We start from the raw sequence: 121,951 nt of genomic DNA on the forward strand, positions 1-121,951 counted from the left end.
TAGAACTATTAAAAGATTATGATGTTGACATTTTGTACCACCCCGGGAAGGCCAATGTAGTAGCCGATGCACTTAGCCGCCGATCGATGGGCAGTCTATGCGAAGTCCCTCCGGAAAGGAGAGAAATGGTTCAAGAAATACATCGGTTGGCTAATCTTGGAGTGCGTGTGCTTGATGGGGGTGAGGCAGGTACTAGTATCAAAGATTCTACAGTTTCGTCCTTGGTTATGGAAGTGAAAGAACGGCAACGCGAAGATCCTCAGTTATGTCATTATAGAGACGTATCTTATGGAAAAGAAAATTCTTCGTTTGAAGTTTCTAGTGACGGGGTTCTCAGATACCGAGGGAGATTATACGTGCCAAATGTGGCGGACCTGCGCCGACGAATCTTAGCAGAGGCACATTGTATTCAGTATTCTATCTACCCAGGTGCGACCAAAATGTATCATGATCTAAAGATAATGTATTGGTGGGATGGTATGAAAAGAGATATAGCGGAATTCGTAGCTCAATGCCCAAATTGCCAGCAAGTGAAAGTTGAGCATCAGAAGCCAGGAGGCTTATTGCAGGCTATAGAAATACCTATTTGGAAATGGGAAGTGATCAACATGGATTTCATTGTGGGATTACCTCGCTCTCGGGGTAAGTATGATTCGATATGGGTGATCGTGGATAGATTGACGAAAGCATCTCATTTCCTTCCAGTCAAAACAACGTACGCAGCAGAAGACTATGCAAGGCTATATCTCAAGGAAATCGTGCGGCTCCATGGCATACCATTGTCTATTATCACAGACAGGGGAGCACAGTTTACAGCTAAGTTCTGGAAGTCTTTTCAAGAAGGTTTGGGCACGCAAGTGAAATTTAGCACAGCATTTCATCCACAGACCGATGGGCAAGCCGAGCGTACTATTCAAACCTTAGAAGATATGCTCCGGGCGTGTGTGTTAGATTTTGGTGGAAGCTGGGATGATCATTTACCCCTCATTGAATTTTCATATAACAACAGCTATCATTCTAGTATACAAATGGCTCCATACGAAGCGTTATATGGAAGGAAATGTAGATCTCCAATCGGATGGTTCGAAGTAGGAGAAGCACAATTAGTGGGCCCTGAATTGGTCCAGCAAGCAATAGAAAAGGTCAAGGTGATTCGAGATCGGTTGTTGACAGCCTAAAGTTGCCAAAAGTCCTATGCGGACAACCGCCGACGAGATTTGGAGTTTCAGATTCATGATTGGGTGTTCTTGAAAGTGTCGCCAATGAAGGGGGTGATGAGATTTGGCAAGAAAGGGAAGATAAGTCCGAGGTATATCGGACCCTACAAAATCATCCGCAAGGTGGGACAGGTAGCCTATGAACTAGAGTTGCCTTCAGAGCTTGAATCAATCCATCCAGTCTTTCATGTTTCAATGCTCCGCAAGTGTGTTGGAGATCCCACAAAGATTGTCCCGATAGATGATGTGCAAATAGCGGAAAAGTTAACTTATGAAGAAGTGCCTATTTCCATCTTAGATAGACAAGTGCGAAAGCTTCGAAACAAAGAGGTAGCTTCCGTTAAGGTCCTGTGGCGGAACAACAACCGGGAAGAAATGACTTGGGAAGAGGAAGAGAGCATGAAGTCAAAGTATCCCCACTTATTCCAACCCCCAGGAGAAATCCAAGACGAAACGCCAACGAGATAAGGTATGTATGCACTAATATTTATGATTTTGGTCGTGTGTGGCCACAAATATGTTGCTATTGTGATGTAGCCCTATGAGGCGATGATATTATGGGTTGTTGTGACAGGTTAGTAGTGCCATAGTACAGGGGAAACTCTGGCGAAATTTTTGTAGAATTCCCGAGCGTTTAACATTCGAGGACGAATGTTCCCAAGGGGGGGAGAATGTTACACCCCGGAAAATTTTCGTTCGCGCACAGTGGATCGACTGGCGAAGGACAATTTCGAGTATCGAACTAGTGATGTCTTAATGATATTTAGGAGAAGAATTATAATTCCCCTTATGTTGGTAATGAAGTGCCAAGTAAGTTTCAAGAAGGACCCATAAGCCAAATATGGGCATAAGCCATCCAAAAAAGGGCGAGTTAAGGAAACACTTTCGGAGGATCTGGTATGTAGGGGTCAAAACTCCATTTTTAAGTCGGAATTTGGGAAAAACACCACAGTATGAAAGTTGTAGATAATTGAAAGATCTTTCCAACCATAGGTCGTGAGCCCTCACATCATATCGGGATCAAAAGTTATGGCCGTTCTACGACAGCCTGTTACGGGCAAAAATATCACCTTCTGGCACCATCCGCGACTCGCGGATGACCTGCGACTCGCGGATGCGACCCGAATTCATCGCGGATTGTGACAGTGAGGGGCGATCGTCTGGCAAGATCTGCGACACAACCTGCGACTCGCGGAGCATTTCCGCGACTTGCGAAGTGTGTCGCATGTCGTGCCAGTCCAGAAAATTCTGGACCTTTTTAAATGTACCCAACTCGTCCAAAAATCATTTTTTTCCATATTGTTGACCAAGGAACTCTCTAGAACTCTCTCCAACATCCATCTATAAGAGATATCAAAGGAAAACCAAGATCAACAACATCAATTACATGGAACCAAGTGTGTAGATTCAAGCAAAACTTGTCTTCTTCAAGGAAATTCAAGAAAGAGTGAAGTAGGGTTTTGGTGCTAAAGGGTTATTCTCTTTCAAGTCTTGTTCAACCATCATCCAAGGTGAGTTTTATGATCATCCCATGTTGTTTAAGGTCTTAGAAAGCTTAGATGCTTGAAATGTAGAGAAGCATAACAAATGGGTCATTCAAGAGTGAATAGTGTCATGTTTGGTTAGTAGTGGAATTGAATCATGGATTATAGGGTGTTGTGAGTATGAATAGGTTATAAATGACTTGTAAACCCTGAGATAAATGTGATACGTGAGAAAATACGATATCGAACCTATAACCATAAATGTGATGAAATTGGAGAGAAATGGTGAATTTTGCTAAATGCACATAGATGATGATTGTGATATTGTGAGTAGCATTGGGAATGTTGGGAGTTGATATAGAATATGGGAAAAGTAGTATAAACAAAGGAAGTGCTGCCCAATTTTTCCTAGAAATAACGACGCGTTCTCATAGTTATTTAGCTAATGTACCTCGCATTCTTTAATGAAGGTGACGACGTAACATCGGAGGTGAACGAGAGACTGATAGCTTAGCTAAACGACAAAGGTATGTGAGGCTAGTCCTTCCTTCTAATGACATGAATCTCTTAGCTTGAATTCCTATTCCTTTCATGAGCTCTCACCTCCTAAGAAGTTAGAGGCTTATGCCTATGAATGTCTATGTGGATTAAGCTATTCGATGTGAGGATGTTATTCCTTGCCTACACTCACCTTATGTACTAGTCCTTTCAAGGTGAGGCAGAATGTCCATAATGGCTCCATAACGTAACCGGGGGATTACGACCTTACGTCACCCCGATATGGTAAAGTTTATCTTGAGTCTTATATACGCATTAGGATAAGATAAGTAATTTATGATGAGCATATTATTATGAGTATTTTGCATTGAGCATGTCATGAGCATTTTACACCGTGCCTAGTTGGCCGGGCAGTCACCGCCAAGGCGGGCAGCTATACGGAGACACCATGACCTTCGGGCATGGGCAGACACCACTAGTGGGCGGCATGAGACGGTACCCTGGACGCGGGAGGCCTGGACGCGGGCTAATGTTATTGATTATCACACCGTTCCGATATGGACGGGCAGCTTGCATATTATGCATATATGAGATTATGATGAGTATGAGTAAGACAACATGCAATACTTCTTTTATGATTATCATTCAGATTTAGATGTTTCATATTGATGTTCACATTATATTATCACTGTCTTTCTTCATTTTTATGCCTCTCATACTCAGTACAATGTTCGTACTGACGTCCTTTTTCTTTGGACGCTGTGTTCATGCCCACAGGTAGGCAGGGAGGAGACGTTGCTCCAGATTCCTAGAGTTGCCAGCCGATTAAAAGCCCTCCATTGCTCCGGAGGTGCCTATGACAATCTTTTGTGTACAGTTGTATATGTGTCAGTTCATAGAGGCTCGTAGATACTCGATGTGGGTTGTATGGTCTCAGGGAATGGTCATTTTGCATGCATGTACATATATGTATTATTTTGCTAGCCTATAGGGCTCAAGTATATACAGTACTTTTGTTTCCAAATGAAAATGTTTTTCTTATAAATTAACTATGAAGTGGATAATCGATTGACAAAGAGGCTAAGGAGTAGTAACACGAGTGGTGCTCGGTGGTTAGCACGGGTACCCGTCGCGGCCCTTAGCCGGGTCGTGACAGATTCAACCTATGAAACTCTAAAAACTTAAAGAACAAGAAAATGGAAAATAGGGATGGGGAAGATTAGGAATAGAAGAAAGGTAGATGGATAAATACTAGACCTAATTGATAAGAAATCTATAGGCAAACTTAGGTATTTGAAACCTAAGCCCTCCTAATGGGATTTCAATCAATGAAATTTAGCGATTTGGAATTCAAGAAGTTACCTAATTTTGGAAGATCACAAATGAGCAACTCAATATGATTCCAATGGAAATAAACAATTCACTTTGCAACTAAGAATCACACTTAGAATTACGCAACCAAACAAACTATATTATGATTAATAACCTAACAAACTATTACACTCAAGTTCTTCAACATTCAAGCTAGGGATGAAAATAAGACAAGTCTTCTATTTATAGTCTAGGGTTTTACACCAAAGGCCCAAAAGTGGCACTTTGCAAAACTACCCCCAAACATGGGTCTTCATTCATCCAATGGTCAGAAACTTACAAATGCGGCCTCCAATTTGAACCCTTGGCCTAGAATTGCATTCTTGGCCAAGATTTGCATCTAACGCCCACAGTTTGCAAAACTGTCCCTCTTTAACATCTAGCCACTTTGAGAGGAGGTCATCTCTTGGTCTTTTAGGCCTTCCCAAGCTATTTCCCAAACATTGTAAGCTTTGTCCATCTTCTCTCCAAGCTCTTCCAAGGCTCCTTTCTTCATGAACATGGCTTGTATCTCTTGGAGCTCCCTTGCTTGACTTCTAGTGAATGGCCTTGAGCTAGGTGGGGTCATCACCGGCCCTGCAACTGGCTTCGGAAAGGCCTTAAAACTCGAAACTTCCTCCAAACGAGATGCCACTGCTGTTGCATGCTGAACCCCTGGAGCCTGTGCTCTGCTCGGACCTGGGGCTGCTACTCCTGCGCCCCTACCTGCTGGACCAGCTGGAATAGCCCCAGCCTGTGCTAACCCATGCAACCAATTCAGCACTTGTGCCATCGCGTCTGGTATAACCTAAGCAGCTGCAGCTCCTGGTGGAACTGGTACTACTGCTGGCTGGGCTGGTGCGGCTGCATCTCCCGCTGCCTCGTTAAGAACCGCTGGAGGCACGGGGTCAACCATTGGGACGCCACCCCCCGCTAGGGCTGCCCCTCTGCCAGCTCATCTGCCTCCACCTCTACCTCTAGCTACTACTGCGCGTGTTCTCGCCATCTGCGAAAGAATGAAGGATAGTCAGATACCAATTTGAATCAGCAGATTCCAATTGGAATCAAGTAGCACGAAAGAAAGAAGGAAAAGGGAGTTTTCCTAGTGTCCGGCAGCCCCTCGAAGATAAGTACAGACGTCTCGTTATCGATCCGCAAGACTCTGCTAGACATGTCCTTGTATGGTGAGATCAACGAACCTAAAGCTCTGATACCAACTTTGTCACGGTCCAACAAGCCATGACTGGCACCCAACTAAACCCTAGTAGGCGAACCAACACACAAGATATATATTCATTCAAGTTTGATTTTATATTAACCAAGTTAAGCAATTATACTCATTCACACATCAAATAAACTAAATAAGTCATGCCATAAAATACTAAAATACGTGCAAAAGTTCTAACCATTACAAAATCCCCAAAATTCGAAAGTCATCGTACAGGACTCTAATCTAAAATATGTCTAAGAAATGCAATCTGACTAATAAATAGCCATAATGTCCAGAATACGAAAAGATATCATAGAAGGAAGATCTAAGTTCACAATAACATCACTACACAAGGGGGTTAAGGTTAAAGGAATCAATCGGTTAAAACCATAGCAAACTTTAAATGGGGTCGCAAATTCTATTAAAGGCAAACAATCCTCCCAAGAAGTAGGCTTTTTCCTAATCATACACCTAAGCATGCTTCCAAGAGTCCTATTGAGTACTTCGGTTTGCCCATCCGTTTGAGGGTGGCAAGAAGTAGAGAATAAAAGCTTGGTGCCAAGTGCACTCCATAGACTCTTCCAAAAATGACTAAGGAATTTAGAATCCCTATCACTAACAATAGTTCTAGGAACTCCATGCAATTTAAGCACATGATTCATAAACAAAGATGTTACATGAGATGCATCATCACATTTATGGCATGGTATAAAATGAGACATTTTTTAGAACCTATCTATCATAACAAAAATGCTATCATGACCCTTTTTGGTTCTTGGAAGACCCAACACAAAATCCATAGAAATGTCTATCTAAGGACCAATAGGAGTAGGAAGGGGAGTAAACATACCTTGGGGCTGATTCTTGGACTTGGCTTGCTTGCATTCCAAACATTTACCATATAGCTTCTCAACATCATGCCGCATCTTGGGCCAATAGAATTGCTTATCCAAAATGTCAAGTGTCTTGGCCACTCCAAAATGGCCCATAATTCCACCACTATGTGCTTCCTTGATGAACAACTCTCTCCATGAGCTCATTGGAACACAAACTCTACAATCCATAAATAGGAACCCATCAACAAGTTGGAATCGATCGACCCTCCTCCCTTGGTTCAACTCCTCACAATTTGCCTTAAAGTCGGGATCTTGAGAATAGAATCCCTTAAGGATTTCAAAACCCATCATTCTAGAACTCATTGTATTGAGCAAGACATACCTTATAGACAAAGCATCCGCCACCACATTATCTTTACCTTTTTTATAATGGATCACATAAGGGAAAGCTTATATCAATTCTACCCACTTGGCATGCTTTTGTTGAGCTTGGATTGACCCTTCAAATGCTTCAAGGATTCATGATCCGAACGAATCACAAATTCTTTGTGCCACAAATAATGTTACCAATGGGTCAAAACCATTACAAGTGCATACAACTCCTTGTCATAGGTTGAGTAGTTCAGACGCCCTCTTAAGCTTCTCACTAAATAGGCTAACGGTTTGCCTTCTTGCATCAAGACACCACCTATGCCAACTCCGGAAGCATTACACTCTACTTCAAAGGTCTTCTCGAAATTGGCAATTGTAACAAAGGTGCTGAACTCAACAAAGACTTCAATTCTTAGAATGCCTTTTCTTGTTTATCCCCTCACACAAAAGGAACCTCCTTTTTAATCAATTTGGTCATTGGAGAGGTAATTGTATTAAAGACCTTTACAAATCTTCTATAGAAACTTGCCAACCCATGGAAACTCCTCACATCGGTTGCATTTTTGGGAGTTGGCCAAGTTCTAATGGATTCCACCTTTTCTTCATCAACCTCAACACCATGGACACTTACCACAAAACCTGAGAACACCACTTTGTCAACCCCAAAAGCACAATTCTTCATGTTAGCAAACAACTTCTTATGCATTAAGACATCAAACACTAGCCTTAAATGGCTCACATGTTCTTCCATAGATTTGTTATAAACAAGAATATCATCAAAGTAGACAACAACAAAGTTATTTATAAAGGGTTTCAAAACATAGTTCATTAGGCGCATGAAAGTGCTAGGTGCATTGGTTAAGCCAAATGGCATAACAAGCCATTCATATAGACCAAACTTGGTCTTAAAGGCCGTTTTCCATTCATCACCCAGATTTGTACGAATTTGGTGATAACCACTTCTAAGATCAATTTTTGAAAACAAATTAGAGCCACAAAGTTCATCTAACATATCATTGAGTCTACGAATGGGATGTCTATACTTTACCGTGATTTTGTTAACGGCTCTACAATCGATGCACATCCTCCAAGTGCCATCCTTTTTTGGAACAAGAATCACCGGTGCGGCACATGGGCTAAGGCTTTCCTTGACTAGACCCTTCTTGAGTAGCTCCTCAACTTGTCTTCGCAACTCTTTTGTTTCCTCCGAATTGCTCCTACATGTCGGCTAATTCGATATTTGAGAACCTGGTATAAAATCAATTTGGTGCTCAATACCTCTCAAAGGAGGTAAGCCATTGGGCATTTCTTCCGGAACAATGCTTCATATTCCTACAAAAGAGAAGATATACTACTAGGAAAAGTGCTAGTATCTTGGTTAGCATTTAAGAAAAGGTCCTTGTTGACAAGACACACCATGAAGTGCCTCTCATCAAGCCCCTTTAAGCAATTACTTGTTTTGGCCAACAAACATTTCTTGGAACCATCCTGAGATGTTCCCTCTCCACTTATGACCAATAAAGTCTCCCTCTTACTATTCTCCTTGTCTTCCTTTTGATACTTTTCCCGAAGCTCCCTCGTCACTCTATAATCCTCACTCACTTGGTAAGAGGTTAGTGGGTTAAGAATGTACTTTTTCCCCTTGACCACAAATGAGTACTTGTTAGTTCTCCTACTATGTTGGGCATCAATATCAAATTGCCAAGGTCTTCCAAGCAATAGATGGCAAGCTTACATTGGCACCACATCACAGAAAATCTCATCTTGGTACTTGCCAATGCTAAATTTGATGACGACTTTTTTGTTGACCCTCATTTCTCCACATTCATTAAACTATTGGAGTTTATAGGGACTAGTATGCTTGCGGGTGGGGAATTTCATACTTTTAACCAAAAATTAGCTAACAGCGTTCGTACAACTCCCACCATCAATAATCAAGGAATACACCTTGTCCACAATTTTACACCTTGCATGGAACAAATTCTCCCTTTGGTCACTCTCTTCCCTAGCTAGAGCCCTCATGGCTCTTCTAGTCACAATAGCATGATTCAAGGCTTCTTTATAACTTATCTCAACCTCTTCATCGGAATCACCCTCATACTCAATTCTTTCTCCCTCGTCATCATTACCATTCCCACTCTCATCTTCATCATCGGTTCGGTACTTCTCCCTCACAATAGTAATTGTCCTCCGATTGGGACAACCACTTGCATAGTGCCCTCTTCTTTGGAACTTAAAGCATTAGATGGTAGAAAGACGATCATAGTTGGTTTTAGAGTTGTTACCTCCTTTAGCCTTATCTTCACCCTTGGCTTTGTAGTTGAACTTGGCTTGAGGTGTTGGAGTGTTGGTCTTGGGCTTTTCCCAAGTGGAAGTTTTCCACTTTTCTTTGCCATTGCTCTAAGTTGAAGAAGATTTGCCCTTGTCTTTATAAGATTTCTCCTCCTTTAGATCCGCTTCAACCTTGGATGCATTGTGGAATGCCTCTTCTAGAATATTATAAGTCTTGAGCCTCATGGGTTTATCAATGTCACGGTTCAAGTAGGCTACGAACCTTTTAATAGTGCACTCCTCATGTTCTTCTAGCTTGGCTTTCATCCACAAGTCCTCAAACTCATCAAAGTACTCTTCCATGCTTTTCCACCCTTATTTCAACAAGTACACCCTGTTGATTGCATCTTGACAATATGTGGGTGGAAGCCACCTTGTTTCCATGAGCTCAATCAAGTCGTTCCAAGTTGGAAGATCATACATGTGTTGTTGAGCCCTTTGTAACTTCTTAGATTCCCACCACATGGAAGCGTATCCCTCAAATTGAGTGAGGACATACTTTGTCTTTAAGGCCTCAGACACATTGTTGGTGAGGAAGATGCGTTCACTTTGTAGCTTCCACTCAAAGAACTCTTCTGGGTTGCTACCTCCTTGGAAAGTAGGGAGGTTGACCTTGATTGTGTTTAAAGTCCGGTCATTGTCTTGCCATCTCTCTCGGTCTTCATACCCTTGAGCCCTTTCTTGGTCGACATGACCTTGGAACCTGGCATCATGACCCGAAAATCTCCCAAAGCCTCTTTGTCTCCCTCTACCCCGGTTGTTCATCTCTCCTCGCCTTCCTCTTTAACGGTTCTCATCCCACCACCGCTCCTCATAGTCTACTTTCTCCTATTGGTTTGGATATTGGTTTTGGTATTGATTTTGGTATTAGTTTTGGTATTGGTTTTGGTTAAGAAAGGGATCTTGTATTTGGGCTTGGGGTGCTTGTTGTAAGATTACTTGAGGGATTGCCTCATTCGGGTTGTTTTGGTAAACTTGGGGATAGGTTTTTCGATTGGTGTTTTAGAATGTTGATTTTAGGGTGGAAGGTTGGTTGTTTGGGGTGGTGGAGCTCTTTGGGTGGAGATAGTTATGGTGTTGGGGTTACACAAGGTATGTGATTGTCCGGGGGTAATGGTTGGTGTGGTATCTTGTGTTTTATCCCCATCACTTTCATTACTAGAACGGGGAGTGCCCATTCTACTCGAACCATCAGCTTGAACTTTCTCAATACTCACCATTCGCTCATGCATACCATGCAATTTCCCATCCATAACATCTATCTTAGCTTCTAATTTGGATTTCATCGCTGCCTTTCTTTGGAGAATCAATTCTATCCCCTCCATGTTAGGGAAATCTTGCGTATTTTGAACCGACATTTAAACCTGCAAAACTAGCACACAACATTAGTAATAAAATCCTAACTTCACTTGTATTCAACTCTCGAAGTTGTTGATGAATCGCTTAACCAATCGAATTCACACGGTTTCTTATACTTTGTGGTAGAATGGATTCTTGTTAAGATGAAAGAAGGATGACTCAAACCAAACGAACAAGAGCCAAAGAACTTTCAACGAAATAAATGGAAAAAACTTAAGAAGAATTAGCACGAAGTGAATTCGGACTCAAGAAATAGTTAACAACTAATACAAGCGATTACTAGTTGTTAATTAGTTGTAAGAATCAAAGAAAAGAGATTAGGAAAGATTCAAACCGTTTTTGACACTTAGAAAAAAATTTGATTTTTTTTTATCAGGTGTTGGCCATGCGTCGCGGGCCCAACACGCAAAATTTAGCCTCTGAAGTTGCGCTACACGAGCGTTGAAGGCGCTTTGCGGGTGTGGCATGTGACTGTCCATGCGCATTGCTCAGGCGACACACGCACCCCTGAAATGTTTTTCTTGAAGTTTGTGCGGATTATTCTGATTTTTTTTATGCTGTGGGAACCTTCCAAACTTAGTATTTTCCCTTTTTGGTCCTATTTAACACCTTTTGACCCTTTGACTAAAAATTTGAAGATCAAACACCTTTCTTAGGTCACCTTCTTCCTTTGAAGATATGAACAACCTCAAGAACACAAGAACAATTCAAAATTTCATCTACCTTCAATTCAACTCCGAATTCTCTCAAATTTCAGATCTAGGCTCCCTTTGACACGAAGAACAAAGCCCACTATATTTTAGCCTTCAATTTCAACCGAACCACAAGACCCACTTTTCAATTTCTTGAGTTCTTCAAAGCTTCAAAGCTCAACAATGGTGATTCACTCCAAACTTAACCAAAAAACTCAAATCTTGGGTTTACGGGTTTTGGATATCAACAAACTCAAATATAACTTCAAATTCGAGAAACAAGAACAAAATTTTTGGGGGTTTTAGAATATGGATTTTTTTTTGGGATTTATATATATATATATATATATATATATATATATATTATTTTATTTTTTGAATTTTCTTTGAACTAAGGATTGAAGAATGTAAGAACACTCTTCTAAACTAGCTCTTGATACCAAATGATAAGATGCAACCTATGAAACTCTAAAAACTTAAAGAACAAGAAAATGGAAAATAGGGATGGGGAAGATTAGGAATAGAAGAAAAGCAGATGGATAAATATTAGACCCAATTGATAAGAAATCTATAGGCAAACTTAGGTATTTGAAACCTAAACCCTCCTAGTGGGATTTCAATCAATGAACCTTAGCAATTTGGAATTCAAGAAGTTACCCAATTTTGGAATACCACAAATGAGCAATTCAATATGATTCCAATGGAAATAAAAAATTCACTTTGCAACTAAGAATCACACTTAGAATTACGCAGCCAAACAAACTATATTATGATTAATAACCTAACAAACCATTACACTCAAGTTCTTCAATATTCAAGCTAGGGATGAAAATAAGACAAGTCATTTATTTATAGTCTAGGGCTTTACACCAAAGGCCCAAAAGTGGCACTTTGCAAAATTACCCCCAAACATGGGTCTTCATTCATCCAATGGTCATAAACTTGCAAATGTGGCCTGCAATTTGAACCCTTGGCCTAGAATTACATTCTTGGCCAAGATATGGATCCAACGCCCACAGTTTGCAAAAATGTCCTTCTTTAACATCTAGCCACTTTGAGAGGAGGTCATATCTGGGTCTTCTAGGCCTTTCCAAGCTATTTCCCAAACATTGTAAGCTTTGGCCATCTTCTCTCCAAGCTCTTCCAAGGCTCCTTTCTTCATGAACATGGCTTGTATCTCTTGGAGCTCCCTTGCTTGACTTCTAGTGAATGGCCTTGAGCTAGGTGGGGTCATATCAGAAGTTGAAGACAGATTCAAGGTGGATCAGTTCAAGTTGCAACCAACTCGACGATAATGAAGTTTTTTGTCCAAAAAAAAAAAAAAGATATCTGGAGTACTACATGTGGAGATAATTTTTAATCATATTTCAACAATCTTGTTGCTCCATATTTTTAAAACAAACGTAATTTTAACTCATGCTTACTTTAACGCATGAGCTTCAATTTTAAACTCATGTTTACTTTTAACATATGAGCTCAAATTTTTAACCCTTGCTTATTTTAAACGCTTGGGCCAATTTCAACCCATGTTCACTTTTAACGCATGGGCTCCAGTTTCAACCTGTGCTTACTTTTAAAGCACAAGGCTCAAATTTTCAACCTTACCCACTTTTAACAATGACAAGCAGCTGTGATGAAGCTTATATGAAGATGGATAATCAAATATTATTTAGCCAAAAAATTCAGGCCAAGGGGAGATTTGTTTGGGTTTGTCCTGAATTTCCTACCTTATTTGAATTCTACCATAATTGTGTTTTATTTCAAAAAGGGTTTCTTGATGGAAAAGGTTTCCTTGGTGGAAAAGATCTCTTCCATATTTGAATAATCCTTTCTTGGAGTAGAAGTTTTAGACTTCTATAAATAAAGATCTTTTCTTCTCATTGAATAACACAATAGCATCCACAATGTAGTCATTAACAGAGTCTTGTTTAGGGGGAGGTTTTTTCTCTCAAAAAATTTATGATTTTATATTTGCTTTTCATATGTAGATCAATTGATCAAACCATATTAGAATATTATGTCGCTTTTAGTATGTTTTTCTTTCTCGTCCGATTTATCGTCCTTTAAGGTTTATAATTGTAAGCTTCCGCATGACGCCTAATGATTTCGATCCCAACACTTTTGTATATGCCACGAGGTCCCTTTTTTTCCATTTACCATTTCGAAGATGGTAAGCTTTAATTTTATCATAATCCTCTTGATTCCGTTAGCTGTTAGCACTCCTCCTGTGCATTCTTATTGCTGCTTCTATCACAATTATTGGGTTAACTGTTGTTGGTTTTCTATATGTTACTATTATTGTGGCTTTCATTTTTTCCCCCATCCATTCCACTCCATTGTAAAGTTATTGTCCAATCTGTGTACGAAGTGTTATGAGGTGTTGAGCATAACGCATAACGATTTTTGGGGACATGTTGGACTTCCTCATAAGTAAGTCGTAGCGCGGTTTGAGATCACATAATTCAAATGATTATACAAATATAGTACCTTTATTTGATTCAACTCATACAGGTACATATCATCAATCAATCAGCGCATCAGTCATAATATTTGATGCACCACAGCCATCATGCATCTAGTGCCTTTTCATTTCCATTCACGTGCCTATATACAGTTTAACTTTATATATACCGATAGTGTAAGTTTGTTTTACACTATATATTATTAGGTCACCGGAAATGTATTTTTATAGGTAAACTTCCATAAATAATAGATTTTTAATCTTGAAGCTACGGTATATTACATGTTACAACAGATATAATCGGATTTTAATAGAGCCCAACTTCAAACCTGAAGTTTGTCAAATTGATTAAACTTTAAATCCTTAAAAATTGGTGGCTACCTGGTGTCATTTCTGGCATATGATGCCTAAGGCTATAACCTCCTCCATACGTGTGTTGGGAATGAACTTATATATCCTCATTATATGACAATATTTATACTTTTAAGTCCATGATCAGTAGTCATCATTCTGATTGCATGTATTCGGAGATATATATAACATTCCATATATAGATCACTTAAACCTCGCCATCTGACTAATTCCGTATGGCAGGGTTGGATTCGTGCTCTTGTTTGAGACAATATATACTATAGTAATCAGTAATCACACGTCTGACTTTCTCGATGGATTTGAGTTATATATTATAGTAAAAGATTTTATTATACGTTTAATCCGATGGTTTGACCCATGTGTACAAAGCCTTATGCGAGTCGACTAGTTCTTGGGCGTGTTATGTATAACTAGGATGCTCACTATATATATCATGCAAAATAATTGTCAACACGTTGGAGCTTTTTGAAAAAGTTAGGTTCTCAGATATAACAAACGTTGGACTTCCTCGTTGAGTCTGAGCAATACTTGAGAACACAATTACTATCACTACAAAAAAATGGATAATTTGCAGAGGTTAACAGTTGCAATACGCGGAGGTTTTAGCCTCTTCTAGCAGCTAGTGGAGGCTAAAACCTCCGCGAATTGCAACTTTCAACCTCCGCAAATTACCCTCTCTTTTTTTTAATGCTAATTCCAATTCTTAGAGCGCTTTCTTTAATTGAAATCGTCCTCGGACGTATAATCAAGTCAATCAGGGAGAACCTAGTTCATTCTATACGAGTTCGTCCAAACTCTTTAACTTTGGTTCAAATTTTATGTATGCATGTGTTTAGAAAAGTCTACTAAATTAGTATTAAAATAGACTTCAAACTCAACCCATAAAATTCAAATTTCATATCCGACTCTGGGGGCAATTAGCTACATTTGATCTATCATATATCTATCATGGTTTTTTATTTTCATGGACGTGCTTATATCTAGCCTTCCTCTTGCATCATATTAATGAGTAGGGTAACCTGTAGGACAGTTTGATTTTGTCCACTTAGATTTGAGAAAGCTTTTGGAAAAGCAATTTTGAGAATACTGCGGGGACAATATAATACTTGTACCACCGGGATATGAAGATAAATTGTATAGCCAAAATAGAAATAAATACAAAGATTGCAATGGCATCATGTTGACGTTTTGTTTATTCGCTCCATATTTTCATTTTATATGTTTGAAGAAAAACAAAAGACAGAAAGCTAAATATAGTATATATTGACATGACATATATCAACATCAAGCTAATTAAGACACCTCACCTTCTTCTAATTTGAGTCGCCTTTTTTCGATTTAAGACATCTCACCTTATTCTCAAACTCGATTACTGTACGTCCTGCACGCTTGGTTATATAATTATATATACAAACAAGGGAGCTTTTCAGAAATGTACGGTCCACTTTTGCACTTGATAACGAAATGTATGTTGGGCGTAACTCAACCTTTTTTCGAATTAAGACACCTCACCTTATTCTCAATTACTGTACGTCCTGCACACTTGGTTAAATAATTATATATCCAAACAAGGGAGCTTTTCAGAAATGTACGGTCCACTATTTCACTTGATAACGAAACGGGTGTTGCGCATAACTCAACCCAAAAGCTAGTTCATGAGGAGATGATTGTCCAAGACCATATAAGGAGTCCACGAGGTCCATATTATTAAGCAGGTTCCATCTCGATTATTGTAACTCGATGTTAGGCCCCCATATTAAAAGCTATCCACGCTCATAGATGTTCAGCCCTAGATGTGTGTGTGGGGTTGGGGGGAGGGGGTTGAAGAGTCCCATGTGGGGCTCTCAGGGGATGAGTGGTCTCTTTATATGTCTCGGATAATCCTCCCTTCTTAAGCTAGGTTTTGGAGTTGAGTTAGGCTCAAGTTCCATATCTAAACAACATTGTATTTCATCTGCATAGCCAATAATTAAAACAGCATGCAACCAAACAAATTATAGCTTAGATGCACAAAACACTATTTTTTCCAGCTAGTTCTTGAAATATCTCTCGGGGATATGCCATTGTCACCCTACCCTAGCCAAATGAAACTAAAAACGTTATATACCTATTTTAGCATTTGTGTTAAGGGCAGATACATTTTCATGGGGGAGATAGATCAGTGATTCAGAGAATCGTACCAAGCAGAAATGGGGCAACAGCCCATGTTAACTCCCTCCCATTGCCATAGGATGATGTGAGATATATGCAAATATATCACATGGGCAAATATGTGCCGACAATGCAAAACTCTATTTTGCACTTGATACGGAAAAGTTTTAGCTTTCAAGAAATAGACTAATTTGTCTTGCATTTTGTTCACCACGAAAACACAAGAGATATATAACCATTGGTATCGCATATTCGAAGGATAAGAAAATCCCACACTGCACGTAAAATTAGTTGCCTACTATTCTTACCTTATCCTCACATGATGATCACACTGACCTTGGCTTTGTTAAGTTTGTAAAAGAAACCATATTGGCATTCCTTACTAACCAACCAATAAATTAAAATTGAAAAAAAGAATTCCGAGAGCATGTATTCTACAAACAGCTTTTACGCCTCGTAAATTAAATAAAGTTTTTAAAATTCCCCCACTAGAATTCCGAGAGCATGTATTCTACAAGAAGCAACTTGCCTTAATTTTATGATACAATTTATATTCACTATTAGTGTGATGAAAGTTTTAAACTATTATTATTATATATAATTACCTTTCAACTAAACTACTGTGCTGACATGGAACAAGGGGAGATCGAGTTATTATGCCACGGAGAGACGAGAGTTGAGATGCCATGGAAAAACAAAAGATTAGTGAACTGAAACTCTGTACCTAAATGATATAATACATGGTGGGGTTACAACTATTAGATTACAAAATCAGTCTTTTATACATTAATGAGTGCATTTGGCAACTATTCTTTTTTTTTTTTTTATACTTCTGTATTCAGCCTTTGTCACTCTGATCCATCAAATAAAAAATGGAAATGAAAAAACCCTCTACTAGAATCCTGCCTATTTCTATTCAACATGCCATCCCCTGTTTGGTCAAACTTATTTTTATACAAAAGTGAGGTGTTTTGCCAAACTTTTGGAAGAAAATAAGTGTTTGTGGGTAGTAGCAGAAGCATTTTTTAAAAACTAAGAAAAATAGTTTTTGCCCAAAAGTACTTTTTTGAAAAGCACTTTTAAAAAAAATACACTTACAAGCACTTTTTAAAAGTCTGGTCAAACACTAATTGCTACACAAAAGTGCTTTTTTAACTTAATTGGCCTAACACAAACATTTTTTCGTCCAAAATGCTTTTTTGAAAAGCACTTTCAAAATAAACTGATTTTATAAACTTGGCCAAACATAACCATCCTTCAAACTTCTACAATGAAAAACCCTACTCTGCATCCCCATATGATTGTTTGGTCTTTCAAGAAAACATCTCTACCATCACGTACAAAATGCATAAGAGCTAAGGCCCAAGAGACACACGTCAGCTCAATTCTAACCTGTCTCAGGTCCAGTTTAATGTCATTTGTGTTTGGAAAAAAAAAGTGGTATAAAACAATAAAACTAAAGCAAGAATATTTGTAGAGAAACAGAGAAGCAATGAAAGGAACATCTCTATTTATAGGAGAATATTGATTTGGTCCCAAAGTTATTAGACCTAATATTTCTCCTAAAGATAGACATCCACAAGATATGATAATATCTATAACACTCTCCCTTTGATGTCTCTTTTGATAGATAATATGCCTCATTAAAATCTTACTAGAAAAAACCCCGTGGGAAAAAATTTAGTGAAGGAAAAAGAGTACACATTTCTAATTATACATATTTTGGTTGTATCATTAAAAACCTTACAAGAAAAACCCAGTGGGACAAAACCTCGTATGGAAAAAAGAGTACAACATGTATTAACTCCCCCTAATGAGAACTTCAGTCCAAGTGCTTGAGTCTTCGCATTCCAATCTTGTGCACCATCTTCTCGAAAGTTACAGTTGGTAGAGACTTAGTGAACAAATCAGCCATATTATCACACGAACGAATCTGTTGCACGTTGATATCACCATTCTTTTGGAGCTCGTGTGTGAAAAACAACTTTGGTAAAATGTGCCTTGTCCTATCTCCTTTTATGAATCCTCCCTTCAATTGAGCAATGCATGCTGCATTATCTTCATATATGATTGTGGATATTTTATCACATTTCAAACCACACTTTTCTCGAATGAGATGTATCATTGACCTCAGCCACACAACTTCTCGACTTGCTTCGTGAATTGTTATTATTTCAGCATAATTTGATGAGGTAGCTACGATAGACTGCTTTGTGGATCGCCAAGATATGGCAACACCCCCACATATAAACACATAGCCTGTTTGAGATCTAGCTTTGTGTGGGTCAGATAAATACCCTGCATCGGCATAACCAACAAGATCGGGATTGCAATTGTTAGAATAAAATAAGCCCAAATCGATTGTCCCTTTTAGATACCTCAATATGTGTTTAATTCCGTTCTAGTGTCTCTTTATAGGAGCACAACTATAACTTGCTAACACATTAACTGAAAATGCTACGTCAGGCCTTGTTGTATTGGCAAGATACATTAGCGCACCAATTGCACTAAGATATGGTACTTTAGGACCAAGAATTTTCTCATTCTTTTCTTGAGGTCGGAACAGATCTTTATTCACATCAAGTGATCGAACAATCATCATAGTACTTAATGGATGTGCTTCATCCATATAAAACCGTTTCAACACTTTCTCTGTATAGGCAGATTGATGGACAAAGATACCATTTGTCAAATGTTCAATTTGCAAACCAAGACATAATTTTGTCTTTCCAAGATCTTTCATCCCAAATTCCTTCTTTAAATAATCAGTTGCCTTTTTGAGCTCTGCAGGAGTTCCAATAAGGTTTATGTCGTCAACATATACAGCAAGTATAACAAACTCTGATATTGTGTTCTTTATAAAAACACATGGGCAAATGGCATCATTTGTATAGCCTTCTTTCAACAAATACTCACTAAGGCGGTTATACCACATGCGTCCGGATTGCTTCAGACCATATAATGCTCTTTGCAATCTGATTGAATACATTTCCCGAGACTTTGAACTACATGCTTCAGGCATCTTAAATCCTTCAGGAATTTTCATGTATATTTCATTTTCAAGTGATCCATAGAGATAGGCTGTAACCACATCCATTAAATGCATCTCAAGTCTTTTATGGACAGCGAAACTAATGAGATAACATAACGTTATTGCATCCATAACGGGTGAATACGTTTCTTCATAATCGACACCAAGCCTTTGTGAAAATCCTTGAGCAACAAGGCGTGCCTTATATCTTTGTATCTCATTTTTCTCATTTCTTTTCATTGATGCCTGATAAAGCTCAACCAAGTGCTTTGCAGTACGACAGGTACGTGCCCAGTGTCCACTTCCACCACATTGATAGCATTTATTTTCTGAGTCACATGCTTCTGGCACTTCATGCCTATCATTCTTCTTTTTCCCTCTCTAGTAGTGATTCTTCTTTGATGAATGATTAACACCAAGGGAAGAATTTCTTCCTTGACCATCATCACAACCACGACCACTATCACTACCACGACTAGGGCCACGACCTTTTCCACGCCTAGAGTAGTGAGCGTACACCTCATTCACTTCGGGGAGTGGTGCAGCGCAAATAGGCCGATTCTCGTGATTTTTCATTAGTAAATCATTATTTTGTTCAGCTACAAGAAGATGAGCAATCAAATCACAATACTTTGTGAAACCTTTCTCTCGATATTATTGCTGTAAGAGCACATTCGAGGCATGAAAGGTGGAGAACATCTTTTCCAGCTTATTAGAATCACTAATCGTTTATTCATATAATGTCAATATAGAATTAATTTTGAACATCTCAGAATTGTACTTCATAACTGATTTGAAATCTTGTAGCCTTAGATTAATCCATTCGTGTCGTGTTTTTGGGAGGAAGACCATCTGCAGGTGGTCATATCTTTCTTTTAAGTTTCTCCATAAAACGAACGGATCCTTAATAGTAAGATATTCAACCTTCAGGGCCTTATCAAGGTGATGACGCAAGAATATCATAGCCTTGGCATTTTCTTGGTTGGATGCTTTATTTTTTTCTTTAATGGTGTCTTCAAGACCCATAGCATCAAGATGGATTTCAGCATCTAGAACCCATGACAGGTAGTTCTTGCCCGAAATATCGAGGGCAACGAACTCAAGTTTTGTAAGGTTAGCCATTAAATAGAGAGAATAAAAAATAGTACTTTAGCCTTCGAAAATTTCTTGAGACGGTAGAATCCCGTGCTAATAACGTGGTTTAAAACAATAAAACTAAAGCAAGAATATTTGTACAGAAACAGAGAAGCAAGTTCTTATTTCTTTTAAGGGATGGAACATCTCTATTTATAGGAGAATATTGACTTGGTCCCAAAGTTATTAGACCTAATATTTCTCCTAAAGATAGACATCTACAATAATATCTATAACAAAAAGGAACTAGTACGGTAGGATTACAATCCATCTTTTATTTAAGTAATAATATAAATACCAGCATCAATGGCCTCAACACCATTTATGGAACAGATATCAGCTTAACTTATGCCAGGAAGTAGTAAATCCAAAGCCGGTTTCAGAAATGCACCAATGGACATGTTAGCACCAAAGCCGGTTTCAGAAATGCACCAATGGACATGTTAGCAACAATGGCACTATCACTTTTAATTCAACAGAGAAACTATATTTCATTGAACACTAAAGAAAGAGACACACCCGTTCAAGTGGTTAAAACTCAGATTTAATTCTAGAATAAAAGTTAGTTTCTGTTCAAAGAATACACTGGAGTTAATAAAATTACTAACACTTTCTTACCCAAATAATTGAGCATAGGTCCAAGCAGAGGGGACTTGGTACAGAGAGCGGAAACTGAAAAATGAGTATATTTGACTCACAGGGAAGAATAAAGAATTAGGTGGCATTGCACGAAGAAGACTAAGAAAAATGCGGTATAGAAGAGCTCATTTGTCACAATCAGATTATAGATATGTGACCAGTCTGTCGCACAGAAGGCAAGATAAAAAGAGTAGATCAACTGTACGGCTGCTTTCGTTGAACCTTCATTCACTTAGTTTACAGCTGCGCATGTATGGATGGTCAAACTTTATATATTTGGTCCAGTATGGCCTGTACTTTGTCATTGCCAACTCCAGCCATGGTTTCATGTTACCATTGTAATGTACCACAGCTGCATTCTCGATATCTGCCCGATCAATGCTAGGATTGTATCCCAAACCTAGGACATGCCACGACTTCTCTAGTGGATGTGTGAGCCCGTAAAATGTGATCAGCCCTGGAGGTAGAGTCCCCAGTTTCCACAGGACCCTGTCTTCATTCTAATGCAAAGGTACAAGACAAATCCAACTTAGTAACAACTCAAATATCAAGTACAGTTCTATATTAGGGATATATTGGGTTCTGGGAATAAATATCTTCTTTTTTTCTTTTTGGGGGGAAGCAAATATCTACATGGGCGTAATAACAATTTTGGAAAGAGAAACACAAAGCTTTTAGTCCATACGTTACACAGGTACAAAACCAGTTAGAACCAAAATCAAAAAAATAACCAAGTAAAACTAAGATGGATGGAAAGGTAAAGAAATCTTACCATGTTTTGCCACTTGTGATAAATGCCCGTTATATCTCTCTTCTTCCACTCCTTAAGATCAAACATGTTCATGCCATATGCCCACCCACAGGCATTTGGATCAAAGTTTCTAGCAATATGGGGATTTGAGAAGTTTAGGTACTTGTCAAAACGATGAAAACTCTGACCACAGGTTTCAACTGCACCATTCACTTTCCCATGAAGGTCAACCGACCACAATCCTGTCAAGTCTTTCTGAACAACAATGTCATCATCAAGAAAAAGGATTTTATTCAACTTTGGATAAACCTGGGGGAGATAAAACCTAAGGTGATTGAGCATTGAAAGATATTTGGGGTTCCGGTACTTCAAATTAGAAGAACCAGCAGATAGGGTGTTGGGATGAGCTGCCTTGAAATAGTACTCCTTCATAGCAGCAGATTCTAGCTGCCGCAAAACAGGACAATATGAAGAATTAAGCCACCTGAACTCATCAACATTTTCAACATGGATTGTCGCTTTTCCAGGAGGGTTCAACAAAAACCACATGTTCATAGCTGCAAAGTTCAATTTATCACTGACTAGATGAAATACATGTTTCTCTGGTTCCTGCAAAATATCAACTCACGTCTTCAGAAACCCACTAGAAACATAGTGCTAATTTCGTTAAAGCCAACATAATAGTTGATGAACAACAGAAACATGCAAGGGAGTGGAATTTATTCAAGGGTACCCTACTATAGCATGCTTTTTTTAATGTTTGGCAATTGTTATCATGGATTGGATGTGCGACTGAGAGTGCACCGGCAAGTAACAACCCAGAGAGTAAAATAGAGTTTCTCAGAGACACAAAGCAATCTTTAAAGGCAAATGTGGATGATGGTCTGAAAAAGTATCAAACAGAACTCCTCACCTTAGCATTCACAATAGTTGAGTTGACAACGACTGAAGCAGCCAAAACGTTATCGGAAAATAGGGCATAATGGAAAAGATCAGGATTTTCCAGATTCTCACTTCTTGGGAACTTTCTTTTTTCAGGAGGAAGAAGGTAATAATCAATAGTCAAACGCATGGACAAGCAGTGAATCCCATTCGGTATAGTCTTTGCAGCTAATTGGCTCAAGAAAGTGCTCTGCCTCTTCAAACTTCTGACTTGCTCATCTGCAGATTGCAGCATTGCTCTCAGTTTTGTAGTCACAAGCTTGCAGTCATAGAGCTGCTCTCTAGCTTTAGATAGCACTTGGCCCATAGCTTTCATTTTCTCATGTGCACTATTGAACAGGGGAACATGAATGTGTTACTCTTCACTATATGAAGCAAAGACAATAGCAATGTGATCAAGCAGCATGCGGAAAAGTCAAGAAATATCACCTGCGTGTTAAATCAGCATCAGAGCCTGCATCACCTAACGCACGCTGACTTTCTTTAAGCCGAGTCTGTAACTCATGGGCCAAGTCCGGCTTTTTCTTCGTTGTTGCAATGCTTATGTACACTCTTGCCATAATCATTTGATCTCGCATCAAGCGTACTGTTGAATCAGTGTTCTCATTGTCATTTTCTTTCCTCCATATGCTGTACTTCCCCAACACAGAAGAGTCAACTGACTTCGAGCGCTCGATGGCAGCGTTTTCAAGCTTCACAGTCACATCATCATCTCGTTTCAGTAAATCAGCAGCACGCTTTTCACGTCTTCTCTCTCGCAATTGCTACAGAGCAGGTGAAAAATAGCTATACTCAGTCATTCGTAGACACAAAACTAGTCTCCTAATGCAAAAATCAGAAGTAAATAAAGTCAATGCGAGTCTAAATCATAATCATACATACCCTTCTGGCCAACTTAGCGGGTGAATCTAGAAATTGGGAATGATCCCCTGGAAAATAAGATAGTCCTCGATTATTCATATGTGTGCGGGGCAATAAATTTATTACCAAGAACTGTAATAAACTATTTACCATCAACAGGACCATCGCGTTTGCCTCTGGTGATTTTTGGTTTGGAATCTGCAGCGGCTATCTGATTTGGCTTATTTACCTGTGATACATCAAAAAAGATATTTAAAAAAAAAAGGTATATTGCTGATCACGTGATTTTTCAGGACAAAAAACAAAAAAACAAAAAAAATAGTTACAAAAATCCAAACATAGCCTGACTTTAACCCAGACCTCTGCATCAGTTGCACTTTTCTTGGCTTCAATTTCTTGCCCAACAAATTTCCACGAGGCAGACAAATTGTTCTTTCTAAAAGAATCAAGACTGAGAGGTCCTAAATCCTCTGTACTGGCTTTGATGACATCAATCACCTAAAAGTTATGCATAATTACTTTGAGTAAAAAATTATCCTCATTGTAGAGTGCAGATCAAAAGGAGAGTGCTAAACTTAATAACAAAATTCGAAAAAAAGGACTTGCCTCTTTTGTTAACAAAGGTTTAATTTGCTGCAGAGCAAGCCTCTCCCTCCAATCTAGACCCTGCAACAGAATGAAAAATTTCCTTATCCAACTATACTCAGCATCCTGGAAATCTAATCAATGGGCAATACATAGCAAAACCCGATACCTGTTTACTTGAAGTGGTTGAAGAATCATTATGATCTGCAGAAGTACAACAAGTTGAGTTAAAACAACTTACACAATAGGGAGGATAATATGTGAGACAACAGCGTTAATCGTAACAAATACATCATCATGAGTATTTCAACCCACAAGTACAACAATAAATAACCATTTAGAAATTAGAACAGCCACTCATGCAGCTGTTATCTTAGCTTTTCTCTGCCAATCAACGACAATCAAACTAGTGCTGGTTACCTCAAGCCCTCCAACAAGAACAACCCTCTCCTTCCAGCAAAATAATGTAAGTGACCAACTTTCTCTTTAAGGAGTCCAACGAAGTAGTTTTAAAATTCTTAATATTCTAAGACACCATTAGTAGTTAGTAATATCCGAGATTCAGTTTCTCAATCTAAAAATGTTAATTTAAAATATAATAGATATCTGATATGATTTTCAAGAATGTTAAGAGTCAACCATCTAATTGACTGAACGGATCTCATGAAATGGATAGACAATATTTACCAGTTAAAAAAACTAGTGTCCAGAAAAACAAAATGAGTACAGAATAGCAGAATGAAAACCTAAAAAGCTGAGCTAAAATATACAAAAATATATCTATGCAAGAAAATGTAATTGACCATTGATCAAGAACAAAGACATCACATTACGAACCTTTCCCAAGTTCAAGCTAGCCATTAAGCTCATCGATGGTTACAGTTTAAAACATGAAAAGTACTTTTTTTTTTTTAATAAGCACAACATGGCAAGCATACAAAAAACATCATCTCTTTTGCTATCACCATCTTGGTGTATACTAATGAAAACCTTGAATTTATCAAAAGAAAAGGAACTCCAGCTCATCTCCGTAAAGGGAAGCTCAATGCACTATGTGTGCAGGTTCTGGGGAAGGAACTACTGACCACTTTGGATCTTATCGTACGCAGCCTTACCTCACATTTCTATTTCCACAGCTTGAACCTCTGACCTCCAAATCACACGACATCAGCTATTATATTTGCGACATCAGCTATTATATTATTTGCACACACGATCCATCTTTTAGCGAATTTTTATCACTTTCAAACTTCTGTTCCGGTATTATATAGCATGGAGCTAAAAATCAGAACTGCAAATTTGACCTTAGCAAGACCTCAGAATGCCAGTGAATGGAGATAGCACAAAATGAGTAAGATGAGGAAGCAGAAGAAGGCAGAAAGTAGGTTTTACCTAAGACTTTACAATGCTAGAGATTGACAAGGAAGTTTGTGATGGAGCAAGATGGATGCACATCTTGATAACGGAGGATAATACTTAAAATACAAGCCTGTGAGGTATTTTATCCAAATTCCAAAAATGTGGTATCAGTCTCTCCTTCATGGATCACCGTTCCTAGTAGAGCAGAATAACCAATAACTTATTTGTTTTCTTGACTAAATCTACCTTGTCCAAGGAACCAGCGTTAACGTGGGATGCTCTGGCAAACCTCTACTAGCATATTAATATCCAAAAATAAAATACATGGAGGAGAGAAACATAGTTCAGTACTTTCTTAAAGTAATGACGTAATCTAATAGAGGCACATCTTTTCTGTTCATTTGTTACTCTGTTCCATTGCAGGTTTTGCTATGGGTGAACCTCTAAGTTCTAATGCATTGTCTAAAGGATAAGGAGGTTTTGATTTAGAACATGTATGATAGTTCACACACTCAAGTAAGATTATTTTGAGGAGTATAAAGTCCACTCCACTTATTATCACTTCTGAAACATACTACTGTTTCAACAAAAAACCAAAAAAAATACATACTACTGTTTCTATCCAAACTATTTGTCCTTTTTATCTTGGACTGTTGCGAAAGTGAATCTAATTTGCTAAGAGGGAAGCGTTTATCCAACAATCTCCAGAAATTCTTTGAAGATAAACCATCGAAAGAGTAGAAAAAAAAAATACCATCTCCATTCCAAGTAGGACACTAAAATTGGATGGAGTGTTAGAACTTCAGAGGCAAATCGCCAGCCTGACTGAAGAAGATGATGATCAGGAGGGTAAGGACAACAATGAGTAGGGCGAGGGCAATGATATTGATAACAAAAAAGAGGGAGGAGGATGGTGATAATAACAACACGAATGATGGTCCTAAAGCTCATTTCTAAAACTAACTACCTAGAAACTATGACCTATGGCCATTTCGGTAAGGGCAGGGTCAGGTCAAAGAAACAATCATGTTTTGGTTTGGGTGTGGTGGGGGGGGGGGGGGGGGGGGGTGAGAGGGAGAATACAAAGTGAAAACTAGAGGCACTCCCAGCTTGAACCTACTTCACAAGAGAGTCATTAAGAGCCAAAACACTGCCCAGACACATACACAGAATCCAAGCTAAAAGTAAGAATTGGAAAAGAAAGACAAAGAAGAGAAGATCACCACTACATATATCATACACCATCAACACCTTTGGGGAACTTTAGCCAGCAATTTAGCATGACTCCCTCCATAGTCAAGTACCAATGTATATGACATTCTCCATTTTGATACATACCCAAACATTTAAAACATTCCACTAATAATGATACTCTAAACAACTCCTCACACTCTTCAAAAAAAATTCATTAACTATCCAAATTTTAAACTTGATATGATCTATGTTACTCGGACTCTTCAAAAATGGACACGGATGCGTGTCGGATCCTCCAAAAGTAGTGCATTTTTTAAGGATCCGACACGGGTGCGGCATCATTTTTGGAGAGTCCGAGCAACATAGGATATGATATTTTTCCTATCAAAAATAAGATAAAAGAGAGGGGAAGAGGGAGCGAGGGGGGGGGGGGGGGGGGTGGAGCCCCGTGCACAAAGCATCCCATGTTAGCAGGGTCCTGCGAAGGGCCGCACCCCAAAGGGGTGTGATCTGTTACTTTAATATTTGCTTCCACTTTCTAATACAATATAAATGTACCACACTGTATAAGCATGTTGATTTCCCAAATCAACATGCTTACATAATTGGTCGATATCCATAGATGGTTGGTAAACATGGACAAGTATATGATATTCTTCAATCAAAGAGTGAGTTATCCCTATGAAGGAAAATAACCTTGTGTCCCATTTACGTTAAATGGTCTCCAACTAGAAGCAACAAAACTTAGTAACCCTCCCAACATCAAAATTGATGGATTCAATGAGAAGAGTTCAGCAAACTTTTTAGCCTTAAATAAAATGTATCCCCACGCGTTTAACAAAGAACACAAATTTTTAAGAGAAAGGGATTACATTATAAAAGCACTATGGAGGTGTTGTAGTATTTACAAGTGAGCAAAAGACAACAAGAGATCTTTTTCCAATCTTAAAGGGATTCTAAGAAGCTAAAGTGTTGAAACTGCTTTATTTACTAGTTCCTCTTTACACCAAAAAGAAAGCAAAAGTATGTAATTAAACTTGGGATTGAGACGTGGTTGAATACATATAATCAAAGTTTGCAGTTACAAATGAAACATATAATCAACCCCATCTAATTTGGGACTGACACAGATTGACCAATTTAACCAAGTAGACATAATACAGTTACATAGTTACATTAGGTCAGAAGTTTAACATGAATCTCTTTAATTTACTTAGAGATACACATTACAATGTAGAAATAAGCTAGAGATTAAGAGAACCTATAGTTTTGAGCATGCTGATTTATCTTGAAATCTAAGTTGCGTGGACTCTTCACTTTCAATGCTGCACCCGTGTCGGATTCTCCAAAAATACACTAGTTTTGGAGAATCCGACACGCACCCATTGAACATTTTTGAAGAGTCCGAGCAACATAGCTTGAAATACAAATTATTGGTAATTGGAATGAAACGTGCCTGAATAGGGGTATGTTTGCGCACTCTTATCCATTATGTATACTGTATTTTCCTCTACATACTTGATTTTATTATGCTTTACTTGAGCCGAGGTCTATTGGAAACAGCCTTCTCTACCCCACAAAGGTAGGGTCAAGGTTTGCTTACATCCTACCGTCCCCATACCCCACTTGTGGGATCACATTGGGTATGTTGTTGTTGTTGTTGTTTGGAATGAAACGTGCCCAAATAGAACCGAATGGATATAGATGCTTCGTTAGGCAATCCCAACTAGATTGTTGTGGTTGTAGTTGTAATACATCACACTCAATCTGTACTAACTAGGTCGAATCACACACTATGTTCAGTAATGAGATAAACACTAAAACAGCAGATAATGAAAACGCAGAAATATACATGCATTGGATTCAATTAGAGAATATAAACTAACCAATTGAAGTAGAGGTGTAGAGACCGCGTCCAACAAAGAAAATCAAGGGAGCAAGGAAAGAACAGAAGATGAGAATGACAATAGGGAAGCTAGATCCAGTGCTTCTGTTCCTTTGGCTGCCTAAACCTGATGATCCCCTCTTCAATGCCATTTCCTGTTCCCATACATTCAACACTCACATAACTAAGAATGCCCCATCAAAGATTATATCCACAAAAGAAGAAACAATTTAACTTTTTAGTCCGTTTAAAAAAAATGGACCTTTATGGAACATTTTACATATCTTTAGTTGTAACCACAAGATTCAACTTTCGTGTCAAGTCAAAACCAGACAAACAAATTATAAATTGCTAATAACCCACAAATTTAATCACAAAGAAAGTTGAAAAACAGGAATGAACAGCCAAAGATCATGCCCAGGGGAAAGAGAAAAAAAAAGAAACCAACAGCAGAGATATATAAGCAAAATATTAAGTGTCACAAAATCTGAAGGAAACAAGAATGACCCATCCCATAAAAGAAGAAATAAAAGAGAAAGAGAAAGATTACATAGGTACTTTCAAGATACTTCTCTTGCTAGCACAACTTCATTACCCCTAAAAGAAAAGAGTGGATATATTTGGCTGATTACTGATATCACAATGTGATTAGAGAATAATGGTCTGATGAATGAAAGAAGATGAGAATATGAAGAAAGAGATCTGAGATATTCCAGTTTGAAATTACAAAAAAAAAAATGTAAAATTCTTTTTGCTTTTTCTGTTGTTGTAATGTCTTCTGTTCTCTCTCTCTCTTTCAATTTTTATTTTTTTTTCTGGTTTAAGAAATACTATAACCAGAAATAATAATCCGTAGTAGAAAGCAGAGAGGGATTAACGACGTCGTTGTTGCGCCGACACGGACCACACTTGCAACTTGTAATTATTTAGTTTTTAGGAAAATCGTAAACATATATTTTATATTTAAAATTAACTTAATTTAAGAGTTTTCACCATGATTTAATTAGATGGTTATAATCACTAAAGTTTATATATGCAATATTTTAAATTATAAATTTTCTTATATTTAGTCCAACATCAGCATATATAAATTGAAATGATGATGTTACCAAACTCCCTCATTCAAGTAGACGTTTGAACATGCGACTTGGAATCATGATTTAGTATTTTGATTTTAAATTAGTATTTATTTATGAAATTTGCACAAATTTAACTTCAACTTTATATCATGATTTTAAATCTCAAAATTCTCCAAAAAGTAGGATTTGTGATTCCAAATCATGGTTTCAATTTTTTTTTAAAATGTAAAACTTGACCCATAAGTTTATATTTTGTAAAAAAAAAAAAAAAAACCCCATCATTTTAAATTTTACAAAAGACTCATACTCGACATGAAAAAATTATCCATATCATGTGGAAAGATTATATTAAAGAATAGTTGGTTGCTACGTAGCAACCAACTATGAATCTACTGTTGCTTTATTGGATCAATGAATCTTTGTCAAATTATGTGTATTTAAATGTTTGTAATAGCATGTAATTGCAAGCAATTATTTGTAAGAGGAACGTGGAGATATGCAATTTTGTAATGCGGCGTCTTACGATATTTTGATACCTTGTTAATACTATGATTTATCCATTTGGTAAGATTGTATAAGTGTTGAAAGTTTGGATAGTTTTCACAAATTGTGGGGTTTTCATATGGGGCAATTCGCAGAATTGCCCTTCTTTTGGGGTGGTCTTTAAATTTTGCCCTTCATAGTTGAAATCTTTAAATTTTGCCCTTCGCTAAATCCCATGGGTTTCAGGTTCGAACCCCCACATAGTCAAAATTTTAAAAAAAAAAATCGCAAGGCAAAGTTTAAATTTCGCTATGCCCCCATCGGCATACACTTGTGAAGGAATTAGCAAAGTTATGCCGGACCCGGCATACTTATGCCTTATGGCAGACTTGGCATAAGTATGCCGGTTCTGGCATAACTTTGATAATTCCTTCACAAGTTTATGCCGGATCCGACATAAAAGTTTGCCCATTAAAAGTATGCCCCCATCGGCATAAACTTGTTAAGGATTTACCAAACTTATGCCGATGGGGGCATACTTATGCCTTATGGGCAAACTTTGCCTTGAAGCATATATATGTATTTTTTCAAGCATATATACCAAAGTTACATGGAAAAGTATTATGCTGCAACCAAATGTCCATCCCATATACAAATTCACACTTTGGCTGGCAATACAAGGTAGATTAGCAACTGTTGATAGACTTCACAAATTTGGCATTCAAGTGCCACCCGATTGCATCTTCTGTGGGCAAACCCAAAAAACATTTTCCCATCTTTATTTTGAATGCTCCATCACAAAAGGATTGTGGTACAGATTGTTGGTATGGCTGGGGTACACTAGAAGAATAGGGGGCTGGCAAGATGAAATCAAATGGATCTCACACATTGCTAGACACAAATCAGGCCACTGCTCCATTACTTGCTGCATTTTTTGTATGCTAGTGGCATTGGTTTGGAGAGAAAGGAACCTACTCATATTTCAAAACACTCAGTTTCTTCCTGATAGACTCTGCAGAGAAATTGCACAACATATTCACATCCAAGGCATGAACAACTTCAAATGGTAGAGAGCTCTTGCTGCTATGAATTGCTATCCCTAGCTAAGTGTAGTTGATTGAAACTGGCTGTTGTTTTTTTAATGTAATAGTTGCTCCTAGTTTGACTTATACAAGTTAGTGAGTAGGAATTTTACCATGTACAGTTGAAGGTCAGCTTTAACTTTGTACTGTACAAGTTTTTTGGATGGAATAAAATAGACTTTCAACCAAAAAAAAAAAGTTTGTCTTATAAGGCAAAGTTTAAATTTTGGATGCCCCCTCCGGCAGACTTTTAGTTATGTTTAACTAAAAGTCTGCCGGAGGGGGCAGACTTTGCCTTGAGGGGCGGACTTTTAGTTCTGCAGGATCCGGCATAACTTTAACTTTTTCTTAAAGATTGTATGCTGGATCCGGCATACACTCCCCCAGTCATGCCTTGCGAAATTATTTTTTTATTTTATGCCTGAGCGGGGGTTCGAACCCAGAACTTCATGTATTCGCTCATCTTTCCAAGCAAATGGCAAAATTTAAAGACCACAACTATGAAGGGCAAAATTTAAAGACCACAAATTTGAGGGGCAAAATTTAAAGACCACCCCAAACGAAGGGCAATCCGTGCAAAAAAATGTTTCATATTTATGAGGAAAAGTACAACACACATGTCCAAACGAAAATTCAACTTCAAATAGACGTGATTTCAAATCATGTCCAAACGGTAAGATCCTATACGCGTCCTCGAGATGTCTAGCCTAAAAGTTGTATCTTATGGACTCAATTGTAATTCTATTCAATTAACAACTATCTTCAAGGCTTTAACTTCTATATGAATCGAATTTTTTCTTAAAATTGTATAAGGTAGTCATTTTAGAATTGATTTTTGAAAAAAAGTCGGGTTTGAAAATTATTGAAAAGTAATTATTTTTAATGTGGGAACTGGGAAACACAAAGATAGTACCATGAGTTTGAACTTAATTATGTGAAAATTCATGATATTATTCTGATTTTGAAATCCATGACACATGCATTCCAAATATTGGCTATTTTTCAATTACAACATCATCATCAAGCACAACATACCTAGTGTAATCCCTATTTTCCAATTACAGATACAGAAAATGGTTATTTTTGCATTTTCCCCAAAATCACACAATTACTATTGTACTCAATAACTCAATATTTTTCAGTTTCTTAAATTTCACATCTCAGTGCCAAATAGTTATACCTTTAGCTAATGAGAGTTAATTACTCAACCCATAGACCCAAATATATTTTGTCCTTAAATGCGGGTGTTATTCCAAATCACCGCAACATTCAATAATCTCTAATCTGAAAACAAGTAGGAATTCCATATGCAATCATCGGTTCGATAAAATATTTCACGATTGTTGTAAATCGCCATTTTAGATTATGGGTTTTGGAAAAGATATCAATTTGATAATTATCTTTTTGGTATGCCTTCAGGACCATATCATAGTGTTTTTGAGTTGCAAAAATTAAATTTTGTAACACAATCCTAAAATTTCAGCTTCTACAACTATAAGATAAGAAGAAGCAATGTGTGTTAGATTTGTTGAGGGATATTATTATTCAGAAATTATTTACTTATTAGAAATGTCAATTTCAGTTTCTTTTAAAATGATGGATGATTTTGAATCAGTATAAAAGTGGCTATATGATAAGATCACCCAAAATAAATGATGCTCATCCTAATTGGACCAGTTGTAAATTTGAGTATGGGGAGGGGTTATTCGCACATTTTTTTGCCTTTCGCTTAAAAAAGTGACCGAAAATATCTTGAGGTTTTGGGTTCGAACTCCTGCTCAGTCAAAAAAAAATATATTCACAAGGCAAGGCTTTGGGAAAAGTCTGTCTTATGCGACATAGGTTGCCTTAAGGCATAACTAAAGTTATGTCGAATCCGGTATATATTGCCTTAAGGCATAACTAAAAGTCTGCTTTATAAGATAACCTATGTCGGATCCGGCATAACTTTAGTTATGCCTTAAGACAACCTATGTCGTCTCCGGCAGAGGTTGCCTTGGCATAACTAAAACTCTGCCTTATAAGGCAACCTCTGTAGGATCCGGCAGAACTGTAGTTATGCCTTAAGGCAACCTATGCCGCATAAGGCAGACTTTTCCAAAGCCTTGCCTTGAGATTTTTTTTTTTAAATTTTTATGCCTGAGCCAGGATTCGAACCCAGAACCTCAGGGTATTCTAGGCGAAGGGCAAAAATTAAAGACCAGCAATTTGAGGGGCAAAAATTAAAGACAAGCATCTTGAGGGGCATTCCTGCGAATTGCCCTTATTGGCACAAATCCCCTATTTCGGGGTGGTCTTTGATTTTTGCGATGTAATTGCACGGTTTGTCCTTCAAATGGTTTGGTCCTTAATTTTTGCCCTTCAAATGGGTTGGTCTTTAACTTTTACCCTATAAAATTGAACTTAAGTTAGGCATCATAATACCCACAAGTTATGTTAACGCCCTCAAAGATCTTATGCTTCTATAGGCATAAGTTCGATTTGAAGGGCAAAATTTAAAGACCGGCCCATTTGAAGGATAGAAATTAAAGACCAGCACAAAATAGGAACAAAAGTGGAAATGACCCAATTTTTGCCCCTCAAATTTGTGGTCTTTAATTTTTGCCTTCAGCACTTTTGGCGCAGCATAAACTAAATTTCGGCTGGCATAGTTAGCGTTTAGCTTCGGCTGTGTATCATAACATTCCACAAGTTACGGAAAAGGCAAAACTTTCAACATTCAACATAATGTGAAAAAAGACATAAGTTTAGATTTCGCTCGGCATAGTTAGCGTTTAGCTTCGGCATATGTATCATCGCATCGACACAAGTTATGCTAGAAAAAAAGGCAAAACTTTCAACACTCAACACAATCTGAAAAATACTACACAACTTATGCCGCATAACTTAATTTTAACAGAACTTGCGCCGAGCGTGTAATAACCCAGGCCACTGCTTGTAGAAATTGTCCGTTTTGGAGCCTTCGCCCCTCACGGTTTTAAAACGCGTCTACAAGGGAGAGGTATCCAAGCACTTATAAAGCACTCTCCGTTCTCCTCCCCAACCGATGTGGGATTCGCCTAAGGCAAGCCTTACACTCACCCCTCCCCCCTTGGGACTCAGAGTCCTCGCTGAGGTTTGCCCTACCACCGGGTTTGCCCCACCACCAGCCAGGCACCGGCTCTGATACCAACTGTAACAGCTCAGGCCACCGCTTGTAGAAATTGTCTGCTTTGGAGCCTTCGCCCCTCACGGTTTTAAAACGCGTCTACAAGGGAGAGGTATCCAAGTACTTATAAAGCACTCTTCGTTCTCCTCCCCAACCGATGTGGGATTCGCCTAAACCAATGTGGGATTCGCCTAAGGCAAGCCTTACACTCACCCCCTCTTGGGACTCAGCGTCCTCACTGAGGTTTGCCCCACCACTGGCCCAGCACCGACTTTGATACCAACTGTAACAGCCCAGGCCACCGCTTGTAGAAATTGTCCGCTTTGGAGCCTTCGCCCCTCACGGTTTTAAAATGCGTCTACAAGGGAGAGGTACCCAGATTCCTGACGTTGGGCCTGAGCTGCTACCAGTTGTGTGAGCATATTGATAGCATTCCCAATATCCCCATCCGAATCAGTAGGAGGTGTAACTGTAGGAGCGGTTGGGGCTGCTGTCTGAGTCGGAACGGTCTCTTCGCGAGTTGTTTCCGCAGTAGCCCCTCGGCTGGTGGCTGTAGCCTTTCTGGTGTATTTCCTTTTCACAGGAATTTTCTTAAAATACGTACACGTACGAGTTAGAAAGGCATACTAAAAGTACTACTCTAACTGCACGATCTAGAATATGAAAGAAGTGAGAGAATCCTGAATGTCTTGGTGGTCAACTATTTATATATATGGGGCCCTCACACATATAAAAGTGACCCCACTGGACACGGTTTCATAGACTCCCTAAAGACACATGAACCTAGGCTCTGATACCAAGCTTCGTCACGCCCCAAACTATGGCCTGGGCGTAACACGACACTCGGTGCCTGACTGCATGTGACCTAGCGAACCACATGGCTTGCTGAATCATCATGAGGCATACATAAGCGGAAATATAACGTGAAGTGCATGATGAGCTTTTATAAAACATAGTAAGTCATAATATTAAACATAATTACTTGGTTAAGTCATGAATGCGGACAATATCATAAATGAGCCAAACCGGCTAACCAACTCTGGAAGTCTAACATGACACTTGTCTTGTCTATGAAACCTCTAACATGAGTCTGAAACACATAACATACTTGCTGGGACAAGGCCCCCAGCATACCTTTAGATGCAAAACTAGACAATGTCTAAACCCCGAATGAGATGGGGCTCACCAATAAGCTGGTACGTGCAGATCCTAATGAGCAGCGGCGTCGTCCTGTAAATCTGTACCTGCATCGTGAAATGCAGGCCCCCGAGCAAGAAAAGGGGACGTCAGCACATTGAATGTACAAGTATGTAAAGTAACTGAAAGAAATAACATGGGACATGGAATAACATGATAAGAACTGAAACTGAAAACTTGGATATGAACATGAGCATGAGCATGGATACATATATATAACATAAGTAAAACATGATAAGTAGGGAGAGCATTTCATAAACCGACAACATGATATCACCACGTGGGTACGTGGAGTCTGGTGCCTCGCCGGACCAGCAGAGCCCCCATACCTTGCCAGGGTATAAGGTGATAACATGTCTGATGGATCCATTCAGTGTACATTAAGGAATCGTCCTAACTGGGCGGAGCGATCCTTGTCCTACGGTGGCTACGTAATTTCAGGCTATCTGAGCCTTCTTGGCAATTCGCGCAACTTCCAAAAACATGAACATGATATAGTTGGCTAAGAAGCCTATGATTTTCGTGAATTAACTTGTACTTGACTTGTAATCATGATTTCACGAAATAACTTGTAAACATGGTTTCGTGAAATAACTTGTATTTAGCATGTATGTATCTTGAGTCATGACATGAAGATAGTTATATAATACAATTGCATGAAAACTTGTAGACATGTAGGATATTCATGAAATAAGCATTTTTATTTACAAACATGCATGCAAGAACCCATGAAATACAAAATATGGGTTTTCATGGATTATGGACGGATTCTCAATAATCATAAAGAAATATTAAGAACTCAATGATGGAATTATAACAATTCATACATAATATAATCATGGACATGGACCTAGGGTTATCATGAGCATGATATAGAAACCCTAGTTTTAGTAGAGAATCATAATTTATGGATTTTGAGGCGTGGGGAAGAACAATGATGTTCCCACACGTAGATAGTAACTCTACATACCTGGTAATGCTCCAAACTTGAATTAAAGATTTTAACTTTGAAGAAGATTTCCAAAATCTTGAATTCTTGAACCTTGAGATGGGTTTTCTTGAAAACCCTAGTTTAGGAACAATGATTTCTTGCTTAGATTATTAGAGTATATGTTAGAATTGAGTTGGAAGGGTTTGGATTGACTTACCTTGATGTTTTGGATTGTTTCTAGGGCTTGAAATTGTGAATAATGAAATAAAAGAACTCAAGGCTTAAATTTATACAAAAGTGAGGCGGAAATTATATGGACATATTATACGGTCCGTATAAAGTTATACGGTCCGTATAATATGACCATATTTTATCATGGCAAAAAATAGAACGTCGGGTTGAGGTTTCGTGAAGTACGGATGACTTATACGGTCCGTATAAAATTATATGGGCCGTATAAGTAGTTCGTATAACATGACCAGTGAACGGACTACTCTGTACTCCTTCAGTAAAATAGCTATAACTTTTTGTACAAATGTCCCCTTGACCCCCATAATATACCGTTGGAAAGGTATTTCAAAGGGATACAACTTTCATTCAGGAATTTTTCCCAAATTCCTAATTAATAAAGGGGTTATGGTCGTTGGAAGTAAGACCTTCTACAAACTCACTTGCAAACATGCCTCATAGAGTGGCTTCCAACTTTGCTTTGCCCATGGACATTTCTTATGACTTGATTAGTTTTCAAAACACTTCCTATAGCCCTCATATTGGTTCCATTATATTATCATGTTATGAGTCAAACCTTCGCCCGAAGCTACGAGGTGTTACAATATCTCCCCTTTGGGATCATTCGTCCTCGAATGATGGGTCATGGTTAAGAATATGGCTGGACATGGCTTGACTACATGAACGTGAAGGAAACATGACATGAAACATGGAGACTGAACTAACATGACATGGTTACATGAAAACGTGAATACTGAGACATCGAACATGGGCACTACTGGATACATGACATGTGCGTGGAACATGAGACATAACATGACATGGGCTATGGAAAGTTACCTTGAGAGTTCTCTGCTTGCTCTTCAAACAAAAATGGGTACTTGGATTTCATATCCTCCTCGGCTTCCCATGTAGCTTCCTCAACTTTCTGACTCCTCCACAGGACTTTCACTGAGGCTACTTCCTTAGTTCTCAACTTGCGAACCTGACGGTCAAGTATGGCTACGGGGATCTCTTTATAGGTCAAACCATCCTTAACTGTTATAGTATCAGCAGGAACAACAACGACGGGTCTCCAACACACTTCCTCAACATGGACACATGAAACACGGGATGTACAGCAGCCAAATCTTGTGGCAACTCAAGTTCATAAGCTACTAGGCCGACCTTCCGCAGAATTCTGTAAGGTCCAATATATCTAGGACTGAGCTTCCCTTTCTTGCCAAATCTCATAACACCCTTCATGGGTGAGACTTTAAGGAACACCCAATCATCAACTGAAAATTCTAAGTCCCTTCGCCTCACATCTGTGTAAGACTTCTGGCGACTCTGAGCCGTTTTCAAACGCTCCTGTATTAACTTGATTTTCTCCATAGCCTGATAAACCAAATATGGTCCTAACAACTCTGCTTCACCAATTTCGAACCAATCAATTGGTGATCTACACCTTCGCCCATACAGAGCTTTAAACGGTGCCTTCCCAATGCTAGCATGATAACTGTTATTATAGGAAAACTCGATGAGAGGTAAATGGTCATCCCAATTACCCTTGAAATCTAGGACGCATGCTCTCAACATGTCCTCAAGGGTCTGAATAGTGCGCTCTGCCTAGCCATCTGTTTGTGGATGAAAAGTTGTGCTGAGGTTCACTTTGGTACCCAATCCTTTCTGAAAGGATTTCCAGAAGTTTGCTGTGAACTGAGCACCACGATCTGAAATAATAGACACTGGGGTCCCATGCAATCTGACAATTTCATTAACATATAACTTGGCGTAATCCTCTGCTGAATCTGTGGTCTTGACTGGCAAAAAGTGCGCCGACTTAGTAAGCCGGTCAATGATCACCCAAATAGAGTCATGTCTCCTGGCTGAATGAGGTAGACCTGATACAAAGTCCATATTGATCATTTCCCATTTCCAGACAGGAATATCAATATTCTGAGCCAAGCCACCAGGCCTCTGGTGTTCGGCTTTCACTTGCTGACAATTCAGACACTTAGCTACAAAAATTTGCCACATTCTTCTTCATATCGTTCCACTAATAAATCTCCTTAAGATCATGATACATCTTAGTGGAACCTGGGTGAATGGAATACCTAGAATTGTGAGCTTCTAACATAATTCGCTCTCTGAGCCCATCTACATCTGGAACACACAATCTACCTCGGAACCTCAAGGTACCATCATCTCCCCCTTGTTCGAAAGCCGTCGTCTTATGCTTGTGAATCCCCTCTTTCAGCTGCAACAAGTAGGGATCATTAAACTGTTTCTCCTGAACTTCAATGACTAAAGAGGAAAGAGCCCTATTCTGAACAACCACACCACCATCCTCGGAGTCCAAAAGTCGAACTCCAAGATTGGCCAAACAGTGAACTTCCTTTGTCATAACTCTCTTATCTACGTCCACATAGGCTAAACTTCCCATGGAACGCCGACTAAGAGCATCAGCTACAACATTCGTTTTCCCCAGATGATAAAGAATATCCACATCGTAATCCTTAAGCAATTCGAGCCATCTCCTTTGCCTAAGATTCAGCTCCCTTTGCTTGAAGATATACTGCAGGCTTTTATAATCTGTGAAAATATCAACATGTACTCTATACAAATAATGATGCCGTATTTTAAGTGCAAAAACTACAGTGCCAACTCTAGGTCATGAGTCGGATAATTCTTTTCGTGAACCTTGAGCTGACGAGATGCATAAGCTACAACCTTACCATGCTGCATTAAGACACATCCGAGACCAACTCCCAAAGCATCACAATAAACTACGAACCCTTCGGTTCCCTCTGGCAGCGTCAAAACTGGAGCAGAAGTCAATCTCCTTTTCAACTCTTCAAAGCTTTGCTCACAAATATCTGACCATTGGAACTTAACCTTCTTCTGAGTCAACTTAGTTAACGAAGCAGATATAGAAGAAACTCCTTCTACGAAGCGTCGATAATAGCCTGCTAGACCCAAGAAACTTCTTATATCAGAAACTGAGGTGGGTCTGGGCCAACTCCTTACGACATCAATCTTCTGAGAATCAACTTTAACACCTTCACCTGAGATCACATGGCCTAAGAACGCCACTGATTTAAGCCAAAACTCACACTTTGAGAATTTTGCAAAAAGTTCGCGATCTTTAAGAGTCTGCAACACTATTCTGAGATGTTCTGCATGATCAGCCTCATTATGGGAATACACCAAAATATCATCAATGAAGACAATGACGAATAAGTCAAGATAAGGCTTGAAGACCCTGTTCATAAGATCCATGAAAGCAGCTGGCACATTTGTCAACCCAAATGACATAACAAGAAATTCAAAATGGCCATAACAGGTTCTGAAAGCGGTCTTCGGAATATCAACTTCCTTAACCTTTAACTGATGATAGCCTGATCTGAGGTCAATCTTGGAATTACATTGGGCGCCCTGAAGTTGGTCAAATAAGTCATCTATTCTAGGAAGAGGGTACATGTTCTTAATGGTGACCTTGTTCAACTGACGGTAGTCTATACACATACGTAAGGAACCATCTTTATTTCGGACAAATAAGACTGGCGCACCTCATGGCGAAACACTGGGCCTAATAAACCCCTTGTCAAGAAGATCTTTCAACTGGTATTTTAACTCTTTTAACTCTGCTGGAGCCATTCTGTATGGCGGAATAGATATCGGCTGAGTATTGGGAAGTAGATCAATTCCAAATTCAATCTCCCTGTCAGGAGGGACTCCTGGAAGATCTTCGGGAAAGATCTCTGGAAATTCATTTACAACTGGTACGGACTGGAGAGTTGGAGTCTGGGTATCTAAATCCTTGACTCGAACTAGGTGATAGATATAACCCTTGGAAATCATTTTTCTGGCTTTTAGATAATAAACAAATCTACCCCTGGGTACTACTGAATTACCCTCCCATTCTATGACTGGCTCATTAGGAAACTCGAATCTGACAACTTTAGTTCTACAACATACTGTGGCATAACATGAAGCTAACCAGTCCATACCCATGATCACATCAAAGTCTACCATTTCTAATTCCGCTAAATCAGCTATGGTTCTGCGGTGATAGACTAAAACTGGGCAACCCCTATAAATACGTCTAGCTATGACTGACTCCCCAACTGGGGTGGACACCTCAAAGGGTTCATATAATTTTTCAGGTTCAATACCAAACTTTTTAGCAACAAAAAGGGTTACATAAGATAAGGTGGATCTTGGGTCAATAAGGGCATATGCTTCAAAAGTGAAAACTGTGAGTGTACCTGTGACAACATCTACTCTAGCCTATACATCCTGACAACCTGTCAATGCATACAAACGGTTCTGACCACCGCCTGTATTTCCGGACCTTGCCGTGCCACACCCCTGTTGGGCCTGATTGTGATGAGGAGCTGCCGAATTTATGGACTGCGTCACATTACCTCCAGTACCCTGTCTGGCTGATGGACAGTCTTTCTGAAAATGGCCCTTCTGACTACATCTAAAGCAGGCATCAGTACCCACACGACACTCACCTGAGTGTCTCCTGTTACACTTGGCGCATATCGGATGAGTATAAGTCGACTGACCCACACTAGCCTGAGAGTAAGAACTTGATGGCCTGGGGCACTTGCTGTGGACGGAACAGGTCCTGCTGACCTGTTCTTAAAGAATTTTCTATTTTCGTTCCCGCTGAACTGTCCGGTAGACTTGATCCTCTTGTTGAATTCCTTGTCTTTCTTTTTCTGCAAGGCTTCCTCCTCCTTTAGCCTTGTCTCATTACCCTGTACGAAAGCAACCATCTTAGAGATGGTCATTCCCCCATTCTGTGCAGCAATATTGGCCCCATCATACAAATGAGAATCAAGTCCTCCAACAAACCTCCTCACTCTTGCCCTCATATCCGGTACCATATATGGAGCATGCTTAGCCAGACTGACAAAGTCCAAATAACAGTCCTGAACTGACCTGCCATTTTGCTTAAGCTTCAGAAATTGCTCAGCCTTAGCCTCTCTGACTTCTATTGGCATGAAGTGGTCCAGAAATGCGCTTGTAAATTCATCCCATGTAGCATCAGGTGCACCCTCACCTCGGGATAATTCCTAAGATTCATACCAAGTGTTAGCAATGCCCTGTAGCTGATGAGCTCCAAAAGTAGCTGCTTTGGTTTCTGTAACCGTTATAATCCTGAAGATCTTTTGGAGAGCATCAATGTAGTCCTGAGGGTCCTCATCTTTCTTTGTCCCCATAAAGACTGGGGGATTCATCCTGAGAAAGTCCTTAGTCTTAGAAGAATCTCCATTACCTCCTGAACTTGACCCAGATTCCTGACGTTGGGTCTGAGCTGCTACCAATTATGTGAGCATATTGATAGCATTCCTAACATCTCCATCCGAATCAGTAGGAGGTGTAACTGTAGGAGCGGTTGGGGCTGCTGTCTGAGTCGGAACGGTCTCTTCGCGAGTTGTTTCAGCAGTAGCCCCTTGGCTGGTGGTTGTAGCCTTTCTGGTGTATTTCCTTTTCGCAGACATTTTCTGAAAATACGTACACGCACGAGTTAGAAAGGCATCCTAAAAGTGCTGCTCTAACTGCACGATCTAGAATATGAAAGAAGTGAGACAATCCTGAATGTCTTGGTGGTCAACTATTTATATGTATGAGGCCCTCACACATATAAAAGTGACCCCACTGGACACGGTTTCATAGACTCCCTAAAGACACTTGAACCTGGCTCTGATACCAAGCTTTGTCACGCCCCGAACTATGGCCTGGGCGTAACACGACACTCGGTTCCTGACTGCATGTGACCGAGCGAACCACATGGCTTGCTGAATCATCATGAGGCATACATAAGCGGAAATATAACGTGAAGTGCATGATGAGCTTTTATAAAACATAGTAAGTCATAATATTAAACATAATTACTTGGTTAAGTCACGAATGCGGACAATATCATAAATGAGCCAAACCGGCTAACTAACTCTGGAAGTCTAACATGACACTAGTCTTGTCTATGAAACCTCTAACATGTGTCTGAAACATGTAACATACTTGCTGGGACAAGGCCCCCAGCATACCTTTAGATGCAAAACTAAATAAAGAAAGACAATGTCTAAACCCCGAATGAGATGGGGCTCACCAATAAGCTGGTACGTGCAGATCCTAATGAGCAGAGGCGTCGTCCTGTAAATCCGTACCTGCATCGTGAAATGCAGGCCTCGGGCAAGAAAAGGGGACGTCATCACATTGAATGTACAGGTATGTAAAGTAACTGAAATAAATAACATGGGACATGGAATAACATGATAAGACCTGAAATTGAAAACCTGGATATGAACATGAGCATGAGCATGGATACATATATATAACATAAGTAAAACATGATAAGTAGGGAGAGCATTTCATAAACCGACAACATGATATCACCACGTGGGTACGTGGAGTCTGGTGCCTTGCCGGACCGACAGAGCCCCCATACCTTGCCAGGGTATAAGGTGGTAACGTGCCTGATGGATCCATTCAGTGTAAATTAAGGAATCGTCCTAACTGGGCGGAGCGATCCTTGTCCTACGGTGGCTACATAGTTTCGGGCTATCTGAGCCTTCTCGGTAATTCGCGCAACTCCCAAAAACATGAACATGATATAGTTGGCTAAGAAGCCTATGATTTTCGTGAATTAACTTGTACTTGACTTGTAATCATGATTTCACGAAATAACTTGTAAACATGGTTTCGTGAAATAACTTGTATTTAGCATGTATGTATCTTGAGTCATGACATGAAGATAGTTATATAATACAATTGCATGAAAACTTGTAGACATGTAGGATATTCATGAAATAAGCATTTTTATTTACAAACATGCATGCAAGAACCCATGGAATACAAGATATGGGTTTTCATGGATTACGGACGGATTCTCAATAATCATAAAGAAATATTAAGAACTCAATGATGGAATTATAACAATTCATACATAATATAATCATGGACATGGACCTAGGGTTATCATGAGCATGGTATAGAAACCCTAGTTTTAGTAGATAATCATAATTTATGGATTTTGAGGCGTGGGGAAGAACAATGATGTTCCCACACGTAGATAGTAACTCTACCGAATTCAAAAAAATGTCCGCTAGCACGTCAATCGGTTAATTCAATAAAATGGGAATATACCTGGTAATGCTCTAAAATTGAATTAAAGATTTTAACTTTGAAGAAGATTTCCAAACTCTTGAATTCTTGAACCTTGAGATGGGTTTTCTTGAAAACCCTAGTTTAGGAACAATGATTTCTTGCTTAGATTATTAGAGTATATGTTAGAATTGAGTTGGAAGGGTTTGGATTGACTTACCTTGATGTTTTGGATTGTTGCTAGGGCTTGGAATTGTGAAAATAAAAGAACTTAAGGCTTGAATTTATACAAAAGTGAGGCGGAAATTATATGGACATATTATACGGTCCGTATAAAGTTATACGGTCCGTATAATATGACCATATTTTATCATGGCACAAAACAGAATGCCGGGTTGAGGTTTCGTGAAGTACGGACGACTTATACGGTCCGTATAAAATTATATGGGCCGTGTAAGTAGTTCGTATAACATGACCTGTGAACAGACTGCTCTGTACTCCTTCAGTAAAATGGCCATAACTTTTTGTACAGATGTCCCCTTGACCCCCATAATATACCGTTGGAAAGGTATTTCAAAGGGATACAACTTTCATTCAGGAAGTTTTCCCAAATTCCTAATTAATAAAGGGGTTATGGTTGTTGGAAGTAAGACCTTCTACAAACTCACTTGCAAACATGCCCCGTAGAGTGGCTTCCAACTTTGCTTTGCCCATGGACATTTCTAATGACTTGATTAGTTTTCAAAACACTTCCTATAACCCTCATATTGGTTCCATTATATTATCATCTTATGAGTCAAACCTTCGCCTGAAGCTACGAGGTGTTACAGAGCGAGGCAAAAGTTTAATTTTTAGACAAAATAGGTTACTTCTACCTCAAACTGGTAAATTTTAGTAGATTTCAATCTTTTTCTTAGCTGAGCCATTGATTTAAGAATTAATTACTGTATTTTTGTATATCAAATACTCCTTGAATTCTTCAAAAATTATTTTTATCCAAGAAAAAACACTTAAAATAAAATTCCAGGCAAATTAGATTGTTCATGCATTAAAAAGCTACAAGTGCTTGTGCTGTCAGTGAAAAAAAGACAAGCAGGAAAATGCACGTTATAGACCTTTTTCATATTCCTTATTTTTATATTCCTTATTTTTTCAGTTATGTATAATAACTGAAGACGTGTATGTAGGGCTGCGTATCGGGTGGTTCGGTTCGGGTATGAAAATTATCGGTTAAACTTATCGGTTATCAGTTTGTAGATATGTTAAACTGTTAAAGAACCGTTAAGATATCGGTTACTAGATTATTGATTAATCGGTTGTTGATCGTTATCGGTTCGGTTATCGGTTCAACCATTAAGATTTCACACAAAATATTTTCTAGAACAAAGAACACATTCAAAACCGAAAGTAGCTAGGAAAAAAATTATCATTACACAACACAATAGTCCATCCAGTTGAGGCAAGAATCTAAAGCATATGATCAAAGTAGAGAACTCTTAAAGGTACCAATATGTGAAATTCAAGCAGGAGAACCTGACCAGTTTTAATGGATTCAAGAGGAATGGAAGACGAGTAAAACAGTGAAAAGAACTTCAAATGACTCAGATAAGTAAATATTACTGCTACATCTTGCACACGAGATGCTCTGAGAAATAAAGTAAACTTTAAGTCTAGTTAAGCGACTTTATATATGAAAGAGTATAATTAGCCCTATGTGTATGTGCATAGATCCTAATCTAGACCAGCAACATGGAGTTGTCCCAGGAGGATAAGCATTCAAGAAACCATTCAACTGTTCCATCTCAAATCCCGGTGTTTATCCTATGCAGGATCAAGAATGATAAGATATTATATGAAATTTTGGCAGATAATGTCACGGATGGTCATCGAATTGGAGACAATTCTAGAACTTCAAAAGTGTAACGAATTAAATGGTAAGACTTATTAAATTGATTTTTTAAAATTTAAATTGGTCAACGCCTATGTGACATGACTGGAAGTTGAGTTTAATATGTATATAAGATGAAGTCAGGATAACTATTTTGCAATTTTATCTTATGTCGTAGTTTAGTGGTCATTTTGAAGCCACTATAAGAAAAAATATATTTGGCAATAAAATTATTTTTGTTGTCATAGATTGATTATTGTTATAAAAAATATTTTTGGTAATAAATTTCTTTTTTTGTTGCATAGACTTTTCCCAACGGCTGTTATTGCAATAACGTGCAACAACTTTTTTTTGTTGCCAAAAATACTTTTTGCAACAATAATTAATACTATGGCAACAAAATTAAGTTCTTTGGCAACAAAAAAGTTCTTTGCCAACAATAAAACTAAGTTGTTGCCAAATATTAAATTTTTTGTTGCCATTTCTATACTTTCTTGTAGTGAGCGTCGATCTAATGGAATTTCGGTAATTTTTATTTTGTGCGAAATATATAAGTATAGCCGGTGATGTAAGTTTAGTTACAAAATACATATTACATAACAAATGTTGTTGTATCGGGCAAAAAGTGTACCCGGAGTTAGCACAGCTGGCCTCCACACTCATTAACTCGAGTCACATCCGTCAACCTCGATCAGAGCGCTACTGTACATACAAACGTTAGAGTTACAGAGAGGTCACATCATCCGTACTTTAGGGGTTGAAAAGTCTAATCTTGGCTTGTTTAGGGAAAGTTTAGGGTAGAAGGAAGCCATGATCTTGGCTTATATAAGGGAAGCTTAGGGTAGAAGGAAGACATCATCTTGTTCCTACCATTGTAACTCTATCTTTTTCTCTCTCGAAGGCAATATACAAGTTTATCTATTTTTTCTCAGATAGAGGATTTACTCAGTCTCTTGCATGTTTATCTATTGTTAAAGCGTTATTTACACATATCACCACTCCGAACCGAGCTCGTAAAAGAGTTTTTGAGATTGGATACGGCTCACTTGTCTTCAAACCCTATAAAAATAAATCTGACTGATTTTTTTGTTAAATCTAATTTCACCAAAAAACAGTTGTAGCCGCCACTTTCGTGGTGGCCGAGTTGGTTGAGCAGGGGATCTCCCAAATGGGGAGTCCTCAGTTCAATACCACCTGCATGCGTTTCTCGGTCGAGCTCGTCTCACGGAGCTTGTCTAATAAGGTTTACATCTCCTGTATGGATTGCGAGCAATTACACTGAAGCGGGAGTTTACACAGTGCTCACCCAAAGAATGGCGGCCGCGGATTCCGTCGTTGTATAAAAAAAAATGGTGTAGCCTTGTAGGGTGTTATTTGGGTCACAACTAGTATCATCGTACAGTAGAGAGATTTTGGTCCCGGCCTCCCTGTTCACATGAGCTGCATTGGGCCATAAGCCATTGCCCATGAAAAGCTCATTTCATAAAGGATGTCTCAACGGAATTGGTGATTAAATTCTAATTTTTTGAGATAATTGTTACTTTCACTGTTAAAGCATTTTAATTCAACCAAAATATTTATAAGGAAAAGAAATATTAGAAAAAAGGCTCAAATATGCCATCGAACTATCAGAAATGGCTCATTTATGCCACTCGTTGAAAGTTTGGCTCAAATATGCCACTGCCGTTACCTTTTTGGCTCATCCATGCCATTATTCACTAACGGTGGTTTTAAAATACCAGATATGCCACGTGGCACAAATTTATTGGTCCACGTCACTTAAATGAAAACCAGCCAAAATAAATCCTAATTAAACCAACGGAAAAAGGTCAAATATGTCATCGAACTATCAGAAATGACTCATTTATGCCACTCGTTGAAAGTTTGGCTCAAATATGCCACTGCCATTACCTTTTTGACACTCCGCTTGGATCTCCAGTGAATTGAATCCTTTTACCACCAGTTGGTGGCCTCATTCTTGTCTTCCTCATGGCCAGCAATGTATCAGCTTCCGATATGACTTTTGGCCTCAATGTCGGGTCTTCGTCATCGCCAATATCAGGTCCATATGCTATTGATAGTTTAGTACCAATTTGAGTTTCGAAGCCCGATTGTTGAGATTGTTGTGTACCAAATTCAAGTTCATAACAGTCGGGCTTCGAACTTGAATTTGGTACACAACAATCTCAACAATCGGGCTTCGAAACTCAAATTGGTACTAAACTATCAATAGCATATGGACCTGATATTGGCGATGACGAAGACCCGACATTGAGGCCAAAAGTCATATCGGAAGCTGATACATTGCTGGCCATGAGGAAGACAAGAATGAGGCCACCAACTGGTGGTAAAAGGATTCAATTCACTGGAGATCCAAGCGGAGTGTCAAAAAGGTAACGGCAGTGGCATATTTGAGCCAAACTTTCAATGAGTGGCATAAATGAGTCATTTCTGATAGTTCGATGGCATATTTGAGCTTTTTCCGTTGGTTTAATTAGGATTTATTTTGGTTGGTTTTCATTTAAGTGACGTGGACCAATAAATTTGTGCCACGTGGCATATCTGGTATTTTAAAACCACCATTAGTGAATAATGGCATGGATGAGCCAAAAAGGTAACGACAGTGGCATATTTGAGCCAAACTTTCAACGAGTGGCATAAATGAGCCATTTCTGATAGTTTGATGGCATATTTGAGCCTTTTCCGTTTACTTTTCTTCAATTCTATTACAAAAGGACAAAAGTATAATGATCGATTCAATTTGACAATTTTCACAATAAAAAGATAAATTTGCAATATTATAACAGCAACAGATCAAACAATATCTTAATGATCGACGTCTGTGACAAAGAAAAAAGCGAGAGCTTTCCTGAAATCTAGGGCTGTACATGGATCAGATTGGTTCTTATTTTTTAAATATCAAACCAAATCAATTGCGTCGGGTTTTTAAATTTATACACCAAATCAAACCAATAACATTCAGGTTTTTCAACCTCGGATTTTCTCGGGTTAAAATATTTAACAAAAAAAGTATAAAATTAGTTAAAATAAATATTGCTAATTAATATGCCATAAAGAAAATGACCATAATCTCAAAATACTAGTCATGCTAAAATATGTACGGCTAATAAATATTAATTACATGACAAAGAAAAAAAAGTAAGTTATGTATTTTCACTCTCTAAACCAATTACGCAAAACTAAAGAATAGATATCCATCATTATTGTCATTCATAGTGGAAGAATTGATTTTTTTTATTAGCATTAGTGTGATATAAAACTTCTTCTTGACGTTCAAGCTTGAATAATATGATAAAGGACAAAAAACTACGAAAAAATTTAAGAAATATTTATAAATTACATTGAAAATAAATATTTTTATGTATAAAATATTTTAAAAATTGAATATGCATAATGTCGAGTTGGTTTGGCTCAGTTTGACTTTTTTTTAGCTAAAACCAAACCAAACCAATTATGGTCGATTTTTTTTTTCAACATCAAACCAAGTCAAACTAAACTACTAGTCAAATTTTTTTCTCAATTTGATTTAATTTATCGATGTGATGCGATTTGTCGATTTACTTTGTACAACCTATTAAAATGTAATGGCTAATGGCTAATGTCTTCTGATAACTTAGGATTAGTGGGTTCTATATGCACTTGGATTTTGACATGTGGAACTATTCAATTTGGTCCCCACTAGTTCACTAGCTAGATGATGAAAATTTAAAGCAAGGGTACAAAATGATGCCTTGAAAGCTCAGCTACTAAAGAAGGCTTGGTAAGAAATGGAAATTGGACATTGAAATGCTAGCACTCCAACCACTAAAACCTTCTAAAAACGGAAAGATCTAACTACCACCACTGACTAGCAACTTGCCTCCACTGTTCTACTACTCCTATTACCTTTTTCTACTAACCATTCGGTATTGAATCTACCAATTTAACTAATCTCAATTTGCATCGCACGCACAACTTATCGAAGGGAAAATGCTTCCTACTAGAAAAAATTTCATTCACATAATCTCATCAATCCCAACACAATCCCAAAACGTTTATTACTTACATAAGGCTCTATATTTGAAATTAAGTATTGTCCACATGGTTACACTCAGGGGTGGAGGGAGGAAGGGCCAAGGGGGTTCGTCCAAACCTTTTTCGGCGGCAAAATTATACTATTTATACATGGTTAAAATTATTTTTTATGTATATATAGTAGACGTTGAACCCCCTTTGACTTCTTCGTGTGTTTATTTTTTTTATATTTTGAACCTCCTTAGTGAAAATCTTGGCTCCGCTACTGGTTACACTTTCAAATTATTTAAGAAGTCAAAATTGTATGTAAGTGTCTACACTAAGCATAGTTGTAAGTATGGATGACATAATCAGTCCATGAAAATATAGCCTGTCCGTTTATTAATTCATCCAATCCAATTTTGACAATTTTTTTGCCTGGACTGTCCTTCAAACTTTCTGTCTTTAATTTTTGGCCCTCATATATGTAGTCTTTAATTTTTGGCCCTCATATATGTGGTCTTTATGTTTTGTCATCCAGACCTATTTTGCTAGGCATACTTTAACATTTTTATGTTCGGAAACTGAACTTTTGCCTTGCTCGACATAAATTCTATATGAATTAAGTTATGCGGCATTAAGTTTGTAGTATTTTTCAGATAATGTTGAGTGTTGAAAGTTTTGCCTTGTCCGACATATGTGTGGATGTTATGATACATATGCCGAAGTTAAACGTGAACTATGCCTTGCGAAATCTAAAAATTATGTTGTTTTTCAGATTAAGTTGAGTGTTAAAAGTTTTGCCTTGTCCGACGTAAGTTGTGTGGATGTTATGATAGATATGTCGAAGTTAAACGTAAACTATACCTTGCGAAATCTAAATTATGCCGAGCCAAAAATGCCAAAGGGAAAAAATTGAAGACAACAAATTTGAGGGACAAAAATTAAAGACCATCCCGAAATAGGGACATTTAATGACCCAATTTTGACAGGTCATTGACACTTATGCCCTTATTTTGTGCTGGTCTTTAATTTTTGGCTCCCCTCATAACAAATTTTTTCACGGGGCATAAGCTTTTATTTTCGCATCATAAGATCTCACAAGTTATGCCCATATGACTAAAGAACTCATGCCAGTAGGCATAAGTTCTATTGTCGGATGACAAAAATTAATGACCAACCCATTTGAAGGGCAATTCGTGCAATTTCTTCAAATTTGACTACTTAATTTAGCTCATCCAAAATTTTGGTTGATATTTAACCCAATTTGACCATAAAAATTTTGTCATAATATTTTAAGATATTTTTGCTTATTTCTTATGTTATAGATGGTCATAATAAAGAAAAAAGTATTATTCGGTACTTAAACAAATTAGAAGAAGATAAATAAAAAATTAAAACTTTATAAGAGTTGAGCGGGTTGTGTTATGACTCATTGGTTAGCGTATTTTGACTCAATCCATTTCAAATCAAGTAACCCTGGAGGGTTAATGACCAGATCGCAGGGCCGACTTTAAAGGGTTAAAAAAAAGGCAGGTGCCTTCTTTTATTCTAGCAATAATAAGTTATACTCCCTCCGTTTCAATTTATGTGAAACCATTTTCTTATTAGTCCGTGCGAAAAAGAATGACTCGTTTCTATATTTGAAAACAATTTATCTTTATGCAATGAATTATATCCACACAAAATATATGTGACTCATTTAACACCCCCAGTTTAAAAAATTTCTTTACTTTCTTAAATTAAGTGCCCAGTCAAATGGGTTCAAATAAATTGAAACGGAGGGAGTAGGTTTTTTTTGAGGAAAAGAATATTGAATACTGTTATTAGGAAAAGTAAACTTTTCATAGAAAAGGAAAGAATTATTGGAAGAAGTTTGACACATTTGGACTACTATGTGTCATAGAAAGATTAAGTAGGCGTTTGGTCATGAAAATCAAATATTTTTTACTTTATTTGGAATTTTGAAGTTAGAGCTGTGTTTGATTATAGTTTTTGCAAAGACTATTTGATTGTTTGAATGTATAGAAAGTGAAGAATAAGTGGACAAAAAGTGAAAACAAGGTTTTAGGTATTTTTCAAATTACCAAACATTGATTTTCAAATAAAGTGAAATAATTTTTCGAAAAAAATGAAAAATTCTCATGGTCAAAATGGATTGGCTATGTTATCAATTGGAAAGAATTATAAAAAGAAATCGATTATAAAAAAAGTTACAGTGTTAGCAACTTTGCATATCAAAAAGCTAGAAGAATAGACTTCAAAAAAATTATTTTTTTAAAGTTTAAGACTTCCATTCGATTTTGAATTTAGGTCACTAATGTGCTTGGGCTCCCTGCTCGATCATTTATTGACTCAGGTCATTTTGACCCGTCCAAATTAAGTCAAACCGTTCCATTTGACAACTGTACTTTAGAATGAAGGTGATCAATAAACCTGTTGGAACCAGTTAGGTTATAGGACGTGCAAATATCTTTTCGTTCCACAACCAAAAACTTAATACTACTGTATTTTGTTTCCCCACCATATAAAGATTATCCTAAGGAAAGATATTATTGTTTTCCACCACATACAGATTATTCTAAGGAGTACTATTGTTTTACTTTAATGCTCGAACCATTCTTTTTGTTGCAAGTTTGCGCTGTTTCAACTTTTCTCCAATTTTGGCAACCTTCTGTAGTAAATTCATTATGGTTTGGTTGTGTTTGTTTATGGGATTTAGATATAAAATGATAAAGGAGTACTTATTCATATTTCATAGTCATGCCAATTCTGTTAAACTTCTTTCATGGTTTCTGAAAGGAGGGTGTGATTTTGTACTACAGAGTTGCTTTTCCCTCTAATTAAGATAGCCATAATGCCCATGTAAATTAAGAACATACTAATAAAGAGAAATAAGAGAGTACTGTTAATTAAGGAAGGTACTATGGATAATACAAAGTGAAGGTCTAAAGTCATATCAATATTGAGTGAAAGTGAAAGGGATATATAGACTCCTAGACTGTGCACTTGACGTAGAATGTGATGTGCCCTAAGTCGATGCAGAAAATAAAGGACATCTATATCATTATATGGGTCCCCATTGATCACTATAAGTATATATAATATATACTCCATTAAAGTACTCTTAGCTAAGAAGAGAGCATAATTAAAGATAGCAAAGGATCCATATAAGCGGAGTTCGGAACCAAAATGCCCCAAAAAAATATATTTTACATCAAAATACCCCAACAAAAAAAAATGTTACCGAAGTATCTTTAGCGCAGTAATTTACTGCGCTAAAGCATTAACGGGGACGGCTCCGTTAACTGCTATAGCGCAGTAATTTACTACGCTATAGTGTCCGTCTCCTTTTTTTTTTGGCCCTTTTGGTTAACCCTTATTTCATTACACTTTTTAACGTACTTTGATCATAGATTAATCATGCTTCGGGACCCCGAAACTTCAATATTTTATATAGAACCCTACTTATTTTTGTGCGATTAATAAGGTAGGATCAATACATCAAGGATACACAAAAGTTCGGATGACCGTTTTAGTGGTTGAAAAGTGCTCGAACGCCATTTTCGTTTGAAGGCTCGGTGCCATTAGCTTGAAGTTATTTACGAATACTTAAACTTGTTCATTAATAATTAATCAAAAGTTAGTCAAAATGGCAGCATTCATACAAAAAGCAAAAAAAACTTAATTAAATTGCATCATTCATAACCTTGAGTAGATGAAAATACTTAACATTTTCATTAATAAGAAACCCAAACTTTTTAAAATACAATCATCAAAGTAAGAAAAAAACTTAAAAAACATTCATCAATTAATGCCCTTGAGTTGATCTTCCACCACCACCGCGAGATGTGCCACCACCACTAGATCTACCACCACGAAAGTTTCCTCCACCGCGAGATGTAGTTTGACCACCATGTCGTAAGGGACACTTGCGCTTATCATGACCAACATAATTGCAAAATGATCATTTTCGAGTGTATCTCCCCGGTGGAACATCCATTTCATTATGAATACACGAGTATGCATTCTTTCTGAATTTACGGATAAATGCTTTATTTGCAACCATTGAAAATGGATCCGGTGGCCAATAACTCTCACTACCAAGTGGGTAGAACCTTCCAGCATACGTTCTTGCATAATTTTCAACTGTATATTCCTCAGCCATGTACGGGGAGGTGTTCTTTCCCATTGCGATAAAACACTTGAAGGCATGAGAACATGGCATGTGATATGATTGCCACTTGCCGCATGTGCATGTTCTTGGAATCTCACAAATTGTGTGGACGTTACCTCATTTACCTTGGTGCACACTTGTTGTGAGTTTAAATATGCGCTCTGCAGAGTTGAACTCCATCCGGTCATGTTTCTGCGCCTTATATTTGTGGTACTCGAACAGTTTTGACGGTTTTGGCATCCATCTTAGACCTGCTGCTACATGTGCTTTGGCCTCTTTTGATCTACTGACGAACCGCTCCACAACCTGCTTAAATGTCATTCTCACCATTGCGGTGACGGGTAGTCCCTGTGCAGATTTCAACAAGCCATTGAATGACTCAGAGCTGTTTGTTGTCAGCATACCCCATCGCCTACCTTCATCCTGGTGTAATGTCTATTTGTCTTTATCAATTGCATTCAACCAGTGGAAGGCTTCCTCATTCGCCCGCCTAATAATGTCCATCTGCAGGTTAAACTTCTTCTCCTGATGCTCTGTTGCAGCCACCCACATCCAATTGCAAAGTGCTGAGGTTCGATATGCCTTTTGGAAGTTTGCCTTCAAATGCCTTAAACAATAACGATGGTAGGCAAAGGGTGGCTGCCACCCCTGCAAATTGAACATATTGTGCAATATGCCAGCATGTCTGTCTGATATCACACATATTTCCATGTGATCCTTAATAACGTGTTGCCTTAAGTAGTCCTAAAACATACCCGACGTACTAATGCTCTCATTAGCTGCAATTGCAAAAGCTAGAGGGAATATAGCTCCATTTGCATCCATTCCAACTGCTATTAGTAGCTTTATGTCATACTTCCCGTACACATGTGTTCCATCTATTGATATTACAGGCCGACAATGAGCAAAACCATCAATGCATGGTTTGGAGACCCAAAACAACAACAACAACAACAACAACCCACTGAAATCCCACATCGTGGGGTCTGGGGAGGGTAGAATGTACGCAGACCATACTCCTACCAAGGTAGGATGGCTGTTTCCGAGAGACCCTCGGCTCAATAGAAGCATAAAAAGGGAGTGGAGGCCCAAAACACAAAATTAAAAATATTACCGGGCACACCAGGCTTCGATTTGAGCTTCCATTCAACAACAGTATCATGATTGAAGTTTGTAGATCCGCCATGTATCTCGGCAACTTCTTGAAAGAGCCCTCCCAATGGCCGAAGACTATCTCATGTGCACGCCTAAGCCCAAGATAAGCCTTCCTCGTAAAATACCGCGTTATGACAATATAACGCAGTAATTTAATGCGTTATACTGGCATAACGCATTATTTTACTGCGCTATACCGCTGCAGTATATTGTCACCTCATCTGTCAAACAGAAAAATGTCATGATTCAAATCAAACTTTATATAACGTAATTTGATGAATAACTGTTACCAATCACACAACATTCCACACAAAATTGAGTTACTATGTCATTTTTTGACAAATTTAGAGATATTAATCGTGTTATATCGTTCACTCCAGCAAATATCTTTGAAGCAATGGGTAGGACCTGGGAACTAGATGATGATGATTTTCATTACTCAAATAACCCTAACGACAAATTCAATCGAGAATACAATAATAAAATGAGAGAGGAGTGGGATTGGCGTGTTAGGGAGGCTGCAGCACTGGAGCACAAGTTGGAGTCAGTAGGGCTTAAACGCCCAAAAAAACGTGCTATGTCAATGCCTCGCGGAACTCCACAAGAGTTTAATTTGGCTCTTAATCGTTTTCGCGAAGAGAACAATCGGATGCAAATACGTTACCATAGGGTAGAATATGGTATACATGGTAGCACAAGATTTAGATCTAAGTGGGATTCGGACTGTGAAATGTCCGATGAAGATTAATATTTTTCTTATAATAAGGTAAGTAGGTAGACCTTCCCCCCCCCCCCCCCCCTCCCGAGGGTACTTGGGGGTTTGCAACTATATAAGTAGCCATTTCTTTTGTTATTAGACTACACCATATTCAATGTCGAGTAGTAGAAACTCAACTTGGTCTTTACTCCTTCCAAAAGAACCAACTAGCAGTGATGATGAGAGTTCAAATCATAGCAGTTTTTCGAGCGATACCAGTAATTTCAAACTAGATGAACTAAATCTCCACCTTCTTATAGAGCGTAATGATGATTTCTGCAGTGTGAAATATTCAGATCCACGGGAATATTATTGCGGTTTACGCCGAAAATGGTCACATCGGCTTGCCGAATCAGAACGTCTTGTTCGTGACTTGGAAAATCTCAACGCTCCAATCCCAACAAGGTACTCCTTAACCATGCCTCAAGTAGGTCCAGAAACTTGCGAGCTTGCCGTGCAAAGGATTAGAAAAGAAAACAACAGAATGCTAGCAAGACGATGTAGATTTTACATGCTAAAGTTAGCCGACGAACAAGCATCATCAACCGGTAGAGAACTAACTGCTATTGAAAATATATGTGTCTTAAGAAACCGCCAATATTTTTCTGAGGACGATATTGAGGACTTGTACACTGATGATGATTAAGAATGTTGTGATTTTAGTTTTAAGTTTAATTTATGATGATGCTATTATTTTGAAGATTATTAATGACAATGTTAAGTATTTTCATCTACTCAAGGTTATGAATGCTGCAATTTAATTAAGTTTTTTTTTTTTGCTTTTTGTATGAATGCTTCCATTTTGACTAACTTTTGATTAATTATTAATGAACAAGTTTAAGTATTCGTAAAGAACTTCAAGCTAATGGCACCGAGCCTTCAAACGAAAATGGTGTTCGAGCACTTTTCAACCACTAAAACGGCCATCCGAACTTTTGTGTATCCTTGATGTATTGATCTTACCTTATTAATCGCACAAAAATAAGTAGGGTTCTATATAAAATATTGAAGTTTCAGGGGCCCGAAGCATGATTAATTTATGGTCAAAGTACGTTAAAAAGTGTAATGAAAGAAGGGTTAACCAAAAGGGCAAAAAAAAAAAAAAAAAGACGCACACTATAGCGCAGTAAATTACTGCGCTATAGCAATTAATGGAGCCGTCCCCGTTAACTGCTTTAGCGCAGTAAATTACTGCGCTAAAGGTACTTCGGTAACATTTTTTTTGTTGTTGGGGTATTTTGGTTCAAAATGGTTTTTTTGGGGTCATTTTGTTAGAATATATGATATGGGCTGATCTAACATTTGTTATTCTTTTGTTCGTTTATTTTTGTATCGGGCTCGGCCCAATTGTAATTATTTCCGGGTCACTACTTAAGAGTGAGCCCAAGTCATTTTGAACAGATTTTATTTTTCCTCTTTTGAGAATGAATGAAAGGTTCTTTCTCTTCCTTTTCTCTCTCACCGACCCTCAACCCTAACTTCTCATTGTCTCAATTCGTGACGGTTTTTTTGGTGATTTAACATGGTATCAGAGCCCAGATCCTATGCGATCTATTCATTACCTATATATCAATGTTATCTTGGTGAAATCTGACCACGATTTTTTTTTGTGCTTCCGCTACTCGTTTTATATTCTGTGAAAATATCGAAGTTCTTCGTCGGAAATCACTTCTGGTTACCACGAATCGTGTTTCTGGTTTCATTTGCATGAGATTGTTGCTCGTTGTGGTTGCTCGTGCAAGGAATCGTCATTTCCGAGTTGATTTTGCCCTAGTTTGTGTTCGTATGAGTTGATTTTTCCCTAATCTTGTTGGTGTGAGTTTGTTGCTTGCTGTGTTGTGTTCGAGTGAAGAATCGCTACTGGTTCGAGTTCAAATTGACCTAACTTGCCCTATTTTGGTCTTCGTCTTTCTCTAATTTGCGAAGGAAAATGGGAATCGGGTATTTTCGTTCTATCAATCAACGTTGCTGTGTGTAAACTGCATGTCTTTGACTTGAATTGTGATTTTGTTGTTGCTTAAAATTTGACTTCAACTGTGACTTTGTCGTTGCTCAAATTGTATTGTAAAAATGCCGGATGGTAGTCCCACTCCCACTGGTTCTCACCCTACTAGTAGTTCACCTCAGTCTCGTGCTGTCTTTCATGAGGATGATTACACTCATCCATGCCATCCACTATACGTGCATCCATCAGATGTGCTAGGAAACTCTCTGGTTCCGGTGCCGTTTGATGGGACTTGCTATGGTAGTTGGAGAAGGCATATTTTGGTCGCTCTTTCTATTAGAAACAAATTGGGTCTGATAGATTCTGATTCTGAGAGTCCCCCTGAAGACTCCCCTTTAGTTCGCCAGTGGCAAAGGTGTAATGATCTAGTAGTCTCCTGGTTGACAAACTCAATGACCCAAGAAATAGCTCGTAGTGTTGAATACTCAGTGTATGCTAAGGATATTTGGGCTGAATTAGAAGAGAGGTATGGTCAGGCGGATGCTGCAAGGGTGTTTGAATTAAAGAAAGAATTAGCTCATATATCTCAGGGATCACTTAACATAGCCTCTTACTTTAATAAGATCAAGCAGCTCTGGGACGAGATTGCTTCTTTGTCTGTTGGTAAGGCTCGTAGTTGTACTTGTAGTGCTAAGTCTGAGTATGCAAAAGATGAGGATGTTCAAAGAGTGTACCAATTCCTGATGGGCTTGAATGATACATACATTCAGACCAGTAGCAACATCCTGATGCTCAAGCCTTTTCCATCCATGAGTGTTGTATATGGTATGCTCTTATCTGATGAGACACAAAGACAAGTCTCCTCCTCATCACAATTTTCCACCAACTCTGCTTCTTTCCATGTTGGTGTATCCAAGCAGTCCTGTCCCTCAAAGGTTACTTTTGATCATGCCACATCAGGACTCTTTTGCAAGTTCTGCAAGAGAACTGGTCATATCATGGAGAAGTGTCACAGACTTCATGGGTTTCCCCCAAATTTTAAATTTACAAAAAATAAGCAAGCCAACCCACCAAACAATTCCAACAGGAAAACTGGTTTGTCAAATAATCCATCAGTAGCTGCTCATATCCAAGTCAACTTCAATCAGGTTCAGTCCTCTGGCTTAAATGATGCTACTACTGTGTCTAATGATCCTAATGTGGATGCATATCCAATGCCTGGTTTGTCTAAGGAACAATCAAACCAGCTTATGACATTGGTTCAACAGGGATTGCTCACTTTTGATCTATATGGCAATCCACACCTCTCTGCTTCTGCAAACTTTGCTGGTAAGCTGCTTGATCATAGTGTTGTGCTCAAATCATGTATGATGTCTGAAGTAGGTTCCTTTATTTGGATCATAGACTCTGGAGCCACTGATCATATGACATCACATAAACACCTCCTTTCAAATATTCAGACCCTTCCTATACCTTATCTTGTCTCCTTACCTAATGGATATAAGGTTAAGGTGAATTATGTTGGTTCTATGACTTTATTTCCCAACCTAGTACTTGACCATGTCCTCTATGTTCCTAGTTTCCACTACAATCTAATATCTATTCACAAATTACTGTCACAACTTGATGGTTTTGTTCTATTTACCAAGTATCTATGTGTTATACAGGGCCCTTCCTTGAAGAAGCCTCTGGTTCTTGGTAAAGTGGATAAAGGCCTCTACAAGTCGATTCTGCCTAGTACCTCTATCTCTTCCACTCCTACTGTTTCAACTGTTTGCAATTCTTCATTATCTGATAAGAATGTCCTTGATGATGTTTCTGATTTTTTTCTGGTGTACGTACTGCTTCTACTCATGATGTAATTATTGATGACACTGCTGTTCCTAACAATACAACATCACCCATTTCTCATACATGTCCTACTTTACATGTTCCTGTGCCTAATGGCAGTATTGCTAATCATGCTAATGTATCAAACTTTAACAAATTAGATATGATATGGCATTACAGGTTGGGTCACATTCCTTTTTCAAAAATGAGGAACATACCTGGCCTTAGCAATTTATCACAGAAGCAGTCTTTCCCTTGTCCTGTTTGTCCTTTGGCAAGACAAACCAGACTGCCCTTCCCTGATAGTAGCATTCAAACCACTAAGCCCTTCCAACTGATTCACATTGACACTTGGGGTCCATATCACACCGCAACCACAAATGGATCCAAGTACTTCTTAACCATTGTAGATGAGTCTCTAGGGCTACTTGGACTTATCTAATGGGAGCCAAAAGCAATGCGTTTGATCTACTAAAATCTTTTATTTTCATGACAGAAAATCAATTTCAATTGAAAGTAAAGATTGTTAGGAGTGACAATGCACTAGAATTAGGCTCCAACATTGCTGGTTGCACCTTCTTCTCTGACAAAGGCATCCTACATCAGACCACCTGCTCTCACACCCCACAACAAAATGGGGTGGTGGAGAGGAAACATAGGCACCTGTTAGAAACTGCTAGGGCCCTCATTTTCCAATCTGCTCTCCCCATAAGATTTTGGGGAGACTGTGTTCTTACTGCCACCTATCTAATAAATAGGTTCCCCTCCAGCTTGTTAAATGCCAAAAGTCCCTATGAAATTCTCTATGATAAACAGCCAAATTATTCTCATCTTAAAGCCTTTGGTTGCCTATGCTACTCCACCATTCCCAAACCTCAAAGGGACAAATTTCAGCCCAAAGCCATGCCATGTGTGTTTCTGGGATACCCTTTTGCCAAGAAAGGATATAAGGTATATAGTCTTACTTCCAAACTGACTTTTGTGACCAGGGATGTTGTGTTTCATGAACACATTTTCCCTTTCACTCTTACTTCCAAACCACCTTCATTCCCATTGTCCCCTTCTCTATTCAGTTGTTTTGATGATCCTTTCCCTCCTTTCCCACCTCATTCTATTTCTGCCCAACAGCCTCATCCAACATGTGCTCCTAATCCTCCTGCCCAACAGCCTCATCCAACATTTGCTCCTAATCCTCATGAGTTTTCTCCCCCTCCTTCCCTTGCTTCCAGCCTTCCTCCACCTGATCCACAACCTCCCTCACCCACTTTCAATCAACCTTTTCCTTCTAGAGTTTCTTCCAGACCTCGCACCAGACCTTCTTACCTTGATAGCTATGTTTGCCAATCCACTTCACACAGTTCTAAGTCTGTTCCACCTACTTCTAGTCAGCCTCATGTGTTTGAGCCTCACACTTACTCTCAGGCAGTTTCAGTCCCTGCATGGCAAACTGCTATGAAGAAGGAATTTGATGCTTTAGAGTTGAATAACACATGGGAAATTGTTGAACTTCCACCTGGCAAGAAACCTATTGGATGTAAGTGGGTATACAAAGTTAAATACAAGGCTGATGGCTCCATAGAGAGGTATAAGGCTAGGCTTGTAGTTAGAGGTGACACCCAAGTTGAGGGCATAGACTTCCATGAGACTTTTTCACCTGTTGTTAAAATGTCTACTGCTAAGACTTTAATTGCTGTTGCTGTCAAGAAACAGTGGCCTTTATATCAACTCGATGTCAATAATGCTTTTCTCTATGGGGATTTAGATGAGGAAGTGTTTATGAAAGTTCCTCCTGGCCTATCTGTTCCCTCTTCTCCTACTCAATTAGTATGTAAGTTGAAAAAGTCCCTCTATGGCCTCAGACAGGCTTCCAGGCAGTGGTATGCCAAACTATCTCAGTCACTTTGTTCAAGAGGATACTCTCATTCCCTGAATGATTACTCCCTTTTCACCAAAATAACTCATGATTCTGTGGTGTTGCTAGTAGTGTATGTGGATGACATTATTATCACTGGGACTGATCTACATGAAATTGATTCTCTGAAAGCTTTCCTACATGAGCAGTTCAAAATTAAAGACTTAGGTTCTCTGAATTACTTCTTGGGCATTGAAGTGGTGCACTCTCCTGATGGGGTTCTTCTACACCAAAAGAAATTCATCCATGATTTACTTGTTGATTTTCATGCCATTGACTCCTCTCCAGTAGTATGTCCTCTTGAAATGCATGTAAAACTCCAGGCTGGTGTTGGGGATGTGTTGCCTAAACCAGAAGACTACAGATGCTTGGTAGGGAAGTTGAATTTTTTAACGAACACTAGGCCTGACATTTGCTTTGCTGTGCAACACTTGAGTCAGTTCATGCAGCAGCCATGTGTTCCCCATATGAAAGCTGCCCTGCATCTCCTTCGCTATCTTAAGGGCACCTCTGATGTTGGTATTTTCTTCAACAATACACCTGATTTTTCTCTTAGTGTTTTCTGTGACAGTGATTGGGGCTCCTGCCCTGATAGCAGGCGATTTGTTTCTGGTTTCTGCATTTTGCTGGGTGGCAGCCTGGTTGGTTGGAAATCAAAAAAACAACCAGTGGTTTCCCTTTCCTCGGCTGAAGCTGAATACAGGTCCATGAGCAAAGCAGTTGCCGAGCTCACCTAGTTGTCTCGATTGCTTGTTGATCTTGGACTGCCTGCTCCCTCTTCAGTCCCCTTGTTATGTGACAATCAATCAGCTCTTCACATTGCCAGGAATCCGGTATTCCATGAGAGGACTAAGCATATAGAGCTTGACTGCCACTTTGTCCGGAGCAAACTGGCTGATGGGTTGATTGCCTTATCTTACACTTCAAGTGCCACTCAGTTGGCTGATATGTTCACCAAGATTTTGACCGGGTCTACTCACCATTCCCACCTTCTCAAGTTGGGTGTCTTATCACCCTCCAACTTGCGGGGGGATGTTAGAATATATGATATGGGCTGATCCAACATTTGTTATTCTTTTGTTCGTTTATTTTTGTATCGGGCTCGGCCCAATTGTAATTATTTCCGGGTCACTACTTAAGAGTGAGCCCAAGTCATTTTGAACAGATTTTATTTCTCCTCTTTTGAGAATGAATGAAAGGTTCTTTCTCTTCCTTTTCTCTCTCACCGACCCTCAACCCTAACTTCTCATTGTCTCAATTCGTGGCGGTTTTTTTGGTGATTTAACACATTTTGGTTCCGGACTCCATATAAGGGTCACTAACTAGTTAGGATTATGGCTTAGATGTGAAATAAATATCCCTAATTGTCACATTTAATTGATCCAATGTTTGTCAAGAGCTTTTCTAGCTTTGTTAGAGACTTGATGTTGTTAGTTGTAGGGATAACTTTGAAATATATAGATTTTTTTTTTTTTAGCTAAGCCATATTATTTATTGGTCATCTTGTTATAAAAATAACCGTGTCTGATCTCCAGCACTTTTTTATTCTTTTTTTTTTTTTAAATAAAGGCCACTAGGCTTTTTATCACCTATGGCTTATTTTATTAATTTAATAAAGCACAAAAACAGAGATAGTCTGAAACAAAGCAAAAGAGACAAACTAAAAAGTAAAAACAAATTGAGCTAGCTATATACTTCAGTTTCTCCTTTGTTTCTTTTTGGCCAGGTCCACTGTGTCTCTTTATATGTGTCTGGGACACATGGAAAGTGAATGGCAGGTAGCATTGGAGAAGCCAAAAGTTTCACAAAGTTCAAGTAATGCTGAACATTTCACGCTTCTTATTGCCGGTTGCAATTCCCAAGCTTGTAAAATGTGGTTCACTATGTCCTCTACGCCAACCCCATGCTTCACCTGAGCAAAAATATTTATCACTCTTCTCTCTCACAATCTTCATCTTCACTTCCTGGGTAAATGTTGGCCAAGAACCAAATGTAATTTGTTCTCCTTCTTACGACTATTGCACCGGTTTCAATTCCAAAGATGGCATTTGAGCTCCATCTTAAATATCTTCACCGGTTCAGGTTCATTTCTGTGTCAACAAATGTTCGATGTATGGATTCTTGTACTTTTAAGCTGAAAGCTTTCCTCTTGAAATGTCCTCCTTTGGAGATCTCTAATGTAAGTGGTTTTATTTTCCATCTCCGTTTGTGAAGTTTCTTTTCCTGGCTTGAGATTATACTACAATCAATAGGTGTTTGAGTAAGGGAATGAGCATCATTCGACACTAATACCACGCCTTGTTCATTGACCTTCCGATGTATTATATTCCCATGCTTTTATGGTCGATGTTGCGTGGTTTTCTTTGTGCAACCTTCTTGATTTCTTTTCATGGTTTTGCTGCTTCTTGTGTAGTATCCGTGCCTTTCTTCACACTGTTGGTATTGTTTCTCCTTGGTTTTGCTGTTATTATACTGATTTGTGTTGTGATCCATTGGGATAATCAGTTTTCTCCATTTGTGTTTCCTTTTTAGATGTTTTTTTGTGCTAGGACCTGGTTCTGCTGCTTCTTGATTTTCTTTCCTGGTTCTGTTGCTTCTTGTGACTTTTTTGCACTGTTGTTGTTGCTTATCCTTGGCTTTGTTAGTGTTGTTCTGATCCATTGAGATAATCAGTTTCCTCCACTTAATTGTTCTCTGCTGCGTACCTTCCATGGGATTGTTTTCATTACTTGCTGAGCTGCAGATGCCTCTATTAACATTGAATTACCTGTAAACATTAACAAACAATTAGTATAAACCACCTTTCCATTCTCCTCCCATAGGATTTGAATGTAATAGATTCCTCTGCTCCAAACTTCATCTAAGACTGTCCGCTTTAACATTTCCTGATCCTTAGGTAAGGCAATTGCAACTTGTCACTGTTCACTATTCTTTTGCCTTGGCAGTCCATCTCTTGAAAAGAATTGAAAAGTACATCTCCATTATCCAGAGCTAAATTAGCTAAATGATCTGCTAATTTATTGCCCTCTCTATATATATGCAATCACCACAGTTTTACCCTCCATAAGCTTCCAAATTTCTTCTACCATGGTAACAATTTGCCAAGGTACCTCCCAAGTCATCTGAATGATGTTTCTTAGCAATAAAGAATCAGTTTCAATCCTGATTTTATCCAATTGATTGTTCTTCAAATATCTAAGAGCTTGCAGAATAGCCAGCGCTTCTACCTCTGTATTAGTACTCATAGGATCATTCATTTCTTTAGCCTGAGCTTGCACCACATTACCCATCTCATTCCTTACACAAAAGGCCCATGCACTTCTCCCAGGATTTCCTCTTGAAGCTCCATCAGTGTTAACCTTAATCCAACCCATTTCTGGTAATTTCCACTGAACTTGAATAACTTTAACCTTTGAAGAGTATCTCTGTAGAGCTTCCACAACAACACTCCATCTATAAGGTGCATATTTGAAGTTCCTTCTTCTCACTTTCATAAACTGAATCAAAGTATGCATCACTTGATAGATGAGTTTAGTGATTGATACTTTCCCATCATGTCTCATGGTATTTCTTCTTTTCCAAAGTTCCCAAATAATAATAGCAGGGACAGCTTGATAAATACATTTGACATGAGGCTTTCCAGGAATATCCCACCAACTATTAATTATTTGAGTAACCTGTAGATTATCAATATTTATCCCAACTGGATTACAAAAATGCTTCCAGATAGCCTGAGCAGTTGGTGATTTTAAGAACACATGAGAAAAATCTTCCACTTCAGGGTGTTGGCAACAGTAACATCTAGAAGGGAATTGATGACCCAATTTCTTCAATTTATCATCCAGAGGCAATTTAAATTTCCAAAACTTCCACATAAAAAAAGAAATCTTTATAGGTAGTCCTTCCAACCACATGTGCTTATAAAGAATGCTAGATTTTCTTCTTTGTCTTAGAAGTTGAAAAACAGAACTTACTGTAAACTTGCCTCTAGTGTCTAACTTCCAGTATGCCTTGTCTTCCTGCATATTCTCATCTGGAGGTTTAATATTCTGCACAATGTGATCAGCCAGTTCTGCAGGAAAATTTCTTCTAAGCATCTCCTCATCCCAAAGCCCTTCATTCGCTGCTTCTTTTACAAGAATAATGGTTGGTTCACATACAAAATCTAGTGGAGTAATGTAATAAAAAGCTCCCAAACCTGACCAATTATCAAACCAGAAATAGGAATTGCCTTGTTGAACCTTCCACCAAATTTCATGTTCAATCTCATCTCTATGCTTAATCATCTTCTTCCACACGTAAGTACCTGACTTAATAGGAGCAATCACTGCATGAAACTTCTTCAAATATTTATTGCTCATAAAAGTCCTCCAAATGGACTGCTTTGTCCTCATGTTCCACCACAGTTTTGCAAACAAGGATTTAGACATATCTTGTAAACTTCTGAATCCCATACCCCCTTCCTCTGTTGGATGACATAAAGTTATCCAGGTTGCCCAGTGCTTGCTTGAATTACCAACTGAGTTACTCCAAAAAAACTTTGCAAATAACCTGTGTATCTGTGCAAGTACTCCATCAGGAGGGTCACATGCTGATAACAAATGGATTGGCATACTTTGTAAGACATGCTTGATTAGTGTTGTTCTCCCCCCGATAGATAACAACTTTCCAGTCCAAGAGCTAAGCCTATTTTGAATCTTTTCAATCAACTCTTTATAATGAATATTCATTCTCCTCCCATAATACACTGGCACTCCCAAATAAGTAAAAGGAAATTCTTTTTCTGGAATTTGAGTAACATTATGCACCACCTCCTTGATGTTATGTGAGGTCAAGTGATGCATATACACTGCACTTTTATGTTTGTTAATCTTCTGGCCACTCACCTTTTCATAGTTTGTTAGAGTCTTCATAACCAACCTCAAAGATTCCTCATTAGCAGAAGTAAAGATAATAGTGTCATCAGCATATGCCAAATGATTGACATATGGACTCCATTTTGGCATTCCATACTCCTTGTAGCTGGCTTCATTAAACAATGCATTCAGAGCCCTAGACAAACATTCAGCAGCAAGTATAAAAAGAGTAGGAGATAATGGGTCCCCTTGTTTTACCCCCCTTGAAGATCTGAAGAAACCATGTGGTTTCCCATTGATCAAAATAGAATACCAATTGTTAGAAATGATTCTGAACACTAGATCAATGGTGAATTCACCAAATTCTATTTTCCTTAACACTTTGGTCAAGAATAACCATGATACCCTGTCATAAGCCTTAGCCATGTCTAACTTGATGACCACATTAGCAGGCTTTCCTCTAATTCTAATATCATGTATAATTTCTTGAACTAGTACAATGTTCTCTACAATGCTTCTACCTTTATCAAAGCCAGATTGTTGAGGTGAAATAATATTAGGTAGAAACTGTACCAACCTGTCATGCAGAATTCTTGAGAACACTTTACTTGTGAAATTACTCAAACTAATTGGCCTCATATCAGAAAAAGTGTTGATTTCTTTCTTCTTTGGTAATAGAACTAAGTTGGTACAAGTGATATACCTAGGTAGTTCATGTCCACAGAAAAAAGATCTCACCATTTTCACCATGTCTTTGGATATAGTGTCCCAACAAGCTTGGAAGAATTTTCCTATAAATCCATCTGGACCCCCTGCACTATCCCCATTTAATCCAAATACTGCCCTTTTAATTTCTTTTTCTTCCGGCATTTCATAAAGCTTTTGATTCTGATCTTCTGTAATCATTCTAGGAATCTTATCCAACATAGAAAAGTCAGTAGGATTATTCTCTTCTCTAAATTGATCAGAGTAGAATCTGATTGCTTCCTGAGCTATCTCCTCTTCAGATTCTAACCATGTACCTGTTTGATCTTGAATTCTTTGCAACTGTAATTTCCTCCTTTTTCCATTAACATGGGCATGAAAGAATTTTGTGTTTCTGTCCCCATCTTGAAACCACTGCATACCAGCTTTTTGCTTCCAAAATTTCTCTTCAATAGCATAAAATCTAATCAAATCAGCTTGTACTCTCTGCAGTCTCTCTCTGTTCAGCGCTGTAGGATTCTGTTCCAATTCCCTCTCATGAACTTGCACCACTTCCTCAAGAGAATCTATTTGTGTAAATATATCACCATATGAATCCCTGCTCCACTTAGAAAGGGCTCTTCCCACTTTTTTTTAACTTATTATGAAAGTTAAAGAACGGATCTGAACCATAAGATTCCTCCCTGTTTTCTTTGACCACATTTTGAAATGACTCATGTTCAACCCAGAAGTTAAGAAATCTGAACGACTTCTTAATAACTCTACTATCAGCCTTCATGTTCACCAACAATGGAGAGTGATCAGACCCTTGTTTAATAAGATGTTCAATGCCCAGATTCGAAAATTTATTTTGAAGAGCCTGATTTCCCAAATATCTATCCAACCTTTTAAAAATACAGGCCTCATCTGATCTCCCATTCCACCATGTAAATATGCTTCCAGTAAACCCCAAATCCACCAATAAACATGTGTCAATACAATGCCTAAAGTCCTCAGTTTCAGCAAACTGCACTGGTAATCCTCCAAACTTCTCTATGGCATCAGTAATTACATTGAAGTCTCCCCCCACAAGCCATGGAATAGTGACATGAGATGAAATATTGTACAAATCTGCCCATAAAGCAATTCTGCCACATCTTTCAGTACTTGCATACACAAATGTAACTAACATTTCATGTCCATTCACCAGATGTGTAAATTTGCAAGATAACATTTGTTCAGTGTCTTCTTGAATTTCAACTCGTATGTCAGGTTCTACAAATAGCCAGATTTTCCCATTTACATTATGCCAAGCTGTTCCCATATTAAGCCATAACCTGTACATATTTATATGCCTCACATGTTGGAAAGGCTCCATTAATGCAACATAATTGAAATGTTTCTGTCTATGTAGTAATATCACCCTCTCAAAGGCCTGTTGAGTGTTTACAGACCTTATGTTCCAAATAAGTGAGCTATTCATTGGGAAACTCCTTTTGCATAGGCTGTCCTTGTTTGTACTCTCCCCAATGTCTTGGGTGGAACACTTCTATCTCTTATTTTGTGGCCCCTTTTAGCTTTAAATAAATGTTTAGGAGAGATGTCCCCACTATTTTTGTCCTCCATAAGAGCTGATGTAAGAGTGTCTCCTTCTTCCTCTTCTCCAATGTCTATTTCCATGAGGTTTTCTTTATGATGTGCAGTATTGTTAACTTCATGATCTTTAGCTACCAATTGGGAACTATTTTTTTTTTGAACTTGTCTGTTCCTCTTCTACTGTATCATTACTGTTTAGGCCTCCTTGATCCCCTGTTGGTATTGCCATTTCTTTTTTATCGCCCACTTCTTTTCTGCATTCATGTCTCTCATTTTCAGTTGCAGATAATGCAGTATCTCTATCTTCCATTATTTTTCCTGCTTCCAACTCAGCATTTGGTGGGTTTTCAGGTTTTTCAGGTATTTTTTTCTCGTGATTTATGTACTGCCCCACTGATATTTCCCTTAGTTGTTCATAAGTTGAATTGACACTATCTTGTACCTCTATATGTAGAGGTACTCCTTGCCCTTCTGAATCATGTTTACCTTTGTTGTAGATTTCCTCTTTGTTACTAATATCCACAATATCTGTAATAGTTCTCTCTGTATCATGTGTGGTAGTCACTAGTGGTTGATCATCTTCTACCCCCTTTTCCTCTTTCTTATCTTGCTCCTGATTATTGACTGGTACTTGTTGCTCTATCTTTTCTTGCTCCTGACTATTGACTGGGACTTGTTCCTTTATGACCTGCTCATGACTATTGACTGGGACTTGCTCCTTCATGACTTGTTCGGCTCCCTTGTTGTTATTGCTTTGTTTTCCAAAAACATTTTCTACCCATGGTCTTGCTGTCTCTTTGATAGCATTAGCAGTAGTATCAGTGATCCCTCTTTCATTTTTATTGTGATTTTCTTCCTCTAAGTCCACTAATGTGTTGAATTTGTTACTTGTACTAGTGGCTGATGGCTCCCTTTGTTTGCATTGGTAAGCAGTTCTCTCATCCGCACTAAAATTCCTGTTATCTTTGATGGCATTCCAATTTCCAGGATTGCCAAGAACTCTTCCACTAGGTAAAATTCTAGCTGAGTAATTGTAATGATTATTGTACCCTGTATGATTGTATTTCCCGTTGTTTTTGTGCCCATTATAACCTTGTTGCTTCCCTGCTTGTTGTTGTTGCTTGCCTTTGTCATTAGCTTGCTTGCCATTATGTTGTTCATATGCTTGTAACTGTGTCTTTTCTATGGATTCAGCCTCTTTATCCTCCTTAGGTTTTTTTCCACGTTCTTCATTGTTAGCCCTTTTTTCCTCTGAATGTTTTCCATTAGTATCCACCTGATCTTCTTCTTTCCCTTCATATTGGGCAAGCTCCGGATGAATAATTCTACAATCAAATTCATTATGTCCCTGTAATTTACATTCCTTGCAATACTTAGGAAGGTAATCATATTGGATCTGAACATTTACAGTCCGTATTGCTCCTGTCTTTTCATTTTCAATATCCATCCTCACTGTTTTGGGTAAATCTGCTACTAAATCTACTAAAACTTGACCCTAGCACAACTAGGTCTAGTCTTATTGATAGTAGCCATATCCAACTGTATTGGAATACCCACTGCCGATGCAATTGAGAAAAGAGTTTCCTTCACAAAATATGTAGGCAACAAATTTGGAAATGAAATCCATGCCATTGTCTTCGATGTTTCTTCATCAATTTTGAACTTCGCATCATAGATCAAAGGTCTCAATTGGTACGAGTATTCCTCTCTATCTTGAATGTAATATACATGTTTTGATATGAAATTCACAAAGTCTTCAAAGAGAGTACATCTGATAAGCACATGTCGATTTCTTAGAAAACCTATTCTACACTCACCTTTTATTCCACATTGTGCAGGGATTATTCGGCGAAGCTGTTCAATATCTGGCTGTCCATATGGAAATTTCCCAACCACAGCATACTGGAGTTCTTCAATGACATTCATTTGATCAACTTCTGATTCGGTGTATTTGATGTATGGTACCCCATGTAGAAAAGTTATTGGCTTCATGGAAATTTGAGGCAGTGATTGTATTTGGTTGTGTGTTGGGTCATTCAAAGTTTGTGGTTTGAAAAGATCTGAATATTGTAAAGAATTAGATTTGATATTAGGATCAGTTGTATTTTGTGAGGGCTGGCCAGCCACCGTTGTGGACTGGCCACCGGCCATGAAGGCCATGTTCACCAAGCTTGAGATTTGCTTGTTAGGGATGGCCACTGCTAGTAGTAGTATTTGTTTGACTCATCACCGATTTCTTCCTTGGAGCTTAGATAGCTGTTTTAGGGTTTTTTCAAAGACGGATCAAACCTGTTACAAACACACAGTTGGGATCTGGGTCTCCTGAGAAGTTAAGATCTGGGTTTCAACATACTCTATTTTTTAATCAATATATTGAAACGAAATCGGTCCAAATAAAATAGAAATAAATGATTAATATATAACCAACCCTAGGTAGTATAGGATCACGATTCACGCCAAACTAAAATGCATCATCATTGTCTCGAAAAAGTTATAAATGAAAACTACTATGCATTCATTGACTTAAGATATTTTTATCCACATTAATTTATGTTTTGATTTTCCATTCAATGTTCGATATTGGATGTAGGGTCCTGACTAATTTAGATTCGCATTACGTAGGCTAATTAAAAAAAGCTCTTTGCTATGAGTTTTTTCTATTCGTAGAATTCGTACCTGAAACCTCTGGTTAGGGTGAAAAATCATATTTATATCACTACGTACAATCGTGGGTAATTCAACCTTTGCGGAGATAAAGTATATATAGTAACAAATTAGTTATGACCTTTTCATAGCCTCCAAGAAGTAGTGTGAAATTTGGTTGGAAAAAATAAAAGAGAGAAGTTAAACTTGCCAAAATAGGAAGAAGCGTCTAAAAATTGGCTGCTGCTTGAAACAACCAAAATCAGAAATATTTACAGTGTCATCACATGACTTTACACTGTCATCCCCCTCCCATAGAAAAAATAAATAAATTATTTTTTCGATTTATCTAAGTCTTCCCTCTATTATGTTTGTCCCAAGATTCATCCCTTTGTAGTCTTTTACTATTATTTTTTTGAACAGATAAAGAAACAGTGATGAAAAGAAGAAAAACAAGATTGGTAAAATATTACTTAATGTACCTAGAAAATCAATTTTCCCAAGCAGCCATTTTACATATATATATATATGTACTACTGACTCGTTTATTCATCCCGGTACAGACAAAAGCACTTGTCTTTTCCCTTCCTAATGAGTAGCTAGGCTTGTTGATGTTTCTTTCTTCTTTTTTCTTTTGTATTTCAAAGAAGAAAAATAAAGAAACAAAATTATTCAAGAAGTGAACCGGATCTAACATGTTGGGCGTCACACTTCATTGGTTACAACTCTTATACTAGTTAATTATGTATTTAATTTTTTTTAGCATCTATCCAAACCTTAAGACAACAAGTGGAGTGATTGAAAGACATAAACCTCTTCGAAAACATTTATATAAAATTAATGAGGGGCAAGTAGATTCTCTAACACCCTCTCCACTGTAACCCGGTTCTAGGGCTTTATTAAAATTAGGAATTCCTTCTTTAGTTCTTTATTTTGTCATTTTTAATTAATTAGAATAATGGGGAGTATAGAGAGAGCGCTAGTGCGCGTAGGGTCAAGAGAGTATTTGAAATTTGAAGATTGAAGTTGTGTTTTGCATTAGAAGTTTTATGAGCGAAAACTTGAATTAATGGATTAAATTGATAAACAACTACCATTTGAATCATCTCCTATTATTGTTTCAAAATATTCAAATAAGATCTATGGACAAGCACTTATAATGGCTCAATAGCTAAATTTACAGATAAAATAGATAAAGAGAAATAGTTATGAAATTTGACTTATCAAAGATTGGTTATGATATATCAAATAAAAGAATTTGAGGATTCAACTAAAGGCCTTAAGATATCAGATAAAGCGATCGAGAATATTAAATCCCTTCCACTCCTTTTTTTTTTTTTTTTTTTTTAAAGTACATGCTCTTATAACTATTGGTTGGAGCTCCTTCACCAACAAAAAAAGAAAAGATATTAGATCTGTGATGGGTGGGAATAGTCAGTCGCTATACTACGTACAGCAATTTCATTAATTGGTTGGGTGTAGGATCTTAAAAGAATGAGTACTTCACAACTCTAATACAAAGAACAAAGTTAATTTGTACCTTGGTTAGTAATAATGGATGGTGGCTGTTGATCCCCACCTTGCAGATTCTCAACTTCTCTTTGTACTTTTTTTGCTTTTTCATTTTAACCACAAATATCTTACTTCTTATTCTACCAAATTAATGTTTCCGAGATTTTATAGTTTTAAAGCATGACCATACCCGGTAACGAAGTCAAGAATTTCGCTGATTATGCGTATATCTTAGATTTAATTAATAATATGTATTTATGAAAAGTAAGTTTTGATCTATATACACAGTACTATGGAAGTTTTGTATATACACAGTACTATCTCCGCCAAATTAGAAACAGTAAAGAACTTTTTTTTTTTAAAAGTTACAATAATTACTCTTGACGAGTCATCAAAACAACTCCATTTTAATTCCCGTCTCCTTTTCGTTTTGGATATGCCACTCTTTTTGAAAATTATTAGGCTTCAAAGTCGGTGGTTGGATCCAAAATATAAACTTGATAGGTTTCAACTTTTAAAGTTCTTACTAGGAACTAAACTTGTACTTTTTGAAATTATTTGTAATCTGATATTATTGAGGAAATATTGAATGTATATGTTTGATGTTCCTTAAATCATATTTTGTATAGAAGAAGAGTAGTCACTCTTCCATGATACCAATTTTTGTAAGCTTAAAATGAAATCCTATCAGACAGAGTATGGGGACTGTCCATACAATGATAGGTACAGGGAGATACTATCCTCTGTGGTGTATTTTGGAGATATGAATAAAATAGCCCTCGAGGAGAGGGTGGATTGATATATTGAATTTGGTTGAACTAATTGGAGCCCATGCATGCTCCATAATCCTAATTTGATAGTATAAAAAAATACTCCATTTATTATCATCAGTGTAGAGTTAAACTCAATGATTTGACAGATGCAGCTAGTTAAATTGACTTAAAAATGAAGTGCAACACGTTAATATAGGAAAAGGCAACACATGCACGACGTAGCAAATATTTCTATTAAGGATACAGCACATGTCCATTTGATTATGATTTAGCCTTCACTAATTGATTACTAATTTCTGGTTAGTTAACCACTATATATTGCCTAGGAATTCCCAAATACTTCCTACTACAAGACAAGTTCTTCATTAACAACCCTTTGCTGTCACTACACATAAATAGAACAAGCTAGGTTTCTTATATTTTAAAATAATAATTAGGATGAAGTTCTAAACAAATATCCCATTATCATGACCTTATTAATCCACTAAAAGAAATTATGATTGCTGAATTAGCCCATGCATTTTTGAAAATAAAAATATCCTTGACAAATCTAGAATAAACGAGTACATTTGATGTGAGCCATTGTCTCTCAACAATTAATAAAATGGTCCCAAAGTATTAGTTGGCTATTACTATCAAACTTTGTTATGTCTTCACACAAATAAACAGAAACTATCTGAAACTTGGAGATTTTGAATTCATTGAACCTAATTCTTTGGACCACTTATTCACTTTTTTCCATCTTGATTTTGAAATTGAAAGGTCCATTCTCATGAAATAAATTACTAGTGGTCTGTGGCCAGGTTTCTTTTACCCCAAAAGAGAAGGTAACAAATTTTCTTACAACTACAAGAAAAGATTGTTTTAGGAAACAATATAGCAAAATTTTTCTTAGACACTCAATAGAGTATTTTTTTATAAAAGAATGAAGCAAAAGAAGAATTATTAGGTTACCATTTTCTTGCAAGAAGAGATCCAAGATCGAGCCTTACACTCAGCTTCCACATTTATAAGGGAGAAGAAAATTTTGCTGTATTCTTTACTTTATTGCTAACCCCACAACTCTTCTTGTTTGCCTATTCATTACTCATAACATAATTCTCCTTCATATCCACCATAGCATTAGCTCTTCCGTTTACTTGAAAAAAAAAATGGGGAGAGGGAGAGTGGAACTAAAGAGAATAGAGAACAAAATCAACCGACAAGTGACATTCTCTAAGAGAAGGAATGGTTTGTTGAAGAAAGCTTATGAACTTTCAGTGCTTTGTGATGCTGAAGTTGCTCTCATCATCTTCTCTAGTCGTGGAAAGCTTTATGAGTTTGGTAGTGCAGGGTATATATACTAAGCTTTTATTTTTATTTTATATATATATAAATGTGTGCCAAGTTTACTTTGTTTGGCTCTTAATGGCTAATTCTTGACATGGGGTTCTTCTAAATCACAAAAAGTTTACAACTTTATGTTTGTTTTCATATGGGGTTCATCACATATATATAAAGAAAGATAAACACACACACACAGAGCCTAATTACTCTTGACCTTTTTTTTTTTTTTTTTTGTGTGTGGAGAAACTACACTTGCTAAATTGGTATGGTCTTTTGTAGTGCTTTACACAAGCACCAACTTTATTTTATCTATTGTCTGTTAAGTGGAGTTTTCAGATTTGGATCTCTCTTGAGTTATCTTTCTTCTCTCAGTTATTTGTTTGATCAAAATGTGATGAATGATGATCTATATGAGAAGGGGGTTTTACCAATGGGGAATTGACACGTTTCAATTGTTTGAGTAGAGAGCTTCCCGATTCCCAAATACAAAATTAAAAGATCAGAGTAAGGACTGCAGTGTATGCTCTCACTCAGTCACAGAAACTTCTTTCAACCCTTTTAGAACAACTGTGCAAAGATCTAGGGTTTCTCTCCATTTTGTTCCTAGTATTCCCTTTCTTCTTTTTCTTTAATTTAATTAATGCTTTTGCAGTTTTTTGGAGCACTTATTAGTCCAATGGTTATAAACTTTGTCTTCTTACCTTTGCATCTACTAATCCATTGTGTAAAAGAAAGCATTGTGCACTGCACATCAAAAAGAGTAGCATGCCTGTGAGAATAAGGGAATTTGTTCATATTTGTGATTTTGCATTTATCAGTTTTGCAGGTAGAATGATCTGGTGCTACTTTCTATGTAAGAAAAGGAGTTCTCTTTTTCAACTCACAATCCCCAAGAACTTATCAAGATTTTTTTTTCCTTTCCTATTTGGTGAAACTAATTAGTATTAGATTCTTGAGCTTTTCCATATATTAGCAACTTTGCTTCCAGCTCATGCTCTTTGAGCAAGTGATGAAACTGAGTACTTTTATTCCCATCCATAGACATAAAGTTCTTACTACAGGTCCTTTTTTTCATCCTTTTGTTTATGTTTCCTTCACTCTTCTTTTCTATTTGCAGGTTTTCTTTGCAAATGTTATGTATGTACATATGTTCTTTTCATTTTTTTCAATTTTTTGACATCATTTTATTAAATAAAGGTTTCTTGTTTGTTTTTGACATCTTTGATAATATCTCTGACTTTCTAATTACTCACCCAAGAGTTTCATCAATATCTTGGGGCAATATCATCGTTTTGAAGAGCACACCTCTTTTGCATAATTTCTTTTGTAATCTTTCAAAAAAATTACAAGAAAAAATGTAGTGGCCAACTGCAAAGTACTTGCAATCTCATATTTGTACTCCCATGTAGTACTTTTGTTTAGAATTAGGGTTTTATATGGAGAAATGTGATAATTGTTTTTGAACACAAAAATAAAACCTGATTGGCGGTTTAAACCCTTGAATTAAATGTCTAAATGGTTTTGCTTATGTTTCTAATTATGCTTAAGGAATTGCCACAAAATGAATTTCATTTTCTACTTTCCAAATATGGAAGGTTGGAAGAAGGAAAAAGACAACCTCCTGCTGTACTTATGGCCAATAAAATAAAATGGAGTAAATGAATAGAAATAACAAGACTTTTGCTATTTTAACCCTTTGGCATGTCAACATGTTTCCTTCACTCCTTCCCCTTCTCTCCCAATTCCTTATGTACTCTTCCAGCTTTTGCCTTTACTGTTTTTTTCTTCTGTTGTATCATGTATGCCCCCTTTTTCATATTATATATTCAATAGTTTTCTTTTCTTCTAATTTCTTGTGTTTTTATTCTTTCAGTATTCATCTAATTATCTTTTATCTCTCCTTAAATGTCTCACTTAATTAATTGAAACATTAAGAATAGAATTGGAAAGAAAAGTCAATAAATTAATGACTTCTTGTTTTAATAAAACATCAAATATTTTGGAACAAATTTAGTTTGCCAAAATGACTAATATTTGGGATAAGATGTTCTAGTTTACTTTGTATCTGCCAAATTTAGTAGCTGCTGATCAGATTGTAACTTTGTATCAATGTGTTAGCTGGTACTTTCTTGGAGTTTGTCAAGTCTTATATATAGTTTTTTGTGAAACTTAAATATCTTTTTATAAATTCCAATATGTCTGTTTAGATTTTGATAATTGTGTTTCTTCTGTTGGCAGTATCACTAAAACCCTTGAAAGGTATGAACGCTGTTGCCTTAATCCTCAAGATAACTATGGCGAAAAAGAAACACAGGTTTGAAGCTTCATGTTCTATGTTAAACATTCAATTGGCTTATTATGGTTCTTCCTAAGCATATTTTTTTTTTGTTTCAAACATAGAGCTGGTACCAGGAGGTGTCAAAATTAAAGGCCAAGTTTGAAGCCCTTCAAAGAACTCAAAGGTTATTTCAATTCAGACAAATCTTAGCACTTCTCTTTTTCTTTTATTACACATAAATGTACCACCCTCGAGGTTTAGTGAAGATTTATTGGGGGGGGGGGAGGAAACACGACAAAAATATGCAGAAAAGAAGAGTGAAAATACTTCAAGTTTTCTGATATGTTATTGCTAATGCATGAAGGCACTTGCTTGGTGAAGATCTTGGGCCACTGAGTGTGAAGGAGTTGCAAAATCTTGAAAAACAACTTGAAGGTGCACTTGCACTAGCTAGGCAAAGAAAGGTATATTAATTTTTTTTCAACAATTAATCTTGTGTGTTTTATTTTTCCTTTCTCTTCCTCTTTGTCGCTTCATTTCGTTCTTAGCTACCAGAGCTTATCAATATTTCTACGATAATAAGTGCCTGTATGAATTTTTTTTTATGTGTCTCACACAACTGACATTAGTTCTATGAGACTTTTTTTTGTCTCACGAAAAAAAGGACCTAAATCTTACACTTTTTGATCCACAAATTTTGAATCCACTTTTTTCGTGAGATACTAAAAAGTGCATAGACAACTAATGTCAGTGGTGTGAATCACAGAATAAAAAGTTTCTATTCCATAGGTAGAAATATTTACTTTGGTACTAAGCATTGGTTTCTGCATTGTGTAGACACAAGTAATGATGGAACAGATGGAGGAGCTCCGTAGAAAGGTATGATAAAATATGCAGAAAGAAAAATATTACTTCCTCCGTTTCAATTTAAGTGTCTTAGATTGATTGAGCACAAAATTTAACAAATAAAAAGAGATTTTTGAATCTCGTGATCCTAAATTCAAAATGTGTATAATGTATTAAAATATCTTGAATCTAAACTTGTCATACAAAATGTTTAATTATCAACTTACTAAATATAGAAAGATCACACTGTTCGGGACATACCAAAAAAAAAAGCAAGACACTTAAATGGGATGGAAGAAGTAGTTTACTTTTGAGGTTCTGATCAGTACAAATTAATTAGAATGTATATATATATGATATTAATTCCTAATTATCACAATTATAAATTTGTTATAAAAGGTGAATGGATGCAAAAGATTGGTGATTAGCTCTGTCACGACCCAGCTAGGGACCGTGACGGGTACCCGGGGCTAGCCACCGAGCACCACTCGCTCTAATACCCATCTTACTCATTTAGTGCTCTTTTACCAATTTTATACACGAATTGTAGGAAAATCATATTTTATATAGAAACATAAATACTTATATACATTTGCCTCTCGGCCATCAAAATAATATATACATAATAATAACATCTTGTGAGACCATCTGACCCATACTGCGTATCTACGAGCCTCTACTGACATACTAAACATATAGACGGAACAAGACTCCGTCGTGCCCAAAATATGCATATATACCAAAAGAAGAATCATAAGCACCTCCGGACAATGGAGTGCTCTCAATCAGCTGACAGCTACTAAGGGTCTGGACCAAACTCACCTCCCTGTCTACCTGTGGGCATGAACACAGCGTCCAAAGAAAACGGACGTCAGTACGAACATTGTACTGAGTATGAGAGGCATAAACAATGAAGAAAGACAGTGATAATATAATGTGAACATCAATATGAAACATCTGAATCTGAATGACAATCATAAAAGAAGTAATGCATGCTGTCTTACTCATACTCATCATAATCTCATAAATGCATAATATGCAAGCTGCCCGTCCATATCGGAACGGTGTGATAATCAATAACATTAGCCCGCGTCCAGGCCTCCCGCGTCCGGGGTACCATCTCATGCCGCCCACTAGTGGTGTCTGCCCATGCCAAAAGGTCATGGTGTATCCGTATAGCTGCCCGCCTTGGCGGTGACTGCCCGGCCAACTAGGCGCGGTGTAATATGATCATGACATGCTCATCAAAAATACTTATAATAATATGCTTATCATAATATGCTTATCATGGTACATGCATAAGACTCAAGATCAACTATACTCTATCGGGGTGGCGTAAGATCGTGATCCCCCGATTTCATTATGGAGCAATTATTGACATTCTGCCTCACCTTGAAGGAATTAGTACATAAGGTGAGTGTAAGCAATAAATAACATCATTATCAATATGGCATCATCATATCATATATCTTATCTTATATAGGCATTTATGGACTTAGGCTTCTAGCTTTCCGGAAAATAGGAACTCATGAAGAGGAAAAGAACTTATGCTATAGGATTCATGCCATTAGAAAGAAAGGACTAGCCTCACATACCTTTGTCGTTTAGCTATGTTATCATTCATTTGCCCTCCCCCAATGTCACGTCGTTACCTTCACGGGAGAATTTGTATTAACATTAGTTAATCGACAATAAGAACGCGTCGTTATTTCTAGAGAAAATTGGGCAGCATTTCCTTTATATATATTGCCTAGCCCGAACTTCCAATTAATCTCCGATTAGCACAGCAATACCAACAACAATAATAGCAACCTAGCAACCTCTCTTAATTCTTTTTCCCACTCACATCATTGACATCTAAGATTATACAATAGGCAAACCATTATACGCTTCGCATATGACACCTTATGCACTTGTTTTTCTTCCAAATTTACGAGCCACATTAATAGTAACAAAACAACAATATCAACTATCCGATTTCCGTCATTAATTCCGTAGTTCTCATCTCACAATTTAACTATGCCTTCGATGAATTTAAATATACCTAGGAGAAGAGAATTATTACCTCAATAGGTGGAGGAAAACCTTAATTTTCACTCTTGCATACTTGAAATTCTTGTCGAAATAGCGTCTCCAAAACAAATGCTTGGCCTAGAGCAATTGGACTTCAAAACTAAGAACAGTTTTATTATAATGGATCCTCCAAATTGGAAATGTTTGCTGCTACGTTTTCTTTGGCCCTTTCCAACTTATTTATCCAAAAGGAATGATACAACCATGTAATTATTTCTTCCACCATTCTTATAAACATTATCATTCTCTTGTGGGACCCATAGGGTCTTATTGTCCCATTTGTCTAAGTATACAAGAATGGTACACGTACCAAGCACTTGGACCAAACCAATTGGTCTTCTATCCACTAACATTGATAAATCATATTTAATCAATCCCCAACCTCCATTAATATTTTTTTACCTCAATTTATAATAAATCGTGCATTAATTAAAATCGAGTATTAAAAGCACTTTATTTCATATCTCTCGTCTTTAACTTATGTCGATTAGCTTACGAATAATTTGACGTACAAAAATACGAAATATAACAGTGTCCTTTCCAAAATAGAAATATATAAGATTGGACGTATATATTTTTGTTGCTGCCTCAAAGTAGAAACTCACGTACAACCTCTCCAAAATGGAAATATATTTTTGTACTTGCATAATTTTGTTGGTGCCCCAATCCTTAGTCGTACAAGACATATCATCTCTAATTCATATAGCAATCAAGTCTTTCTTAGTGGAATGCGGGTCCTACAATAAATGATGACCTTGCAGATAAATTCCAAGAGGTTTCCACCTAACCATCTTATACTTAGCATAGTCATTTGCTAGTTATTTCCCTTTATTACACGTGCATACCTCCAATTGACACCTATTCATGTAATGATAATTAATACCATTATTAATTCCTTGCTTTCCCACTTTATCCCATCATTTAATCGATTGCCTATATAATTAATTTCTTGATCTCAATCTATTTAAAAAGTAATCATTTATTCATTTTTTTATATACTTCATATACCCACTATCTTGACCATGTAATATAACACTAGTCCACAGCCTCGTTTGCCATACATAAAATATAATTTCCAATCACCGTCATTACACTTGTTAAGGCCCAAATTATTTTTGGACTTCATTTCTCACATATACCAAATTCTTGTTTTTCATGTTTAAATATAACCAAATTCTCCGGATTCAGATAAGTTTCCTCATGTTGGACGGTTCACTTTCCTAGTCCAAAATACAGAATATCATAGCTTGGACCGTATTTCACTCAAATAAATTTTAAACCTCGACGAAACTTATTTTCTTCTATTTGTTTAACTTTTGATATTTATAACACATCTGCACCATTAATCTAATCACCTATAACCTTGGGGGATAACCTCGTGTCCATTACTAATATCATTTAACTCGTACACTTTCCAACGCATGGAAACACGGGATGTAACATCCTTCCCCCTTTAGAACATTCGTCCTCGAATGTTAAACTAGTCCTGCGCTCCCAATACTTCCTTAAAACTTAAGTACCATCGTCCCTACAATACCCTTTAAGTCCCATCGGTAGTACTTTTAAAAAGGTATTTTATAAAGATTACGGGTGATGGATCAATACTGTCCTCAAGGATATATATAAACATTATTAATACCACAAAACATACTTTATCGATTACCGTCGCTACATAGCATAAAACCTCTCAATTCATACTTGCTTAATATTACAAATATTCATTTCAAAGGTGCAGATGTACCTGTGATGGCATCGGGGTATGACTCTGGATTCTGTCGTTCCGCTAGAGCATATATACGGGGCTGAGTGGCACCTGAAGTAGATGCTCCCCCCTGCCTCTACCTCGGCCTGCTGGAATCGAGGGAGTCTGGCCTCCTGGGCGCACCGAAGAAGAACCGGCCGCTGATCCTGTGGGCTGAGTCCCAACTCCACCACTCATCGATGGGCAATCTCTCATCATGTGCCCAACTTGGCCACAGGCGTAACAAGCATCTGATCCCTGGAGACACCGTCCGGAATGTAGTCTACCGCACTGACTGCACCGCGGTGCTGAGGGTCTTTTCTGGCTATAATCTCCCCTATACCGAGAGCCCGACTCTATAAAACTATGATCTGATCTGGGATGACTAGAGAAATCGTACCCCTGGCTTGCAACTCGTGGAGGTACACTAGTCACCAATTGACCTGAGTGACTAGAATAGTTTTGCCTTGATCCCCCTTTATATTCACTGCTTGCTCCCATCGATCTAGCCCTCTTGTTTTGCCTTCGATCAATATCCCGGTCACCCTTTTGCGGAGGTTGTTGTCCTTCTAGATTCTGAGCATGAGCTTGTATACGGGCAATGTCCATCCCTGCTTGCAAAGAGGCTGTCAGACAGTCTTTGAATAAGTGTGGACCCAAACCACTCATAAATCTATACACACGATCCCCTATGTCGGCCACCATAGTCGGGGCATACCGGGCTAAGGAATTAAATTGCAAGCTATACTCTTGAGCACTCATATTTCCTTGCCTCAAATTTAGAAATCTATCCGCTCTAGCTCGGCGGACCTCGGGTGGCAGATAGTGACGGATAAAGGCATCCACAAATTCCTGCCAAACCGGAGGGGGTGCATTCTCTCCCCTTGATGCCATCCAATTGTTGTACCATAATACCGCCACATTGCGGAGTCTATAAGAGGCCAACTCCACAGACTCGGTCTCGGAGGCATGAATAACTTTCAATGTCCTTAACGTCTCATCAATAAAACCTTGCGGGTCTTCATCTGGCTTTGACCCAAAAAACTCCGAAGGCTTCAGACTCATAAAATCACGAGCTCTAGTACTAGGTGACTGATCACTTGAACTCGCATTCTGCCGCTGTGCCTGGGCGGCAACCAATTGTGTCAGTAAATGGATGGCCTCGGTCACTTGTTGACCCGAAGCAACCGATGGAGGGACTGGATGCACTGGAGCTGGAGTGGAGACCTCTTCATGCTCTTCTGCTACTGGAGGAATTGAGGTAGCATGCGAGGGAGTGACACTCTGAGACTTACTATGTCCTAGTTCAACCGGGGGCTCTCGGCTGGTGCCTTCTCCTGTAGCGCCTAGTATTGTGCTGACTTTCTTCTTCTTTCTCAAAGGCATTGCTGAAAATTAAACAGAAAAGATTAGATAGTTGCATCCTTAACTTGGCTCTATCGCACGATCTCTTAAGATGAAAGACGGTCATTTTTCCTAAATGCCCTGTAGCCTCTTGTTTATTAGCGTGGCGCGCTACACACCATAAACAAGACTCTACTAGACACGGCTCATAAACACTTCCTAGGACTGAACTGCTCTGATACCACTTCTGTCACGACCCAGCTAGGGACCGTGACGGGTACCCGGGGCTAGCCACCGAGCACCACTCGCTCTAATACCCATCTTACTCATTTAGTGCTCTTTTACCAATTTTATACACGAATTGTAGGAAAATCATATTTTATATAGAAACATAAATACTTATATACAATTGCCTCTCGGCCATCAAAATAATATATACATAATAATAACATCTTGTGAGACCATCTGACCCATACTGCGTATCTACGAGCCTCTACTGACATACTAAACATATAGACGGAACAAGACTCCGTCGTGCCCAAAATATGCATATATACCAAAAGAAGAATCATAAGCACCTCCGGACAATGGAGTGCTCTCAATCAGCTGACAGCTACTAAGGGTCTGGACCAAACTCACCTCCCTGTCTACCTGTGGGCATGAACACAGCGTCCAAAGAAAACGGACGTCAGTACGAACATTGTACTGAGTATGAGAGGCATAAACAATGAAGAAAGACAGTGATAATATAATGTGAACATCAATATGAAACATCTGAATCTGAATGACAATCATAAAAGAAGTAATGCATGCTGTCTTACTCATACTCATCATAATCTCATAAATGCATAATATGCAAGCTGCCCGTCCATATCGGAACGGTGTGATAATCAATAACATTAGCCCGCGTCCAGGCCTCCCGCGTCCTGGGTACCATCTCATGCCGCCCACTAGTGGTGTCTGCCCATGCCAAAAGGTCATGGTGTATCCGTATAGCTGCCCGCCTTGGCGGTGACTGCCCGGCCAACTAGGCGCGGTGTAATATGATCATGACATGCTCATCAAAAATACTTATAATAATATGCTTATCATAATATGCTTATCATGGTACATGCATAAGACTCAAGATCAACTATACTCTATCGGGGTGGCGTAAGATCGTGATCCCCCGATTTCATTATGGAGCAATTATTGACATTCTGCCTCACCTTGAAGGAATTAGTACATAAGGTGAGTGTAAGCAATAAATAACATCATTATCAATATGGCATCATCATATCATATATCTTATCTTATATAGGCATTTATGGACTTAGGCTTCTAGCTTTCCGGAAAATAGGAACTCATGAAGAGGAAAAGAACTTATGCTATAGGATTCATGCCATTAGAAAGAAAGGACTAGCCTCACATACCTTTGTCATTTAGCTATGTTATCATTCATTTGCCCTCCCCCAATGTCACGTCGTTACCTTCACGGGAGAATTTGTATTAACATTAGTTAATCGACTATAAGAACGCGTCGTTATTTCTAGAGAAAATTGGGCAGCATTTCCTTTATATATATTGCCTAGCCCGAACTTCCAATTAATCTCCGATTAGCACAGCAATACCAACAACAATAATAGCAACCTAGCAACCTCTCTTAATTCTTTTTCCCACTCACATCATTGACATCTAAGATTATACAATAGGCAGACCATTATACGCTTTGCATATGACACCTTATGCACTTGTTTTTCTTCCAAATTTACGAGCCACATTAATAGTAACAAAACAACAATATCAACTATCCGATTTCCGTCATTAATTCCGTAGTTCTCATCTCACAATTTAACTATGCCTTCGATGAATTTAAATATACCTAGGAGAAGAGAATTATTACCTCAATAGGTGGAGGAAAACCTTAATTTTCACTCTTGCATACTTGAAATTCTTGTCGAAATAGCGTCTCCAAAACAAATGCTTGGCCTAGAGCAATTGGACTTCAAAACTAAGAACAGTTTTATTATAATGGATCCTCCAAATTGGAAATGTTTGCTGCTACGTTTTCTTTGGCCCTTTCCAACTTATTTATCCAAAAGGAATGATACAACCATGTAATTATTTCTTCCACCATTCTTATAAACATTATCATTCTCTTGTGGGACCCATAGGGTCTTATTGTCCCATTTGTCTAAGTATACAAGAATGGTACACGTACCAAGCACTTGGACCAAACCAATTGGTCTTCTATCCACTAACATTGATAAATCATATTTAATCAATCCCCAACCTCCATTAATATTTTTTTACCTCAATTTATAATAAATCGTGCATTAATTAAAATCGAGTATTAAAAGCACTTTATTTCATATCTCTCGTCTTTAACTTATGTCGATTAGCTTACGAATAATTCGACGTACAAAAATACGAAATATAACAGTGTCCTTTCCAAAATAGAAATATATAAGATTGGACGTATATATTTTTGTTGTTGCCTCAAAGTAGAAACTCACGTACAACCTCTCCAAAATGGAAATATATTTTTGTACTTGCATAATTTTGTTGGTGCCCCAATCCTTAGTCGTACAAGACATATCATCTCTAATTCATATAGCAATCAAGTCTTTCTTAGTGGAATGCGGGTCCTACAATAAATGATGACCTTGCAGATAAATTCCAAGAGGTTTCCACCTAACCATCTTATACTTAGCATAGTCATTTGCTAGTTATTTCCCTTTATTACACGTGCATACCTCCAATTGACACCTATTCATGTAATGATAATTAATACCATTATTAATTCCTTGCTTTCCCACTTTATCCCATCATTTAATCGATTGCCTATATAATTAATTTCTTGATCTCAATCTATTTAAAAAGTAATCATTTATTCATTTTTTTATATACTTCATATATCTACTATCATGACCATGTAATATAACACTAGTCCACAGCCTCGTTTGCCATACATAAAATATAATTTCCAATCACCGTCATTACACTTGTTAAGGCCCAAATTATTTTTGGACTTCATTTCTCACATATACCAAATTCTTGTTTTTCATGTTTAAATATAACCAAATTCTCCGGATTCAGATAAATTTCCTCATGTTGGACGGTTCACTTTCCTAGTCCAAAATACAGAATATCATAGCTTGGACCGTATTTCACTCAAATAAATTTTAAACCTCGACGAAACTTATTTTCTTCTATTTGTTTAACTTTTGATATTTATAACACATCTGCACCATTAATCTAATCACCTATAACCTTGGGGGATAACCTCGTGTCCATTACTAATATCATTTAACTCGTACACTTTCCAACGCATGGAAACACGGGATGTAACAAGCTCCCGTTTGGAGATAGATTCTTTTACTTTCTTTCAAAAAGGAAAATTTGAAAGTATTATTTGTTCATGGAATTTGATAAGTTTTTGAAAAAAAATTTGAAGAAAAATTTTCAAGTTCCAAAAACTAATTTGGGCGCCAATTTTTGGGTGAACTTTTTTCTTTCACTCACAGAACGTCAACTTTTTTTCAAGTAAAATGCATACTCAAACACAACTTCAACTTCCAAAAATATTTCAACACACTTTCGAAAACTCTTTTTTTTTTTTTTTTTTCAAATTTCAATCAAATAGCTAAGAGTTGCAAGGGATTTGAAGGCCCTAGAATCTTAAGAAAATATGTTGTAAAGAGCAGTACACTTCAGTAGGAGTGTACAATTTTGTACCCCTTATAAAGGACTTACTGAGCCTTTTGCCGTCTTTTTGTGTCATGCATGCTGAGTGATAAGTCCCAACTACATTGTGACAACAGCCTTTCATTTAGTTGGGGGGACATATTTTCAGGTCGATAGTCTTTGATCCGAGATTTCTGTTAATAAAAAATAGTTAAATTTGTGAAATGGTTGTCCGTTACTTGCCTAGTTTCTTCCACCTATTCTTATAGGAAACTAGTCAGTCGGGATATCACCTAAATAACTCGTTCATAGAGTCAAATAGGTCGGGCAGGAAAAGTCGGAGGTAGGTACAATGAATATCATACATCAGGGGCGGATTTAGCTAATTATATGGGGGTTCCCGGGAACCCCCATGTATTTGTGCGGATCCTGTATTGACAAATTCAACAAATATATAAAAAATACTATAAATAAAGTGTGTTGTTAGTCCAGTGACAACAAAGAACTCTTAAAGCTTTGCTTCTTTTGGTCAAGGGTTCGAATTCCTTGATCACCTGTAGGTCTTTGCTTTGTTTCTTTATTTTTTTAAGTTTGAAATGGGTTGGAACCCACAAGTATTAAATCCTGAATCCGCCTCTATCATACATCTTGGTAATTTGTTCTATTGATATTTGGACATATATTTAATCTTTCTCATGTTCAATGCTAACTTCTGAATTCCGAATAAGCACTACAAAAATATGGGTAATTTGTGGAGGTTAAAAGTTACAATTCGCGGAGGTTTTAGTCTCCACTAGTTGCTCGAAGAGGCTAAAACCTCCGCGAATTGCAACTTTCAACCTCCGCAAATTATCCATTTTTTTGTAGTGAAGCAAGGGGCGAGGAACCACAATTGGTGTTAAACTAAAACAAGAACTACACTATAATTATCTAGTTCGACTTGATAATAATGGGTTATTTTGGCAGGAGCGCCATCTTGGTGATGTGAACAAGCAACTGAAGATTAAGGTTTCTCAAGAACTATCATCGGTACTTATTCAAACCTGAAAAAATTCTGTTATGTAAGTGCACCTATATATATATATATATAGAGAGAGAGGGTTACATATTCAAGAATTTGTTTTTCTATGTTGGCAGCAATTTGAGGGTGAAGGACAAGGACTGAGAGTTCTTCCATTTCCATGGGGTTGTAATGCATCAGCAGAAGCAGGAAGCAGCACCTTTCATGTCCACCATTCTCAATCAAATCACATGGACTGTGATCAACCTGATCCAGTACTTCAAATAGGGTATATCTACTTGATCTCCTTCTTCGCAGAAAAATTATAATGTGCATAGTTAATTTGTTTTATGTATATCGCTAACGTTATGAAAGCTTCCAGTGTGGTGGTAAAAGGGGTTAAAAGAAAATGTTTCCAGTCATGATTTCAAGTTTTCAACTCTTAACGGTGACATTTTAACAATTTTTTGGATCCCTTGTCACTGATCGTGCCTTCGCCCCTGGGTGGTAGCTGTTGACATATAATCAAGGTCAGAGCTAGAAGGGCGGAAGGGAGTTTATCTGAACCCTTTCACCGGAAATCACACTGGATATACAAAGTCAATTGTTTTTAATGTTAATATTGTAAACTCCTTGGTGAAAATTGTCTATGCCAATGGCCCAATGCATTAACGCCGATTCAATGCTTTGTATCATCTTCAGGATCTTGTCAATTTGAAGGGAATTATTTTAATGAAGAATGTGTTGTTTCCCAACAGGTATCATCACTATATGGCTGAAGATGGAGCCTCAGGGTCAAGAAGCATGGCTGTTGAGAGCAACATCATCCATGGCTGGGGCCTTTGATTTCTAATTCTATTTAATTCCGGATATAGGACAAGTTTTTGTTTAAGTTTTTCGAGACTAAAAACTCAATGACATCTTTATGATTTGAAGTGTTTGTTATATAATGTATAATTTTGAGTAAGTGTTATGTACACTCCTGTTTAACTTATGTGCTTTTCCATTTTCTCACCAAATTAATTGGTTTATTGAACAAAGAAAAGCAAATGACCTGTAGTATCTAATGATAAAATCAAATTCAAAACGTTAAGGAATCGTTTCTTGGATGAGCTAGTGGGGTTGTGTTACAAATTTGAATTTTTAATAATGAAGGTCACTTCGACAATTTAGAAATATCATAATAATATTATTATCCATAAAATAAATACAAAAAATGATACTTGTAGTGACAAATTAAAATAAGAGTGGTAAACTTAATATCACAAATCACAAGTAATATTTATTTTATCACAAATCACAAGACATGATCTACCATTATTTTATTTTTGGGTGAAAATCATTTTCACCCCCAACTTTGCTTTTAAAAATCAAACTCCCCTTCAACTTTGAACAATAGTCATTCTCCCCCCTTTATCCTAATTGACTTTCTTAAATTCCTATTCTAGCCTTACATTATCAACTTATCTTCTTTTTTTTTTTTTTTTTTTTACTTCTTTAAAATAATATTTTTTTAAATCTCCTTAATCTTTGTAACAAATTTTCTTTAAGAAATTAAATATTATTTCGAGATAGAAAAAAAAAGTGAGAAATACCAGTTAAGTATATAATTTAACATCATTCTGTAATGAAATAAATGAGAAGAATAAGTTTTTTTTATTAATCATAATCAAAATTCTGATATCTATTTATACAAGTATAAATAACAGGCAATAATAACTTTATAAATATATTTCAATGCAGGTAATACAAAATAATTAATAAAAATAGAGGTATATTCTATAACAAATTCCTAAAAGATTATATGTTTATATTATAAATGAATTTTAAATTATAATTTAAATATTCCATTAATGACAACCAAAACTCGTTTATATATTGACAACAGAGAATAAGAGAGAAGTGAAACTTAAGTATACATATATATATATATATATATATATATGTATGTATGTAAAAATAATAGGTAATATGCGCGGGCGCATGCATGTACATACATAATATATACTTAATCCATGTAATATTAAAATATCAAGCATAAAAAGTAACATTAGTGTTATATCCCGTATTTTCGTACGATGAATTATTCATAAGCTGAGGTGGGGTCCACATGTCGAGATTTTTTTTTAGAACATATGACAAGTTATATGAATAATATATGCGAAGTTAAACACAACCCAAGAAGGACCCTTGAGCCAAATCAAAGTGAAAGCCCTCCAAAATAATATTTTTTAAGATACGTTTTCGGGTGATTTGATTTCGGGAGGTCATAACCTTATCGTCCTTTGGGAATTTGGGAAAACTCCCAGAATGAAAGTTGTAGATAATTGAAATAGCTTTCCAACCATAGGTCGTGGGTCTTCATGTGACATCGGGATAAGGATATATGGACATTTTAAGGCAGAAAGGTCAAGCTGGGCAATGAATTCGGCCCAACCCGATTCCAAGTCGGGTCAGCCCATTTTCTTTGCCATTTAATGAAAAAATTCGGCTTCTCTTCATTTTCAGACCTCAAAAAACCCAGAAATTTCAGAGGTAGAGAGAGAGAGGAGAGATAGAGAAAGAAACCAAATTTTGACCAGAATCTAAGCCCCGAATCGCGAAGCTCCTGAAGAGAAAAGTGTTGTACGTCGCGTTGCCTTCAATTTGAGCTAAAAATCAGCCAAGAAAGAGAGGGTGGAAGTGGTTGCTGCATAATTAAGGTAAGATTAAGGTCCATTTTTCATTGTTAACAAGTTTATTTAGAGTTTTAACGGATTAGAACGGAGAAAATAACATTATAAACTCGTTTGTTGTTTTGTTGGGATTTATGGATTAAGGGGCTGTTTTAGGTGGATTAAATGGATGGAATTAGCTGAGTTATGATGTATAATAATTGTTGACATTGTTGTTGAAGTTGTTGATAAGTTGTTGTTCTTGAATTTGGGAGAATAAAGCGTATAAAGATATTGTATACAAAGCGTATACCGGCTGTTTTGTGCCGATATTTGGGGCTGTTTTATGTAATTTTCGTGGCTGTTTTGTGACTATATTTTGGAGCTGTTTGGTATAATATTTGTGGCTGTTTTGCGATGATATTTTGGGGATTGTTTTATGGTCGTTATGGACTGTTTTGTAGGCTGGAATATCGGGGGATTGGCTGTAGTTGTTGTTGTTTTATTATGGATATACGGAAATAAAGAAGTGTATACAAGCATTGGCATCCGAATGTATATTGGGCTGTTTTGGGAGTAATTTAAGAATGGATTTAAGTCTAGTTTGATATGAAATTGTTGGTATTGTTGTTGTTGGTATTTTGATTGATGTTTGGCTAAGTTGGAATTTCGAGGATTATTAAGTTTACAGGGGAAATGCTGCCCAATTTTCTCTAGAATTTACGACGCGTCCTTATAATCTATTAACTAATGTTAATATGAATTCTCCCGTGATGGTAACGACGTGACATTGGAGGAGAGCAAGTGAACGATAACATAGCTAAACGACAAAGGTATGTGAGGCTAGTCCTTTCTTTCAAATGGCATGAATCCTATAGCATAAGTTCTTTTCCTCTTCATGAGTTCCTATTTTCCTGAAAGCTAGAAGCCTAAGTCCATAAATGTCTATATAAGATAAGAGATATGATATGATGATGCCATATTGATAATGATGCTATTTATTGCTTACACTCACCTTATGTACTAATTCCTTCAAGGTGAGGCAGAATGTCAATAATTGCTCCATAATGAAATCGGGGGATCACGACCTTACGTCACCCCGATAGAGTATAGTTGATCTTGAGTCTTATGCATGTACTATGATAAGCATATTATTACAAGTATTTTTTATGAGCATGTCATGATCATATTACACCGCGCCTAGTTGGCCGGGCAGTCACCGCCAAGGCGGGTAGCTATACGGATACACCATGACCTTTTGGCATGGGCAGACACCACTAGTGGGCAGCATGAGATGGTACCCCAGACGCGGGAGGCCTGGACGCGGGCTAATGTTATTGATTATTACACCGTTCCGATATGGACGGGCAGCTTGCATATTATGCATATATGAGATTATGATGAGTATGAGTAAGACAGCATGCATTACTTCTTTTATGATTGTCATTCAGATTCAGATGTTTCATATTGATGTTCACATTATATTATCACTGTCTTTCTTCATTGTTTATGCCTCTCATACTCAGTACAATGTTCGTACTGACGTCCGTTTTCTTTGGACGCTGTGTTCATGCCCACAGGTAGACAGGAAGGTGAGCTTGGTCCAGACCCTTAGTAGCTGTCAGCTGATCGAGAGCACTCCATTGTCCGGAGGTTCTTATGGTTCTTCTTTTGGTATATATGCATATTTTGGGCATGACGGAGTCTTGTTCCGTCTATATGTTTAGTATGTCAGTAGAGGCTCGTAGATACGCAGTGTGGGTCAGATGGTCTCGCAAGATGTTATTATTATGTATATGTTATTTTGATGGCCGAGAGGCAAATGTATATAAGTATTTATGTTTTTATATAAAATATGATTTTCCTACAATTCGTGTATAAAATTGGTAAAAAGGCATTAAATGAGTAAGATGAGTATTAGAACGAGTGGTGCTCGGTGGCTAGCCCCGGGTACCCGTCACGGCCCCTAGCTGGGTCGTGACAATTAGATTTTGTGATAAATTCATAAAAGGATTATTCTACTTATAATATGAATTCCAATAAATAAAAAAACTATACATACCTAGGTTAAAAAAATAAATTTTATATAATATAAAAGATATTACATAGATGGAGGAGTGAAATGTCAAGCGTAAAATAGACATTGGAAGGGGGGGTGGGGGGGGTGACTATTGTTCATAGTTTGGGGGTGGGGGGTGTGTTTTGATTTTTAAAGTAAAGTTGGGGGTGAAAATGATTCTCACCCTTTTATTTTATTTTTCTTTGGAGTTTGGAGTAGAACTAAAAATTAGGGCATGTTTGACCAAGCTTATAAAATATTATTTTGAAAGAATTCGGGGCCGAAAATTCTAACTCTTAAATTATACTTGCGACTTCCTTTTCATTTGGTAGGGGATCTCATGAAAGCTATGAATTTCTTAATAAGTAAGCTCATAATTTAGGATTTAATTAACGCCAATTTTGGGGAAGGGAATTGCTTTTGAGATACTTAATAAATTACGGAAAACATATTAGGGTTCATTAGGAACTTGGCCAAATAGGCTATTAGTATAAATATTTTATTTTAAGCCAACCAGATTTTTTGAAGTTTATGTCAAGCAATAATTGGATCATTTTCATCAAACAATTCGAAACATATCTTATAGAGTATCTATTACTGTACTACTTTAGATCGGTAATATGTCCCTTCGTCACGTATCTTTTCTTTTGTTCGCACGGCTGGACAAATCTCCTTCAGAAGGTAAATAAACTTCATGTGCCTTTGTACTGACTACTAATTGTATGAAAAATGTCTTAAATACCTTTTCCCTTAAAACTAAAGGTGTTGGTTTCAGTTGGTGAGACACGTTACTTTCAACCAATTGGCTATGGAGGTGTGGGGGTGAAAAGAGAAAAAAAATATACCCTGCTCCACTTAAGGCAGTGAAAGTAGTAATCAAATCAACTTTTACTAATGTTTATGCATTATTATATGACTATCTTTTCCACCCAAGTCTTAAGCTTTTGCTGGTAACTGAAGTCTGAAGGGGGAGTGGGCTGCATTTACTAACAGTAAGTGTCATTTGCAACTTGGGCTGAAAATCAATACTAGTAGGTGTAAGACTTTGAGAGCTTCACTTCTTATATTGTTACCACAAATCATATAAGTGAAAGATTTGTCTTAACTAGTGGTTTCGCTATTCTGTTTCCAGAATGAAGCTGGCAGGGAACATATATTTTTGCAGGAATTTCAAGGAAATTGAGTTAAAGTTAGAGGCAAGGGGATTAACCTAACCTCCTCATTAAGTCGTTTTCTTGCTTTTGTACCAGCTCGTGATCTAAACAAGTTGTACATACACTCTAGTACATGTCCAGAAAGTTGACTGATTTATATGGTTTTGATGTATTTGATATTAAGAAATATTATAACAAAATGAACAAGAGGCAAGCAGGAAAGTCAATAGCCATGATGCTTAAGATTTTCCTGATATATACCATAAACAACTATTAGAATATTGTTAAGTTTTATTATAGCTGTCCTACAAATATGAAAGCAGCAAGCAGGTGCTTAACATCATAAATAGAGGAGTTCATTACTAAGAGTGTCAAAGGAAATATAAGTTCCATCAGATGCGCCAAAGAGACATAAGCCTAATTAGTTTGCTTGCTCAAATGCACATTTATTTAGCCTAACGACTATTTGACAATTGATTATACACCCTTAAATGCAGATAGGGCAGAATATGTTTAACCGGTCAATTCTGTAATGGATGCCTTATTCTGCACTCTGGTGGTCCTATAAACAATTCAGTCTCCACATCCGATTTTTCGCTACTCTCTGTACAAAGAGCTTCTCCTTCCTTCTCCCCACTTGGTGTTTGTCTCTGTTGAAAGCCACCAAACTATAACATAGGCACCAGACAATTATGAATTAGAGTCGACGAGTTGGAAAAAAAGAAGACAAAGAAGACTATACTAAGGTTGCTCTAAGGAAAAGAAAGTATACCTTCTCCCTCAGCATTGCATTTTCAGCATCAAGGATTTTCTCCTGGATTTGTTAGGAAGGAAAGCATTAATCAAACAAGTAGTAAAGCAGTTAGAAATTCTCGGATAGAGACATTGACTATTCGACAAAGTCATGCCTCTAGATAGGTTGTTTAGACTTTGCAATCCTAGTTATCTTGAATTCACTGTTTAAATGATTGCATTATTCATGCTTTGTAACTCATATTATTGTGTACCTTTATAGGAATTGAAGCTCAAAATAAATCAGTCAATGTGGCCTTACCTTTTCTTTTAGTCGCTGAACCTGTTCCTTGAAAACTTGAATCTGAAAAGAACAAGAAAAGATAAATGTCAAGGTCCCAAGACTTCATAAGATGAACAAATCATTTCCTGGTCTTTAATCAAGTAACCTTTCGTGCCCGTATGGTGCTGACACTCCGTTCCAACTGTTTTTCTATCTGTTGTAGTTCTTGAAGGGTACAGGAATGCAGACCTTCTCCCAAGAGTTTCCTGAAATTTCATTTGTTTTAGAAGGCTTTCTCAAAGGAAAGGGAGACAAATGACAGTGAAACAACTTTCGGAGTAAGGTTTATTTGAACCTTTTTGATGTTTCAAGAAGCTCTATCTTCTTCATTAAACTTGCTGCTTCATGCTGCAAATATTGCATTGTTGTATAAGCTACGGTAAGACTTTACCCAATTGTTTGCAAGAAACTAATTGCTTTCCAATTCATCCCAAAGAGGAAACACAAAACCAAGGCTCTACCTGCAGATTCTGTGCCACAGCTTCGTTTTCAGGTTGAATTCTGTCTTTAGCATGCCTCTTATAACGCTCCATTATATCCTGCATGCTGCAAAATCCTTCATGTTAGTCTTTTCCCCTTTCTTTTGAACAGCAGCAAATAGCAAAACCGAACTTTGAATGACAAACTATTCTAATAAGAACATAAGCAACTCTGGAACTCTTCAAGTAGTTGAGAGTGGGTTAAAATTGGAACATCTTTCATAACTAGGAAGGACAATATCACATGTTGCCATAACAATGGAATACAACAATACCCTTGGTACAATAGATAATTATCATGTCTTAAGCTATGCACTTTTTTTTTTTTTTTTTGTTTGCTTCCTTTGCTTTATCAGCGGAGAGGAGGATGAAAAAGATTAGTAGAACAGGTTGAATCATCATGCTCCAAACGTTTACAGCAGCTTAGTGTCATTGGCCTAGACTCATTATAGCATCACCTAGCAAGAGTATCCCCTTGATAAACGCTAGGTTACTCAAAAGTGTGGCTTGACTCTCTCAATCGTCAACACCCATAGCAAGCTCGCTATGTTTGTGTGAAGATGGCAATAAATATTTTTTTTGATAAGTGTGGTATCCGTTCCAGCTTGCGCGCACCTCGACTAATTTCACGGGATACATGCCACCTCCCACCAGATACCAGATAACTCTGTCCACCAAGGCTAGAACAGATGGAAAGAAATCACCTAGTGTTTCGTCTCTGCTGGGAATCGAACCTGACACCTCATGGTGCTCAACCCACTTCATTGACTACTAAGCCGCACCCTTAGGTGCAAGATGACAATATATCTAGTAGAGAAGTTTCCAAGGTGTGGAGAAGCAAGTGTGTTTCGATTTACAACTATTTAACACAAGACTCACTAGATTCGCTACACACTAGAAACACCTCAGTAGTACACTCACCTTTCTAGTTGGACTTGCTGACTAAATCGTTTAAAAATGGGGAGTCCCCCTCCTATTTACTGCCAAGGAATCTTCAAGAACTCCTAAACTCGTTTGTGGCATTCCTTAAGTCAGTGGCCGTGGAATGGTCGCCATGGCGCTCTTTAGAACCTCCCGTCGCCTAAATCCAGCATGCCTTGAAGACCTCCAGGGTGGGGTACCAGGTCCTTCTCGTCGTCTTTGTCAGCCTTTAGAGCCTTCCATGGAGCATTTTTTCCCCATTCAAGCCAGTAACCTCGGGCATTGCCTTTCATTATGGAAGGTTTGGCTTGACTCCTACCATGTCTATATATTCCACAAAAACTTACAACATTGAAGGGGAACATGGTCCTGTCCTCCAAAAAAAAGATTGAACAAATCAATCTTTCCCAGAAAAGAAAGAGATTCTACTATACTGGTTTCCTTGCTACTATACTAAATGCAAGTTCAACTAACAAAAAAATTAGCTTTGTTGAATCTCCTTCTAATACTTGGCAGTTGCCATCTATCAAGTTGAACTAGTATTGAAACTAGAGTTAAAATACATAAGGTGAGTAATGTCGTGGAGGGGATATTTGGGGGATGGGAGTATAAAAGTAATCACGCATCCCATTACAATGGCAGGTTACTTCTAGTATGGAGGAAAGATTGGTTTGATGTGAAGGTCCAGAGTGAAATAGCTCAGGCCATGACATGTCAAATAACATGTAGTGAATTGCAACTAACTTTTGTTGCTACCTTTGTATATGCGTTTAATTTGAGAGAAGATAGGAAGGAGTTATGGAGTTACTTAACACAGTTGAATATAGGCTCAGGTCCATGGGTGGTTATGGGAGACTTTAATTCTGTGCTTCATGCGGAGGATAGGATTGGAGGCAACCAGGTCACTCACGCAGAAATAGTCGATTTTCAGGATTGTTTGGATGGTTGCGGGCTGGTGGAAATGCCGTCAAATGGGTGTAAGTACACCTGGACAGACAAACAGGATGATAGGATATTTTCCAAGATTGATTGGGTGTTTGTTAATAGTGATTGGATAGATGGGATGCCAGATTGTCGAGTGAACATTTTGCCGGAAGGTGTGAGTGATCATTGTCCCATCGTAATACACACGGTGCAGAAACATATGAAGAGGCTGCAAGGTTTCAAGTATTGCAATGTCTGGGGTACGCATCCGGAATTTCAACGGATAGTAGAAGCTGGCTGGAATATTGACGTTACGGGGTACAAAATGTTTCAAGTAGCACGAAAATTGAAAATGCTAAAACGGCAACTCAAGATGATGCATAAGGAACATTTCAATAATATTGTTAAGGAAGAGCATGATAACAGGGCTGCTATGCTTGAGTGTCAGGTAAGATTGCAACAAGATCCTACTGATGTGATTGTGCAGCAAGAGGAGAAGTTTAGAAGGCTAAAATATAGGGAGTCTGCAAGGTTGGCAGAAATGTTCCTACTCCAAAGGAGCAAGGCCACCTGGATTAAGCTGGGGGATGATAATACCAAATATTTTTTCTCAATAATCAAACAGCGGAAACTTGTTCACTCAATATGCCAAATTCGAGATGAGTTGAACCAATTGCAGACCGAGCCTAAGGAAATAGAAGAGGTATTTGTGAGGTACTACAAGCAGTTACTGGGGGAGTCTGGAGAGACCAGAAGGAAGGCCCACCCAAGATTCTTTGAACAGGGGTATAGATTGTCTATAGAAGAGCAATGTGGGATGTTGAAGTCGTTTACGGAAAGGGAAATAAGGGATGCTATGTTTAGTATCAACATAAACAAGAGTCCAGGGCCTGATGGATATGGAAGTGGGTTCTATAAAGAAGCTTGGAATTTGGTGGGGAAAGACGTATGTGACGCAGTGTGGGAGTTTATGAGGAGTGGCAAACTACTGAAGCAGCTGAATGCCACCTTAATATCCCTTATTCCTAAAGTGAACAATCCCGACAATGCAAGCCAGTTTCGGCCAATATCATGTTATAATGTTCTTTATAAATGCATCTCCAAATTGCTATGTATGAGACTGGCCAATGTACTGCCGAACTTGGTAAATGAGGCACAGGCAGCGTTTGTCAAGGGAAGGTCTTTGGTGCACAATGTGCTAATGTGCCACGACCTACTTAGACACTACAATAGAAAGACTTCGGCTAGGTGTTTAATGAAGATAGACCTTAGGAAAGCGTATGATATGGTGCATTGGGAGTTTGTGCATGAAATGATGGAAGGTTATGGTTTTCCTCCCAAGTTCACTCAGTTAATTATGGCATGCGTTACTACCACCAGTTTTTCAATCAAGGTAAATGGGGCTAGTTGTGGGTACTTTGTGGGAAAAAGGGGTTTGAGGCAGGGAGATCCTATCTCTCCCTTGCTGTTTGTATTAGTCATGGAATACTTAAGTAGAATTTTGCGACAGATGAGTTAATTACCCGATTTTAGGTACCACCCCATGTGTAAGGAGCTGGGACTTACACACCTAACCTTCGCAGATGATCTTATGATTTTTTGCAAAGGGAACAGATCATCGGTTACTAGGATCATGGAGGCATTACACCATTTCGCGGCTGTTACTGGGCTGAATGCCAACTCAGAGAAATCTAGTATTTTCATGGCGGGAGTGGATGAGGAAACAAAAAACAGGCTGCTGGAAATAACGGGATTCAGCATGGGAACCTTTCCTATAAAGTATTTGGGCCTACCTCTTTCTCCTAAGAAATGGAACAAACTTTATTGTCATCAACTCAGCTTAAAAGTAACAGAGAAGATCAGGGTTGTGTCTACTAGGCATTTATCTTATGCGGGCAAGCTACAAGTGGTAAATTCAATCTTGTTTTCCCTTCATAACTTTTGGGGAGCTGTATTTATCTTGCCACAGAGTGTCTTGAAGGATGTGGACCGAAAATGTAGGGAGTTTCTGTGGGGTAGTAGTGACGATACTAAAAAGGTTGCGTTGGTAGCATGGGAAACACTATGTAAGCCAAAAAAAGCAGGGGGACTGAATATAAGAGGCTGTAGGAAATGGAATTTGGCATCAGTAGGGAAGTTAATATGGCTACTAGCGACTGATAAAGAGGTGCTGTGGGTGAAATGGATCCATGGCATCTATATGAAACCCGATGAAGATTTGTGGAGCCATCATCCTCCAAGTGATTGCAGTTGGTACTGGAAAAACCTTAATAAAATAAAGCTAGGGATGCAGTCGTGGTTTATGAACGGGAGATATATGCTTACCAGGGATGGCCACTACTCGGTCGCTAGTAGCTACCGAGCACTGCTGCAAATTGGAGGGAAGCTGGAGTGCCATGATCTGATATGGGGTAAGCTACTCCAACCTAAGCATCGGTTCATCTTGTGGCTGGTAGCACAAAAGAAACTATTGACCAAGGATAGAATGCTAGGTATGGGAATAGGTTGTGACTCTGCGAACTGTGTGTTGTGCGACAAAGATGAACTGGAGGACCATACACATTTGTTTGTACAATGTGAATGGGCCAGGGCTGTTTGGAGGGACATCGAGCAATGGATGGGGGAACAGATCCCTCAACAAGACACTATGGGGACACTTAAATATATCAAGAGAAGGCACTGGTGCAAAATGAAAAGAGAAGCCATAGCTGCTATTCATGGTTCACTGATCTATTTTACTTGGCAAGCTAGGAATTGGAAAATATTTAGGGGGATAAGTGTGCATAAGGATAGGGTCATACAACAGATACAGATTGTATTGAGAGAGAGGATAGGAATGTTTATAGGATCAAAAGAGGCAGGAAAATGTATAGGTTTTCTTGAGAAGCTTAGTCATTAGAATGTGGTTATGGAGGCCTATAGCACCTAACACCCTTCCTGGTAAGGTGGTTAGAAGCACGGGTGCTCGTTTGAGTTTGTAATTGTTGGAGGTTGTGGTAATAAAAATTTTTACAGTTTATTGCTAAAAAAAAAAAAGTTGAACTAGTCCCTTCACCTCTCTAGGAAACTGATTAAAGAGGTAAAGAAGGTTCTTTTTCTACTTTGAGATGCAAGTTCACAAGGTAGTTGGCCACTTGAGTTGCTTCTCTAAACCAATGTAAAATCTGAACATCCGCTTGAGAAGTGATTTGAACAGTGTCCCCTATCAACCTCTTGAGCTTAGGATTGTTGGTGTGTCCATTGATGTAAATATTGGCTGAGATCATTAGTTGCAGAATTGGTACTTTTCTTCTATTTCGTTACTCACGTTATAGACTCAAACGAAAATTCATGCAACAGACTCTGGCTTAGACGTTCAAGAAGACACTTGCAACTTAAGAAGAAACAATATCTATCCTTGGATAGCAAGTTGATACTCATTAATTGTTTGTCAGACAATCAACCAATGCAACCGACAAGATATCCCTATTTCCTTTGGTGACAAGAATGGACATATGGATAGCAGCTAGTAGAAGGAACTTTCTACAGTGAGGAGAGAGTTATACAGGAAATTCTTCCGATTAAAGGGAAAAGGAGGGTGCATGGACTAGGGATAAGGAACTTATGGCCTATGATCTTTAAAAACTGCTGTCACACCAGTATCCTTTTGGAGGATCCTGAGTCCTGACTGCATTTTTGAAGGATTTGAACCACATAATATATGGCTACAAGGCAAAAACCTCTTATGCAAAATGACTGTGGAGACAGAATCAAGAGCACCATTTAGTTTGGCATGCAAATATATTAATTCCAAAGACACAATTCAAGATTAATGCTGTGCCACAGATTTTGCTCCTCCTCATGATATGAGATGTAGTAGCTGTTGTTATGAAATGTAGTAGCTGAATTAGCATTTTATTAGTTGTATTAGTTAATTAGCTAATGTGGCAAAGTTAGTTAAAGTCCCAAAGTTAGTTACAAGTCCAGAAATCAGTTACAGGTTAGCATAGCAGTTGACAGCTGTGTAATTGATTAGATTCACTTTATAAATACCTTGTAACTCATACAATCAAACATCAATGAATATACATTTTCTCATAACTCTCTCAATATTACTCTCTCTAGATAAATATCTCGGTTGAACCCTGAACTTAGCTTACAGTTCTTCAAGTTCCCAACTTCTAGATCTGTTAGTTCGAATTTGATTGCACTTTGTGCATCACCTCACGATGGGGATATTTTGAAATATATACATGTGAGATGCCCGTGGGATGAGTTTGCATACACACATGAAGATACTTGGTAGGCGTTTGGCCATACAAACCAAATATTTTCACTTTTGTTTGGAATTTTTGAAGTTGGACTTGTGTTTTATTATAGTTTTTGCAAAAAAAAAACATTTGATCGTTTGAATGTACTAAAAGTGAAATAAGTGAAAACATGATTTTGGGTGTTTTCCAAAAGTTGCATTTGAAATTTTCATGGCCAAACATTGATTCAAATAAATTGAAAAAAAAGTTCCGGAAAAAAGTGAATAATTCTCGTGGCCAAACTAGTCTCTATAAGATTATGTACAGATGCTGAAATATTAAACTTGTTCAAATTTTATTTTATTTAATTTACGAACTAGAGTTTTAATTATTTAATTATTTTGATTTTTGAAATATATGTATTAGAGTATGGATTTGTTCATGTACTTTGGAAGAGGTGAAGTGTAGAATAAAATAATGAAGATACATGTATACTAGTCTAGATACATGGAGTAGACTTATAAACACCCATGTATGCTAGTCATTTCATGCAAGCGAAGTAGTGAAAAACTATCCATCCTCACTTCTCTTCTTGTGAGGTCCTTTAAGTGTGTGATATTGTTGTCTTCCTCTCTAAAATTTTCTAACATTTCGTATCAGAGCTGGCCTGCTTGGGAGATAACTAAATGTAAAGTTTGACTAACACTAATGAAACTCCATTTTAAGTTCCGATGCTGACTAAACAAAAGTATGAAAATTGGTACATTCGAATGAAGGCCCCGCTTGGTGCCTAAGATGTTTGGAAACTGGTGGAAAATGGAGTTAATGAAATGAAAGATGTCGTTGCTACAAAGAAGAAAGGTCGTGAAGGGGCTTACTCTCATACATCAAAGTTTGGATGAAAAGGTGTTCGAGGAGGTTGCATATGCAACCACCTCCAAGAAAATATGAGATATTCTTCCAACCATTAGAGGTTTGGACAACATGAAAAAGGTTCGTCTCCAAACCATAAGAGGAGAGTTTGAATCATTGTAAATGAAGGAATCCAAATCAATTTCGAATTACACTTCAACAATCATGAATTTAGTTATGTTGTGGTTGTCATTGAAGAGTCCAAGGGTTGTGACACCATAACCATAGAAGAGTTCATGGGTTCTTTTCAAGCTTATGACGAAAAATTGAAGTAATTGAGACAAGAAATGGTTGAACAAGTTTTGCAAGCAAAGCTTTCTTTGAAGGAGAAAGATGAATGGTGTGGCTCACAACAAAGACATTGTGGACGGAAGAGGTGGTAATCAACCACAAACAAATAAAGTAAAAAAGTAACACTCCAACCAAGGAAGAGGTTGTGGAAGAGGTAGAGGATGAAGGCCATATCAAGGAAGATATAATAAGTCAAATACTGAGTGTTATACTTGTCACAAAATTTAGTTATTTTTTTGGGAAGTGTAAAAATAATATGGAGCAGAAAAATAATTTTATGGAGATAAAAATGAAGATGAAAATTGAACTTTACTTATGACATCCAAAGGAGAAGAAAGTGAAGAAACAAACCAGTGGTACCTTGATTTTGATGCAACATTTTTGTGGAAGTATCACTTTTGGGGACTCATTGCGAGTTGCAATAAGAGGAAAATGTGCGGTTTTAATTCGAAAGATAAAAGTCATCAATTAATTTCTAATGTCTTGTATGTACTCGAGATGAAAAGTAATATTTGAGTTTGGAAAAACTTTTGGACAAAAAATATAACATTCTTTTGAAAGATAAAAGGTTGATTATGAATGATGAAAAATAAGAGATTAGCCAAGGTTCCAATGATTAAAATAAAATGTTTGTTTTGAATCTTCAAATTGATGTGCCGAGTTACTTATATCCACATGTCAAAGATTCATCTTGATTTTGGCAAATAAGATTTGGTCATTTAAATTTTCATAGTCTAAGGTTAGTGAAAAGGTTGCCAACTATCGATCATCTTAATCAACTTGGTGAAAGATGTCTCTTCCGAAAGCTAGCAAGGAAAAGCTTTGCCAAAGAGTCTTTGACAAGAGCACGATAGCCTTTGGAATTGATTCACAATGTATGTGGACCGATCAATCTGTCATCACTTGGTAGAAGTAATTATTTTCTTCTCCTCATTAATGATTTTTCTCAGAAAACTTGAATTTTTTTTTTTTTTTTTAAAAACCTGAGTTATTTTGAAACCTTAAGAAATTTCATGTTGGTTCGATAATAATGGATCATACACTTCAAATGAACTCAATTTGTTTTGTAGGAAGGATGAAATTCATCATTCTTTGACTGATTCAAGATCACCTCAAAAAAATGATGTCGTTGAAAGAAATAATTGCACTATTCTAAACATGGCAAAAAGTATGTTGAAGAGCAAAAATATGCCTAAGAAACTTAGGCTGAAGCAATTGCTTGTGTGGTGTATTTATCAAATCAGTTTCACATCAGAAGTGTTCGTGAGAAAATACGGCAAGACGCTCGAAGTGGTTTAAACAAAAAAATTGCTCACGTACGAGCATCTAAAAGCATTGCTTATATGTATGTACCAGATGAGAAGAGATATAAGCTTGATGGCAAAAGTGAGATGTGTGTTTTTATTAGTTAGGATCAAAGTTCTAAAGGGTAATAAGATTTATAACACAAGAAATGATGAAGTTATCATAGGAGATGTTAAATTTGATGAAGGTCGTGTTTGAGAATGAAAAATTAAAGAAAATTACTACTTTAGTCCATTTTATGATGAGGAAGATGATGAAGAAGTAGTGGAGTAGCCTACTACACAACCTACAATACCTTCACCGGGAGTTCAAGAAGTTGGGAATTAAGTTCAAGCAGAGTACCTAGAAAGATTAGAAGTCTTCGTGAATTTTATGATACACCGAAGAGTTAATAGAAAATTTAAGTGCTTTTAACTCATTTTTGTTTATTAGTGGATAGTGAGCCTCTAAGTTATGAAGATGCTGCCAAAAAATTAAAATGGAGATATGTTATCGACGACAAAATCAAGACAATCAAGAAGAGTGATACATGAGAGCGGGTTACACTTCCACAAAACAAAGCAATATTGAAGTCAAATGAGTTAACAAGCGAAAGAAAATTCTAAAAACAAAAAGTGGAGAGGTACAGAGCAAGATTGGTAGTTAAGGGGTACAAACAAAAGGCCAGTATTACTATGATGAAGTTTTTGCTTTAGTAGCTCGATTGATAACAATCTGTTTGATAATTTCCTTGTCAGCCCAAAATCAATAGAAGATTCATCACGTGGATGTGAAGTCAGCTTTCTTAAATGGAGTTTTGGAGGAAGAAGTCTACATCGATCAACCTTTGGATAATAAGGGTGAACGACATGAAGTTAAACTCTTGACATTAAAAAGGCTCTTTATAACTTGAAGCAAACTCTACAAGCTTGGAATTATAGAATTGACAAATACTTCCAAACACTCAACATGCACTTTATCTAAAAGTTAACAATAAAGGCGACATATTAGTTGTTTGTTTGTATGTGGATAATTTTATCTTGACAGAAAATAATCCAAAGATGTTTGAATAATTCAAGGGAGCAATGACAAGAACATTTGGGATGATGAAAATTGGCTTAAATGTCGTACTATCTTTACATTACAAAGGAAAGATGAAATTTTTATTACTCAAGAAAAATATGCAAAGGAGATTCTAAAGAAACTTGAGATAGAGAATTGCAAGTCTGTTAGCACCCCGTGGAATGTGAAGGTAATTTTTCAAGTATGGATACAGAGACAAGATTAATTCCACACATTTCAGGAGTCTTGTTGAAAGCTTGAGATATTTAATTTGTATGAGACTCAATATTCTTTTTGGTGTTGGACTTGTGAGTCGTTTTATTAATACTCAAATGACTTCTCATGAAAATTAGCCAAAAGAATACTTTGGTGCATCAAAGGTACCGTTGAATATGGCACTTTTTGTTCATCTTCTAAAGGTTTCAAGCTTGTTGGCTATTACGATAGTGATTAGGCTGGTGATGTTGATGATAAAAAAAGAAGTAATACTAGATTTATGTGTTTGCGTGAAATTTTAAGAAGCAAACGATTGTGACTTTATCAACTTGTGAAGCAGAGTGCGTGGCAGCTTTTTCTTGTACTTGCCTTGCAATTTGGCTAAGGAACTTGTTGGAAAAACTTTACCAACCACAAGAAGAAGCAACTAAGATTTGTGTCGGTAACATATCGGCTATTACATTGACCAAGAACTCAGTGTTTCATGAAAGGAGCAACCATATTGATACTAAGTACCATTTTATTAGGGATTACATATCGAAGAAGGAAGCGGAGCTAGACTTCGTGAAATCGCAAAATCAAGTTGTCAACATTTTCACCAAGCCGTTGAAGATTGATATTTCGCAAAAGCTAAGAATGACTCTTGGAGTAATGAATCAAGTTTAAGGGGGGGGGGGGGGGGGATTTTGAAATATTAAACTTATTCACATGTTTTTTAATTTAATTCATGATCACTAGAGTATTAATAAGTATCTTGACTTTTGAAATGCATGTATTAGAGTATGGTTTTGTTAATGTGCTTTAGAAGAAGCATAGTCTAGTGGTGTTATTCATGTCCTTTGGAAGAGGTGAAGTGTAGACTAAATTAATGAAGATACATGTACACTAGTGTAGATACATGGTGTAGTTCACCTCTAAATACCTATGTATGCTAGTCATTTTATGCAAACCAAATAGTGAAAGAACACTCCTTCCTCCAATGCCCTTCTAGTGAGGTCCTTTGAGTGTGTGATTTTGATGTCTTCCTCTCTCAAATTTTCTAAAACTTGGTATCAAAGTCGGTGTGTTTGGAAGACAACTAAACGTAAAGAAAATATTACTAATTAATGCTAATGAAACTCCATTTCATGTTTCGATAATCGCTAAAGAAAATTATGAAAATTGATGCATACGAATGAAGGCCCTGCGTGATGCCTGTGATGTTTTGGAACTGGTGGAGAACGGAGTTAATGAAGCGAATGATGTCACTGTAGCCACAAAGAAGAAAGAGCAAAAAGCGCTCACTCTTATACATCAAAGTTTGGATGAAAAGGTGTTCAAGACGGTTGCAAATGCAACCACCTCCTACCAAGCATAGGATATTCTTCAAACTTCCTTTAAAAGTTTAGACAAAGGGAAAAAGGTTCATCTCCGAACCTTAAGAGGAGAGTTTGAATTGCTGTGGATGAACAAATTTGAATCAGTTTTGAATTATATTTCAAGAGTTTTGACAGTTGTCAATCAAATAAAGAGATGTGGTGAAGAATTGAATGATGACAGGATCGTTGTAAAATAACTATGATCCCTAGATTTAGAGCTCAATTACGTTGTTGTCATTCCAAGGACTTGAATAGCTTGACTATAGAAGAACTCACAAGTTCTTTACAAACACATAAAGAAAATTTGAAGAAACCAAGACAAGAATCGGTTGACCAAGTTTCAGAAATGAGCTTAGCGGCTCAATGCGAGCATTTCATTTAGAAGAAATCCATATATGTGTAGAACAAATTGGGAAACACTAAAGAATAAAAAGAAGGTAGAATTTCATTACATGTCTTGAGATTATATTAAAGTCGTTTTTTCTTTGATGTTTATGAAAGACATAATTGTATAGTTTTCATGTCCTACTTTGCTATTTTCTTTCTTTTTGAGTTTGACCTCTTTGGTGAAAAATTGTTTCATCAAGAAGTGGCCAAGGAGGAGTGGGAAGAAGGGGAAAAGAGAAAGAAAAAAAAAAGAGCCAGAAACAATTTTAGAATAAGGAGCAAGAAATAAATAATGAAGTATATATAGGGATGTTATAAAGGTCATTTTATTTTGGAAATCTAAAGAAGACGAAAGTAGAAGAGATATCTATTTACTTCAATTTATCATAGAGTAACTTATAAACACTTTACGCAAAGAAAATAAATAGATTAGAGATGGTGTAAGAGAATGGAGATTGTGTACAATTAAGTGTATATAGTCTATTTTTGTTATTTTTAGTATTTGAATATCGCGTGAAGCACAATTAGTTCACTATTAAAATAAAATAGCTAATCAAAATTGAGTCTTCAAAATGAAGATGACTTTAAATTTGAAATGTTATGCATCGAAAAGTTTATATGACCAGTTCACTTATTAAGTAGCAATTACAAGTAACTCTTTTGATAAGCATTAATATGGTAAAAATAATAACTAATATGCTATCATATGTTAAAACTCACTAATAAGGTGGAAAAAAGATCTTTGCACTTATATCGACAGAAGAATATGTTAATCTTTTCAATCAGATCAGTGCAATCCCTCTTTCTTATATCAAAAGATTAACTAAAACAATCATAAAATAAAATGAAACTCAACTTGCCTTCTCAAAAAATAAAAAATGAAACGCAACTTGGAATACAAAACTAGGCAAGTCGACTATCAAGTCTACTTAAAGCTCACTCAGACATGAATAGTGAATCAAATATTAGAGAAAAGAGTGAGGAAAAAATCAATGATAATGTTACGATTATGCATAATGACAATTAGTTGTTACTTAAGAAAAACGAACACTCAACACTCAAAGGTGAAATTGAAATAATACCAAAAAACATTAAGCTAATCATTGAGTAGCTTAAGACCTTAATAATAGATCTCTTTGGAAATCCTCGCATAACCCTTGTAGGACAATAATATAACTCAATTTTTGAAATGAGGGGCGCTTTCGATTCTGTCGGTGCTTGAAACAATTTTGTCTTCTCTATATTATTATTCCCTTGGTTAGCAATAATTGTTGTTTTTCCGATATTTGCGGGTTCTTTAAAGTACACCAAATCAGTATAGCTATTCTTCTTATGACACATCAACACAATTTGAATTAGTATCGAAATAAGTACCAAATAATTTCTTTTTTCATTTACTTGTTGATGTAAAATCATCTTCCATTCAATAGAAAATTCTTTCGTTTTGAAGAAATTACCTACTGATTGTGTCTCTGACCTTATAGTTCTCTACCCACTCCATTTACCACTAGTCCCACACCCTTGAGTGTATCGACTCAAATATCATGCAAATAATTTAAACATCCAATCCAAAACAAGGGTGGAATAGCTGGAAACCTACTTTATAATCCCGTTTGAATGTTTTTTCACAATTTCACGTGAAACAATTATATAACTATAAAGTGAAGAGCATTTATATGTATGTAAGCTAAACTTAGTATGCATGTAACATTGGCACAAATTATAAACTATTCTAGCAGTTTATCTTCTGAAGTGTTTTTTTTTTTTGGGTCTGAATATCCATATCTCTTACTTCTATATATCTCAATAAAATTAAAACTGCATCTTTAATTAGGTGTATGTGGTCCTGAGCTTCCTCATAACTTATTTAATTTGCATTTCAAATGTAAAGGGATTGTCACATCTGTATGAAATGATATGAGGAAAGCACTTGCATGTGAGGAAGGAGGTTTAGAGGGCGAGGGGGGGGGGGGGGGGTGAGGAAGCTTTTCAATTTGTAGTACATATTAAAGAAGGAATCTACAACAACAAAATGATATATTGACCAAAAGATAGTTGACTTAAAAGAATGAAAAAGGGTCAAAAATGTCCTTAAAATATGCAAATTTTATTAAAGTTGTCCTCGGTTAATAGTTTGGCCCAGAAATACCTCATGTCGTTAATAGTTTGGCTAAAAAATGCTCCTATTGTTACTTAATTGGGTAAAATTGCCTTTATTTCACAAAACTTAACCGAACATAACAGAAAAACAATAACGACATAATTGGAGCTACACGCATACATTGAAGGCATATTTGATCCAATTTAATTGCTAACTGCAATTATTCCACAACTTGTAAAATATCATTTATTAAGCAACTTGGTTAAATTCTAGGAAATTCTCTCACCAATTTAAGGCATCACATATGCACATACTATTCCTGATAAAAATAATAGACCCCTTTTCTTGTTTCTTTTCTTTTTTAACTCTCTTTAACTTGTAACGACCGGCTAGGTTGTGTGTGTGTGGGAGGGGGGGGGGGGGGGACTAGACCTCCGTTGGGAATTTTCGAGGCCGCAGGTGAGTTCGTAGCGTGTTTTTATGTATATGTGCATGTGTTGTTTGCGTCTGCAGGGCCTCAGATTGGTGTTGAGATCTTTCGGTGAAAAAATGGTGGAAAAACTGAGCTACTGGTCAAAATGGACCGCTACAGCGGGTACGGTACTGCTGTAGCGGGTTCGTCGTAGGAATGATAGGCTCGTCGCTACGGTGAGCCGGGGATTAATGAGGTCCGCCATAGCGGGAGGGTTCCCGCTATAGCGAGACCACTCCAATGAGGTTTTGACCGCTGCAGCCGTCAACGGAGGCAAAAATTGTGTTTTATATCCTTTCCGAACTCATTCCTAACACAACTCTAAAATAGTCTTCAAGAACTCTTGTGGCGAAATTCTGAGGCAAGGGCTAAAGTACTCTTGAAAAGTAAGTCTCAACCCTTAGACTTTGTTCATTCGATCATCATGTTAAATTCCATGATTAGTTAAAGGTCCGTAAATGGTGAATGGAAGGGCTAAAACCCTGGAACTTAAAAAACCCTTGATTAATGAATGCGTTATTGTTGTTTAATCATCTAGAAGTATAGATTATCACTTCCTAGGATGAGAATTGATTATTACATGATGGGAATGATGTATTGAGACTTAGGGTTTCATAAAGATGATAACTTTGGCATAAAAACTGCTTGTAAAAGGGTTGGAATGATTAGAAAACCTATGAGCGGATAGAATATGATTATTGGGGTTGATATTATGATAAATTCACACTTAGTTATAGTTCACCCATTTAAAAAGGGTAGAAGTAGTTGGGTTGTTGTCCCAAAATTATTGTATTGATTGAATAGATGATTCGAATACTTATGTAGCGCTATATTTCTAGACTTTGAACATTCGGAAGCTTTGCGAAATGGGAAAGCTATCGCGGAGTAATTATATTGTCTCAGTTCTGCTTTGAGGTAGGTTACGGTCTACTTGAGTTAGACTTTGATTAGTTGATTGCATATGTTATGAAATGGATAGAAAAAGCATGATTAGGGCTTCGGACATAAAGTGTGGTTGGAATTTCCCTTATTTGATAATTGATTGATTGATTATGTGATTAACTATTATGTTATGGTAAAGAAGGAGTTAATTAATATTCTTCTTGTTAGTTAATGAATATTCTTCTTGTTGACTTGAAGTAATCGCTTACTCATGGTATTGATGAATTGATTCTCGAGTCTTGATATGACTTGTGACATGGTGACTTGTGTTCCTTGATATTGATTGTTCACATTCCTTAATTGATTGTGGAATGGAAATACATTGTGATAAGAAAGATATTATAAATATGAAAAGTCACATTTGACAAGGGGGTGAGGATGTGCCTAGTTATGGGCTCGTGATCCGAGGTTAGTTTCGGAGCGAGTGGTACATGGACACAATGGGTCCCCTACAGGTCATGACTATCTAGGAAAAACAATACCATTTAGCATGTGTGTACACGATTGAGATACTTTCATTATTTATTGCATTGCATCGGACTCATGGCTACTTGGCCAAACACTACCATTTAGCATGTGTATACATATATATATGACATAGTTGCGATAATTCATGAGATACAACTGTGTTGGTGATTACATGATTAAGTTACTTTTATTGATTGTTGGTTGTGTGGGCTTATCTTAATTCAGTGGGATAATTCTTGTTGATAACTTCTTGTGGGTATGTGATGTTGTGCCTATCTGTTTTATTGATTTCATAATTTATGTATGATACTAATCTTAGTCGGCTATAATACCTACCGGTACATAGTGTTTGTACTGATACTACCTTGCTGCATTCTTTTGAGTGCAGATTTTGATCCAGAGGCATTTACGAGACCTCATATTTAGCATGAAGCTAGTTTCTGATAGATTCGAGGGTGAGCTCCTGTCCATGCCAGGCCGCCTGAAGATCTTTCCTATTTTAGATGTCCACTTCACTTCAGACATTTATGTTTATTTCAGACAGTTTTTCATTCTTTAGACAGTTATGTTTTAGAGTCCTTGTATGATGACTTTTGAATTTTGGGGTTGTAATAGCTAGACTTCCGCACTTTCATTTATTTACGGCATGACTAGACGTTTGAATGATTATTACTTTGTTTATATTCTTGATACATCTAAAAATGGCTAGGTAATTGGTAATCATTAGATAGTTTGTTAAGAGGATTGGTTTGCCACTAGGTGAATTAGTGTGGGTGCCACTCACGGCTATTGGGTCATGAAAAAGTTGATATCAGAGCTTTAGGTTCGTCGATCTCGCTATGGGACATGTCTAGTAGAGTCTTGTGGATCGATACGGAGATATTTGTACTTATCTTCGAGAGGCTATGGGACACTAGGAAAATTCAATTTCTTCTTCTTTCGTGCTACGTGATTCCAATTGGTATCTGGATGATTCAAAGTGGTATCTGAATTTTCTTTCTATTCTCTCACGGATGGTGAGGACTCGTGCGACAGAAGCAAATGAGGCGCATGTGCCGGCCGTTGGGGCCACAGTTCATGGAGGAGGCCAGGCCAAAAGGCGTGGTCATGGTAAAGGCAGGGGAGCAGCAGCACCAGCCAGGGGTGGGGCACCTGTGGCTGCTCAGCATCGCATTAGTCCCCTGAGCCTCATGTAGTTCCAGATGAGACAACAGAGATTGAAGCAGCACTAGCTCAGCCATATACTATAGCTCCTCCTCAATGTTGTCAGATGTGATGGTCCGAATGTTGAACCTGCTAAATAGTTTGACAGAGGAAGGTGTATTACCAGCTGTTCCAGGTGCTCAGGGTGCCAGAGTGGGTGATCTGTTTCCAAGCGGAGTTCGTGCTCTAGCATTACAGCATGCTGTAACTGTGGCTCCTCGTTTGGATAAGGCTCCGGATTAGAGGTATTTCCTAGACCAGTGGGAGGTTCAGTGTTGACCGAGGATGAGCATAATTTATTTTGGAGGTTCACTAAGATGAAGCCTCCAGAGTTCTTCAGCACTGAGGTTGAGAATGCTTACGAGTTCATTATGGACTATCACGCGAGTCTCCATAAGATGGGGGCAGTAGAGAAGTATGGTGTGGAGTTTGTGACCTTCCAACTCTTGGGTGATGCCAAGTTATGGTGGAGGGATTTTGTAGAGTATAGGACAGCGGGGTCACCTCTGTTGACAGGGACTCAGTTTTATCATGTGTTCTTAGAAGAGTATGCTCCTCATACTTTGATGGACTGCAGGCTTGATGAGTTCAGTAATATTGAGCAGGGTAATTTGTCTGTAGCTGCTTATGAGGCTCGATTTCATTCGTTGTCTCATTATGCCCTCCACCTTGTGCCTACTGAGGAGGAGAAGGGGTTAGGAGATTTATGAAGGGATTGAACACCGCCTTTCAGTTGTCAGCTTTTCAGCTTGCAACAACAAGTGCTTCCTTTCAGGAAGTAGTAGATCACGTTAGGACCATTGAGGGTGTGAGGCAGGACGGTTATAATAAGTACGCAGAGAAGAAGTCCTGAAAGGATAATAGTTTCAGTGGCTCTTTCTCAAAGGGCAAGGGTTCCTGGGTCTTTTCGGGACGCCCTTTTCAGTCAGCCATATAAGCTATAGCTAGGGGCCCATCAGGTGCCAGTCAACACTATTTCAGTCAGCCAGGGGGTTAGCAAACCAGAGCCCCAGATTATAGTGGTTACTCGCCTTCGTTCGTTTCTGTTCAGCGCCCGACACTAGATAGCGGATGCTTCGAGTGCGGTGATACGGGGCATTTCAAGAGAAATTGTCCCAACCAGGGTACTCAGTTTCAGGCTCCCAGAGCTCCAGCATCAGGTAGAGAGAGAGAGAGGATCTTATGGGGGTAATTGCACTCAGTCTGGGCGTGGCGTTCACACGGCAGGTATGGCAACCAGCCTAATCGACGCAGGTTTCAGATTGGTAGAGGTGGACATCAGCCAAGCAGGAGCGGAGCCCTGACAATATAGGTTGATCGCGATGGTTCACAAGCTACTGGCGGACAGGTTCATTGTTATGCCTTTCCTGACAAGACAGAGGCTGAGGGCTCAGATGTAGTTATTATAGGTAACATCTCAGTCTGTCACCGGATGGCTTCTGTATTGTTTGACCTGGGTTTTATATTTTCTTATGTGTCTACATATTTATCTATGGGTCTTGATATGGTCTGTGATTTACTTGATGCCCATATATATATATATATATATATATATATATATATATATATATATATATATATATATATATATATATCCACTCCAGTTGGAGATTCTGTGGTTGTAGATAGAGTTTTTCGATCTTGTACTGTCACACTTACAAGGTCTGGCACCTGGGTTGACTTAGTGATTTTATACATGATAGACTTTGATGTCATCCTGGGTATGAGTTGGCTAGCTCATTATCACGCAATCTTAGACTGTCATGCCAAGACAGTCACCTTATCTATGCTCGGGGTGCCTAGACTTGAGTGGAATGGTAACTCTAGTCCCTCACCGAAGAAAATCATTTCCTCTATTCTTGCAAAGAAAATAGTGGATAGGTGGTGTTTGGCTTATTTGGCACATATCTATGATACCAGTGTTGACAGTCCATCTATTAAGTCAGTTCCTGTAGTGCGTGAGTTTGCGAAGGTGTTTCCCGCAAATTTGCCGGGCATACCACCGGACCGTGACATTTATTTCTGCATTGACTTAGAGCAAGGAACTTGGGCTATTTCCATCTCGCCATATCGGATGGCACCAGTAGAGTTGAAGGAATTAAAAAAACAACATTAGGATGTTCTTAGTAAGGGTTTCATCCGTCCAAGTGTCTCCCCATGGGGCGCTCCTGTTCTGTTTGTGAAAAAGAAAGATGGGACTATGCAGATGTGCATAAATTACCGCCAATTAAAGAAAGTCATCATCCGAAATAAATATCCTATCCTTTGTATTGATGACTTGTTTGACTGCCTTCAGGGGGGTTCTGTGTTTTCGAAAATTGACTTGAGATTAGGATATCATCAGTTAAAAATTCGGGCAGAGGATATTCCTAAGACAGCTTTCCGGATCAGGTACGGGCATTATGAGTTTCTGGTTATGTCTTTCGGGCTTACTAATGCCCCAGCTGCTTTGAAATAATCGCTTACTCATGGTATTGATGAATTGATTCTTGAGTCTTGATATGACTTGTGATATGGTGACTTGTGTTCCTTGATATTAACTTATTGATTGTTCACATTCCTTAAGTGATTGTGGAACGGAAATACATTGCGATGAGAAAGATATTATAAATATGAAAAGGGCACATTTGACAAGGGGGGTGAGGATGTGGCTTGGTTATGGGCTCGTGATCCGAGGTCAGTTTCAGAGCGAGTGGTACATGGACACCATGGGTACCCTGCAGGTCATGACTATCTGGGGAAAACAATACCTTGAGATACTTTCATTATTTATTGCATTGCATCGGACTCATGGCTACTTGGCCAAACACTACCATTTAGCATGTGTGTACATATACGTGACATAGTTGAGATAATTTGTGAGATACAGTTGTGTTGGTGATTACATGATTAAGTTACTTTTATTGATTGTTGGTCGTGTGGGCTTATCTTAATTCAGTGGGATGATTCTTGTTGATAACTTCTTGTGGTTATGTGTTGTTGTGCCTACATGTTATTTTATTGATTTTGTGATTTATGTATGATACTAGTCTTAGTCTGCCTATGATATCTACCGGTACATAGTGTTTGTACTGATACTACCTTGCTGCATTCTTTTAAGTACAGATTGTGATCCAGAGGCATCTACGAGACCTCATATTTAGTGTGAGGCCAGTTTCCGACAGATTTGAGGGTGAGTTCCCATCCATGCCAGGCCGCCTGAAGATCTTTCTTATTTTAGATGTCTACTTGACTTCAGACATTTATGTTTATTTCAGACAGTCGTTCATTCTTTAGACAATTATGTTTTAGAGTCCTTATACGATGACTTTTGGATTTTGGTGTTGTAATAGTTAGACTTCCGCATCTTTATTTATTTATGGCATGACAAGACGTTTGAATGACTATTACTTTGTTTATATTCTTGATATGTCTAAAAATGGCTAGGTAATTGGTAATCGTTGCATGGTTTGTTAACAGGATTGGTTCGCCACTAGGTGAATTAGTGTGGGTGCCACTCACGGCTATTTGGGTCATGACATAACTAATAAAAAGTGAGAAGTAATATTTTTTGCTTCTTAATATTGTTTTATCAATTAAATAAAATAACGTCATGTTCTTTTTAATCTCATAATATATGTCATCTATATAAGATCATAATTACCTCGTCATCAATTTTCATTAGATAACGATAAAACTCTTTTTTCTAAAAAAAAAATGGGAAATATTTTAATTTCTTAATCTTCCGAATTGAAGTACGATAAGCATTTACTAATATAATCCTTGATTTAAAGTTCAAACGAAAAAAAGGGGTCAACAGTAACTCCATCGACGATATTTTACAGATATTTTGTGATTTGAATCAATGTAATGAATTTTCTTATTTTATGACATTATGGTTGTTATAACTTACCTAGATCTCTAATTTAAATTGTACAAAATGGCTCAATTGTGTGCTCTAGGAGATACCTTAAAGTGGTGAGAAAATTCACTGCAGTTTAGTCAAGTTGCTTCATATAAATGCAACTTCACAAGTTGTTGAATAAAAATTAGGAATTAAATTGGACCAACCATGTCCTTTGTATGCGTGTAGGTCTAAATATGCCCTATTAGTCTTCTATGTATATTCGGTTAAGTTCTGTGTGAAATAAGAGCATTTTTTTCTCAATTAAGTAACAATAGAAGCATTTTTTACCAAACTAATAATAGCACGGCATCTTTAGGCCAAACTATTAACGGAGAAAAATTTGATGAATTTCGCATACTTTAAGGGCATTTTCAATCATTTTCCGATAAAAGAAAGAAGAATATGGAAACCTATAATAAAAATAAAAGGCTTGAGAATGTAACAAAGTTGTTAATTTACTACAGCTATCTAAATGTAATTTCCTTGCATATTTTATTACATCAAATCTGTAGGGATTTGGGAGTTATAGGATTTATCTTCCTTAGTTAGAATCATCTTTTCTTGTATTTAAACATTGATTTTTTGAGTAGTATACATGGAAAATTCTTCCATCACTTCGCTACATTACATGATAAGTCGCTTCGCTGAAGGAGTAGTCTACTAGTCTTACTGTCTCGCCAGAATTTCTTGTCCAATCATAAAATATTAAACTATGTGGCCATCTCATCTAAAAGCGTAAGCTTATAAAGAGTTCAAAATTTTAATTACTTAAATATTATCTTTGACACGCCCTTCACGTGATCAGGGCGTAATTTACTTTTTTCATGAGCCAAGAATGTGAAAATTCCCTTTTAATAATAGGAGGCAATAAAACTTGAACTCAAGACATATATGCGTGCTCTAATACCATATTTGAAATGTTTGATTATCTCATCTAAAAACTTAAGCCTTTTAGAGTAAGCATAATTTTATTTACTTTTTCATTAATAATCACTTTCATATTACAAACTATTCAACTGGATCTCAAGCTCCACTTTAGTAAACTATTGTAATGGAAAGATAAGGATTCAAAGGTTTTAACACATTATTTTACACATTTTTACACATGAAGGAATGTGCCATTCGAAGTGGTGGAGTGATGTATTAGAATGTTTATGTATTAGGTGATGGATAGATGTACCAAGGTTTTCACATATGAGGTACTCCACACAACATAATAGAAAGTTCAAAAGTACATTGAGCAACATTGAACAAAATGAGTTGCGGCAGTGGTCCATATCTGATGCATAATTTTAGTTAATAGTGAGGCAATTTCTGAAAGGGAAAAAAAAAAGAATCCAATATACAAAAATGATACAGTATATAACAAGTTTATGCATAAAGATAAAGTCTCGTTGGCCAAGAAGCAATCCAAGAGCCGGAAATACAATTTTCGATACTTATTTAATAACGTGATGGTTATAAGTTTTTGGGGAAATATTTTAAAAGATCAGTACCTGCTTTTATTTAAAACCCAACCCATCTTAAAATTGACCCAATCCCTAAACCGACCCTCTAAAAAAGTTTGGGCGCCCATTTAGCATTTACGTAATTATAGTACTGATCCTATTGTTGAAATTAAATTTGTGAATCTAAAGCATAAAGGTCCAAATGTATTCAACAATGTTCCAATGACACCTCAATATGGGTTGCGAGGAAGTATTTTACTAATTCGTTTAATTAAATTTCATTATATTAGAAACAGAAGATTACAAAAAAAAAAAAAAAAAAGGATAGTTACATGGTAACATCCGGCAGGAAAGGCAAGCCAAATTCATCTAGGTTGTAATAAGGAACAAATGCCGAATCTGTTAATAATTGCCAGATTCATCATTTATTCCTAATACAAAGTATTTTACTAATTTTGAGCATGATTCAATTACTTGGAAGAGCCGGATCGGGTCTCGGGTCAAGGATTGGATCGGTTTTAGGGTTGGGTTGGGCTCTAAATAAATTCAAGTACTAATTTTAATTTTTGAATATTTTTTCTAAAACTAATAACTGTCACGTCATTAAATAGGTACTGAAAGTTGTATTTCCGATTAAAATGAACATGAAAGCTAATTAAGCAAAGTTAGATAACTTTTGAAAAATAAATTAAAAAAGATAGTGACTTTGATTGGCTAATTACGTACATTAGTTGAGTGATCATTCAAGAGAACAACTCATGAGTGATCATTCAAGAGAACAGCTCATCTATCTTGTTAGGTTTCTTTGTGACAATGTGGACTAAACGAAAAAAGTGTTTGGTAAATGACAGTATTTCAATATCACCTAGATGAAAGCAACCAAAACAGATTTGTCCGGGAGCATTGACGGAGTCAGGATTCTTAGTAAGGAGATTCAAAATATAAGATATAAAAAAAATTAACACATCAAGAAGTCAAGGGAATTCAATACCTACTACATATACATAAAAACTAACTTTAACCTTGTCTATACAATATAATTTTTCGATGAAGGGCTTAGCTCCTGAACGTGAGTTAACACGAACTACCTCGGGCTTTTACATTTGTTTCTACTAGAGCATCCCACATTGATTGAGGGAATGGACTAGCGTCTTCTTGCATTTTCTATGGTTAGGGTAAACTTCATTTTATGAACTAACTTTTGAAGTTGAGTTAAGCTCGATGTTCATCTATGTTTGTAATTTGTAGTAATAGATCAAACATGACATTGGAGGGATTTTCTGTTGTCAGAGTTGATTTCTTGACCCAAAGAATAATGAATAAAAGAATAAAGAACATGAAGATCGAATGTTGCTAAACAACATCATACGAAATAGGACTAATTAATATTATTGCGATTTTGGGAACTGCTAAGCTGTTTTGGATTGAACTTGGTACAAAATAGTAATTTCTGCCCAAAAGATTCTCAAGGTGTGTGACAAAGGAAACAACCAAGAGTATGCCTTCCTAAACAAGACACTAATTAAGACAGTGAGCATGAAATGAAGTACTACAAACTTGACAACTGGCTCCCAGTACGTAGTTTTAATTAGCTTGAAGTTCACATAAATAGCCTCTTTACAGCTCTAAACAACTCAATAAACTCAGTTTCCTTTAACTTGTCAGTTAAGCATATCCCTTAGCTTAGTTTATCCGAACCACAGCCACATTGATAACAGTACTTTTTAACTAAAATATTTAACCTTTACACCACGTATAGGGTGACGAGGCATAGTTTTACTTCAACTACTGATATCCCAAAATAAGGTACTAAGTGATACTCTTTAGGTTGTCTTCTTAATTATTACCAGATTTAACTCAAGGAAAACCTGATCCTGAGACATTTATATTATTATTAGTATTTCCCTTTTTAGTTTATCGCATGACGTGAACAAAACTTACACGAAAAATTGGAATGTATATATTTATTTGGTGCTGATCATAAAAGCCACTCAAGACGATTCTTTTGCCTAGGGTTAAGTTGCTGGATGGACAGTACCAAGCTTGTTGAAGCAATTGGATCTCTAATAAATAACAGTTGATAAGAGAAGTCATTAGTTACCTGAATATTTTTGAACTTCAAGATAATTTTAAGCATTAATTCATCACCCTAAGAAGTAAAAAAGGTTGATTTTAAGTACATCAATTCATCTATCCCTCCATAATGAATTAAACTCCCGTACCACTACCTACTAGTGGATCGATTTAGGAAAGGAAAGATATGAGTAAAACTATATCACTTATAAAATCAATTGTGCTGCTTGATTTTTATTTCCAGGTACAAAGATGAGATCTGATGCAAATATGCAAGAAAATACAAACTCAATCAAGATGATGGACTTGTGGAAGTTTCTTGACATAAAAAATACAATCTTTAACATGAAGCTGATCATATATGCACGTAAAATGAGATGAAAACTTGAAATTAATACACCATATGATTTAAAGCAATAAAGATAAAGTACTTACCTTGAGCTAGCAAATTCATAGAGCTTGCCTCTTGGAGAAAAAATAACCAAACCAATCTCAGCATCACACAGAACTGAAAGTTCAAAAGCTTTCTTGAGCAAACCATTTCTGCGCTTAGAGAAAGTGACTTGCCTGCTTGTGGCGTTTTCTATACGCCTCATCTGAGTTTTCCCCCTCACCATCTCCTTAAAAAAAATCAAAAAGATGGATGAAGTAAGGAAAATATAAAGAACAGTTGACCCAATTGATGAAGCAAGAGAGAGAGTTGATGAAGAAATAATTTTACCCAAAAGAGAATAAAATTTAGAAGGGTTAGCTATAGAAACTTACAAAATTGGCAAAAACTCAGAAACTTTTAGCTTGGAGGTTATGAGGCTAAAAAGGGGAAGTCCTAAATCTGATGTGTGATGTATGTGGAAGAGAAAAAGGTGCAAGTTTTACTCACTTCTCAGCCCCATTATTATGGTATATCATCAAATAAAGAAAGGAACAAAACAAATTAGGGGCGACTCAACAAATTTGGTGGTCTAATGCCAACCGCAATACGATGCTTTAATTTATTTTGTATCATTTATTCCAATGACAAATGTAGATGACCCAAAAAGATCTATATTCGGAGGTAATGTAAAGATCTAAATTAGTTTTTTTTCAACACTAATATCAATCTTTATTAAAAAAAAAACAAATTTATACTCGTTCCATTCAACATACTTATCATATTTCCTTTCTAAGGAGTCAAATCGTATACATTTACAACATTTTTAAGAAATATTTTTTTCATCATATTGATGTGAGAAAAATTGCAACTTACAGTAATTTTCGTATAGTTTTTAAATATCTAACTTTTATTATATTGAATTAATCAAATCTAATTTAGCTTCCAATATTAATCAAATTGACTCTCGAAAAGTAAAGATACAAATTATTTTAGAATGGAGGGAATAAATATTTCAGAGTTTCTACACTATACTTTTTAATAATTTTTTTTAAAGGAAATAACATATACACGTACTATAATTAGAAAATGAGACCCCCAAAATTTGGGGGGCTAAAGCAATGACCTTAGAGGCAGGGGCGGAACCAGTAATCACTAGGGGTTCATGCGAACCCTCTTCGATGAAACATTACCTTGTATATACAAGGTTAAAATTATATTTTATATATATATAGTAGACGCTGAACCTCCTTAACTTATTCGTTTGTTTATTACTTTGTATTTTTTAACCCCCTTAGTATAAATTCTGGTTCCGCCACTGCTTAGAGGCCTTACCCTCTAGCCAACGCTGAAGCCAATAAGAGTACTTAATTTCCTTACTCAATTGAGGATTTGATTTTCTATACATTGTGTCAAGAATTTTTACAATAGTTTTAATAAGCTATGGAGTTATTTAATCGAATAACAAATTTCACTTATTATGGATAATTGCTTACTTCAGGTGATCTACTATTGTGATTTGCGTAATATTATTTTATTAGTGTCTAGAGAAAAGAACTTAATTTGTAACTCAAATTTTATATCAATGCATGTCGCGGATGAGTCACAAATTGGGTGGCCTCTGCTTAGACACACATATAGGAAGGGTATTAGACATATTAGCTAAAGAAGGAACAAACTTTTTGGAAAAATAATCTGGTTGACAGTTCCTCCTTTATTTATTTTTTACGTCTTTACACGAGAGAAATACATAACTACTTTGCAGAACATTACGGCTTGTAATGGTAATCGTAAGCCCTCCAATACCTTATCTCATTCAGTTTAACGTGACTCTATATTTTATTATGATGCATAATATCTAACATAATTAAGTCATTTATATTATTAAGAGACGGTAATTATATAATTCTTGAAGTTTTCTTTCTCTCTCGCTTTCCTTTCTTGAGGTCTCCTCCCCCTACCCACAATGAAAAAGGAAAAAGAAAGAAAACAAATGAATGAATA

The 121,951-nt window shown here is 37.3% G+C and overlaps 6 protein-coding genes across 10 annotated transcripts; 2 read left to right on the top strand and 4 right to left on the bottom strand.

Annotated features, from left to right (window-relative positions):
* Window positions 1–7,406: 7,406 nt before the first annotated feature.
* Window positions 7,407–9,363, bottom strand: LOC132644422 (uncharacterized). Its single transcript, XM_060361017.1, has 4 exons — window positions 9,253–9,363; window positions 8,884–9,199; window positions 8,304–8,697; window positions 7,407–8,184 (listed from the first exon to the last, which is right to left on the bottom strand). Exons 1-4 carry the CDS (start codon window positions 9,361–9,363, stop codon window positions 7,407–7,409), a joined length of 1,599 nt encoding a protein of 532 aa, XP_060217000.1.
* An 11,663-nt stretch (window positions 9,364–21,026) lies between these two features.
* LOC132645634 (polygalacturonate 4-alpha-galacturonosyltransferase) lies at window positions 21,027–29,532 on the bottom strand. Of its 3 annotated transcripts, none has more exons than XM_060362726.1 (11): window positions 29,273–29,532; window positions 28,716–28,869; window positions 24,446–24,480; window positions 24,298–24,357; window positions 24,040–24,189; window positions 23,842–23,920; window positions 23,713–23,759; window positions 23,260–23,594; window positions 22,802–23,159; window positions 21,910–22,497; window positions 21,027–21,637 (listed from the first exon to the last, which is right to left on the bottom strand). In XM_060362726.1, the coding sequence occupies exons 2-11, from the start codon at window positions 28,864–28,866 to the stop codon at window positions 21,362–21,364; spliced, it is 2,079 nt and encodes a 692-aa protein (XP_060218709.1). In that variant the 5' UTR covers window positions 28,867–28,869; window positions 29,273–29,532; the 3' UTR covers window positions 21,027–21,361. The 3 variants fall into 3 exon arrangements, with proteins under 3 accessions (XP_060218709.1, XP_060218710.1, XP_060218708.1); XM_060362727.1 differs by having other exon boundaries at window positions 24,052–24,189; window positions 29,265–29,532; XM_060362725.1 differs by having other exon boundaries at window positions 29,265–29,532.
* A 28,492-nt stretch (window positions 29,533–58,024) lies between these two features.
* LOC132644423 (uncharacterized) lies at window positions 58,025–60,171 on the top strand. The gene is made up of 2 exons (XM_060361018.1): window positions 58,025–59,733; window positions 59,850–60,171. Exons 1-2 carry the CDS (start codon window positions 58,025–58,027, stop codon window positions 60,169–60,171), a joined length of 2,031 nt encoding a protein of 676 aa, XP_060217001.1.
* Window positions 60,172–74,463: 14,292 nt separating this feature from the next.
* On the top strand, window positions 74,464–88,946 carry LOC132645636 (agamous-like MADS-box protein MADS3). 3 transcript variants are annotated; one of them, XM_060362730.1, is made up of 8 exons: window positions 74,464–75,038; window positions 77,270–77,345; window positions 77,432–77,493; window positions 77,674–77,773; window positions 78,147–78,188; window positions 87,946–88,008; window positions 88,117–88,268; window positions 88,738–88,946. In XM_060362730.1, exons 1-8 carry the CDS (start codon window positions 74,857–74,859, stop codon window positions 88,823–88,825), a joined length of 765 nt encoding a protein of 254 aa, XP_060218713.1. In that variant the 5' UTR covers window positions 74,464–74,856; the 3' UTR covers window positions 88,826–88,946. The 3 variants fall into 3 exon arrangements, with proteins under 3 accessions (XP_060218713.1, XP_060218715.1, XP_060218714.1); XM_060362732.1 differs by lacking the exon at window positions 74,464–75,038 and adding an exon at window positions 76,675–76,781; XM_060362731.1 differs by lacking the exon at window positions 74,464–75,038 and adding an exon at window positions 76,718–76,830.
* On the bottom strand, window positions 78,700–84,572 carry LOC132645635 (uncharacterized). The gene is made up of 2 exons (XM_060362729.1): window positions 80,221–84,572; window positions 78,700–79,807 (listed from the first exon to the last, which is right to left on the bottom strand). The coding sequence occupies exon 1, from the start codon at window positions 83,353–83,355 to the stop codon at window positions 82,012–82,014; it is 1,344 nt and encodes a 447-aa protein (XP_060218712.1). The 5' UTR covers window positions 83,356–84,572; the 3' UTR covers window positions 78,700–79,807; window positions 80,221–82,011.
* A 5,136-nt stretch (window positions 88,947–94,082) lies between the features above and the next one.
* LOC132645637 (MADS-box protein SOC1-like) lies at window positions 94,083–120,451 on the bottom strand. The gene is made up of 8 exons (XM_060362733.1): window positions 120,343–120,451; window positions 120,013–120,197; window positions 95,383–95,467; window positions 95,217–95,269; window positions 95,028–95,127; window positions 94,901–94,942; window positions 94,619–94,660; window positions 94,083–94,514 (listed from the first exon to the last, which is right to left on the bottom strand). The coding sequence occupies exons 2-8, from the start codon at window positions 120,192–120,194 to the stop codon at window positions 94,368–94,370; spliced, it is 651 nt and encodes a 216-aa protein (XP_060218716.1). The 5' UTR covers window positions 120,195–120,197; window positions 120,343–120,451; the 3' UTR covers window positions 94,083–94,367.
* Window positions 120,452–121,951: the final 1,500 nt, after the last annotated feature.

This window comes from Lycium barbarum, chromosome 6 (genome assembly GCF_019175385.1).
Source record: "Lycium barbarum isolate Lr01 chromosome 6, ASM1917538v2, whole genome shotgun sequence".
NCBI lineage: Eukaryota > Viridiplantae > Streptophyta > Magnoliopsida > Solanales > Solanaceae > Lycium > Lycium barbarum.

Bases quoted from the DNA above. Each gene is read 5' to 3' on its own strand.
- LOC132644422 (XM_060361017.1), bottom strand. From the start codon at position 9,363: ATGGCAAAGAAAAGTGGAAAACTTCCACTTGGGAAAAGCCCAAGACCA. The intron at 9,200-9,252 runs GTAACAACTCTA...TAATGCTTTAAG, and splicing joins TGAAGATAAGGCTAAAGGAG to TTCCAAAGAAGAGGGCACTA. The intron at 8,185-8,303 runs GTAGGAATATGA...GCCGACATGTAG, and splicing joins AGTAGTATATCTTCTCTTTT to GAGCAATTCGGAGGAAACAA.
- LOC132645634 (XM_060362726.1), bottom strand. From the start codon at position 28,866: ATGGCATTGAAGAGGGGATCATCAGGTTTAGGCAGCCAAAGGAACAGA. The intron at 24,481-28,715 runs GTTAGTTTATAT...GTACTTCTGCAG, and splicing joins CTACACCTCTACTTCAATTG to ATCATAATGATTCTTCAACC. The intron at 24,190-24,297 runs GCAAGTCCTTTT...CATAACTTTTAG, and splicing joins AACCTTTGTTAACAAAAGAG to GTGATTGATGTCATCAAAGC.
- LOC132644423 (XM_060361018.1), top strand. From the start codon at position 58,025: ATGCCGGATGGTAGTCCCACTCCCACTGGTTCTCACCCTACTAGTAGT. The intron at 59,734-59,849 runs GTACGTACTGCT...GCCTAATGGCAG, and splicing joins GTTTCTGATTTTTTTCTGGT to TATTGCTAATCATGCTAATG.
- LOC132645636 (XM_060362730.1), top strand. From the start codon at position 74,857: ATGGGGAGAGGGAGAGTGGAACTAAAGAGAATAGAGAACAAAATCAAC. The intron at 77,494-77,673 runs GTTATTTCAATT...TAATGCATGAAG, and splicing joins GCCCTTCAAAGAACTCAAAG to GCACTTGCTTGGTGAAGATC. The intron at 78,189-87,945 runs GTATGATAAAAT...TTATTTTGGCAG, and splicing joins TGGAGGAGCTCCGTAGAAAG to GAGCGCCATCTTGGTGATGT.
- LOC132645635 (XM_060362729.1), bottom strand. From the start codon at position 83,355: ATGCCTTTGAGAAAGAAGAAGAAAGTCAGCACAATACTAGGCGCTACA.
- LOC132645637 (XM_060362733.1), bottom strand. From the start codon at position 120,194: ATGGTGAGGGGGAAAACTCAGATGAGGCGTATAGAAAACGCCACAAGC. The intron at 95,468-120,012 runs GTAAGTACTTTA...AGGATTTTGCAG, and splicing joins TATGAATTTGCTAGCTCAAG to CATGCAGGATATAATGGAGC. The intron at 95,270-95,382 runs GTAGAGCCTTGG...CAATATTTGCAG, and splicing joins CTGTGGCACAGAATCTGCAG to CATGAAGCAGCAAGTTTAAT.